The sequence below is a fragment of the Sphaerodactylus townsendi genome, linkage group LG10 (genome assembly GCF_021028975.2).
Source record: "Sphaerodactylus townsendi isolate TG3544 linkage group LG10, MPM_Stown_v2.3, whole genome shotgun sequence".
Lineage (NCBI taxonomy): Eukaryota > Metazoa > Chordata > Lepidosauria > Squamata > Sphaerodactylidae > Sphaerodactylus > Sphaerodactylus townsendi.
Genome location: NC_059434.1, coordinates 22,461,904 through 22,583,306, shown reverse-complemented (window position 1 = coordinate 22,583,306; position 121,403 = coordinate 22,461,904). Strand labels below are relative to the sequence as shown.

General features: G+C 42.0%; 1 protein-coding gene across 1 annotated transcript; it reads left to right on the top strand.

Moving 5' to 3' along the window:
• Nucleotides 1-11,459: 11,459 nt before the first annotated feature.
• Nucleotides 11,460-118,373, top strand: CORIN (corin, serine peptidase). The gene is given in 21 exon segments (XM_048509608.1): nt 11,460-11,772; nt 25,811-26,021; nt 43,434-43,612; nt 54,778-54,891; nt 59,289-59,396; nt 62,171-62,281; nt 63,993-64,109; nt 68,072-68,179; nt 70,198-70,446; nt 72,201-72,216; nt 74,734-74,846; nt 77,274-77,381; nt 83,415-83,528; nt 91,980-92,090; nt 94,775-94,904; nt 101,233-101,355; nt 103,093-103,142; nt 105,355-105,529; nt 109,775-110,046; nt 112,618-112,751; nt 116,843-118,373. Coding segments are annotated over 21 exon segments (3,039 nt in total). The 3' UTR covers nt 117,026-118,373.
• The last annotated feature ends 3,030 nt before the right edge of the window (nt 118,374-121,403 follow it).

Here is a 121,403-nt window from a genome sequence, read left to right as displayed (position 1 = left end):
TGTATTGAAACATTTAGAAAAATATGACCTGCAATTCAAGGAATCTAGACTCAGAAAAGAGCATTGTTAAAAGATGAAGGGCCCAGCCGATTATCTTTTATTTATTGTTTATCGTTTTTCCATAAACTTGTATGTAAACACTACAATGTAAAAGGAAGTGAATGGGATTAAATCCAGATAGTCTCACTATTTTTCTTTAGAACCCATTTCTTTCATAAACTTTATAATGGAAAAAAACTTGTATTAAGCAATTAAGCACAATGTTTTCTTGATCCATCATTTGATTTGAATCATAACACAGTGATGATGTTGAATAAAATTTTTCATCTGGAAATTATTGATTTGAGAATCATAACATATTCACATTAAACTTATCGATTTATCATTTGGCATTTTTAGAGTTTTTCCACACCATTTTTTATTTAGAAAATACCATTGAAGCCCCCCTATTTAGAACTATTTCCAGAAGTCCAGTTGTTAAAATATTTAGAACAAGTTCCAGATTTTCCATCTCTGCTTTTTTTAGCATACCCCAATAACTCTTTTGGTAATTCGATTTCAGTTAATTGAATTGAACATTTGTTTCCAAGAGATTTTATCTTCCTTGCAGGCCCACCTATAATGAAAAAAGTCAGCCCCTAGAGTCCAGGATTAAATACGATATATTATCAATTTTGTTTATTTTATAAGAGTTAAATGCCATCTTATATTAATTTCTCATATTAACAATTGTAAACTTTGGCTAAATGCCAAAGTAAGTATTACTAGTAGGAATAATTCAAACCTTGATGGAACTCTTTAGGGCTTTTTAAGTATATGTAGCTGTGAGCTTCTGAAGTTGTGCAAGTGACTTGAATGGAAAATGATTGTTAGATTACTTATATTAAGGTAAACGTACTTTTAACTATTTTACAAATACATTTTTCAGTTTAGGAATTTTGTACCTAATGGAAAACATTCTGTATTGAAATTTTAATTACTCATACACTTATACATTTTCATTGAGTAGAAATTGTATATTGTCTTTCCTGCATTTGACTTGGGGGCACTTAAATCCATACACTGTATGTGTGTGGTGCTGATGACTAAGATCAAGTTGATTCATGCCATAGTATCATCCATTACTATGTTTGGTTGGACAGTGAAGAAAGCTGAAAGAAAGAAAGTTGATACGTTTGAAATGTGATGCTGTTGGCAAGCTTTGTGGGTACCATGATGACTAATAAGACAAATAATTGGGTTCTAGATCAAATCAAGCCTGAACTGTCCCTAGAAACTAAACTGAGGCTATTGTACTTTTGTCACATGATGAGGAAACAAGACTCACTGGAAAAGACAATAAGGCTAGAAAAAGTTGAGTATAGCAGGAAGAGAAAGATCCAACGTGAGATAGGTTAACTCTATAAAGCACAGATGTCAAACTCGCAGTCCTCCAGATGTTATGGACTGTAGTCCATAACATCTGGAGGACTGCGAGTTTGACATCTATGCTATAAAGGAAACCATGATGAATCATCCTTCTGCCAGAGGCTAAATCTACCGGTACTGCGATGTGCTGCTCCCAGAAGTGGATTTGCCACCCCACCTCTCTTTGGATGGGGCTTGAAGGATGTTAACAATAAGATGTTTGGGAGGTAATTAATTCATAGGATCACCATAAGTTGACTGCACTTACCACACATACACATTTCCTGTATTCAAATCTCATAGCAAACAACAGTCATGAAACAAAAATGTCATTTAAGTAATTAAAACCCATGCAAATGATAACAGATTTTAAATTATCAAATTGCAAAGTCGCTGCTCGATTCACCTAATGGGTTTAGCCTTTGTAAAACTTCATGAGGCGTATGGCTTTCCAATTCCTTCCATACTCCCAAGAGAAGGTGCCTTCACCAAAAGAAGTTTTTGCTGTAAGCTGATGCTGTTCTTCATGAACACTGTTTTGAAGTATATAGTTAACTGAACTTCAACTGCAGCATAGTGCAATAATCAAAATGATCTCAATGCACATTACTTTTAACTGAAGTATTGCTGTGGTAAACCTTCAGTAGGAGTTCTCAGTGAAGGATGAAGCAATTCCTGAAAAGTGGTGTGCAGTTTACACAGTAAGCCTCTTTTTAGATACCGTACTTATTTTCCCATTGTATGATGACTCCTGTGATGGGATTTCCCTTCATATGTTTTGTTGGAATGGCACCAACAAGAGAAATGCACACCAAAGATAATTTCTGTTCCTGGAATCCTTGGTGTGCAGTTCCCTTCTTGGCACTATTCCAATAGCATACTTGCACAGGAATTTCATGCTGCTGGGAATGGGAAAACAACATATGTGAATTGGTACTAATTTAGGCAGCAACTGGGTTATTATATCCTCTGGAGAGGAGTAAGTGTAAGAGGGTTTTATTATGCTGTAGCAGATAAATTATTCCTGTAGTGGTCAAGGTTGGGTTTCAACTGAATGAGAATGTTTTCAAAGATTTGGGGTAAATTTATAGCCCACTAGTTTAAAACTACGTAATATTTAAAGTGCAGGATCTGATAGACACAGTTGGAATTTTTCTGGTTTGATCACATTTTCATCCCATTAAATAATAGCTGGAGAGAGAAAACAAGTAACAGAAGGAGAAGAAGCTATTAAGGCCATGATGGGAATCCCAACAATCAATGCTAATTTGCACTGTTTAGGTAATACTTACCAATCAGATAAATATACTGTCTTGATAAAGACTTTTTTTTTTGCAAACACAGCAGGAGTAAAAACAACACACACCTTGCAAAGAATTGAATACTTTAGTGCAGGGGTCCCCAAACTTTTTAAACAGGGGGCCAGCTCACTGTCCCTCAGACTGTTGGAGGGCCGGACTAAAAAAAACTATGTACAAATTCCTATGCACAAATGATTGTAAAATGTTTGATTTCACCTTTCAGCCTTTCTGTCATGGTCTATTTTTAGAACAGTGACCAAAGTATGTCAAGTACAGGGTGGGCTCCAAATATTGTTGGGGAGGCTATGGAATACCTTCCCCTGTAAAAAAAACCCCAGAACTTTCCCAATGAAGCATTCCATCTAACCCAGGATCAGGTATCTTCCTGGGTTCTTTCCTTCCTAGCAGCTTTCAGCGAGCGAGGGGATTTGCCAGCCTTTTGGCTGGATGCCATCATGGGAGTGGAGGCGAAACAGAAAGCCTGAGAGCAAACACATGCTGAGTAGCCGAGAGGGAAGGGGTGGAGCAGGTATGCTAAGCATGTGGGTTTCCAAACTCTGGGTCAGGGAAAATGCATGGAGATTTGGGGGTGCCATCATGTAACCGCAATCAACAGCCAAGCTGGGGCTGGTTCCTCCTCTCCTCCTCGAGCCCCCCACTGCACACATGAATGGAGCCATCATGCTGCCAAGGCCTTGGCGGGCCGGATAAGTCGCCTTCAGGGGGGGGCTACAAGCATTTGGCCCCTCCCCCCCGGCCAGTAGGTTTGTTGGGGACCCCTGCTTTAGTGGCTTCTATACATTTTTCTTCTTGGCCAAACCCAACACAACTGTTATTATATAGACCCTTTGAATGCTACACAGACCACATACTGGAATATTCCCCACTCTCGATTTTTATAAGGAGGTGGTTGTACGTTTTGGACCTCGCAGACACTGCTTGCGACTTAAAAAGATATAGGCTTAGAACACCCATATAACTCCTCTGTAGCAGCGATTTCTAGGGCAAGATCAGTAATGGTGGCAAACTCTTCGGCACCTTGAGACCAGATGATAAATTGGTATTTGGTGCTGCGGCTGCCAGTTGGTAATTCCTACTCTACATTTTAAAATTATATTAATCTCACCAGTTTAGAAAACGGTTTAAGCATCTGTGTATATTTTATACAATGAAAACATTTAAATGAAGGGAACTATTAACAACAGATGTAATGATAACAATAGCAGTGTGCAGGAGCCAGCTTGTCAAATACATGTCTGTCTGCTATTTTAGCTGTACAAAGAAATACTTCTTGTGTAGTGGTGTTTTAATTCAGCAATACGGTACTAATTACTTTCTAATAACCAACAGAAAAAGTGTTAATCATAAATTAGGACTGGCTTATTGGAATTATGATGTAGGGAACAGGAACATTATCTCAGTTTGAAACATATTTATCAACACAGGAAAACAGCTACTTGGAACCATTTGACATTAGTCAAATGGACAGCTATAGCAAATTTTTCATTTTAGTAACTTTCTGCTCAATTTATGCAGCGCTATTTGTTTTTCTGTGCAGTGTCATTTGTTTTTCTAAACTGTAAAAATGTCTTTTACGTTTACAAAGTAAGTTATATTTACTGTCCATGGAACAGAAACAAATATGGCATCAAAATAATCACCTAGTTTATAAATGTATTTTTATACCCAGGTATATCAACCAGGTTCCAGTTCAGAAATTTTGCAATAATACTTCAGCAGCTTAAAGCAGTAGTTGTGATACACAGATCCATCAATATTACAAAGCAGATGGAAAAATGTGTCCATGTTGTACAAGTGGGAATTGTTCTAAGTGCTTCAGATCAAGGTGCATATTGCAATGCATAAATTTGTTTCAATGGAAATTGGAACCAGCTTCCATGCACATACTGCTTTTGCTGGATTAGACTGTAGGTTCTGGATCCAGAATTTTGGAACTTATAGTTTCTGGTGCTGATTTGCCTTTAAATATTACTTTTGTTAGCTGCATTGTACAGGTTACATGTAAAACCTATGGTGTAAAAGTAATGAAGGTGGTCTAGGTCTGTGCTTTTAGCTTTGCATTATGGGTCAAACTGGATGTGTTGGTATCTTCATGTCATGCCACTGCCATTTTGAAGCAATCTTAAAATGCCTCAGAGGCCTTATACTGTCCTTGGTGCAATGCTCTTGTTTCTTCCATTCATTTTCAAATGCTGAAATAGCTCTCTCTCTCTCTCTCTCTCTCTCTCTCTCTCTCTGTGTGTGTGTGTGTGTGTGTGTGCATGTGAGGGAGGTTGTAACTGTTTCTTTACTAGATAAGGCTCAGGAGGAGAAAAAAGAGAGCCCCAACCTGCTAAACTGTGGGGATTGGATCCTTGTGTCATTCTAAAATAAATTGAAAACGGTGTAGTCGTCCTCATGGCAACTGCAGGCACATTGTCATATCCAGTCTGGTCATGTGCTTCATAATACAGAGACATTTTACTGTGCCAAATTAATTTTAAATATTTTGTTGAATGTCTTCTGTTTTTCAGTTTTAAAACTTATATTACATGCCATTGTCTATGATAAATGTATGCTCATCTCAGATATTTCCCTTTGTGAAAGATTTCCCAAGAGCAACAAATGTTTGGTGTTTGTTCAGCAGTGTTTAAATTTGCAAGAAATAGCAGCAGAGTTTGGGAGGCACTAGATATGTTAGAATTTTCAATAAAACTTCAGTGTTTGAGTTATCTCTTCCAATTTTTCAAGAAAGAATCTCATAAATTGCTCATTTATTGGTTCCAGTATGACAAGCAGACCAGAATAAACAATCACCAAAATTGCCCTTCATGTACTTCCTCTGGTTTAGAAATGATTCTGGCCAAATTAGTGTTCTCTGCTTTTTGTACTCCTGAGAATTAATTGTAAAGTGCATTTTTTGCTTAATATCTTTTCAGCCTCTTCTCATTTCAGACAATCAGCTTATCTTTAAATAGAATGTAATAAAAGGTATATTTTTACAAATTTCAAGTAGATTTTGACCACTTTTTAAATGATTAAAAAGATTTCTCTTTTCAGTAGCCTGGTGGTGGTTATGACCCACAACCTGGGCCTATAAAGCAAATTAATTTGGGTCTCTGTGATCTTGCCAAATTTAGATGTGTTTTTCAAATAGCCTTTGAATTTTTGCTTTCAGTTGTAGCTAAAGGAGGAGTAGGACAGCAATTAACTGTATTGGGGAAAATGGTAAGTCTCTATAGAAGGGCATAAGTTTGGGGTAAGGTTAGGATGGCGAAATCACTGATGCTCCTCTGTGGGGGTGGAGTGTTTGTATTGAGGCTATGGTTGTAGTAAAAGTGTATTATCCCTTTAGTAGAAGCTTAGTGGGATGACACTTACTGGGTAGTGTAGTTGACCTCCATGCCATGACAAGCTTCATCTGCCTGTTTCCCCACATCAAGCTTCTATCACAGGGTGAGGAATTTTTTCTCCACATTGTTGGCAATCCTAATTGTAGCCTGGCAGGTTGTGGAGTTGTTTTCAAGAGTGGGATGTAATATCTTATTTCCTTTTGACAGCCTCTGGGTGGAGTCTGACAAAGTTATATAAGTTAGGATGAAGTAAATGGCTTGACTTCTTGCTGCTGCATTTTGCAAGGCAGAGAAATAGCTAAATTTTATGCAATTCAGTGTACTCTTTCAAAAGAATAAGTCAGATCTGAGTAGGATTGAGTCCTATACCATGACAACAGGATGGTATAGTGCAGTGGTGGCGAACCTATGGCACGTGTGCCAGTGGTGGCACTCAGAGCCCTCTTTGTGGGCACGCGTGCTGTCACCCTTGTTTGGGCTCTCGACAGTGGCATAGTGCTAAGGATGCGCGGGGTGCGCGATGCACTGGACATGCGCCCCTGTGGGGGTGTGGCAAGGGCGTTCTGGGGGCATGGCAGTGGTGTTTGGGGGCATTCCGGGGGCATTCCAGGGCAGGGTGGGAGCAGACAGGGGCATGGCAGGGGCACGGGGCGCATGTGTACCCTGGGGGCAGTTTCCCCTTGCTCCACCCCTGGCACTCGGTCTCTAAAAGGTTTGCCATCACTGGATAGTGGTTACAGTGTTTGACTAGGATCTGGGAGATCACGTTCAGATCCCCAATCTGGCATGGAAGCTTGCTGGCAGACCTTGGCCAGTCACTGTCTCTTCGGCAAATCTACCTCATGATATGAGGATAAAATGTGAGCAACTCTGGGTTCCCACTGGGGAAAAAGGCAGCATATAATAAAGGAAGTAAATAAGTACATCTGCTAATGATAGCACCGTTACTTTGTCTGATTGGGATGGGGCACTGGTTGGACATATGTGTCCTGTCTTCATCCTATCACTGTCTGTTTGTGTTTACAAAATAAACTCTTTAAATTGTCTTGGCAAAGAATCCACAGGCTTTTACGCACTTGTGGTCTCCTTAGTTTTGAGTGAACATTTTCTTTGGGTTTGGTTCTTGGTTATGAGCATGTTTCCCCCCTCCTTGGCAGTCATCCTGCCCTCAGATCAGAGAATCCAGCAGTTTCCGAAAGGTCTTAACATGCGACGCTTTCTCTCCCTTTGTAGGGAAAGCAAAGGAGATCACCATGCCTTAAGAATTTCTTCAGGCTTTCTTGTTTCCGCCACCCACACCACAGTAGTTCCTCCTACTCTTCGAGCCGCTATTTCAGAATGATTAGAAGGGCTTATTTTTAAAATTTTTAATGCTGAATTTTAATTTTAATGTGAAATATACACGGTCTAGTGAAATAACGCTTGACCAAGATGGCAAAAAGAACAAAAGGCACTAGGCAACTTTCCAAATGGAGGTTACATGGAAACAACAAGGAAACAGCGGACAGGAAAAATGCTGGGTTAGGTCAACTAGGGACACTTTGCAGGAGGGCTATCTGGTTTAAACATGTGTAAAAACACATGTTAAACTGGTAAAAACATGTGAAAACCCCACTGCAAAGCAAAAAGCGGTGCGTAAGTAGCGCATATATAAATGGCCAGCAAATTGTTCAGACCACTTGTTTTTGTGAAAGAGACATTTGGAGAGCAGTGGTGCAGTGGTTAAGAGCAGGTGCATTCTAATCTGGAGGAACCGGGTTTGATTCCCTGCTCTGCTGCTTGGGGAATTCAGATTAGCCTGTGCACTCCCACACACGCCAGCTGGGTGACCTTGGGCTAGTCACAGTTCTTCCGAGCTCTCTCATCCCCACCTACCTCACAAGGTGTTTGTTGTGAGTGGGGAAGGGCAAGGAGATTGTAAGCCCCTTTGAGTCTCCTACAGGAGAGGAAGGGGGGATATAAATCCAAACTCCTCCTCCCATCATCATCATCATCATCATCATCATCATCATCATCATCATCATCATCATCATCATCATCATCATCATCATCATCTTCTTCTTCTTCTTCTTCTTCTTCTTCTTCTTCTTCTTCTTCTTCTTCTTCTTCTTCTTCTTCTTCTTCTTCTTCTTCACATGGGTCTAAAGAGAAACACAAACACTTATGTATCTGTGTCTCCAGGGTCAGTGAGTAAATGTTAAGCCTTCTATAACAGTAAGGTTATTTATATATGTATGTTTTTTTTAATTAAGCATGCTGTATATTAAACACATATAAAAATAAACATTTTAGCAGCATTTTTTCCAGTCTCTTAGATAAATTCAATCCATAGTTTCTGTTCCCAACCTGCAAGACAGCCTTCAACACATTTCAAATTACATGCATTTCCTCATAAGGGTACATATTTTAGTCCTGGCATATATATCCGTACATTTTTTTCATACAAATATTTTTGGAGTACATTTGCTATGACTGCTCTAAGGAGTGGCCATACAGCTTAAGTACACATAACATTTTCCCCATGTCATCTCCAGGTCTGTGAAATCAAATGTGTTTTGTGATTTTTGTGCTGTAATTTGTCCATAATATTAGTTGTTACCTCTATGTCAGAAATGTCAAAAACTGCTCCTCTGTGTTTCAGGCTCCTGCAACAGATGAAGATAATATGGAGGATGGCTGCTCCCAGAAGCTGGCTTCTGCCAAATATCTTCGCCTATTACTACTAATACTAATTCCCTGCATTTGTGCCCTTATACTTTTGTTGGTGATCCTCCTTACGTTCGTTGGTGAGTATCACAGAGGGTAAATGAGGGGAAACAAGAGACAATCACTGGACTTTACCAGTTAATTAAATTTGATAACATAATTTAAGTGCTGTTTTTATAGTCTGTAGGGAAAAAAACCTCTTCAGATATTCACCTGTATCTTGCTTGGCAGAGTAATGTGTTAAACATCATGAAGAGTTCTATGCGAAACTTTGGTCCCTTCCGCACACACAAAATAATGCGTTTTCAACCACTTTAACAACTGTTTGCAAGTGGATTTTGCTATTCCACACAGCTTCAAATAGCACTGAAAGCAGTTTGAAAGTGCATTATTCTGCATGTGCGGAATGAGCCTTTGTTCTGGACTACCTAGATCTCTCTTAATTATATATTATGTTTTCTCCCATGCCTTCTCCCAGCTTTCGTCTTTTTTCAGAAGAATCATGGGTTGCATGATTACTTGTTGGGAAGTTACTATTTTGGAGTTCACATTTCTGATCACATGTCAAAAAAGGACTTTTGGAGGATATTCAGCTTACTTTCCCCCACTAACTGCTCTTTGCATTCCCTGAAATCCCCCATGGCTTCTCTTTCCCCTCCCTGCTTCCTTCTTTTCTTCTCACCAACCAGCCAACATATGACGATCTGGGACCTTGCCTTCAACTTTGCCACCTTCTCTAATCCTGGCAGCCCCTTTCAAGGAAAACTGTGGCCAAGTTACACAGTGAAGATCCCACAAGAACTTGTGGGGATACCTCACTGTCCGCTCTACCCCCCTCCCCACATTACTTCCTCTTTCCCTGCTCTTGGCAACCCTCAAGTCCTCACCTTATTCTGCTTCCTTCTCTCTTTCTGTCCACCAACCAATCTACCTTTTATCTGCCCACCCCATCTTCAGTCATATTTATCTACTTCGATAGTTACCCACCTTTCTCAACAGTGGGGACAGGAAGGAGCTTAGGTCATTCTCCTCCACCATTTTATGCTCACAACTACCCTGTGAGGTATGTTAGGTTGAGTGGCCCAAGGGCTCCAAGTGAGCTTCCATGGCAGAGTGGTCATTCAGTCCTGGGTCTCCCAGATCCTAGTCTGAAACACTAACCATTACATCACACTACCTTTCTTGGACTGGCTGCTGTTGAAGTGGCTGGCCTGGGTGAATCATGCCACTTGCATGGTATCAAGTTGTCTGGTGGTTGTTTCAGTGGGAGGGTTGTCAGAACTGGGTTGGGAAATCCCTAGAGATCTTGGAGGGTGGACACGTTACTCAGGCACGCGTTACTCAGGAGTAAGCTCGGTACAGCAACTGTGACATACTTTGAATGGCTGCATCGCGCCCCTCAGAGGGTTTCCCCAGAAGCGACACCCATTGCCACCAACCAAACTTACCTCCAGGTAAAGGATCATGACCAGCCAGCCTAGATGTGTGGGAGGGATTCCTTTCCATTCCCTCCCCCCAAGGAATGCAGGCACACACATCAATGACATCGCACAGTATCAGGCTGCGTGTTTGCATGAGCACGTACTGCTGGCCTCTGCAATTGATTTGCTGCTACTGTTCCTTTCCCATTTCACCACAATAAGCCACAGCACTGCGTGGCCGAGCCTCGCTTGTATGTTAATATAGTGGGCAAGAGACTCAACAGCAGTTTAAACCTCACCTATGAATATGATTTTCACGCAGCAATGAGTATCCAGGCAGGCAATTACTCCTGCTTTTGGCAAACATAGCATTTGTGGGGTCTGAATTGCTAGGATGCCTAATGGGTAGAGCCGAGGGCCTTCAGTGGCCAGTCTTGTCAGATCTGGAACGGTAAGTAGGGATGGTGCTTCGAAGGGAGTCGACCAAGGAAGATTATGCAGTGGAAGACAATATCAAAACATTTCTGCTTCTCACTTGCCTTGACAACTCCTTGCTGTTGCCACCATAAATTGGTTGTGACTTGAAAGCACTTCACACACACACACACACACACACACACACATGCACGCACGCACGCACACACATGCACGCACACACACACACACTTATTCCTTTCAAGATGGCAGGATGGGAAGGGACAGTCATTAATATGTCTTGCTGATATACATTAAATAAATATTCAATGTAAATATACAGTTTTTATTAAATAATTAATATGTTGATTGATTCCTGATGCTGCATTAACTCAAATTCAAAATTAATTGAAGTTTTAGCAAGAAAAGATAATTAACCATATGATCAGTTAGTCTGTCATGTTGAAACTATAATAATACAAAATCTTAAAGAAATTCTACATTTCTCAACAAAACGTTTCTTCTACTAGCAGTTATGGAGAGTAAATTTTTTCGTAGAATGTTGAAAGTATTATTACTAGGATATTTTTCGGTGGATTAGTAGATTGCATTCTGATGCTTTCAGTTTTTCTGATTTTTGGAAACAAAGCAATTGTTGTAATTATCACTTTTGTCTCCGACAAATGTACCCCGAGAAATATTTGTTCATTTTAATGAGTTTTGGCATGTGGTCTGATTGTGTTTCACAATTTTCCTTTCATACAGGTGTGTTGGGGAAAAAATGCTTTTATTCAAATGAAAGTGATTTGTTTGGAACTGATGGTGACAATGAGATTCCTGGAATTCCTTTTCAAAACATGTCTCAAACTGGTTCAAATGTAATTTCTTCAACAGACAACAAAGTGCCGCCACCCTCTTGGACCACAAAACCATTTTTTCATGTTGATCAAAACTTTAGTGTTGTCTCTCACACTCCGACACTGCAAACTACTCCTACAAAGGAAACAGTTCTGACCAAAGCTCCTGGAGACAAAACGTCGTCATCATTCAGTACACAGGAAGAAGCTCCGTGGTCCACTGACCCACCCATTAAGGTCATAGACAAGATGCCTACTGTGCCTGCGTTGAAGCCCACAAGTCCCCCTGGGCAAGGAACGGATTTGAAAAAAAGTAAGTTTATGTTGACAGGAACCCTTAATTAATTGTGACACAAGAAATTAAAAAAAATATACAGTTGGTGTTATGCCTGGTATATTTCCCGAATACAGGGGTACCACATCACTTCAGGTAATTTTATCATACATGTCCTCATTTTGGATTATTCCAAGACAAGAGCCTCCTTTAGTGTTGAATTATTCTTAGTTAGATGACTGACCGGTTGATGTGAACATGATACGTGTTTATATAACTAAATTTGAGTTATTGCAGTTCCAAGCCAGCGGGGCACACTATACACTAGGTCTTCTTTATTTTAGGAAAAATGAAAGTAAATGTATGCCATTACTTCACAAGATATATAGAGCAAGACATGTTGAACCGATTGGCTTGTTCATTTAACAAAATTGCCCGTTGGTTCAAATGCCTTGTGTAATTGAGAGATTGTTGATCATACTGTAATAGCTCCAATACAAACAGTTAATCTAATTTAAATTCTTTTGAAGTCAATGGAATTAGTTATCTTACTAATCTACAATGCCATCCAGAAGAGATAAATTCTACAAAGCTCATTGATGCCAGTGGACTTACAAGGGTGTAACTCAGCTTACGATGGCACCATTCAGGGGTGCTCATGCCCTTGTTGTTTGACAACAGGCAGACAACAGTCTAACTATCAGTTCACTGTTTGTGAACAGCCTGAGCCTGATTATCAGGTTATTTTTCAAATGTTCAGACCTGACAGTGTGGTGCAATTGTTGCTGTTTCATCCCTGGACGTTCTCACAGCTCTGCTGTTTCCCTTCCTCTGAGACTAATTGTCTCTGCATGCTGCTTGCCAGTCAATGGTATAAATCAACAATAAGCAAATCAATCAGTCAGCAATTAAAAATAAATACCAATTAAAATGTTTTATTGTTTGGTGTGCATCGGTGTTATTTGCACACGTGCATTTTCACAGAGCCTTATGGGAGAGACAGTTCCTAACAGTCCTTAACCCTGGGTAGAATAAATGGAACCTACTCCTTAGATGCAAAAGCGCCTGCAAGGCAAAGAAATAAACTGCACCTCCGATGGAAACAAAATACCAACACAACTCATGCACAGCTGCACAGCTGCTTGACAGCTCTTTGAGGTGGTTGAGTCAGGCAAACAGATTAGATGTTCAGATCATGGAGTTTGCATGTGGGAGGAAGCTGGAAATTCTAATGAATGAGATGGCATATAGCTATCACTTTGTGTAACAAGTGTACTGATTTATGAGTTGTGTAAACCACAGGAGGAAATTGCCACTATAGACTGCATCAACGTGAACAAAGAACACGAATCTGCGCATTTGCTTATTTGTTGTCCAGTTTGCCATTTTTGTTTGTCTTAAGGAAGGAAAGACTGGAAGAAACCTTGTTTTTTTATACCATCCTGTAATTTGATTTGTTTCAGAGGCCCAAATCATTATCCTCTGAATTCCCAGCTTTATTTCTTGTTAGATGATACCATAAGTGTATCACAACAGAGGTACATAGAGGTTGTATGAATGTTGATCATATATAACAGCAAAGGTGGATGCATAAAAAGCAACATATTAATGGAGATATGCTAGACTGAGAGAGCCGTTTCGAGAAGCATAAGAAAAAACTAATCGCAGAGCGCTGTCCTCCTTGATTATAAGCACTACTGTACTTTTGAAAAACCTTGACCTGCCTTTAACAGCCTTGAAGTATTACGAGGCCAGTTACCTATCTAGAATCTGACTAGTTGTCATCTTTGTGTTAAGATTATACTGCTGTGCCGTTCTAAACTGTATACAAAAAGTTTTTTTCATTACTCCAGTGGGAGAGATGTAATAATTTTCCCCAAACCTCTTGTTATTGTGTTGTAAAATTATTTTGGTTGCTTATAAGTAAATTGCTACTCCAGTGGGAGACACAATTTTTGAAGTATTTATTGTAGCCTGGTTGGTACAAGTTTTCTTCTTCAGACTGAGAGAGCTAGCATAGTGCAGTGGTCAAGGGCAGTAGATTCTAATCTGGAGAGCCAGGTTTGATTCCCCACTCCTCCGCAAGAGTGGTGGACTTTTATTTGGTGAACTGGATTTGTTTTCTTGCTCAAACACATAAAGCCTGCTGGGTGACCTACTCATAGTTCTCTCAGATCTCTTTAACCCCACCTACCTCACAAGGTGTTTGTTGCAGGGAGAGGAGTTTGGAAGACGCTTTGAGACTCTTTACTGTTAAGAAAAGTGGGGTATAAATCCAAACTCCTCCTCCTTTCACTAATAATGGATTATGAATTGTGGTGGAAAGTGTTGCCCAGTACCACAGCTGATTTAGGGTGACTCTGTAGAGTTTTCAAAGCAAGGGAGGTGGTTTTGCCTTTGCCCGCCTCTGCATGGGGACTCTGAACTTTAATCCAAATACTAATGAGGCTCAACCCTTTTCAACTTCAAAAATCTGACAAGATTAGGAGTTTTTGGTCTTATGCATGGGTAAACATCCAGGCACCTGGGTGAGACCCTTTGACCACAGTCTGAGATCACTGAAAGGGGAAAAATATTTATTTACTAAAATACAATTTCTATTCACTAGCACAAAAGAGCATACCATTTCAAATACTGTCTCAAAACACCACAGTGTTACAGAACAGGGAAAAGAAATAAAAACATGAGACAAATAGTACAGCTACTGATGTTATCTTTGCATTCCTTTTCATGGAATGGACACAAACCCACTGTAACTTTGAAAATAGTGACTGGTCAAGACAGAGTTCACTCCATTTCTTTCTTGTTCCCCATTTCTTGGCTTTTGTGCCCCTCATTCTTTGTCCAGATCTTTGAACCCTTCCTGTCCCAGCTGGTTTGAGTCCCCACATATGCTGCCTTGAATATTTCATCCAATCAAGTCAAGGCTGGTATCACAAAACCTTTATGGCCTAACCAGAGTCCATAATATAGCCATCTATCAAACCATCAACAATCATCATATAGCCATCTATCATGCCTCTTTCTGGCAGGTGAGCAAATGGTCACCTCCAGCCTGCCTATTTATCTCCATAAAGGAAACTTATCCCACCTGAGGAGTTTGTTGCTTTGTTATCAGGAATGATTATGTTGGTTGAGATCAAGGCTTCTCTGAGTGTTCATCAAGGTATCCTGAATTCCCCTATCATCATGTATACATAGTCCCACTTGAGCATCATAGAGAAGTGTACTGAAAAGGTGCTTTCCTTTTTGCTGTTTATCTCCATTGTTTATTTCCATGTTACACACATATACTAAACAGTGGATAGCATAAGAACATAAGAACAAGCCAGCTGGATCAGACCAGAGTCCATCTAGTCCAGCTCTCTGCTACTCGCAGTGGCCCACCAGGTGCCTTTGGGAGCTCACAGGCAGGAGGTGAAAGCAATGGCCTTCTGCGGCTGTTGCTCCCGAGCACCTGGACTGTTAAGGCCTTTGCAATCTCAGATCAAAGAGGATCAAGATTGGTAGCCATAAATCGACTTCTCCTCCATAAATCTATCCAAGCCCCTTTTAAAGCTATCCAGGTTTTAAAACAAACCCCTTTTAAAACAAACCATTTCTTGAAATCAAGTGTCCTGTGGATTTCTCAAGCATACAGATTATTCATGGCCATAAAATTAAAGACTGTCAGAAAGAAAGTCAAATCTTTGACAGTCCATCTGGGCAATCAGGCAGACTCCAGCACACGTCAACACACAGTGAACTCAAACGTCTCAAAGCAAATTAGCTTTGGGCCCTTAACTTTGGGCCCAAATTAGCTTTGGGCCCTTAACTCAAAGCAATTAGCTTTGGGCCCTTAACTTCCATTCAGAACTGCAGAAATGAAATGTGGCTTCCATTGCTACGTTCAGAACCACACAGTTTTACCAGTTGCTGATTCCCAAACATACACACACAAAAAATCAAAATTGGCAACAGCAGAAAAATATTCCCTAAACTTGTTTCCTCTCCTCCCTCCCTCAGCCCTGTCTGGAGAATGAAAGAAATTAACTACTTCCTTTCATTCTTATATGGGATACTCTATAAAGCAAGATGCCGCGGGGAAAAAGAGGCATCAATAAAAATAGTAAGTAGGGTTCATCATCCTTTCCCAGGAAACCTTTCTGTATACATGAGATTGTTAAAAAGAAGCTTTGTAAATTTATATCCAGATGAGAGAAGGGCTGAAACAGCAGGTGGTAGTGGCAGAGGCTGGTGCGAGAACATTTGCCCCCCTGTGGGTGTAAAGGGCACCTGTGCTGTTGGGGGGAGCAAAAATACAAGTGTATGGGTGCTGCTCAGCTCCATGGTGGCCAAATCTGGAAGTGGGTGCCACCGGGGAGCTACACTAGCATCTGTGCAGTGAGGAGCAGGCTGGGTGTGTTCCCAGGGGTGGGGAGCTGATTTTAGTCAACTTCCACCTTGTTTTCAGCCCAGGAATGCTACCCTCCACAACCATAGTCTTACACCTCACAAAAGTATGGTAAAAGCCTGTTTCGGTTATAGGGTGATTCGGGTGTCAGGAAGGTTTTTAAATTTCCCTCCTTTCCATGCTCCGCAAAGTCCATTTGGAGGCGGCTGTCCCCAGCCACTGCGGTGCTCCCCCCCAATCTGAATTGAGCTGCCTGAAACACAAAAGCTTAAAACAAAAAATAATTACTTAGGCCCCTTCCGCACACGCAAAATAATGCGTTTTCAAACCACTTTCACAACTGTTTGCAAGTGGATTTTGCTATTCCGCACAGCTTCAAAGAGCACTGAAAGCCGTTTGAAAGTGCATTATTCTGCATGTGCGGAATGAGCCTTAGAGAACACTCAAAACTTACTATAATGCTCTAGTTCCTTCAGTAACTTGAGAGTCTAGAACGAAGGAAGGAATTGTCAACATTGGGAAGACCTGGAGTGATTTGTCCACCAAAAGCAACAAGATAGTGGCCTGGGACAGATTCTCCTGGACATATTGGAATATGCTATACAATTATCGGAGGAGACTAAAATGGTCTGGGATACAATGCAATAGTTTGCTGGCAGGTCAAAATTAACAGCTTCTCAAGCATCAGCAGGGGTAGGCTGCTGTAGATGTTCTGAATTAAAGGCATGTAAAAGTGTTCTGCAATACTGAAGTTGTGGCAATTAATCTCTGCTATAAATGCTGTAGCAACTTCGTTTTATAGGAATAATTGCAGTTATTTTGGCATACTAGTGAAGGAAAGAATAGAGTTCAAGACTCTGTAATTTTTTTAAGGGGGATACCATCAATTATTCTTTCTCTTAGCTTCAAATGGAATAAAAAAAATGTTAGTACCGTAGGGAAGAAAATTACCCAAAGTGTGCTTTTGAGTGTTCTAGTGAATAGGTTTTGATTTCTTTGACAAGCACATGCTGTGCGACTGTCAAATATTTCACTTCTTCTGGCTTTGCTTTTCACCTAAGGACATGTTTGCTGTGTCAGGCTCTGTGTTTCATCTGAAATGATGTGCTCTAGTAGTAATATACCGTATATACTCGTGTATAAGTCGACCCGCATATAAGTCGAGGCACCTAATGGGAAAACTTATTGACTCGCTTATAAGTCGAGGGTGGGAAATGCAGCAGCTACTGGTAAATTTATTTTATTATTACATTTTTATACCGCCCTCCCCCGGAGGGCTCAGGTATAAATTTCAAAAATAAAAATAGATACCAATAAAATTACATTAATTGAGGCATCAGTAGGTTAAATATTTTTGAATATTTATTTTAAAAAAACCCAGTACACTAGCTCTGTAAGCCCTGATTCTCCCTTTAAATCCACGCAGAAAGGGGGGGGGTGATTTTAAGGGAGAATCTGGGGAAAATTTAAGGGTGCCTGTCAGGGAAGGAATGTTTATGTGAGCAGTACCAAAATTTCAGAGTATCTTTAGGAGACCCTCCTGATGATACCACCCAGGTTTGGTGAAGTTTGGTTCAGGGGGTCCAAAGTTATGGACCCTCAAAAGGGTAGATCCATCTACTATTAGCTTCCATTGGAAACAATGGGAGATGGGAGCACTCACTTTGGGGATCCATAACTTTGGACTTCCTGAGCTAAACATCACCAAACCTGACTGGTGTCAGCAAGACATTATCCTGATGATACCACCCAGGTTTAGTGAAGTTTGGTTCAAGGGGTCCAAAGTTATGGACCCTCAAAATGTAGCCCCATCTACTATTAGCTCCCATTTGAAACAATGGGGAATGGGGGCACCCCCTTTGGGGGTCCATAACTTTGGACCCCCTGAACCAAACTACACCAAACCGGGCTGGTATCATCAGGAGTGTCACCTGATGATCGCCTGAAATTTTGGTGCTGCTAGCCTAAAAACTGCGCCCCCTGGTGGCCAACAAAGTAAAAACCCTAAAATATTTTTTAAAATGCACCTCACTCGTGTATAAGTCGGGGGGGGGGGGGTTTCAGCACAAAACATGTGCTGAAAAAGTCGACTTATATGCGAGTATATAAGGGATTCAATAGTCATTCAAATATGCATTTACACAAACTGAAAGAGGAAAATGTGCATGAATACTATTGTTTACCAGATTTGAAACTACTTAGGCAAATGAACACCATGAAAATTTACTACACAATATTGAATACCGGATACAGAAATAAAATAAGTTATTAAATAGGTACAAGTGGAACCCGTAAGAATTTGCAGAAGGCATCTCATATCCTCCTCCCTCATGATTTTTTTTTCTCTTTCCTGAAAGCCTCCATAGCCACGCTCCTTCTCCCGCTTCCTTCTCTTCTTCCCAACCAATGGTCAACCTATTCTATTTGTTCCTTTGTCTTCAGGTTTCCCTCTCTCCCCCTCCCCCCCCAGCCTCTTCCTAGGGAACTTATGGCACAGTAGTGTGGTGCTGGCCACTGGGCTAGCCCCACTTGTGTGATGTGGAACCCTCAACGATTTAGGAGCAGAACCTCATTTCCCGCTGTATTTCCTCTTTTCTCCCTCCTGGCGACCTCCATATCTTCTCCCCTTTCCCTGCCTCATTCACTCCATTCACCAACCTGTGTCCATTTTTATTTACTACATTTTTACCCTGCCTTTCTCCACATCAAGAATCAAAACAGCCTACATTATTCTCCTCTTCTCTTTTTTATCTGCAAAATAACCTGTGAGGTGGGTTAGGCTGAATGTGACTGGCCCCAAATCACCTCGTGAACTTCCAGAGGAAGATGGGGATTTGAACATGGGTCTTCTGGACCCTGCTCTGAAGCTCTAAAAACTATACCAGGCTGGCTTTCATAGGGTTGCTGCTGTTGAACAATAGCAAGCAGCCTTGCCTAGGTGAGTCATACACGTCAGGTGGTATCAAGTTACCCTGAGGTTGCTTCCAGGCCTAGGTTTGTCGGCCTCCAGGTGGAACCTGCAGATTGCCCAGAATTAACTCCAAATGATGAAGATCTGCGCTTAAACTCTTAGACAGATGCATTATTTTTCTGGAAGAAAGATCCTCTGAACTGTGTCATAATGTTGATTAGATTCTTTTCTATTTGGACATCAGCAAAGATGTGTAAAAAAAAGAGTGAGGAATGCATATAAATTGGGGCTGGTTAAATGATTACCACATTCCATTTCAATAATGCATTCTGGTGGAAATATTTGTTATGTCCTCCTGCTTCAGTCCCTTTTGAGCTCTCTTTCTGGCAAGAACTATAACCTTCTTCCACATTCTACGGCCAGTAGTGTTCTTTGATTTCTGTAGAGCCATTGCGTGAAGTGATGTTTTTGTTTCAATTTCAGTTTCTGTTTTAGTTCTGTCACTGTTTTAGACCTATTTCAACATGATTTCTGGCTCAGTTTCGAAAATGAAACTGCTTTGTTTGCCCTGAATCACAATCTTTATGGGGAAAACAACAGGGGGAATGTAACCCTGTTGGTTTTCCTATTCCTTTTGGTGGCTTCCTTCCAATGTTACCATCTTTGATTGTCTTCTGGACGGCACTGGCCAATACTGGCATCAGGTCACTGTGCTCCAGCATTTCTGTTCCTATCTGCCCAACAAGTTCCAGAAAGTGGTCTTAGCAGGTAGCTGCCTAACCCTTTGGCACCTATGCTGTGAGGTTCTGTTAGGTTCCATCTTGCCCACAGGCTATTTTCCATCTACATAAAACCAGTCCAAGAAGGCATTTGGACATTTGAAGTGAGGGATACCATGTGGTGATGACATGCAGCTATTTATCCGTTTCGGCTGGATCAAGTGAGATGGTAGATAGACATCCTGAGTGAGCGTCTGGAATTGTAATTGCCTGTGTGAAGAACAATAAAATGAAGCTGCATCTAGATGAACCTGGATTTGGAGTGAAGTGTCATCAGTAAGATTAAGGCATACAACTCTACTTCTCCTTTCTATTTGTTTTTAGAGAGACAGTAGAAACCCCATACATTTGGAAGTAGGAGCATGTTAGAGGTGGTCAAAGAAAATGAAATTTAATCCAGGAAAGACCGAAATGTTATTTGTTGGGAGGTAAACCAGTCCTCAATCAGGTCTTGTCAGTAGTCTAGTGAGACGCTGAAAATTCTGAACAAATTATTTTAGAAGAAGTACTCATGCTACCAATCAATTTCTGGGCACAATTCAAACTGCTGGTTCCTATATATGGTTTGCAGTGGCGTATCTGCCTAGGGACAAGGGGCACTCCTTGTCCCCGGGCTCCACTTTTCTGGTCACATGGGGGGGCGCAAAATCGGGGGCCCCACGTGACCAGGAAGTCCTGCTGTCTCATTGTTTTCGCGTGCCTCGACCCCATCCGACTCAAAAAATGATGAGCACCCTCAACCCCACCCTGGACTCCCCCCTCTCTTCAGAAGAGACTACCAGGCTGCCAGCTGGGAACCCAGCCAGCAGGGGGAGTCTAGGGGGGGGAGGTGGGCACCCTAGACCTTGCCCATGTCCATGGTGACATGGGCAGGGTTGAGGGCAGTGGGGGTGGAGCTAGGGTGGTGGTGGGCGGAGCCTGGGGGCGTCCTGGAGACAATTTGACTCCGGGCGCCATTTGCCCCTGGTACGCTTCTGATGGTTTGGGTCAAGAAAAGGCCTGCTGCTCTCCCCCTTATGAAAGTTCCTGTCAGGTCTTGCTCTGTGTACTTCTCTGTCAAAGGTAATATGGTAATTAGGCCTACTCAGCTGTGGCTCCTCAGCTTGGGAGTTTTGTCCCTGCAGCTTTTGCTTGGCCTGACTGTATTACACTTTGGACTTAAAGCAAAAACTGTATCATTTTCCCAGGCCCTGTTTTGCTTGCTGCAGTTTGAACTGGTTCATTTTTTATGATCGATGCTTTTAATTTCTTATTTTTAATATGTTGTTTGTGTTCTGAAGAAAGGCTGTTTGTTGCTTTATGTCTTACTGAGAACCAATATGGTGTAGTTGTTAAGGTGGCAGACACTAATCTGGAGAACCAGGTGATTCCCCACTCCTTCACATAAAGCCTGATGGGTAACCTTGGACTAGTCAAAGTTGTTTCAGAACTCTCACTACCTCACCTACCTCACAAAGTGTCTGTTGCAGGAAGGGGAACGGAAGGAGATTGGAAACAGGATGTTGGGTTAGATAATGTTAAGACTTATCCACCATGACTTTCCTTATGTTTTTGTGTATTTGGGGACATTTATAATGTAATATATAGGTATCCAATTTCTTGTTTATTTTATTTACTTCTTTTAAGTTTGTGTTCCTTTGAGGATAGGGCGGGATACAAATCCAACAAACAAACAACAAACAAACAAACAAACAGTTAATGTTAGGAATTCCTTTTAGGCTTAAAAATAAACTTCTATTCTTAGTGGCTGCAACTGTAAAACATTTATATGGAAGGAGATTCCATCAAAAAAGGGTGTCATTCCTTGTTGCCACAGCTTCTCCACCATTGTATCATCAGCCAGAGGTATGGTATTACCAGAAGGCCAGACTTTTGAGGTTTCCTCAACATATCCACCCAAAGTGTTTTCTATGCTTCTATATAAGATTATTAGTCTCCCTAAGGAACATCTGGATGTTCAGTATTCTGCTTCTTCCATGCATCAAAACAACTTACATGACAAGTGCATACTTCCAAACTGAAAGATAAAATTATCCTCAGTATGAAACAGGCAATTGGGCTGCCGCAAAATATATAAATGTCATAGAACCATAGAGTTGGAAGAGACCACAAGGGCCATCAAGTCCAATCCCCTACCATGCAGGAACAGACAATCAAAGTGCCCCTGACAGATGGCCATCCAGCCTCTGTTTAAAAATCTCCAAAGAAGGAGATTTCACTACACTCGGAGGAAGTGTATTCCACTGTTGAATAGCCCTAACTGCCAGGAAGTTCCTCCTAATGTTTAGATGGAGCAGCCGAAAACAAGCTTGCTCCCTCTTTAACATGACATCCCTTCAAACATTTAAACATGGCTATCATATCACCCATTAACCTTCTCTTTGCCAAACTAAACATACCCAGCTCCCTAAGTCTCCCACGATAGGGAATGAAATCCAGACCTTTAAACATTTTGGTCACCCTTCTCTGGACCCATTTCAGCTTGTCAATATCCTTCTTGAATTGTGGTGCCCAGAACTGAACACAGTATTCCAGGTGAGGTCTGACCAATGCAGAATAGAGAGGTACTATTATGTCCTTTGATCTAGACACTGCACTCCTATTGATGCATCCCAGAATTGCTTTGGCTTTCTTGGCTGCCGCATCACACTGCTGACTCATGTTCTGGATCATGAAATTATCTGTAAGGCAAGTGAGGAATTTTTTGGACCTGATAGTCTTGGCAGATTTTGATTCCCAACAACTATCAGGATAATTGAAATCTCCCATCACTACTACTTCTTTTCTTTCTAAAAGTTTGGTCATCTGTCCTAGGAAGGCTTCATCCAACTCTTCAGTCTGGCTTGGGGGTCTGTAATAGACCCTCACAATGAGATCACTGCTGTTTTTCTCTCCCTTAATTTTTACCCAGATGCTCTGAATGTGGCTTCCAGGATTTAAATCATGGGCTTGCTCACAACTATAATCATCTCTGATGTATAACACTACTCCTTCTCTTTTCCTGTTTGATCTATTTCTCTGAAATAGGTTAAACCCTTCAATTATTATATTCCAATCATGAGACTCACCCTACCAGGTTTCAATGATGCCTATTATATCGTGTTAGCCGTGTTAAGAGTTCAGGTTCATCCTGTTTATTTCCCATGCTCTGTGCATTAGTGTCGAGACGTTGAAGGCCATGATTCATGCCCTCTGGATGAAAGTTTTATCCCTCACACTGGTGGGATCATGAACTATTAATTCTCTTCATAACCTTTGGATTATCATCTCCACACTTGATGAACTCCTGCTCACTTGAATACTGCCTCCCACCCCCACATAACTCAGTTTAAAGCCCTTCTGATGAGGTTTGTGAGCCTCCTAGCAAAAATATTCCTACCTAAAGGTGTGAGGTGCAACTCATCACTTGCCAGTAGTCCCTCTTCATGAAACTGCAGACCATGATCCAAGAAACCAAATTGTTCCTGGCAGCACCACCTGCGAAGACAGTTGTTCACCTCAACTATTCTTCTTTCCCTCCATTGGCTATGTCCTTCAATGGGGAGTAAAGATGAAATGACCACCTGTGCATCCAGATCCTTCCACTTCCTTCCCGGAGCCTCAAAATCCCTTGTGATGTCCTGAAAGCTAAGTCTCACAGTGTCATTTGTTCCCATGTGGATCAGAAGTCGTTAAATACAATTTTGCCAATTATGGCTATTTCTAAATTTAGCTTAAAAAAAAACCAAACAAACCCTAAAGTTTAAAAATATAAAACTTAGTAAGTTGCTTCGATTTTCCATTCCCGTTATTTGGGCGGTGGTGTTTTGCTGTGTTCTTCAAAGAACTGTGCTTTCTTTTGTTATTATTTTCTTTTATTCATTTCTTTGGACCAGCTGTTTTGGGGTGTTTTGTATTGCCTCAAGATAGCTGCTTTGGCAGGCTCGAGCTTCTTCTTGCAAAGCTGTTTCCTTACTGTTTTTTTTCAACATCTACTTTGATAAAATGCCAAGTGTGCTTTAATTAGCGTTGTTTTTGAGGAGGGAACAGCTGGGGCACAGGTTGAGAGGGGGGTATTTGTATGTTCTTGGTAAAGAAAGGGGTTTTGTTTTGAATTGAGAATGAAACTCACTATTATGGGGAGCGGGGAAAACCACCCCTTAGAGGAATTTTCATTGCCCCAAAGAAAACAAAGTAGAAGGAATGCTTTCTTAGACATTTGCGCTATCGCTATCATTGTCTACCCTTGCTCCTCAACAATAAAGTTTCACTTTTAGCTAATCCAAGTATTATTAATGAAACTATTAATGAAACACCTAAGCTACCGGAAATAGATTTTTCCCAAAGAACAATATTGAAAGAAGTTGCTTCACAATTTAAAGAATAATTTTAAAACAAAAACAATAAGAGTAACATGCTGTTAAAATGACCACTGAAGTCAAGTTTCAACAACAATTCTTTTTTTTGTAAATTCTAAAAAAACCCAAACATTTGCTTCAGCTTTAACATAGATCCATGTTTATTCACAAGTCCAATGCTTGCAGGATAACCAGACGCTTATGCTACATTATTGATATTTGTATTGCATTATGTTTGTGGCAGTGAAGCCTCTGACATGTATTAATGAGTGAAATGACATCATGTGGGTATAATGGCACCTGCTGATGACATTCCTGGCATTCATCAAGTGTTTTAAGGAAGTGGGCAGGACCAGATGGGGCTTTTTCTCAGCAGAACTTCTGATGGACCACTGGAGACTTGATTGGCTAAGCAGATTGAAAGGCACCTTGTTAAAATTAGCTTCTGCCTGAAATGTTCAGAAGTTATTATTATGGTTATCCATAATCTCACTCACTGATATTTTGTGGCTGTTTCTGCCTCCGGTGGCAACCATTTTGTTGTTGTGCTTACCACCGTGTGCCATAATTTCAGGATTAAAAGGTTGGTAGAGGTGGACCCAGTCTTGGAATGTTCATGAACATTCCAAGTGGTTATGGGGCACAACTATCAGCATGTGAGAGGAAAAGGAAAGAGTCAGTCTGGCTTGGATCTGAATCTCCTACTGGCCTAGGAACTGAGGCCGTTTCCGCACGGGCGAAATATGACGTCGTGGAAACGGTAAAAGAACCGCCATAGCGAGAGCGTTCGCACGCGCAGCGGCGGAGGTGCGCATTCGCGCCGTCGCGGAAACGCTAAACCGGCGCGAAGACGCCATATTCAGAAAACGCTTTAAACCACTCTTTTTCCCCCTGTGACGCATCGACGCCGCACTCGTGCGAACAGCCGCAAGGGAGCCGTCTTCAAAATGGCGACTGCCAGACGGCCAAGCTGGGTCACCTTTTCCCCACACACACACACACGTTTGTCCCTGGTGCTTTCCCTGCATGGCCAAGCACCTTTCCCAGACCCATGCACTGGGACTGACAGTAGCTGGGAGGGGAGGCACTGACAGATGGGGGACGGGCAGGACATCAGGGCAGTCACGTTGTCCATCGCACTGCTGCGTGGGCATGACGTCGGGCCTGCACGGCTTCGCAAGTGCGCAGGCGCAACGTCGCGAGACGCCGCTTCCGCAGCGCTGCAGTGCGAACCGTCACATTTCTGCGGGGCTGCGGACGCCCGCAGCTCCGCCTGTCTGTGTGAACGCTTTTTTTCGTATGCGTCGCAATTTGCAACGTCATCGCGTCGCTGCTTTTGGCCGTGCGGAAACGGCCTGATACAACTTGTAGGATAAGATGGTGAACAGAAAAAAAAAATCCTCAGAGGTAAGGATGCAAAGAACAGGAAGCGCATAGGCAAAGTAACGGAAGAAATGGTACATTAGGCAGAAATCCAAGGAGGTATAAGTGAAAGCTTTGAGGTAAAGAACAGCAGCCATTGAGACAAGGCAAGAAGAAAAGAAGTAAAAACTGAATGTTGCATAGTGGTTTGAACTGTCAAGTTTATTCTTTGGCTATAGGCTTCTAGTATGATAGTATTGCTGATTCATGTTCTAAATGTGTTTTCATTTTACAGGTTCCTGCATAAATATCACCTACAACCAGTGCCAGATGCTGCCCTATAACCACACTACTTTAACTCCAGTCCTCTCTATTGTCAAAAGTATTGAAATGGAAAAATTTCTCAAGTTCTTCGGTTATCTCCACCGCCTCAGCTGCTACCAACACATCATGCTGTTCGGCTGCAGCCTTGCTCTTCCTGAGTGCATCAATGATGGTGATGACAGGTATTTGGGAACTGTAGCTCGCTGGTTCTCAGAACCAATTGCTGTAGAATATTGCATATCTAATCATGGCAACGCAGCTCTGGAGCTAAGTCTTGTGACCATTTCACTGAAAACCTTCTATTATCCAAAGCTATCTCAAAACAGATTTCTGCCAAGCTAAATCAGTTTCTAGGAGCAAGCTTAGGCTCATTCCGCACATGCAGAATAATGCACTTTCAAACTGCTTTCAATGCTCTTTGAAGCTGTGCGGAATGGCAAAATCCACTTGCAAACAGTTGTGAAAGTGGTTTGAAAACGCATTATTTTGCGCGTGTGGAAGGGGCCTTAGGAGCAACTATTTAATGTCATTGTTACTGCAGGAATAACTGGAATGGTGTCATGCCTGTGAGAGATTTTCTTATGAATTATAGACATGATCCAGCCACAGTTAATTGCTTCTAATCCACATTGGATTCAAAGGGGGAGTTAAATGTACATCTTTTAAAACTAAAGACCAACGAAACAATTTCTTTTCTTCCTCTGCTAATGCTATACGTCTTCAATGTAAATGAATTCTTAGCTATCTCAGGTGACCCCTGTATAACCTCATAGGTTGTTCTTGAACTTTTAATAGCTGTATGATGCTTTACATTTCAACAAGAGAAGGCAAATGACAGGAATCCCTTTGCATTTAATGCAGAATTATGTTGTAATCTGCTGTAGTGTGAAACATGTGATGTGAAACATGTTTCTTAGACTGGCTCACATGTATGTTTTTTTATTATTCTGCACTTGATTATACTCAATGAAGTGCATAAATAGTCACTGAAAAATGTTGTATTTTAGTTGACAGGGATGTGAACATTCTGTCTGGAATTATTAATCTATGATATATCATTCATTGCAAGTTGGCATGTTCTTCTTGAAAAAAAGGTGTTTTTGGAACTGAATACCAGGGAGCCAAAAATATTGTTTCAAATACCAGTTGTGTATTCAGATTCACCCCCCCGCCCCTCGTGCCCACAATCCCTATGGCAAGCCTAACAGAACAAATGTCAAATCAGAGAATTCAAGCCAATGTTGACCACACAATTCCCCAAGCCAAACCAATTCAGCAAGGAATGTAGTTTCAAGTCTAACAAATGTCCAGCCACAGAATCCAAACCACCATCACACTAGAGAATCAAATACAAACCACAAAACCAATGCAAACCACTGTGAACAAAGAACACAATGTTGGAAGTCCAACAAAAACAATTTTGAAGGACAGAATTCAAACCAAACCAACTAGACAGGCTAATATTAAGCCCTGGCAAGAAGACAGTCTCACAGTGGCCCATTATGCACGGAACGCTTACCTCGGGATGCTATTCTGTGCAGTGGGTTTGCAATAGGCTCTTCTTGTGTTTCTCTGTTTACACACAAGGAGGCACTCCCTACTGGGCGCCCAGTTTTTCTGCAAATAATTCTCCTGGCCTGGTTATCTTAACTCTGCCCCATCAACTTATTCTTAAAGGCACAGAGCTTAAAGGCACAGATCTCATTATTATTATTATTATTATTATTATTATTATTATTATTATTATTATTATTATTATTATTATTATTATTATTATTATTATTATTATTATTATTATTATTATTAATTCGATTTGATAAACCGCCCTTCCCCCAGAGGGCTCAGGGCGGTGTACAACAGCAAACAACAACACAATAAAACAAATCGAATAGCCCCAGTTAAAATAATACAAAACCTTAAAACTATAGCAGCAGTAATCGTCAGTAAGTGATTAATAATAAGAGATGTCTTGGTAATCAAGATTGCTGGCTTAGTTTTTAAACTGTACTTTTATCAATATTACTGTTCCCAAAAAACCTTCCCCCCAAAATGAAAGAGCAAATGAATTCCCTGGACCACACACTGCTAAAGAAGGGGACCATGCTTTAGAGCCAATATTCTCCACCACCCCCACACTCCTCACTGCTGTTGCAGGAGCACAGAGAGGCTTGTTCTATCCAAAGCACTCTCTGTTATTATTATATCGATATCTCAATATATCAATGCAATACAGAGGTCAGTGTGTTTTGACTAAGTCCATGTAAGTGAGCTTCTAATCTGTGCCTTGAAGCAGCTGGAAACATGGAAGGGGGGGGGGGTGAAGGGAAGGTGTGGATGGCAGTTGGAAGGCTGGCTGTGGGTGATAGGAAGATGTCTAGGGCAAAGCTGTGTTCACTGGCAAATCTGCCTGCTCTGGTGGCAAAACAAAATTAAAAGTCATGCTAGAAGTGGTCTCGCTTGCTGTGGAGAGAATGAAAAGTGAAAGCGGGCCTTGAAGAAAAAGGACCATACAAGAAACCTTGCTCCGATGGACATTTGCCCCAATTATGCAGCAAACATGTTGTGTCTAACCATCCAGTGAAATTAAAGAAAAACAAGCCTGGTAACCTTAAAATGATTTCCAGTTTCTACCTGAAACTTTCTGGGATTTTGGGGACTGATTGAGCTTTCTGTATCCTAAAATACAATATTTTGAATACCAATTGGATGCCCGAATCTAGCCATAAAATACAGGTAAGGTAATTTTCAGATATATATTTAGATCAAAAATATCCAAATGCCACATCCCTCGCTGTAATAGTTAACCTGGGCTGAGCATATTTTTTATTTATTTATTTATTTATTTATTTATTTATTTATTTATTTATTTATTTATTTATTTATTTATTTATTTATTTATTGTATTTGTATGCCGCCCTCCCCAAAGGCTCAGGGCGGTTTCCAACAAAATAAAAATTTAAAACATCATATATATAAGTTAATTAAAATACATAAAATACATAAAATATTAAACTAGAGATGGCTCCAGCTATTCTATTCCCCCTTTTATGAACCCACGGGAGGCCAGATGTTTGCTTTTTATCGCTGTTGATATCATCCCGGCTGGCCAAATGCCTGGCGGAACAGGTCCGTTTTACAGGCCCTGCGGAAACTTTGTAAATCCCGCAGGGCCCTGATCTCACCTGGAAGCCTGTTCCACCAGGTAGGGGCCAGAGCCGTAAAAGCCCTGGCCCTTGTAGAGCCAGCCGGATCGCCTTGGGGCCAGGGATTACCAGTAGGTCCGCCTCTGATGAACGGAGGGGCCTAGAAGGGCGATATAGGGAGAGACGGTCCCTTAGATATGCAGGGCCAAGGTCACAATGGCTTTAAAGGTCAAAACCAAAACTTTAAACATGACCCGGTACTCGATCGGCAGCCAGTGCAGTTGGTATAGGACCGGAGTAATCCGGTCCCTCGCTGTTACTCCGGAAAGGAGTCTGGCTGCCGCATTCTGTACGAGTTTCAGTTTCCGGATCATGGCCAAAGGTAAGCCCGCGTAGAGCGAGTTACAGTAGTCTAATCTAGAGGTGACCATGGCATGGATCACAGTGGCCAGATCAGAACGGGAGAGATACGTGCCTGCCGCAGATGGTAAAAAGCTGCCTGGGCTGTCTGGGTGACCTGGACCACCAATGATAGAGATGGATCCAGAGTCACCCCCAGGCTCTTGGCGGACGAAGTTAGTTTTAACGTCTCGCCAAGAAGGGTAGGCAGGCCAAAGGCCACCGGACACTCCCCCCGGCCCAGCCACAGGACCTCCGTCTTAGTGGGATTCAACTTCAGCTGACTTGCACTCAACCAACCAGCCACAGCATCAAGACAATGGTGGAGAGCATCAGGGGCCGAGGTCGGGCTGCCCTCCATTGTGAACAAGAGCTGGGTGTCATCAGCGTATTGGTGACACCGCAGCCCAAAACTCCGAACTAGACTCGCCAGGGGGTGCATGTAGATATTAAAAAGCATTGGGGAGAGTATCGCTCCTTGCGGCACCCCACACATAATGGGGCGACGCTTGGAGATCTCACCCCCCGATGCCACCTGCTGTCCCCGATCTCGGAGGAACGAGATCAGCCAATTTAAGGCTGAATCTCGGACCCTGATACCAGCGAGGCGGTGGACCAAAAGGTCGTGGTCTACCATATCGAACGCTGCGGTGAGATCTAACAACACCAACAGCGCCGAACCGCCTCTGTCCAAGTGTAGTCGGAGGTCGTCCACAACAGTGACCAGCACCGTCTCGGTCCTATGACCAGTGCGGAAGCCAGACTGGAAGGGATCCAGTACGTTTGTGTCATCCAGGAATCGCTGGAGCTGAGCCAGCCATCGCTTCAATTACCTTGCCCAAGAATGGTAAATTAGAAACTGGGCGGTAATTGGCTGGATCTCCAGGATCTAAGTGCTTGCGTCTTTTTTAGGAGCGGGCGGACCACTGCCTCTTTAAGCCGACCAGGGAAAACTCCTTGCTCAAGGGAGCAGTTGACTATATCCAACAGGTGGCTCCGAAGCTCCTCCCTGCCGGCTTTCAACCAGGAAGGGCACGGGTCAAAAGGACAAGTGGTAGATTGTACAGCATCCAGGATCCTGTCAACATTCGTTAGGTCAAGTAAGCTGAAGTGGTCCAAGAAAGGACCCAAAGACGGCCCAGGGGCCTCTAGTTCACATACCGTATCAATAGTGGCAGGGAGGGATTGGCAGAGGGTCAGGACTTTGTGTGTGAAGTAGTTCGCAAAAGCCTCACAGCCTAATGCCAAATCAGTCTCTTTTGGACCTATCGAAGAGGTCGTCAACGTCCGAATTACATGAAACAATTGTGCTGGGCGCGAACTAGCAGATTCAATAGCAGAAGCAAAATATGCCCGCTTCGTCTCCTTCACAGCAGTCTCATAGGACTTCATAAACGTTCGATATGAGTGTCTTGCCCCCTCGTCAAGTACCCGCCGCCCCCCTCGCTCAAGCCGTCTCAGTTCCCTTTTCATCTTCCTCAGCTCCTCGGTGTACCAAGGAGCCGGGTTGATGCGGGTACGGAGAGGACGCTTTGGAGCGATACCGTCGATGGCTTCAGAGAGCCTGGTGTCCCAGCTCTCTACCAGCTCATCTAGAGTAGCGCCAGTGGGTGGGAGTTCCCGTAGAGCATTTTGGAACCGTTCTGGTTCCATTAGTCTTCCGCAGCTGGTTAAAATATGCCCGTCACCTAGGACGGGCATAGGAGCATCAATCCGAGCCTTCAGGACATAGTGGTCAGACCACGGCACTCTTTCTACAGAGGATAAGACCACATGCACACCTGCCGCGAAGACTAGGTCCAGAGTGTGGCCTCCTTGATGAGTAGGGACACCAGTATTTATAAGAGAGAGGCCTAGCGTCGCCATGGATGACACTAGATCAGCGGCCACTGACGAGGAGGCCGAATCAACATGGACGTTAAAGTCACCCAGCACAATTAAGCGAGAGTGCTCCAGCGCCCACTCAGAGACGACCTCCAGAAGCCGTGACAGGCTATCCGCCGGTGCGCTAGGTGACCGGTACACTAGCAGGATAGCCAGCTTCTCTTGGTAGTCCCAATGAAGGCCTAGACACTCCATGCCATCAATCACCGGGACAGGGGACGTCCTGAAGGTGATAGTATCTTGGATGAGCATCGCCACGCCACCCCCCCGGCCCTGTGTCCGAGGCTGCTGGACTGCCACGGTACCCCTTGGAGTGAGATTGTTGAGGGCAACTGTTTCGCCCTCTCTCACCCAGGTCTCCGTGACACACACGAGGTCAGCAGCTTGATCTCCGAGATATTCTCGGAGAGTAGCATATTTGTTATTAATCGACCTCGCGTTAATCAACAGCAGCCTAGGAGCAGAGTAATTAATCCCTGTCCCACTACCTGCATTCTTTGGGATAGGCCATAGGTCAGACAGAGAGCGAGCTTCACCATATCTCACTCTGCGTCTAGTATTCGGCCTAGGCCTACCGTCATACCTCCCTCGCCCCAATATCACTGGAATCCCTGACCCATGTAGGGCCTCCTCGTGGGTATCTTCAAAGGGGGGCATTCTTACCTGGAATTAAACCACATATGCTAGTATGTTTACAACAATTTAAGCTTAGCTAATCAATTGTCAAGAGATCCTTGTTTTCAGCAGATTCATGAACTATACAAATTCTTAGAACATTGTTACAAAGGAAGATCTACAATATATACGCGGCTTCACACTGGCAAATCTAATTCTTTAGCATTTCACACAAACATATTTCCAGTGCTTATTATATGAGATTCCTTAAAAATAGGCCGTATTCACACAAACATATTTCCAGTGCTTATTATATGAGATTCTTTAAAAATAAAAAATGAAACTCTGAGTTCTGAACCTAAGCCAATGTTAAGAAGATTCTGTGCCACAAAGGGAGCAATCCTAAGCAGACTTACTGAGAAATAAGTCCCATTTTATTCAAAGAATATTTAAGATTGTTCTTAAATGATGGCAACTCATACACATCAGTAAACTTCAATAAATGCTCATGTTGCATGATATGTTCTTTGATGGGTTAGTCAATTAAGTTACATTGAATGAAGCTGACACAGATGTATTAATTCTGTTATGTAACCATGTTGGGAATTTTAGTTGCTTAATTACAGGAATATATTTCAGTAGAAGATGAAGAAAATCTGTTAATTTGCAGGATGATTCATTTTGATTCATGCGTAAAGTTTACATTTGATTAAATCACGATTACTTTATGCGAAGTTACATTGTGCAATCATAGTGATTGCATAGAGATGGCAATCACAGCTCCACAGAGTCTTCATATACAGCCTGCATACAGCAGGAGCAGCAGTTGCGTAGTGGTTAAGAGCAGGTGCATTCTAATCTGGAGGAACCGGGTTTGATTCCCTGCTCTGCTGCTTGAGCTGTGGAGGCTTATCTGGGGAATTCAGATTAGCTTGTGCACTCCCACACACTCCCACACACGCCGGCTAGTCACAGCTGTACAGAGCTGTCTCAGCACCACCTACCTCACAAGCTGTTTGTTGTGAGCGGGGAAGGGCAAGGAGATTGTAAGCCCCTTTGAGTCTCCTACAGGAGAGAAAGGGGGGATACAAATCCAAACTCTTCTTCTACTTCTTTACCAGTCTTACATGCCATTGTCTATCCGAAATGCTACCCAACTACAGAAAATCTGATTACACTGAATATCTGCCAGCAAAGATGTATGTATGTATGTATGTATGTATGTATGTATGTATGTATGTATGTATGTATGTATGTATGTATGTATGTATGTATGTATGTATGTATGTATGTATGTATGTATGTATGTATGTATGTATGTATGTATGTATGTATGTATGTATGTATTTTATTGGACTTTTTAACCCCCCTCCCCCTAGGGGCTCAGGGCGGTGAACAACAGTCTTAAAACAAACTTTAAAAACAGTAAAAATCAGTTCAATATAATCATATAGCTGCTGCAGAAAAAATAGTCTTGATTGTGTTTCATGGGCCTAATCCACATTTTATATTTTAATATGTTTGTTATGTGCAATCCAGATGTCTGCCTTTGAAACTTGGAGATACCTGTTTTCAATCACTAGTTGTGCAACCTGGGAAAATGAAACTCTTCTCCAGATAGGACAGCCATTGCTTTTGTAATTGCAATCTGAAATATAGTTGAATGAATATCACGGCTATTTTGTGGATTGTTGCTCTCTTTCTCCCTGTCCAAGCCTTTTTGAAATGTTTGAAAAGTGGTTATAATGCACTAGAAGCTGAACATTTTGCTGCTCTAAGAATCCAGTCTAGAGCACTCATCTAGACTAGAAAAAGCAACAGCTGGCCAAAGCAATGCCTCACCATTTATCAGCACTTTGTTTCAATTTCATTTCAGTTGTTTAAACACATTTGGATTATTCTGTCACTGATCATCTAGAAGTGTTCTTCCAGAAGTACACCTTATGTTATAATCAAATTAGATGATGAAACCTCTAGAGAATTTAAAACATTTGCTATTTTACATGCTTGCTAGTTCTTTACTTGGAAATGTGTAAACTCTATCTAGCAGGCAATGATTTTAACTTTCTTTGAATATAGAAAGTAACAACAATATGCAAAAATAATGTGTCTGCTATATTATTTATAGGAGGAATAGAGGCTAAGTTAGTAGTTCTAAATTCACAAGATGACTTTGCAAGAATCCTCCCTCTAATGCCACATAAACAAACCTCTATTAGATTTTTTTTTCAAAAATAGATCTGTGATTTGATATTGGAAATTCAGAGTCAAGGGTTTAAACATAATCTAAAAATATATTTTCTAGATTCTCAGGGTTTTAAATTTTTTTTTGCTGTGTTAACCTAACAGTCCAACAGTTTTTGCTGGGTTAGCCTAACAGCTTTAAAGCACACACTACAATTATTGCAAAAATAGAAACAATCAGGACTGCAAAACATCAGAGTGACAAATTAAAAGATAATCAAGAAAGTGGCTTGAAGTGGAAGGAGAAAACCAGATCGAGGATGAAGTTATTAAAAGCTCTTTGAGTGTGCTAGGAATAATCACATTTGCAAGGCAGATAAGAGAGGGAAGCAAACAGAAGACTGATGCTATGGTTGTTGATGGGTGAAAAAGAATGTTAGAAGTATGAGAGAGATTAACATGGGAGTCTGTGAAAGCAAATACATGGCTTATTCTAGTTATGTTTGTCAAAGATTAACATGTTTATTATAAGATTCAGATTACTTATAAAATCTAATTCAAAGATTCAGTCTCTTGTCATTTCTGTTACTTCCCAAATTATAAGCATCACACTCTTATTATTTATGACATCAGCTTCGTCTCTTGAGGGATTAAATTAAACTTCTGATATTCTGTTGCATGGTGCTCTTAGAAGTAATGTTATCGCAACCAGGAGTGGTTCAACATCAGTCACTAGTGGTACAATTGCCATCAGCAATAATATTTACTCAGCTTTGTTTCAGATTAGGAATTAAAGCGGGAGTTGAAAGCAGAGTGTAACGAGAACAGCCCTGGGCAAAGCTGCCAGCCCTGGGCAAGGCAAGGTTGGATGCCCCCCCCCATGAATGCTGACCACTCCACACCACAACCAAAATTTTTTTTTTGCACTAGGACATTGGGTGCCTACAGGGGGTGACGTTTTTAGACATATCAGCACCAAAATTTCAGCATGTCATCAGGATACTGTCCTTATGCTACTCCCCAACTTTGGTGAGGTTTGGTTCAGGGAGTCCAAAGTTATGGACTCCCCAAAGGGGTGCCCACATCCCTAATGGGAGATGGGGGCTACAGGTTTTGAGGGTCCACAACTTTGGCCCCCCCCTGAGACCAAACTACACCAAACCTGGGGGGCCTATCATCGGGCAGTCTCACAGATGAGACACCTCGGAAAGTTTTGAGACTTCGTGCCTTCAGAATGTCCCTCCCAGCCTGCAGCCCCCCATGGACAGCAATACAGAAAACTCAATGCAGAACAAAGATTCTTGGGCAAATTTCTGGGATGTTCCTGCAGGGGGGGCGCATTTTTTGAATCTTAATGGCACCAAAGGTGCAGAGGGTATCATCTGGAAACTGTCCTGATAGGACCCCCCCAAGTTCACGCATTACAGTTTAATTTAAGGAATCCCAAAGTTATATGGACCCTCAAAAAGGAAACCACCACATTTAGTTCTTTGCTAAGGAGATGGGGGGCTACCCTTTTGAGAGGTCCATAACTTTGGACCCTGAACTCACCGTAGCACTTAAACCCTTTGGCAGGTGCCATCATCATGATAGTCTCCAGATGATAATACCCTGAAATGTTGGTGCTGATAAGAATACCCTCCCTGCAATACCTCCTCCTGCAAAGAATATCCTCCCCTACAAGAACATCCCGAAATTTACTTAAGAATCTTTTGTTCTGCATTGGAGTTTTCTGCATTGCTGTGTCAATGGGGTTGACAGGCTACAGGGGCACATTTTTTACAGGCACAGTCGTTCAAAACTGTCAGGGATCTCATCAGGAGACTGCACCTAATGATTCCCCCCAAGTTTGGTGCAGTTTGGTTCCAGGGGCCAAAGGGTTATGGAGCCCTCAAAGAGCTAGCCAACCCCCCATCTCCTATTAGCTCCCATTGGAAACAATGGGGGGATAGAGACACCCTTTTGGGAGTCTGGCTTAACTTTGGAATCCCACAGACCAAACCTCACCTCAAACTTGAGGAGGCAGCATGGGACAGTCTCCTGATTGATACGCTGGGCCCCATTCTTGGTGCCGCTAGCCTAAAACTGCAGCCCCTGCAGGGCCAAAAAAACGGGAAAACCACTAAAAGAGTACCCAAAAGCAGTAACCCAGCATTTTGATGCCCCCACAAGGTGGTGCCTGGGCAAAGCTGCCCACCTTGCCCAATGGGCATTACGCCAGTGGATGGAAGTGATTTAGTGAAGATACAATGGTAGTGATACATAGGGAGGGAACATTCCAGAAATATGAAGGAGCGAGGAAAAATAAGTGGCTGTCATTTTGCAATTTTTTTAAATTTTACAAAGCATTTTTGAGGAAGTGGTCTTCAGGTCACTCAGGCTGGTAAAGATGGAAGAGTGAAAGTTAGTGCAGGATATATTAGAATACAAAGCAGAAGAATGAAGGGTGAGAAAGGCTTTAATCGCATCACCCCACATGTCCCAATACGGCCTCTTCGTTCAGCGCGAAATAAAATGATCACCGCACAAATTTACATGTCCCAATCCTGACGGCCTCTTAAGTTCACATACAGCGCAGCAGAGGCCAACTTTACTTCGGTGGTCCCTGGCCCTCGATGATGCCCGGCTGAGCCTCCACGGGCCAGGGGCAGCACAGCCCTGGCTCCCCAGCCTGAGATGGAACGACTCTACCACCAGCTGTCCCTAAGGCCCCTCTTGCAGGACCTGACAGAGTTCCACTTGGCAGGCCTGTAAAGCCCAGAGCTGTTCCACGGGCCTTTGGAGGTACCAGCCCGTTGATGAAGTGCCCCCCTTACCCTCCCAATGGCCATTACATCTCGCCCGCATCGTACTGTGCATCTTGGGATTTGCTGCTCTTCCCTCCAGGTGGAGGAGTTTGAAATTGGGATTAAGGATGCCATCTTATACATTAATTTTATCTATTATAGTCAGTTTCTATTTTACGCATTGCTTTCTTTTAAAAGTTTTAGTTGTTTCTTTTTAACTGTACCTGATGGGTCCATTTATATTTTATTTTACATGCCCAGAGCCCCTAGGGGATGGGGTGGTCTAGAAATCTGAAAATAAATAAATAAATAAATAAATAATCAACCTAACTAAAAAGATGTTAGATAGTATTTCTTAGATCATTTAATATTAAACAGCAAAAATATTTTTGTCGGTATTTCCTTCAGATAAAGCAGAAGAAATCTGCTGATTCTAGTTTACTTTATAGCAACCAAGTACTTTCTAGGACATTTAATGAAACTTTCAAATTGATAGTGCTATTTGCCAAGTTATATATGAATAGGTACTGTACGGATTTTCATGCTTCTTAGGTGTTTCATTTGTTGTAATATTGTTTCTTCAGAAAAAGCAGAAATTAATGAATTTCTCATCATCCTTATGATAAATCTCAAAGAGAGATCAACCTCAGGCCTACGCTGAAGGCATATAACATGGATTAGGTTTAATTAAAGCCAGGAATTGCCGAATTCCTCACATTGAATCATTGCTGTTATCTACCTAATACTTTGGTGAGGAAATCAAGGTCCTTCTTGCTTGGGTGACCTCACCCTAACTCTCACCTTTCAGCAATAATGCATACTTCTGTTAGTCATTACCTACATACTATGACACAGGAAAGCCTAGCAATGCCTTGTCTTTCAAAGCAACAACTAATGAGATAGTGAATATTGTGGGCCCTATAAAAATCTGACTCTCGTTCCTAAGGTGATAAAGCATAAGAAGCTGAGAGCTGGTTACAAGGTCCACATGGTGGACATGTGGCTATTATGAGGCCTTTTGATCAAACATTAATTTGAGTTCCATGCTGACATCTCATTTCCTAGGTGCACTGGGGACCAATTCAGATTGCAATGTTTCTGATGTACTGGATGAAACAAGTATAGGAAGGCATGTTTTTATTAGCTTTGTGAAGTTTTGGTAATTTGAAGATACTCTCCTTGTTCATTGAGAAAATCATCCTGAAGATCTGAAAGTTTAACCTTTTCTCCCATTTTGACATCCAACCACATAATGAGATGAAACTATACTTCAGATGCATCCGGTCAGTTTTGCAGAAACTTGTTGTGTATCGGCTGTGAACTATTTTTCAGTTTTGTGGAAGAGCCACTTCCATTGGAGCAATGTCCATTGGAGCAATGTTCGTTAGGCTAGAGGAAGGCCTCAAATATAAGATAAAAGTCAGCCTCGCTTGTCTTTCTACATCTGGCTTTTCTGCTAAGTTGATGCCTGATGAGTCTAATGCTGAACATTCAGTAAGCCTTCTTGAAGAAATTTTGCTGATAAGCAGACAGTGATTGCTGATGGCAATTTGTTAATTGGGCCTTCAACAATGTTCAATTAATATAATATTCAATAGGAATCAAAATCTGAATTTTAGAAATGTCATTAAATAAAGCATAACATTTCTTGTGCAGGTTTAAAACCAGATTGTATTTAGACTTCAACATATGAAACGTAAATGTTGCTATTGCCACATTTTTGGGCCCTTCACAGTGTAATCATAATCTATATATTTAATTCTCAGCATTAGACAAATCTGTGAATACTTAAATCTAGAGACTGGGGTCATGAATAGGCAAGACAAATCTTTTTATAAACCTTTAAAAAGTCCCAGCTTTTCAGAAAAGTTTGAACCACCTCAAATGATAGAAGCAGTGCCTGTACCTTTAAGACATGAATGCCTTCTGCAGTGGCCATTGTGGGGGTTTCCAAGCAACTGCAACTGTTGCTAGCTTGTAAGCCTTGGACTCTGGCAGTAAAAGGCAGGAACAGCTATGGTCAGTCTCATGCTGGAATGTGCCGTGTGTGTTGTATGCATAAATGGTGCATAATGGTAAACCAACAAGAAGTATGAGTCAGGGACACATGATGCCAGCCACATGATTGCCATAGGATAGGGAGAAGCAGCTGGACACCAGCTGCAAGTCCCCCATGGGAAATCAATTTGGGACCTCTACAGGGGTCTGATTCTGGTCAGGATCTTGGTGTGGGGGAGGGACTCCTGCTTTCCTCTTGTGTCATTTTCCCAACTTTAAATAGTTTTCCTGGTGGTGGTGGTGGGGGAACCCTGTCAATGTACTGCACAAGCAAGCATTCAGTGCATGTGTTCAGTGGTGGGATTCAGCCGGTTCTCACCAGTTCGGTAGAACTGGTACCTAATTTTTTTGTTGAGTTTGGAGAACCAGTTGTTAAAAGCAGCTTTCAGAGCCCTGGAGCCAGCGAGCTAGCCTGGCTGCTCTGGAGGTAGCTAAAAGCCCAAGAGCCACCCCTCCCAGAGGCGAGGGGCTTTCTGTAGAGCAACTAACAGTAAGGCCCAGTTCCCCCCTCCACCCCCACAAGAAGTTCCCCCACAGCAGGTAAGTGGGCAGTGAGGGGGGGTGGTGGGGGGAGGTGAATTAGTTGTTAAATTATTAAAATCCCACCACTGCATATGTTGTCTCTTCAAAAGAACAGACAATGCCCCCAACTTCTACTTTAGCTCAGGAAAAGGGTGCAAGGACGAGGCAAAAGCCCTGTTCCTCATATACTGGAATGCTAAAATCAGCTTCCTGTGTTGCTTCTAAGTTTACTTCCCGCGAGGAATTTGCTGTAGTCATATGGGACAATCATATAACAGTCATATTTTGTAGTTTGACCCTCAGTGATTTTTGAAAGGATCTTTTCTTCTGAAGCATTTGAGGTGATCTAGAGTTTGGGATGTTTCCGAAATTAGCCTAGCAACTTACTTGCTGTGACATTAAACAGTCTGATTTGTAAGAGATTGTTCTTGATCCCAGTTTGTTCTTGATCCTAGTTTATGGTTAATTTATTTTACTGAGAATACAATCCTAAACAGACTTATATCCTTCTAAACCCATTGAGGTCAATAAGCTTAGGAGGTTGTAATTGCTTAAGATAGTTAGGTTTGTTGCTGTGGTAAGTTTTACATAAATTTTTGACACATCTAACACTTCTTTGGCTGCCTCGAGTCCATAACTTGTGCCTTCCTATCACAGGATCAAGCAGTTCTTCTTAAGAAGCCTTGTTGTTTCTAAATGGTTATTAAGTTGTTTGTGTAAACATCACCAGCATACTGCATTCTGAGAGTTCCATTTATAATTGTTATGGTTGAACTAATTTATTGGCATTTCCCCCATATGCACAACATTTCATTTAGAAGATAAACTAAATTAATATGTAAATGCGAGTGTTGAAACATAAACTCAGTTAATAAAAACTGTGTGTGAGCGGGAGAAACAAAATTATACAAAACTACAAAAGGACTGCCCTCCCAGATTTCTTCTTCAAAGCCTGTAAAAAGATCAAATTAACAAATCTCAGTTGGGTAGTTTCCCAGCTGCAAGAATAAGTTTAAACCATAAAGAACACCCATAGATTGTTTATGCTTTTTAGCATTCACTACAGTTAATGGGTCTCCAACTGTGTGATTCCAAATGGAAGTACTCCAGTCTAGGCATATTGAGTTCAGTGGACTGAGTTTGGGGTAACTCACAATATGATTTCCAATAATTGTGTGCGTTGAAAGCCACAAGATAGGTGACACTTTCTATAACATTATAGAAGTTTTGTAAACAATCCTAAGCAAGCCTGTTCAAATGTAAATCCCATGGAGTTCTACAGGATTTACTTTTGAGTATGTGCACATAGGATTTGTAACTGAGCATGATCCATGGAGTTGAAAAGTAATCTCTGCCCTGCAAATGACTGAGTGAAGGTACAGTGTTTTGGAGCCTTTATTTTGCTACAGGGGACTGTTGTACTGGTATGGAAACAGCACTACTGCAACACCAAGTTAAAAAACACACAAAATATTGTGACATATCTTTGGAAAATCAAGTGCAATTTTTGTGGAAAAGATGTTTGCATTCCTGTACACATCATGACATGTTGCAATATCATTATCTTTAGAGAGATTTCTTGCAATTGATTGGATGACTTCTTCCACAGTGCTAAATGTCCTTTATACACAGCAGTGATGAAATCATCCCTTAATGGAGAGAGCAAGATTTTAACTGAACTTCTTCTACCATAACACCTTACCTATTCAGGAGACCAGGGTAGGATACCTGCGGCTATCAGATGTCTACCAGAACTTGGCCAATTGGCCACATCAGCCCCTACCAGCTGACAGTGGTGGCCGTACTGACAGGAAGCTATAAAGATGGGAATTGTAGTTCCTGAACATCTGGAGAGCCGCAGGTTCCCTACCCCTGCCTTAGACATTTATCTTCACAGCAACCATTTTTAAGTTAGAAATGTCTAAAGCAAAGTCTTTCATTACTGCTTCGTGATATGATAAGCAAAATGTTTCAGTGTCATGTTAAAAGACTGTGGTTGGGGACAGATGTGAACAAAACAAAGACTTGGAGTATCTCATATTGGTTAAGGACTGGTGTTAAATCTGTGTGCCAATGGAACAGCAGGTATATGGCAAAATGGAAGAAAATATAGTCGATTCCTCACTTGAAAAACAAAACTAGATATGAACCAGTTTGGATAGATTCGGGACCTTTTGAACACGGTTTCATGGTCCCCACCGCAGCCTGTGTCCCTTTCTCCCCAGAAACACAACAGGCATGCAGGAGTCCCCACTGACGGCGGACCAAATGTGCGATCCACTCAGGGGCTCTCCTGATTTGCTGCTGCGTTGTGCTGGGTTTGATTCCTCGCTCTGCCACTTGAGCTGTGGAAGCTTATCTGGTGAACTAGATTAGTTTGTGCACTCCAACACATGCCAGCTGGGTGAACTTGGGCTAGTCACAGTTCTTTAGAGCTCTCAGCCCCATCTACCTCACAGGGTGTTTGTCGTGAAGGGTGAAGGGAAAGGTGTTTGTAAGCCCCTTTGAGTCTCCTTGCTAAAGAGAAAGGGGGGATGTTCTTCTTCTTCTTCTTCTTCTTCTTCTTCTTCTTCTTCTTCTTCTTCTTCTTCTTCTTCTTCTTCTTCTTCTTCTTCTTCTTCTTCTTCTTCTTCTTCTTCGATCCTGATTGAGAAGCAAAAGGTAATATTATACTCCTGTGCAGATTGCCCCTTTAAAGCTGCTCCTCGTTTCCAGTATGGGGAAAAGGCAAGAAATTCTTCCCAAGTATATTCGGAAGTGTGTGGGGGATTCTACTTTTGAATAAAACCGGGATGCATGAATTCTGGAGACTAAAGCCTACTTCATCTAGCATCTTATTCTGATGCTTGAAACAACTTTTCTCTGATTAGACTTTGGTACAAAAAGTCAGCTGAGATGCAAGAAAAATGCTGAAAGAAATTGAGTGAAATAATGTATCGGATAGAGGAGGAGAGTAAGTCTCCTTGCCCATGTGCATTTGTAAAAACCAGACCCTCCCTCACTTCCAATTTGCAGCCTGAAGATCTGAAACAGCCGGTAAACGCTCACTTATGCTAATTCACTCCTGCCTTTTCCACCTTACAAAATGCTAATTGCCTCTACAACAAAGCTGCTTTCTATCTGCTTGAAATTTGGAACGGAAATTCCCTTTGGCTTTTAAACAACTTTAAAACTTTGACTCAAGTCCAAATCCGCTATCTTTCATCTACCCCTGTCAGTTAAAACCCTGTTATCTGAGCCAATAACACCTCTTTCGAACAAGTCACTCAAGAATCCTTTTCCTTTTTGCATTGGAAGTTTATTTTTGGAAAGTGAGAGAACTTGGAATATTTTTGTGCCTGATAATGTTTTACTGCTGGGCACAACTTGCTAGAAAGAGGAACTCAAGGGAACTGGGAAAGCCAAACAGGTGGCAATTTTCTTTCATGTGTTGTTGGAGGTTTTCATGGCCGGAATCACTGGGGTGTTGTATGGTTTCTGGGATCTATGTCTGTGTTCTAGTAGCATTTTCTCCTGACATTTCTCCTACATCTGTGACTGGCATCTTCAGAGGATCTGATGGTAGTAAAGCAAGTGGAATATATATATCTGTGGAATGTCCAGGGTGGGAGAAAGAACCATTTGCCTGTTAACAAGTGTAAAGGGTGCAATTAGCAAGCTTGATTTGCATGGGCTGGGTGGGATCCACCCATTTAGCATATGAGTAACCATGAAGATAGCATAATCAATTAGTGAGGCCAATTTGGAGCCAGGGAGAAGAAGCACTAAACAAGTTTCTGGACCATATTAACAATATCCACCCGAACATCCAATTTACTATGGAAAAAGAAAACGAGGGAAAACTGCCACTTCTAGATGTCTTAGTCATCCGCAAACTGAACCAACAGTTGGGCTACACAGTTAAAAAGAAATTCCCCTTCCCCTTTTATTGGAAAAACTTAAGAAATAGTTTTTCATGCTTGCCAGGACAGTAATCTTTGGGATTCCTTTTTCCTCTTTCCAGTTATGGAATCCTGCCTTGTCGATCATTTTGCGAGGCTGCGAAGAAAGGATGTGAACCAGTTCTTGGGATGGTGAACTCTTCGTGGCCGGAGTTCCTTGCATGTTCACAGTTCCAAAACAAGACAGCAAATGACAATAACACCAGGGTCTGTTTCTCTCCACAAGAGAGAGGAAAGCACTGTAAGTCCTTTACTAAAATTTTCTTAGCTGACGTTAAAATATGATATAGTCATTGCTTCATCTTCCTGGCCTCTTGTTATCAGATTGTAGTGGGCACAGGAAGTACAGTTGTCATGAGTCGACCCAATCTTTTATTGAAATTGCCCCTCAGTATCACCAGAGTATCGGGGAAATCCAGCGTAGAGGTCGACTATATAGTGTTTCAGGGCTGGTCAGGTGGCTTTAATGTCATCCTTTCTTTGATTTTTTTTGGAGGGGGAATATATGTTTATGACTAATAGTTTATCCATATCAAATTTCAAGAGGACAGCCGTCACCATTGTTTTAGTGGAAGTTCAGCTAGGCTCCTTGCCCCAAGAAAGGTAGAAACAAGAATAGCCAAGCCATTGTTCCTCCTTCCAGGCTCTTGCCCTGGGGTTGCCTCGACTTTATATGATTGATATCCATCAAGCGGAAGGTCCTCTGCTGTATCATAATAATGTCAACGTCAAGAAAGGAAATTTTTCCAGATTTCTGGACAAGTAACTAAACCAGCCCACAATATTCCAGGAGGCAGCTGTGGCTTAACTCTACTCTGTATGTGCTAATATAGTATGTATAGATCAAACAGCAGCTGTGGCCAGGAGCCTTTTGCTTGTTGTACCAGTTCTCCCTCTTCATGAATGATCATGGCCTCACCTCTGTAATCCATGCCTTGGTAACCTTTTGGACGGTCTTCCATAACAAACTGTGCCATAGAATATAGTTTTAAAAAGACAGTTGGTTTAATCCAAAAAGTCCGGATTTGTAACTGTACAGTCTTGAGCTGTCTGCATTGTTTGCATATTTGTTTCCAGTCATGGTTTTGGTTACCAGTCAAGCCCTACACAACTTTGGCCCTGGCTGCCTGAGCGAATATTTTCTTTTGCATGGGCCACACCATGCATGGAAGGCTTTAAAGGCATTTGTTCTACGTGTGCTTCCAAATGCTTGGTGCCCTTTTGGTGGGAAATCCATAGTTCTGAAACCCCTCCACAGGGCTGTTTGTCTGAGCTTGTCTTTGCTAGCATTTTAAAGGGAGGTGGAGAATTTTATTTCGCAGGGCTTTTTGCCTACATTTTAGTGTAGGGTTTTAATTAGAGAAATGTTAGTTTTAATTCGTGCTTGCTTGCTTTTAATTTTTCTAGTCTAAACATAATAAACGAAGCTTGTTTCAAAAAGTCTAAAAATGATGTCTGCTGCTATGAAAACAAAGTGTGGAGAAAGCTGCCATGGTCTGGAATAAATATTTCCACAGGTTTCTTAGATGAGTTGTGACCACGCAAGGGGAGTTTTATCACTTTTCCCTCCTGCTTAAGCCCTTTAACCTATTCTCTACCTTGTCCACACACTGTAAAAACAATATTTAAGTAGCATTCCTGTGGGTCAGAAATGAACCTCCCTAGCAAGGAGGAAAAATTTCAGCTATATTTTTCTTGTAGTCCTCCCTCCATCTTCCTTGTATTTTGTTTTATTTAGAGTAATCAAAGCTGGGAGCCGTGTTTAAAACTGCTGTAAAGAAAATAAAGATAATTAATGGGAAATGAGAACAAATGCCAAATGACTTAATTTCTGAAGATGCAAAGGCTTGCAGGGTATCTGCCCATCTACCTGATTGTTAAATAGTGTAGAAACTATCTTAGATCCTTCCCTTAACAGAGGCTCGTGTCCTGCTGCACGTTCCTCAAGCTTAAGGGTACCGTATATACTCGTGTATAAGTCGACCCCTCGTGTATAAGTCGACCCGCATATAAGTCGAGGCACCTAATTTTACCACAAAAAACTGGGAAAACTTATTGACTCGCGTATAAGTCGAGGGTGGGAAATGCAGCATCAACTGAGGCATCAGTAGGTTAAATGTTTTTGAATATTTATTTCAAAGAAAAACAGTAAACTGGTTCTGTAAGTGGAAAAGAGGGTCAACAAGAACAATATGGTATCAACAATAACTTTAAAAGTACAAAAGCCTTAGCTCAACCAGCAACCAAGCTAAAACACAAGAGTTAAAATCCTTCAAAACTGGATTCCTCGTCATCATCTGTATGTCCAAATGTAACCCAACTTAGATTTTAAGAGGGATATTATCAGAAATGGAAAATCTACTATTAGCTTCCATTGTAAACAATGGGGGATGGGGCATCCCCTTTGGGGGTCAATAACTTTGGCTCCCCTGTCCCAAACTTCACCAAACCTGGCTGGTATTATAAAGAGACTCTCCTGAGGAGACCAGCCAGGTTTGGTGAAGTTTGGTTCAGAAGGTCCAAAGTTATGGACCCTCAAAAGGGTAGCCCCATCTACTAATAGCTCCCATTGAAAACAATGGGGAATGGGGGCACCTCCTTTGGGGGTCCATAACTTTGAACCCCCTGAACCAAACTTTACCAAACTTGGCTGGTATCATCAGGAGTGTCTTCTGAGGGTACCCTGAAATTTTGGTGCCTCTAGCATAAAAACTGCGCCCTCTGCTGGCCAGCAAAGTAAAAACACACAAAAAATTTAATGACCCACATATAAGTCGAGGGGAGCTTTTTCAGCATTAAAAATGTGCTGAAAAATTCGACTTATACATGAGTATATACGGTACTGTCTTTTTTAGAAGAGCAGACTGTGATTTTTGATTCCCCCTTCTCACTGCAGCCTTCTAGTTTGCCCTCTGTAGGATTTAGTTACCCCATAAAAACATTTCAGCATGGGAGGGGTCCAGTGGGCTGCAGCAGGGGGAATCAGCAGAAATCCCCATACCATCTTCTCAAAAACATAAGACCCCTTTAGGCTACAGAACTTCATGGCTGGATACAAGTTGCTTTCATATGGGGTTCCACACCCATATATGTTGTAGTAAACTCTCACATTAATGAGGATTCAACTCAGTGTGATTATTTGCATGCATCGTGGGTTTCCTAGGCGTTCCCTTTTAAATCTGACTGAAAATAAACTTTGGGTACTTTGGTTTGGTTCAAAGGGCAATTTGCAGGTGCACTTTTGCAAGCCCAGCAGAACTAATGACAATAAGAATCAATACATAAATTCTCTGCTGTGCAAACTGAAGGTAGGGGACATTTTTGCAAGCCCAACAGAACAAATGGCACTGTACCCAATGCTCAGTGGAACCCAGTGCCACTCTAGCAGTGAAAGCAAAACAGGACTGATGTCAAACCACAGAATCTATGGAGTGGAAATGCAAGTTGGGGAGCACTTTTGCAAGTCCAGCAGAACCAGTGCCGTGGGGGGGGGGGGGATGGCGGCTGGGGCAAATGGTGTCCATCCCTGCCCCCCTCCTGGGGGAGGGGTGTGGGGTGATTTTATCGCCCCAACCCCATTGCAGCTCCGCCTATGAGCAAAGCCAATGGCAATGTACACAATGCTCAGCAGAACCCAGAACCAGTATGGCAATGCAAGATCAACAGAACTAATTTCAATCCACAGCAAAACAAATCCAGGCAATGAGCAGCGAGCAGCACTGTAAAAACTGCAACTCTGTCAACTTAAAAAAAACACACCTGACAAGGACACTTGAAATTGACAGAAGCAGCCTAGCAAACCCATATAACCTTCCTAAAAAGAAAGTGGGGCAAAAGGGGAAAAATGACAACAACCCCCCAACATTATCTGGCAGCCTGCAAATCCTGGCTCCCAATCTTCCCAGTAAATCTTGGGTATTTCTAGGAAGTTTGGGGACCATTACTCTAGTTTCCTGAAAAATTCCTGGATATGTTTGAGGTGATGAATAAACCTGAAGAATAACAATAAGGCATTTTAGGGGTATATTTTTGGCTTGGATGCATACCCCTAAATACAATGTTATTTGTTTCTTTGTTTATTGGATTTTATTCCACCCTCTCTTCAGAGAGTTCAGGAAAATAAGTTTCATGATCTGCTGGGATTTAAATTTGGGTCTCTTCAGTCCTAATCCAATTTACTACCCACCACATCACAGCATTGTATTTATCATGTATAGAACTAAAACAGCTGTCTTGCACTGACTTCTGAAGCCTGTGCATCAATCAAATGACCCAGACTTTTCCTTTTAAAAAAATATAAGAATGTTTAATAAAATGTTTAATATCATAGTGAATCTAGGAAGGACATTTAGCAAAAATGAAAAAAAAATATTTCCAGTGCTTTATTTTTTTCATGACTTTTGTCATGTTGGCAATTACATTCAATTTTTGGTTCCATATATTAATTGTTCCGTAAAATTAATAACAACTTGAGGCAATTGTCAACATGATACAGCAGATGCAACTTCAAATCAAGAGCAGGATAAAACAACAAATATATATAACAATCCAAATTTTAAAAAATTGAGTTATACATTCATCAGATGGCTGTTCAGGTCAAATCAAAATCAAGGCGAAACAATTTATTTTTATGCCTTCCTTGAAATGGTGGAAGGGATACTTTTATCACCAATGTGATATGGAACTAATGCAAGGGATGCTGGAAAGAGAGATAAAAATGGTGCCCCAGTGCCCTCTGTGTTGAACCAAATGGTGGACAGCAACATCCATGCCACGTCTTCCTGCATAGTTCTTTGCAGTGGTAGGATTCGAATAATTTAACAGCTGGTTCCGAAAGGACTCAGTGGTGGGATTACAACCATTGTCTGAACTAGACAAAAAATTAGCTACCGGTTCTACCAAATAGGTGCGAATAGGCTGAATCTCACCACTGGTTCTTTGGAATTACAAACTTAAGCAGTTACAGTCTTCTAAATCCACTGAATTCATATCGTATTGTCTATAAATTTTTACAAAAAATTAACAAGAGATACAGCTTGTCCTTGTTTTCACAGGAAAAAGAAACATTTACATTCTATATTTACATTATTAGTCTATGCTATTTAAAAAACACTGTACCACATGGAAAAGTGTGCACCCAGGCTATGGAACAGGTTCTGAGAGTTTGAAACAGGCTCTGAGAGTTATGAATTTTTTGCCATCAAAATTGGACTTTTTAAATGTACACAATATTTGGCTATCCTAAGGTTTTTGATCGTCTGACTTGGGGTAGTGAACACCCCTCAACCTTTATGGAATTTGTTTAATGGAACTTTCATACACTTTTAAAGAGATAGGATGAATGGTGGATTGTTAACACGTTGAGTTAGAACAAACAGGCACTGAACAACTTTTTCAAAAGAAATCTCTGTCTCGTTCCTCAAGTAAAAAAACCCCCTGTCTTCTTAAAACAAGAAAATCTTGTTTCCATGTGTCTTTATTTATAAACTGTGGGACAAGCTGAGGAATGTCAACTCAAAAAGAGGGCTACTTGGACCCTTTCTGCACTACATAAATGAAACATCCTGTGGCTGTTTTAAGAAGCATTTTGGGAAGGAAAAGGGGGAAAAATGACCAACCCCCCCCGCCCCCTACAACATTATCTGGGAGCCTGCAAACCCTGGTTCCCAATCTTCCCAGTAAATCCTGCTTCTAAGTAGTTTCCAATGGATGCGGTGAGTGCGCCCAAGGAAGCTATCTAAGTATGGACCGAAAAATCACATGACGCACAGCATCTCCCTCCGGAGTATCGTTAAGAGGCAATTAAAGGAGCCATACATTCACATCGGAATCAACATTGCAGAAGCTACACGCATTTGTTAGCTTTTCGACTGCCTTCATCAGTGCTCCATTCCTTAAAAATAGTAATGGCTAGAGATACTCCGGAGGGAGATGCTGTGATGGTAACATTGTTTCCATTCATGAAAGTGGTGATTATGCTTACACCTTGAGGAAAACAATTCATGAGCTTAAAGACAATTATTCAGTCACCGATTCGACATCCAATATATATGAAAAGAGACAACAGCTAAAGCAGTAGCCTTTATTGAGGTGAACTTGTTGACAGCGACGAAGGAGGATGCTGTCTGCATCAGTGTTTCTGAAGTTCTCCCATTGGAGATATTTGTAATGAAAAAGAATATTTATTATAGCAATTGCATTTTATGTATGTCTAGATATTGTAATTTATAAGTGTAATACACATAAGCCACTGCGCAGCACACGTGCATCTAGGTAGTTTCCCCAAAAATGTCTTCAAGACGTTCCATTTCCACTCAGGGCCCCATGAGTTGACCTGCAGACATCTCCTCCTTGGCTGGGTGTAATGCAGGTTAGGAGATATCTTGTGTTTCCCCTGCCCATGCTGTTCTCTGGTCAGTTTCACCCTCAGCTGGCACTCGACATTTTGTGCGCAGCTGAAGGGATTCTCCCTGCCACCATTTGCTGAAGGTTGCCCTTCAGGCCCCAATCCTGGGCACCTTTTCAACCCAAGAAGTACACAATTGTACTCAGCCCGTCCTGTTGATTCCAGCAATATATAGTTTTTCTACATTTTTTTTACTTTTTGAGGAGTTATCTCTGTAGCTACACAGACACAGATATGAGAATATTACTCATCTATCTCCCATCAGAATCATAGGTGTATTCCGCATGGCCCAAAAAACAGCAATGTGAAAATGGTGTAAATGCTTTTACACCATTTTAAATCCATTTACACCATTTACACCATTTTCACACCGTTTTCACACCGCTGTTTTTGGCCCATGCGGAATCTGCTATGGAATCATGGAAGAGACCCCAAGGGCCATCAAGTCTAATCCACTACAATGCAGGACCACATAATCAAAGCACTTCCTTTTGCCCAAGTTGATATTTAGAGGACAGGTCAACCCAGTGCTTCTCAATGGGAGGTAGATGGGTCTTCCGAGCTGCTAATATTCTCATATCTGTGTCTGCGTAGCTACGGAGCTAGCTCCTCAAATTTTTCTTTAATAGGAAAATTATATATTGTCAGAATCAGCAGAACCAGTTGAATGCAACTGTGCACTTTTGGGGCTAAAAAGGCACACAGGATCGGAGCCTGTAGGGAAAATATTGTGGGGCAAGTGGGGTGCTGTGTGGTTTCCAGGCTGTATGGCCATGTTCTAGCAGCATTCTCTCCTGACGTTTTGCCTGCATCTGTGGCTGGCATGTTCAAAGGATCTGAGGTGGATCCTCTGAAGATGCCAGCCACAGATGTAGGAGAAACGTCAGGAGAGAATGCTGCTACAACACGGCCATACAGCCCGGAAATCACACAGCACCCCAGTGATTCCAGCCGTGAAAGCCTTCGACAATACATTGTGGGGCAACCTTCAGTAAATGTCAGCAGGGAGAATTCCTTCAGCTGCACGCAAAATGTTGGGTGTCAGCTGAAGGTGAAACTGCCGAGGCAACAATACAGTCTGGTGGGGAATGTCCAAATTCTCCTCTGAGGCCTTTGCTGTCTGAGCGGCACATCAGCAGCCGCCTCTCTTTGGGATGTCCCCCAGACGTCTTCTTTTGGGTGTTTGGAGTGCAAAGATGCAGTCACCTCTTTTTCAGATTTCCTCCAGGTGTCTTTTTTGTGCTGTGTGGAATGGACCATGGCGAAAGAGGATTACTTTCTCTGAGAAGTGTTTGTTCCAAGAGACAACACCGGCTTCGGAGAGAGCTTTAATGCATGCAGAAAACTCATTCATTCTAAAATAAAATAAAGAAAAATTTAAAATAACACATTTAGCACAGAACTGAAGCTAGAGCATAATAACTGAGCCCACAAAAGGTGCTCTGACATAGTCTTATTGGACAATTTAAAATTTAGAAGGAGGCAGTGGATAGGATCAAAGAGAAATAGCTTGACTCTTTTGATTCCTTCACTTGAAAAGATTGCTAAAACTACTCTTTGGTTCAGATTCTGAGCCTGGCTGTTCTTGTATCTCAGCATTGCAATGATTCTCCCATAACTTAGGCCTGAAAAGGAGTGCTTGGCCTTTCAAGAAAATGTTGGTGACTGACAAAATATTGTTATTATCATTTATATTTTTAATTGTTTAAATGTTTTATCTTGTATTTTTGTATGCTGACTTTTTGTGCCTGTTGTACATAGCATTTGTAAAAGCAGAATATAAATAAGCTATCCTTCATTAATTTATGGGGTATTGTCCAAACCCCCCAAAATATAAAAATATTTTGAGTGGAGGACTCATGAAATGTCTGCTGGGTTTTTAAGAAGAATGTTGTTTTCATTAATGAGTAGTCAGACTTCATTTTTTTTTAAAAAAGCAAAGAAACGTCCATGTCTTCTGGGCATTACATTTTATTTCAGTAGTCTATGATACAGTGGCATATAGTTCTCATCTAAATCAAGTGAAGGGATTGTCCAAAGAGGAACAGTTATTTTGTGTAGTTCATTTGTGAAGTTGTCAAAGCAGAGTGGCTTCTCAGAGGTTCAGGCAAAAAACAACCAAAACAAAAACCAAAAAAAAAATCAAAGTAAAGTTCTTAACTTTGCCACTGGCAATAAACATGATATGAAAAAAGAGGGTTCCCATAATTCATCTTTTTGAACAGAACATACCAGTCACATCATGAAATAATATAATCAGTCTCTTCAGCCACTTTAAATCTGATAACATGAAAAGAAAAATAAAGACATGAGATGCCAGTCACCCCATTCCAGATGAAAAGATGTAGGAGCATATCTTGGTTATGCATATTCCAACTTAAACTGTTCACACAGAGATGGCAACATAATGTCTGTTCTTTCTCTGGCTCCAAAGGACAAACGAGAGCGTAGTCATGTTATATATTCATTTCATTAAAGCCCTTTTCGCTGAGACTTAAGGCAGATTATCAAATATATAAAACAATTCAACCAGACAGTATAGGACATTCAATAAACAATACAACTGTATCAAAATTACAGGAATTATTAGAAAACAATACAAACAAAAAACCGTCTGAGACTTAGCATACCATAATGCAGAATGTAGATTATAGAGATGGAAGATAAATTTAATAAAAGTAAGGTGGTATATTCAATAAACATTTCAATAGACTACAGTCCTATCATCGTCATCTTATATTGTAATAACTAAGGCCGTTTCCGCACGGCCCAAAAACGACGGCCTGGGGGCGGTAAAAACGCTGCCCCCAGGCCGCCGTTCGCACAGGCGGCAGCAGCGCCGACCTGACTGCGCTTCCTTTCCCCCAGGGCGGCGTCAGGCCGCCCTAAACAACAACCCTTTAAAGGGGTGTTGTTGGGGGGGAAGCGTCTTCCCGGTGGCGCGGTGCGAACCGCGCCGCCGGGAAGACGCTGTCTCCCTTCTCCGCCCCACTCACGATGTCTCCGTCGTCGCCTGCTGGCCGTGGAAGCCCCGCCCACACTGTCCTCTGACCTCCAGGGTCCGGAGGGGCGGCGTGGGCGAGGGCTCATAACCAACAGCAGGCGACGACGGCGACATCGTGGAGGGAAATTAAAGCGGAGGAAGAGGCGGCTCCGTGTGGAGCCGCCTCTCCTGCGGGGGCCTCTGCTTGGCCTGCTGGCACGCTTGCGTGCGAACAGGCTTGCGCCCCCACGCCGGCAGAACTCTTGGCGGCGTGGGGGCACATGGCGGCCGTGTGGAAACGGCCTAAGCTAGCTAAATCTGTTAACTAGAGCTGTGAAAGAGCAAGACAGAGCTTTCTACAAAACTGAATAATGCTCCAGATTTGCAAAACACCCCCACCCCCGAGAAATCTAAAAAAGTATACATTGGTGTTTTTTTTAAAAGTCAACATGATAAAGAGCTATAGTTTTTTTTTAAAAAAATGTAAATCCTCAGTGGCAGTTGCTAGGCAACCACAGGATTCTAGTCTCAGTTTTTGCAAGTACAAGGCGGGGGGGGGGGGGCAGGGCCTTTTCTAAGGCTTTCTGAGGCAGAAATTGGTGTTATCTTCTTATGAAAAAACATATGGTATGAATAATTGTGTCTTATCTGGTCTTTCATCCCATTCTCAACATGCCAACTTGTAAAAGCAACTGAAACTGAAGTTTTTCGTCAGGTGCCTTGTGATGTTATATCTTTAGGCTCCTATTGCAAAGAAGGTGTTAATTAAAGATTAAAGCAATAACCTTTCCAAATGAGTTTCCTTGCCATGAATGGAATAGGTGAAAACATTATGTTATTTAGATTGTTGTTATCCACCACTCAAGTAACATTTAAGGTAGCTTGGACAGTTCATGGAATTCTAAGATTATTGGAACGCACGGAGGCAAATAAATACATTGGAAGCATTGGAAGCAAAACTGTTTTTTACAAGGTTCTAATTAGGCAGAAATATTGTGCTGTCATTTATCAGTGGAATGAAATGTTTCAAAACCAATAGCTTAAACCTGTTTTGGGCCATACTCTCAAGTAAGTCTCAAGCTGGATGTCAAAACAGAGGCCTCTTCCCCACATGCAGAATAATGCACTTTCAATTACTGCACGGAATAGCAAAATCCACTTTCAAACAATTGTGAAAGTGAATTAAATGTGTATTATTCTGCATGTGTGGAAGGGGCCAGAGTGACAAACTTGTTAATGGGCTCCAGCTCAGTAACCTCATCTTCTGTCCTCCCCTTACACATCTTAAGCTTAAGTACAATATTTGTGAAGTCAGAATTAAATGTATACATTTCTCTCCCCTCCCTTGCTTGCCACCCCTCCCCTCCCCTCCCTACAGTAGGGTGGGTGGGTGGGCCAGGTCCAGATGCCACCCCCTTCCCCTCCCTTGCATGCCACCCCTCCCCCCTCCTCTCCCTCAGCTAGGGTGAGTGGGCCATGTCCAGATGCCAGGCCTCCTCCCCTCCCCTTCCTTACATGCCATCCCACCCCTCCCTCTCCTCCCTTGCATGCCACCCCTTACTCTCTCCCCTCTCTCACTCCTCTTCCCTTGCATGCCACCCCTTCCCTCCCTCCCTCCCTCCACTAAAAAAAATTCATAGTGCACTGAGGGACTTCTAGATGCATTTGCATTGTGGAACCCAGCCACAGCTTGCCATCCCATGCCAAAGGAGGCTAAAGGTGTTTGCTTACCAATTTCCTTGTGTTGCCATTTTAATGTACAACTTGTGTCTCTTTATGCTATTCGACTGATGCTAAGTAAACTGCAAACAGTCATTGCAGAGATATGATGGTAGCTTTTTCATACTGGCTTTGATTATTTTATTCTGTGCCTGTCATAATACCCGACCCTGAAATCTGTCGCTGCCAATCAATACCACTTAACAGCAACTTTAATAAATGTGAAGGGAAAAAAATTAAAAATAACCGAAAATGAGCAGAAGTACAGCCTTTTAAAAAGGAGTGTTTTGATTTTCAGTGCTTTGTGAAGGGGATGAAAGCTTCTTGTGCTCCAGTGGGATCTGCATCCCAGGGATACTTCAGTGCAACGGCTACAATGATTGCGATGACTGGAGCGACGAGACACACTGCAGTACGTCATTTAAACATGTCAAATAACATATGTCTGGGGCAGGGGTCTGCAACCTGCGGCTCTCCAGATGTTCATCCCATCAGGGGTAGGGGCTGATGGGAATTGTAGTCCATGAACATCTGGGTTGCAGGTTGCAGACCCTTGGTCTGGGGAAACACTACCAGTATTTAGATGGGCTAAGTAACAGCTCACCTATTGTACCAAGAAAACAGCTTTGCGTGGGATTTACGTATGTCTACTTCTGATGGCTCTTTCAGAAAAATCTACGAACCTGTTTATCTTTAACCAGCCTGACCATAAACTGTGCTTGCAGACCTTTTAAAATTTATGTTTTAAAAAGTACTTCTTCGTTGGTCATTCAACAGGCGATATATCTGGAAAGACACACAAGGATTCTTTAACTTTTTTTTGTGAAAAAAACTATCTGGGTAGTCTCCCCACAAAGGCTATCTTTGTAAAGAGGTCTTTACAAAGATCCATCTTTGTTTACATGCCTTTGATCAAGTTGCTGGCAGTGTTATACCACAGTGGTGGAATAGCCAGTTTTACAAAATTATTTCAGGTTACTGCCTAAACTTGGTTGCAAAAATATTGGTCCATAAAATAGGTGCTATTCTAAAGAACATGTGATCTCTCCAGTTCGTGGTGTATTCAACCACACCCCCTTTCTCTTTATAGACGAGGAAGAGCTGAAATCTGAATCACAGTCTGAATCACATACCTTAATGAATGCTGTCAAATGTTCTTATGCCAGTGCCTTCCCATAAGCTGTATTACAAGCATCAAAGATTTTATTTTGTCTGTCTGAGGAGGGCCACGTGTGTTGCATTTACTGTTGTCGCATATAGCGGCATAAACAGGTTGTTGCCAAACAGGGAAAGGGGTGCTGCCTGGCCTCTTTTGTTTCTCATTAGTTTCAGTGCAGTTCATATTCTATAACAGTGGTGGCAAACCTATGGCACTCCAGCTGTTCATGGACTGCAATTCCAATTGGCCATGCTGGCAGGGGCTGATGGGAATTGTAGTCCATGAACATCTGGAGTGCCATAGGTTCGCCATCACGGCTCTATAAGAATCGAGCTGGGTAGAAGGACCTTAAAAATTAACAGCATTTTATTTCAGCATAAGTCTTCATGGACTAGAACTGATTTCTATAGATTCAGCAAAGAAGAGGTCTAGTAAGGGGCTGCTCTTGCTAATTGTTACGATGTAGGCAAAAGTTACAGAGACAACAGGAGGAATAAAAACAAAAATGCATGTCATCCTTGAGGATTAGTGAAATTAAGCCAAGTAGTTGAAGCTACAATGGCTGTCAGGGGGTGGTTAGAGTTCTGGGCTTGGATATAGAACTGGGTTTGAAATCCTGTTCTGCTATCAGCAGAGCCTGTAGAAAATAATCTGCTATAAATACCTAATAGTATTGTCAGAGGCTTTCATGGCTGGATTCAACTGGTTGTGGTGGGTTTTCTGGACGGTGTGGCCGTGGTCTGGTAGATCTTGTTCCTAACGTTTCACCTGCATCTGTGGCTGGCATCTTCAGATGCACCTCTGAAGATGCCAGCCACAGATACAGGCGAAACGTTAGGAACAAGATCTACCGGACCAAGGCCACACAGCTCGGAAAACCCACCACAACCTAATAGTATTGTTTATTTGAATAAAAAATTCTACTGTTTAATAGATACCCCTCCCCATTAGTCTGCTGGCTGGTTGACTTCACAAGGGAGCAATCGCTGGTGACAAGGGTCGCTGGTTATCCCTGGGAAAGTTACGTACAGTTGTATGGAGGCTGCCTAAAATCTGTGTCTTGTGGTTCAGCTCCATGTTGCCTTCATAATATATAGAAACCAGATCTCATGGTTTTCCTAGAGTTACTTTCCATGCCAGTATATCTCCCCCTGGCTGCTGACCCTGGTGTAAGAAATGTTGATGCTGTTATAATGATCACTATGTGATCCATACATGCAAAATGTGCACTGGTGGTGGTAGGGCCCACCCTTTCAGCTCAGTCTACCTCACAAGGTTGTCACAAGGCTGAACTCAGAGCAGCATGGAAAACAAATGCAAGACATGTTCACATGAGCCAGTGTGGTGTAGTGGTTAAGAGCAGGTGCACTCTAATCTGGAGAACCGGGTTTGATTTCCTGCTCTGCTGCTTGAGCTGTGGAGGCTTATCTGGGGAACCAGATTAGCTTGTGCACTCCAACACATGCCAGCTGGGTGACCTTGAGCTAGTCACAGTTCTTCGGAGCTCTCTCAGCCCCACCTACCTCACAGGGTGTTCGTTTGGGGGGGGGGGAGAAGATTGTCAGCCCCTTTGAGTCTCTTTACAAGAGAGAAAGGGAGGATATAAATCTAAACTCTTCTTCTCAAGTGTGATAGGAAGCCAGATCAGACAGTACTACTATCTTTTATGATGATAAATGGGGCAAGGCAAAGAGTGTAGCTATTTTCCCTTTCAGCGTTTCTAGTGCCTTTGACCATTTACACATGGGTGTTCAAATAGAGCTCATGTTATGTAATATTGAATGCATGTGAGCTCAGATCATATGGTCAGTTTTTGAATTTAAATTTTACTAGGTGAAATGGGATGACCTATATTGAATAGTGTGCATATGGATCCCACTCAGACTTTGGTCTCTTGTGGTGGTGTTGGGCATGGACCAGGTTTGCAAGATGGTGAAGCAAAGTGCATTCTCACTGTCATCCCCGTTCTCCACCACTGGCAGATAAATAATTGGGGCCACGTTGTCTAGCCTTTGCCTGGTAAGAAGGGCTTTGTGAAAGAAAAATAGCAAATGGATGATAACTGCTGACATGAATGGCACCTGGCATTGATACACTGAGAGATTTTTAAATATTTATTCAGTGGCAGTAAGATGTTTTCTGAGAAAACAAGCTAATGGTTTCAAAAAATATAATGCCTGTTAGCCAAGACCATAGCAGTGACAACCTTGCTATGTATCTGATTCCCTTGATAAAATATATATGTGCAAATACGGATTCAAAGCATGGATGTAAAATGAAGTGTGATCTAAGCCAAGGAAGTTGTTCTGAGAAAAGGTCAGCCAAAAGAAAGAAAGAATGACCAGTATTAAGCATGAAGTAATCTTTGAGTTACAACATAGGGATGGGTAAACATAGAAAACTGCCAGGATAACTCATGCTGTTGCAGATTCCAGACAACTAGTGCACTGAATTTTAAACTCAGTTGGGTGCTACATTACTCAATATTAAAGCATCTACAGAGTACACATATTTTCATTTAGTCCTGAATATTTGGAATATCATGTGCTTGGTATTTACTATCTTTCATTCACTGTGTTCTTTCAGAACTAAATATAGATTAGTCTGGAAAATCTAGGACAAAGTGATCTATCACATGCTTTCTTCTTAAATGGCACTGATAGTTTGTACTAGCGTGGTGTACTGGACAGTGTACTAGGCTTGATTCACAATATGCACCCCACCCTCAGGCATGAAATACAGGGCCTAATTACAGTTGCTGGAGAAGTAGGGAATGATTTTGTTGATATGGCTGCAACTGTCCACCGCTGGGCTCAACTGCTCTAGCATCTTTATATATCCCCTGATCAGGGCCAACAGGCTGCCAGGATAGACGTGGCTCTCAAGCACTTGGCCTCCAGTTCCTTCAGACTCTTCTAGTCTCCCCTTCTGGATTGTGACATTGGGGTTCCTTAACGTGCTAAGATGCCATAGGGTCAATCTAAATGCCATATCTCAGTGAGATAGATTGGGGCTAGATAGAACAGGGGTCTACAACCTGTGATTCTCCAGATGTTCATGGACTACAATTCCCATCAGCCCCTGCCAGCATGGCCAATTGGCCATGAACATCTGGAGAATCACAGGTTGCAGACCCCTGGGCTAGAATGTTGAGGAAGGTCAAGGTTTAATTCTTTTCCCTTTGGCCATTTCCTTAATCAAACTCCTCAGTTGCTTTAAGCCTGGGGGAAAAATAAATACCCTCCCCTTTCCTACCCCATGGCAGTTAAAAGCAACCTGAATGTGATGATTTCAATAAGGGAAAAAGATAAATCCACAGTCACCAGTGTCTCATCCAATATTTATTCCCTCTGTCCCTCTCTTGTGGTTGCTCCTTAAGGATAAACTAAATCTCAGGAATCCAACTGTTGATTCCTGCCTGGTATGCAGCTCTTGAAGGCACAGAGTTGATATGTTTATAAACCGAGACATTGTTCTTCTTTAGTTTGAAATATGGCTGCAATTGTATTAATATTTTGTTTTACACCATTCAGTCCTGTCCTAGCACTGAAATATGTTCTGGGACTGAAACCTAGTTCAAATTAAGTTCAGGTAGATAGCATTGCTGAGTAATTAATGAAAAATAACTTTTCTAATATATTGTTTTTCAGATTGCAGTGAAGAATTATTCCGCTGCAACACAGGAAAATGTCTCAATTATACATTTGTTTGTGATGGGTATGATGACTGTGGAGACCTAAGTGATGAGCAGAATTGTGGTAAATGAAAATATTCTTCTTTAATAGTAGTTAATAGAGTGAATGGAAGTTAATAGAATAGTAGTTAATAGCAGTTAATAGAGTAGATTCATTTCTTCCCAAATTAGTGAGGAACAAGTCAGGGCCCCACCAGCAGTAGAAAGTGGAAGAAAAGAATCAAGGTGTTGAATTAATCCTTTATTGCTATTTCTTGATCCTAACATGTCTTGCCAGTGCAATTCATTTACAACATTTCATAGTTAAAAATCTTAGAAACCTAATGTGAAAAAGTCTTTTAGAAAATTAAGACATTATGTTAGAAAATTCTTTAGCAGCAAAATTAATTGATTATTAAACAAAGTAATGTGTAACTGAACAATTATTCTACTTGCCCATCACAGCATACGTATCCAGTCCCACCTTGAGTAATAATGATCGAGTCAGGCTCAAGGGGTCATAGAGTCTAATGCAGTACCTTTTCATTTAACCCTCTAAAGGACTATAGTTCAAAACATTCTTAGGCTCATTGTATATATAATATACTTATCCAATTTTTACATATCAGAGTGTAACACACCTTAGAACTGAACAGGTTCTATTTATACCAGAATTAGCCTTTATCACTCAATTACAAGATGTGATAACTTTGACTTTAAACATCTTAAATAAGGTGCTTGAGTTCCAAATTTTCATTTAGCCCAGATGGCACCAAAGATTTTAGCCTTAAAATCTGTTCTGCCTCTTTCTTCATAAGCTTCTTGTCATTATCTGATACTTGTTATATTGTCCAAGAAACAATATCCACTGGGGTACATTTCCTCCCCCCCTCCCACAGGAAATGTGTAACTAGAGGGGTTCTTATTTTTCTGAGCAAGATGTTGCTTCTGTGTACAGTAATGCATGTTTTAAGGCATGTTCACAGTAATGCATGTTTTTAGGCATGCTCGTGCTTGGTCTGTTGCTGATGGTAACTCCTAGCTGGTCTGGCTGGAGGAGGCTAAAGGAGTATCTCCATTGTCACTGCTTACCGTTCGATCTTGAGTAGGCCAAACAAACATGTAGCTAGGTTCTGATATTATGATGGTACATTCGTGGCTAGGCATGACAGCAGCGGTGACAGTGAATGTGCAGAGCGAGCTAGCAGGGTCCATTTTTTTTGCAGCTATCTCTGCTGCAGGGCCACTGCTCAACACCACTGTGGGATATGAACAGTGTTGCTGGGCAAGCCAGAGGAATAGAAGTCCAAGGGATTTTGGCTGGACTATGACCACTACTGAATAAACATGTGTGCATAACTTGCACTTGCAGGCTGATGGTACACAGAGTTATGCACACATGTGTTTTCACCACTTCTGCCCAGTATAAATCCACACACAATGTATGCTTATGTAAAACAAAAAAGGGGAAAAATCAATTAATGGAGACGGGAAACAGACTTTCCTTTGTCAGCTCCAGCATACAGTGAGCCAGAATGACAAACACTGTTTCTTTGTACTGTCAAAGGCTTTCAACTGGTTGTGGTGGGTTTTCTGGGCTGTGTGGCTGTGGTCTGGTAGATCTTGTCCCTAATGTTTCGCCTGCATCTGTGGCTGCCATCTTCAGAAGTGTGTCACAGAGAGAAGTCTGTTACATGGTGTAGAGGGAGTGCATACGGAGAAGCTCTCTCTCTCTCTCTCTCTCTCTCTCTCTCTCTCTCTCTCTCTCTCTCTCTCTCTCTCATAATACTAGGATGCAGAGAGCATCTGCTGAAGCTGAAGGGTGAGAAATTCAGGACAGTCAAAATAAGTATTTCTTCACACAATACATAGTTAAGTTGTGGATGTGGTGATAGCCACCAACATGGAAGGCTTTCAGAGGGGAGTGGACGTGTTCATAGAGTACAGGGCCATCCATCCATTCCTAGTCAAAATGAATACTAGTCATAATTCATTCCTCCAGCATTCTCTCCAGTATCAGAGGAGCTTGTCTGTTATATGAAGTGCTGTGGAACACAGGTAGAACAATGCTGCTTCAGTAATCTTGTTTCTGGGCTACCTGGAGGCACCTGGTTAACCACTGTGCAAACAGACTGTTGACTTGATAAGCCTTTGTCTGATCCAGCTTGGATTATCTTATGTTCTCCTAGGAGGAAGAGTGGGATGAAAATGTGACAGATGGATAGATGCCAACTGTAGTTCCTGTCCAAGAAATTTGATATTTTCCTTGTTTGCTCTTGACTATCAGAATCAAGTATTATGTATTATACAGGCACTATGCAGTGTACACCTTTCTAGGTCCACTGAAGTCTACTTAATAGCCTTAGAAAAGGCCCTGCTTAGCATGGCACTGATTTGGCCATGATTCGAAGAACTGTGGGCTACTTTTGCCTTCCAAGCACTTCTTTGTATTTGTGTTTCTCACACAGCTGACTTCCTGGCAGCATAACAAACTTCGCTGAAACTAAGGGGTGTTTCAAAATCTTGCTTTTGTAACATCAGAGAGTTTCAAAAGTAGGTTTGTTTGGCACTGAGGAAATAGCACTTTGATATTTTATGGGATCTGTGTTCAAAGACTAACGTGAATGAAAAAACAACAACAACTCTTCCTTACTGGGCAAACCTAAAGTAGTTCTTTGAATCCTGGCCACAGTTGCTACAGCTGGACATTAACATCTCAAAATATTGAATAGTGGTCTCTCGCCCTGGCATCAATAACAGAACAGCAACTTCCGCTTGGGCAGACATTTTGGCAATCTAATGGTATATTGCAAAGTTGTATTGATTCCTTTCCTTTTGTCAATTGTATTCTGAAAAAAGACTGCAATCCAGTGATACAACACCAGTGTGGAAATGGGAGATGCATAACAATGGACTGGGTGTGTGACGGTGACCATGACTGCCCTGACAAATCAGATGAGGTCAACTGTTGTAAGTGACCAGAGTGTGTGAGTTTTGATATCATTACTGTTAAACCCAATGAAAAATGTATTGCTGGAAACAAACAGAATGAGTAAGGATTTTTGGGTTGATTTCTGGCAGATTCACTGACTAGGTATTTAGTACCCAGTCAGGTCTAGTGTTTACAGGTGGGGGTCCTGCAAGGAATAGCAGAAGTGGCAGGAATAATTTGGAAATGCTATCTTTTCCCTCAGAGTGTTCCTCTGCAGCATTTCCTAAGGACCACACTTTAAGTTTTATACAGTTTGCCACAAAGATTTTCAGCCATACTACAAGAAGAAGAAGAAGAAGAAGAAGAGTTTGGATTTATATCCCCCCTTTCTCTCCTGCAGGAGACTCAAAGGGGCTTACAATCTCCTTTCCCTTCCCCCCTCACAACAAACACCCTGTGAGGTAGGTGGGGCTGAGAGAACTCCGAGAAGCTGTGATTAGCCCAAGGTCACCCAGCTGGCGTGTGTGGGAGTGTACAGGCTAATCTGAATTCCCCAGATAAGCCTCCACAGCTCAGGTGGCAGAGCTGGGAATCAAACCTGGTTCCTCCAGATTAGATACACGAGCTCTTAACCTCCTACGCCACTACAGCATGAGTTCCTGGTGGCAAGTCCGTGTAAAAATGCCTCAATGGCCCAATTCAGATTGGGACCACAGTGCAGGCAGAAGAGAGGCTCCCTCCTTTCCCTCTATGCCCTCTCCCAACACTGAGAAGGCCAGGGGAAGTGTTGTTTACCTCACTGGGAATGTTTGCATATGTAGCTCTCTGATGCAGCAAGTCCTTGGACTACTTCAGTTCAGGAGAAATGGCATGGGGGAGCAGCAGTGGCGCAGTGGTTAAGAGCAGGTGCACTCTAATCTGGAGAACCGAGTATGAATCCCCACTCCTCCACCTGAGTGGCAGAGACTTATCTGGTGAAACAGATGTGTTTCCGCACTCCTGCTGAGTGACCTTGGGCTAGTCGCAGCTCTTCGGAGCTCTCTCATCCACACTCACCTCACAGGGTGTTTGTTGTGAGGGGGGAAAGGGAAAGGAGATTGTAAGCCCCTTTGAGTCTCCTTACAGGAGAGAAAGAGAGGGTATAAATCCAAACTCTTCTTCTTCTTCTTTTCCCATGCCTTAGTCCCAGATCAAATTTGTCTCCTGCGGCACCTTTATGTGAAACTGTCACAAGACATTGGAAACTGCAATGCGTCTACCAGTCACCATTGGGAACTCGTGTAAAACATGATGTTTAGTTTGACCCTAAGCTTCCAAGACCTTGAGTGGAATAATTTCCCCTCCCCTCTTTTATCTCTGCTCTTGGCATTCCAGGACTGCTTTATTCTCATTATGGTGTTCTTAGAAGATTTTCCCCTGTATTTCTTTGCATACCTAGGAAGTTCCCAAAAATGAAGACTGTTCTCTCCTCTCCTCTCAGAGTCTGTGCTGTAAAATTTTAGCCGGTTACACTACAGCAGCCAATTGTAATATTAGATACATGATCTCTCCTAGTCTTTTTAGCAGTAACGTGTTTATTCCACTGTGTTTCCCACATTTTCATTATCATTTGAACAAATTATACAAGCTTGAAATTCACATGACACTAGTGATCGTGTCATTTCCATTATATTTTTATCCAGATTAAATAACTGTTTAGGAAATGGATATCCTTACAACCTTATCAGAATATCTTCCTGTTTTCCCCAGCATGTCATAGTCAGGGACTTGCAGAATGTAAAAATGGACAGTGTGTTCCCAGTGCATTCCGGTGTGATGGAGATCATGACTGCAAAGATGGAAGTGATGAAGAAAACTGCAGTGAAAGTAAGTATATTTAACAACTCATAGAGGAAAAGATCTAGAATCTTAAACCATTGCAAATGCATGTTTTGGGGAGGAGTACAGATTTGCTGTTGTTATTAGTCCATCTTTCTCACTGAAACTCAAGGTGTAAATTACACGGTGTAAATTAATGCATTAAACAGGATGATAATCTAGGGTTCATTCCGCACATGCACTTTCAAACGGCTTTCAGTGCTCTTTGAAGCTGTGCGGAATAGCAAAATCCACTTGCAAACAGTCGTGAAAGTGGTTTGAAAACGCATTATTTTGCGTGTGCGGAAGGGGCCTAGTAAACAATGTCACAGGATGAGGCACTGCAGGAATCTGAGGCAGAACTGTCATGTGCCAGCACAAGTTCATCATTGTGTCTTCTGTGCATTCTCACATGGTACTGCACAGGTGCAGGCCGGCCACAGAAAACTGCTTTCCAGAAGCTTCAGAGCACTTGGAGCACTCTCCCTCCCCTCTATCTTGAGTCAAGAGTGCTGCCGTTTCCCTCCCAAACAGTGACGTACTGGGGGTGAAGAGACCACTCCTCCCTCAGTTCTCTCTTTGCTGCAGTGGAGAGAGGACTTGCTTCATCAGAGATCTTATATTCTCCTCAGAGGCACTTAATTTTCTTCATCAACATACTGTTGTCTTGAAGTGCACAAAGTGTGAAACTAAGATGGCACAATATGATGAACACAAGCAGAGGCGTAAGGGGGGAAATTGTGCCTGGGGTAAAACCTGGTCCAGGCAGCCCCCCAATTCCCCTGCACCCCACTTACCTGGCTCCACCAGCCGAAGGAACAGCCTAGCGGGGCGGGGCCAAGGTGAAGGTGTGGGGGGTGATTCTCCACCCTCACATTACCAGCTGGCGTGCGCCCTGGGACATATGACCCCCACAGGTCCTTGTGAGCCTCTGAACACAAGGAATGTTTATTCTGTTTAGGTGAAACTCATGTTTCATTATTGTTTCTGCATAGTCCTACGGGGACTGCGCAGGCGAGTCACAGGAATGTTTTTTTTCCAAGTTTCTAGAAGTTTGCTGATGAGTGCTCCTCTTCCCCTCTGTCATGCATTGAGCCATTGGCTCTTCCTGCCCAGTTGGACAAATGATGGAGGATCAGGGAGCACTCTTCCCTCAGTTCTTCCTTCACTGCTGTAAGGATAGGACTTGTTCTAAGAGCTTCACAAGAGATTTATAAATAAGATAGTTAATGTGGTGATTAAAAAATCCTCTTTAAAAATGCAAGTCTTGTGGAATGAAGATGGCTCAAAATGACAATCATGCAGTGGCGTAATGCCAAGGGGGCGGTGTGTGTGTGCGTGTGCATGACGCACTGGGTGTGTGCCCCTGCGGGAGCGTGGTGTGTCGGGATGGGACGGGGAGGTCAGGGGCATGGAGCGCACACGGGGAGCATGCAATTCACCCTCGCTCCGCCCCTGCAAGCATGCCGATTGTTTGATATTTTTGACAAGGGCCATATTGTTTCTGCATGTTGGGCCTGCTTATTATTTACACCTAAGACCTATCAAGAAAGGCTAGCATGCCTCAAAGCTGCCCTGTATGAAAAATCACTGGGTGTTTTGGATCAAGGTTCACGAGTTTACCAAAAAACCCCTCTCCCCTTCAGTGTCCTCTGAGGTACAATATCTTCTTTGGGTGTGGAATCAGTTCTGAAAACACAATGTAAGAATTGACAAGGTCTGATATTGATTCCTATGTTTCTTATAAGATGGCTCTCTTTGCCCTGGCGGCTAGGAAACTACGAGCAAAGTATTTAAAGCGCTGTTTGAGCGCTTTAAATACTGAGCCCTCCGGGGATAGGGTGGTATAGCAAGTTTAATAAATAATAATAATAATAATAATAATAATTTGAACTGATTTTCTAAAGTACTGGAGATTAACTTAGACGAGCTGAAGAAGCTGCAAAAACATCTGACGTATTTGATGGGGCATTTTAATTTAGAGATTGCGAACACTAATAATTAATATTTTAATGTAAAACTAAATTATTGTTTTAATTTAAATTATTGTTTTCACTAAGTTACTGTTTTAACTGCATGTATCTCTGTATTGTTATAGCCAATGGCTCAAACAATAAATACTTGACTATGACTATGACTATTGACAAGGTAATGGAATGCTGAGAGGTGTCTTAATAGAATCACTGGCTAAACCAGTCTCTTTTGACAATAATAAATAATGAAACATGTCATGTAAGGGGCAATTGCTAGAATGTAGGACTTTAGACTTTGCCCATTGGACAAAATGTGCTAATTCCTGTTTCCAGTATACTGTCCTATTGTTTGGTTTGGCCACTGCCCCTTATATATTCACAAAATGTAAGGGCATAGTAGTAGTCCTTTTATGATCCAAAGATTATACCATCTATTTGTGATTGGTTGCTTGTTGGTCCTTCAAACATGGAGCAACAGTGTCACATTCAACTGGCCCTTGATATTGTGTCTAGGCTAGATTTGGCAGTCAGCTGGGACAAGGCTAAACTGTGCAACTTGCAGTGCATTCGATTTATTGGGGCAGTTCTCAATTTTATGGTGTCAGGGGCTTCCTCCCTATCTGGTCATTTAAGGGCACTCCAAATTCTGGCCTCCCAAATTTTGGTCAACCCACACCCAACACATTGTTTATTATACCACAGGAGCCCTCAAAGCCCTACCAACAAGTGGCATGGGGCAACTTACAACCAATGGGCCTGGAATCCAGCAGGTGACCAGAAAGGAGGGGGAACATGGGATCTGCTGTTGTCAATGACGTGATATCATATCTCTATAGGAATTGCTGAAAAAAATTATGGTAAAAGCAGAGTTTCAGGAGATTCCTAAAGATAACTGAGAGCACTTCCTAGTTTTCCCCAGAAGTGATGTCATGCTGTCAGTTTGACAGCCAGTTTTTTTAATTTAAAAAAATTGTTTTGCTACTGCTCTGAATGGCAGTGGAAAATGGGAACTGAAGGTGGGTGATATGAACCAAGATGCAGAAGCGTAAACCCTGACTCAAATCATTGCAGCTAAGCTAGAGTAGGAATGTGGAATGGTCTGGTATAGCCAGAGGTGGGATCCAACCAGTTCTCACCACTTCTCTAGAAGTGGTTACTAATTTTTTCTGAGTGCCGAGAAGGGGTTACTAAAGCAACCTCCCTGCCCAATAGGGACTGGAGGTGCGTGTGTGCGGCGGCGCCACTGTTTAAATCCCACCTGTTATTAAAATTTTTGGATCCCACCACTGGGTATAGCCCAATCATGCCCATTCTCAGAAGCTAGGCAGGGATGGTGCTTGGATGGGGGACCACCAAGGAAGCCTCCACAGAAAAAAGGCAATAGCAAACCACCTCTGCTTCTCAACTGCCTGTGAACATCCTGGGGTTGCCATAAGTCAATAGCAACTAGATGGAACATACATACATAAGCTAGAGCAGAGGTCTGCAACCTGTGGCTCTCCAGATGCCTGCAACCTGCAACCTGTGGCTCTCCAGATGCCTGCAACCTGCAACCTGTGGCTCTCCAGATGTTCATGGACTACAATTCCCATCAGCCTATCGGCTGATGGGATTTGTAGTCCATGAACATCTGGAGAGCCACAGGTTGCAGACCCCTGAGCTAGAGTAACAGCAGTTTTTTTTAAAAAAAAAGTTAATTGTGTGTCTGTTAAATTCTTGCTGTAAAAATCTGTTCCTGAGGTCTGAACAAGCAAGGCAGAATATTTTTGTGACCACTTGATGTTTCCATGAACAGAATGCCTTTTGACCGCTCAGTACTCTCTAATTTAATTACTGTTATGGTTATTATAGTGACTTCAAATAGTGATCCAGACACATTATTTTGGGATGCTAGGCAGAACTTTTGGTAACTCTTGCCTCTTTAATACTGACTATTTGATTGGTCAAAATCGTTCCACCAAACAGCAATTATTGTAAAATCTTGTTTTGTCCTTCCAGGTCAGATACTGTGTCACCAAGGAGATCAGAAATGTACTTCTAGATCCTGTCCTGATTCCTGTAGCAACTCTTCTCTCTGTAATGTGAATAACAGCAGTGTAGATTGTAGTGAGTAACGTTTATTCTTTTTATCAGTTCTCTCTCACATGCCTGCTTCCAGCAGCTTCTATATTGGTAGCATTAATGATTGTGTGTTTCAGGACACTGGAGAAAATAATCTTTCTGTTTTAGTTACTTCTGATGAATAATGGTCACATGTCTCAGTACTTGAAATGTTTTTGATTAGGAGAAAACAAAGCAAAGGTGTTTGGTCACTTGATATTATCCTGACTAAAGATATAACAAATTTGTTGTGACAACTGATTCCAGTTCTCCGTTCACAGGCTTTCTAGCTTTTATTCTGTTTGTTAGGCATTTGCTATCATGACAGATTTTCAAAATGCACAGTAAAAGCATAAACAATCTGGCATGAAAGAAATATGGTGACTCACAAATCTATCCTCTTTTCAATTCCAAAATAGTAAAGTGAAACAAATATATAAAGGGAATAGATTGCATGTACATACCCTTTATTTTTCCATTGCCTTATAGTAGATTTCCATTCAATAGGCGCAGCAGTGGGATAGTGGTTAAAAGCAGGTGCATTCTAATCTGGAGGAACCAGGTTTGATTCCCCACTCTGCCGCTTGAGCTGTGGAGGCTTATCTGGGGAATTCAGATTAGCCTGTGCACTCCCACACATGCCAGCTGGATGACCTTGGGCTAGTCACAGCTTTTCGGAGCTCTCTCAGCCCCACCCACCTCACAGGGTGTTTGTTGTGAGGGGGAAGGCCAAGGATATTGTAAGCCCCTTTGAGTCTCCTACAGGAAAGAAAGGGGGGATATAAATCCAAACTCTTCTTCTTCTAATACTGAATTATAGAATAGATCCAAAAACCATGGGAATCATGGACTAACATCAACTGTTCACTCATGATCACTCAAAATCTGGCCCTGGGCTGCGATTAAGAGTTTGCTCCCTCACCAAAATGAGATGACAGCTGAGTATACCATGTTTGTAAAAGGGAAAGAGAATACTATATACCAAAAGTATTTGCTACATGAAACTCATGAGAAAGAAGAACAGTTTGTATTTATACCCCCACCTTTCTCTCCTGTTAGGAGTCTCAAAGTGGCTTACAAACGCTTTCCCTTTCTCTCTCCACAACAGACACCTTGTGAGGTAGGTGCAGACACCTTGTGACTAGCCCAAAGTTCATGGGTAGGAGCATGGAAACAAATCAGTTCACCAGATTAGAGTCTGTCACTCATATGGAAGAGTTGTCCAGATTGGACTCCATTGCTCTTGAGCACTACACCATGCTGGCGCCACCATATCAGGGTATATAGTCAATACATAAATTCCCCCGAGCACCATTTTTTTGTTTTGCTTTTCCTTCCTTTTTAGAGCGTGACAGATTTCTTTAGCCAAAGTTCAATGAACCAAGAGGAAAGGCAAGACAGAATTTTGAAAAGAATGAATAAATAAATATTGTGTAATGGTTACTCCTGTGATACATGCGATACACTGGACATTTTACCAGAAAGTTCTCTCTCTCTCTCTCTCTCTCTCTCTCTCTCTCTCTCTCTCACACACACACACACACACTCTCTCTCTCTCTCTCTCTCTCTCTCTCTCTCTCTCTCTCTCTCTCTCTCTCTCTCTCTGGTTTTGCAAACTTAGAATGTCAGTAACAATGAAAACTTTTTAGTGTCTATGGTCGTGGTGGTGAACCTTTGGCACTCCAGATGTTATGGACTACAGTTCCCATCAGCCCCAATTGGCCATGCTGGAAGGGGCTGATGGGAATTGTAGTCCATAACATCTGGAGTGCCAAAGGTTCGCCACCACTGGTCTATGGTGATAGAACTATATGGGTGTTGCTTCTGGTGAGATTTTTCTTGCTTTGATTTGAATTTAATAGTAAGATAAAATTTCAGTTAAAATAGAAATATATATTTTCCTTCGGGAATTGGGGGTGGTGATGGTATAATATGATCCACTTCACGAATACTGCATCCTTGAGTTACTGGACAGTAACTATAGACTTCCAAAATTATTACTTTATGTATTTTTTCCCTGCCAGGTCAGTGTGAACTAATTACATTGGAACTGTGTATGAACCTGCCTTACAATTATACTAATTTCCCCAATTACTTGGGCCATCGAACACAGAAAGAAGCGTCCATCAGTTGGGAGTCCTCTCTCTTCCCAGCTTTGGTTCAGACTAATTGTTACAAATACCTGATGTTTTTTGCTTGTACAATCTTGGTGCCAAAATGCAATCCTCAAACCAACCAGCGAATCCCGCCATGCAGGTAATGTTTTATAGCTAGCTGCAGTTTAATCCTCCCTCCCCCCTTTCAGTGGAACTTTAATTTTGATTGCTGTGCATAGAAAGACTATGAGTGGTGAGACTATGGGTTCCTATTGCTTCTCAGCTTAGTTTTCAGAAGCTGCAATGGAGGCACAGCAAGTAGTCTGCGCAATAAGTCGGTGTTAAATCAGCAAATCCAGTGTTAACTTTGTGATCCAGTCAAAGCTTGTAGTGTAAACAACCTCTTCCTCATCTGAGCCATTATGTACAATGCAAGTGAATTTGTCAGATCTCAGTAGCTACTGGGTTGCCATAAGTAGGATGCAACTTGACAGCATTTAACACATACTTCAAGAAAAACAAATCATAGCAAAACAGTAACCAGCACATTTACATGTCCATACTATAAAGTTCCATGATGCTATATAAATAATTACATACCATCATGAAGTTAAAACCATGACATATTGTTTTGGTATGGTTCCTCAGGGCCTGTAAGATTGAGCTATTTTGCCAGGCCTATGGTTGAGGGCACTAACGGTAACAGTGCTGGCTTCCCCTGTTTTGGGTTTTAAAAATCCAGAAATTTTCATAAAGCTGAATAAAGTCAATACCCATCAGCTGTATTTTACTGATTTTTAAAAAACTCAAACCTGAAATTTACCAATTCTCCCAGCCATAGCTTCTCACGTCCACATGAACTTGAGTGGCTGAGCTCAGCATTCAGTTCTTTTTCTTCCCAGCTGCTTCCCAAGTCCTCAAGGGCTTGAAAAGCAGTGGTGGGGAGAACTGAATGCTCACCTCAGCCACTCTGAGCTGAGCATTCAATTCTCCTCTCACCAGCATTTCTGAAGTCCATGTGGGCTTGAGAAATGCTGGTTTGGGGGAGTCCAGCATTCAGTTCAGCTGCTCCTCTCCCTGGCTGGCTCTGCCAAATAAGCTTGGTTTTTTCAATAAAGAGGACCCCCCCCCCCCCAGCTCATACGGCTTTTTGAGGGTCTTGGGAAACCATGGGGAGGGAGGTGGCTGCTCCAAGAATTGAAAAAGCCAAATTATATTCAGCTTTTTTGGCACCAGACTTATTTGGCTCTGTGGAATAAGCATTTTTTTTTGTAAAGAGAAAATTGAAAAAAAGCTGATATAGCTTTCTCAGGTTTTTTTGTTTTGTTTATTTGGCTTCACTGAATCACCACCACAATGTCTACCTCACATATTTACAGGAATTTGACATCTTGAAGGGATACGGAGACTTGGGGGGTGGGTGCAAGGTGCTAGATTGCATTTTCCTAGAGATTTCAGAAAGGATTGTTGACACACGAAGTGGGGAGCACAGAACAGAGAAATTGCCTCAGCGCAGAGGGATGGGGTCCATTTTATCTCATTCTACCGGGAAGAAGGAGCTCTCACACCTTTGCTCCATCTTGATGGCCAGCATAGCCACATGCAGCAGACACCGGGCTGCCTGCCTGGCAAAACTCCTAGTTTCTGGAACACTGTGACATCCTTAGAATAAGAACAGCTAGTGCATGCATGAGATTGTCTTTCTTCTTCAATCCACTGCTGGGCAAAGTATTTTCATTGCCCTTTTCCTTTTAACAAATTATTTACTATTTTAAACATTGGTAGTTATTCTCTATTTCAGATAGACTTCCACTGTCTGAACCCAGTATTCAAAACAGGTGCTAAGGATAGGGATGGTGCTGGTTGCTAGATTGCTAATTCCCAACAGTTCACATGTGTGGTAAGCTTTCCCCGTATTAATCAGTCACCAGGTAAAAGGAGATGCAGGTACTAGGAGATGCTTTAATTAGCAATAAAAAGGGAAACTGGAAGTTCAGTCTTTCAACTCCCTCCCAACATTTCCATTTGTTTTAAAAAATGACATTAATTTTTTCAGGAAATATTGCCACTCTAGATGCAAGTGAAGAACTTATATCTAGAATCTGCCAACAGAAGGGGCATAGATTTTCCCTGCACTCATCTCCCTCTCCTACCGTCCCTTTAGAACCCCAGAGATATTATTCCTGGGGTCACATGGCTGCAATAAAAAAGTGAAAGGGGTGAAACCACCCATTCTTCATTCTGTTTTCAGATGAACTATGCTTTCATAGCGGAGGGTGATGTCTGTGTAAGTTCTGCAGCTGCAGGAATAATTTTTCTGGTGTTCAAAAGGGTGGTGGTGGTGGTGGTGGTGGTGGGGTTGAACTTGTGTTTGCAAGGCTGGCCATTTGGTTGGATGCATATTAAGATTTCCTATGACATATTTTAAGAGAAAAGCAGTTCTGTGGTTGCAGGACATTCCTCCAATGCTTCAATTATGCAAGCCAAATATTTTTGAATATAGTTTTCCCCATGAATAATTACACATTCGTTGCCTATTAAAATTAAAGAAAGCGTAGAATACAGGATATTTCAGACTGTATGCTGAACACTGTAAGCAAATAAATATTTCTTCTATGATTAGATAGTAGAGGGACTTTCTTAGCCCATTTCCTTTTTTCTTACCTTATTCTTAGACAACATTGGAGGTGTCAACACAAGACCATTGTATAAGATACCTGCCAATCTTTTGTTAAGTTGCAATGTCTACACAAAGTCCTACCATTTTCTTATTATCTATTCAATTTATATCCCATCCTTTCCCCAAAGACCTTTAGGCAAAATACATGGGTTATTCCATTTTACCTTTACAACAACCCTGTCAGCCAAGTTAGATAGGAAGACAACAATTGTTCAAAGACACCCCATGTTCAAGGACTCCCCGTGTCCTCAGCTTCATAACTGACCAGGGACTTGCATCCAGATCTCCAAATCTCCAAGACCCATTTTCATGGTCGGTGTTTTTTTTTAACTGGTCACATTTCTACTGGTTGCAGGTTGTGAAATGAAACAGATTCACAACATCCATATTAAGCCACAGGCATAATCCAAAGAATTATATTCATTTATTTGATGTTAGCACTTACCGGTAGTTCCAGAAGAATCTGCAAGATGCTATGGAACCTTATCAAATGCAACTGTGTATTTTGTCTCGTTCTTAATACTTGGCCACATGACAGATTTGCTCTTCAATTTTGGGGGAAATAATGGTTGAAGTGAACCATTATAGAAAATGATGGGATATTGTTCCATATAATAAATAGTGTGTTATGTTTCTGGTTATTCCGTCTTAAATGGCTATAACAAAGAATAGACCTAGTAAAGAACAAACAAAATAATTATTACTATTGGAAGGCTTTCATATGAGGACAGATTTTTTTTTTAAAGGGCTGTTTTTGCACAGAACAAGTGACACTTTTTAATATAAAGAAATAATACAAGTTATAGAAAAAGAAACACTGGATAAGCCTCCTTTTCTTTCTAAATTATATAACTATATTTTCAGGTTTTTATAAAAATGGTATCTTGGCTCAAGCTGACCCATGCTTTCTCCTGATGCTATGGGTACTGGTGGGACTGTTTCCATGTCACTTTGCAGATGTATTGTTATATTATTCTGTTCCAGTTTTGGAAAATGTGAGATGTTTCCTGACCAGACTGAAAGCAATGGCCTTGAAACAGTAGGGAGTCTTTGTTCAACTTGGAAATAATCTGTTGGTGTTTTGTAGAGAATATTTAAGAGCTGTGTAAAATAAGTACTGTGTAAACAACCTCCAAACATATGTAGCCTTACAAATCTATTGAGACGTCCCATCCTATGCACTCATAGGTTTCAGTTCATAGGTTTTTAAACTAAGCAGAGTTACATATCAGCAAAAACTTATTTGGCTTGTACCCGGCAGGTTTTGGCCACAGAGTGGACCTTATGGAGTGGAATGTTCACTCTTCCGCCTCCCTTTGCAGCCTATGAATCTCATGACATTTTGTTCCTAAGGGTGAGCAGATCCTTAGGAACATGGTAGTAGCAAACTAAGCATCTACTTACTGTGTGTGTGATAATGGTAGGAATAATCAACCACTTTTTCCAAAGATAGAAATGCTTTTAAGTCTTCAGAACAGCATGGCTGGATCAAGAATAATGTTTTCTGCTGTTATTGGGAATATCGCAAATTTTATTTACCCGCATGGTGCGAAACAGCAGTGTGAAAACGGTGTAAGAGGGTTTAAAACGGTGTAAAAGGGGTTATACTGTTTTCACACAGTTTTCACAACGCTGTTTTTGGCCCATTCGGAATCAGCCTTAGATTAGTGACATTTGCCAATGATTATTTTTGGAAGGGGAATATGATTTCTATCAACCTTTATGAACATTCAAATTGATGCCAGAGCGCTTTTGGGAATGATCCAAGGAAGCTGATGTGAGAGTGCAGTCCTTGGGATCGTGGGCTTACAATGGCCTGAAGATACTGATTGTACACAGTTCCCAGAAGAAAATTCGGGAAACCAAACCTGTCTAACCCCTGATGAGGATGTAGAAGGTGACTTGTTTTTCAGTACCTTAAACTGATATTTAACACTTGAGGTTTTTTAGATGGGTACTTCATTTTTATAATATTTGATTAACGTTCAGTCAAATTATAAGTTAATTCTAAGTATATGAACTGAATACCTGCCCGTTTGTGAAAGGTGTAATAGAAAGTTGGAAGACAGCAGTAATGGGAGTACAAATGGCAGCAAAATGTTAAAATATGACCCATGACAGCTTCTGCTGGAATAAATGTTGTTATTTAATGTGCCACTGAACTGGTATTATATTACCCTATGATATGATTTTCCAGGATATTAAGTAGCTTTGCACATAGAATAAATTTGCTAAAATAAATCACAGTCTCAGGACTTTCTTAATGTGGAACAATGATGGGATATTTGTAAATATAATTTGGCAATGTCACAGCAAAGTAAATAACTTCCTAATTCCACTGTAGAACGGGTCCCCCTCTGTACATTTTAACCTGCACTGATATGAGCAGGAGCAGCAGCAGAAGTGTCCCCTTTCATTTGTTTAAATAGGATTTCAGCACAAGAACTTCCTGATGCTTCTTGCAGAGCTGTTGGTTTCCTACTTTGCACAGGCAAGTATTACTTGGGCAGAACAGTGAGACACCCAGCAGGGTCGGGAATTTCTCACATGAAGAAGTCATAATCCTGGAGTAGTTCCCTCTGTTGGCATATCTTTCTGGCAAGAAATACATTTTCATTTCCACAGAGTGCACAGAACCAAAACGCAGTAGCACTTACCCCAGGCACACAACAGAAACTTGGGGCCAGTTTGTAGTTTCAAACTAATATAAGGAGTCTTTATTACAGAACTCCATTCTAGATAGGAAAGTGAAAAGATAGGGTTTTCTATTCTAATCTAACTAGCTGAATGGAGAGATTCAGTGTCCCCCTCTCTCTCCATGGTGCAAGATGGAGAAGTGTGTGGGCAAGAATGGTGATGTGTAGAGAAGAAACAGGAAGGAAGGTGTAAAGAGGAGATTTAGAAGTTTCCTCATAGAAGTTTCCTCATAGAAGCAATCTACACATCAAAGGGATGGTGTCAGAGCAGTAGAGAAAGGAGGCCTAGTGTTTTGACCCCTCTGTCTCTCTGGCCCCTTCTGCACACGCAAAATAATGCGTTTTCAAACCACTTTCACAACTGTTTGCAAGTGAATTTTGCCATTCCGTACAGTTTCAAAGAGCACTGAAAGCAGTTTGAAAGTGCATTATTCTGCATGTGCGGAATGAGCCTTAGACTCACCAGTCAAGTCCCCCTACAACTGAGGAAGGAGACCACATTATGTCCTTCATTTTCAGCACACTCCTTGTAAAAAAAAACACTTAAAACTTTTTACTGTGGCAGGTATTGGGGAAGGAAATGAATGACCAGTTGTTGCTGTTTTTAGCCGTATTGTGTGCCTGTGTGCTTTATATATTATTGTTAGCTGACTTTAAGGCCATCCAATTTTTGATAAATCCAAATATACCCATTCCTCTTTAAAAATGAACTCCAGAGAACAGTATTGTTTCTGCAAATGTACAGTGTGTGCCAACTGTTCATGTAACCTCAGCTTGTGGGTTCTGTGGGGCAGAACTTGGAAGGAGTTTGCAACAACTAAATTTTAAACAAAATGGTTTACTTTCTTTAATATATGACACTTATGTAACATTAACATTTAACTTAACACTCCAAGGTCCTGTTCAAGTTTCATTCCAAGACCTTCCAATTACAGTCTGACAATGCGCGGGTCCGTTCGCTTTTACTGCTGAATTTGGTTGGCTCATGGGGCCTCCGGGAGCTTGATGAACTGGATTCAAGATTGGTGAAGGTTTTAAAGGAACTATCACCGTTACGCTACACAAAAGGCCTGAAACAATAGGTGCCAACATTTTACAATGGCAAAAATAAGCAACTCCCCTTCCACTAGTTCCACACGGCAACGTTTGCGATTGCAACCAGGCAAACAAGGTGTTAAGGGCTTATAAAAGTCGGTCGAGATTCAAGCCTTTGGCACCTTCAAACTCGCGAGTTCTGCAGCCTTCTGCTTCTTTTCAGACTCCATCCCTTTCTGGGTCATCCCACTCTTAACATAAGGGTTACACTCACAGTGACAAATGGGTGGTCCCCTGTGAGGAACCTTCATCTTGCCACAAAGGAACCTTCATCTTGCCATTGCCTTCAGCAGTTTTGCCTTTTGGAAAAATTCCCCTTTCAGTTAATATGCACAAATTCTGCCCCTTATAAGAGAAAGTAGAGAGCAAGTAGCTCTTGGAGTGCATGCCCATCATTTTAGTTGTGTGGCTAGGAAGATACTGGGCTAACCTCATGACTGTAGGACAACTTTCACACTCTCTTTTTTTCTTTTACCTCTCTTTATTTTATAACTTTTGCAAATCTCATGGGACTTTTGTACATTTCCCGACAGAGTGCTCACCCAGTCACTTCAAGTGTCGTTCAGGGAGGTGTGTCTTATCCTCCCGAAGATGTGACGGGCAAGCAGATTGTGAAGATGACAGTGATGAAGAGAACTGTGGTAAATGAATGAAACGAAACAACGTATTAACTGCAAAGTACATTGGATGTCAAGGGCAGTAATTGATTATTAATGCTTACAGTGGCATATTTGCTTCCTGGGATCTTGGAATTATTTGTCAGGGGGGAGTGATAAATTACGCAGAAAGAATAATAGCAAAGAGTGAAGTAAAAAAACAGGTTTTCCTGGACTATGCAACTTAAAAAGCATTTTTTTAAAAAAAATATTCCATTGTCCTTCCATAGTGCATAGGTGGCATATAAGGGTTTTTGTCCCCTGTTATAGCCTAACAACTGTTCCTTAATACAGATTGGGTTGTGGGGAGGAGGGTTTTTTTTGGCTTGCTCAAGGTCAAAAGGGAAGATGTGATTAAAGTCACAGACCTCTGTCAGTCTCTATAAAGTACAATTCACATGCATACATGCGCACACTGATAAGTCAAAATGTGCCATACAAGAAGATAACAGGAAAACAATCCCTTCAGCCCTGTTCGGTTTTATTAATCAAAACTAGTTTTCCTATGCTTTTCTTACTATTTTAAAGTTCTTAAAACAAGTTTTTAAATGACACATCTTTTCCTTTAAAATCAGTAATAGCAAGAGAACTTGGGTTCAGTTAGCAAAACTGATAGGAGTGAACATTAATTAATTAATTAATTAATTAATTAATTAATTAATTAATTAATTAATTAATTAATTAATTAATTAATTAATTAATTAATTAATTATATTTATATACCGCCCTCCCCGAAGGCTCAGGGCGGTGTCCATCAACACTAAAACAATTTAAAACATCAAACACATAATTTACAATAAGGTGTATAGGCTACTGGAAACTACAGATGGCTTCAGCCCCTCGGCTTCCTACCACTGTAATGGCCTTACGGGAGGCCAGATGTTCTTATGGCGGGGTTGACGTCATCCCATTTTGCTGGCCAAAGCGCCTAGCGGAACAGGTCCGTTTTGCAGGCCCTCTAGAGCATTGTAAGTCCGGAATTCTGATCCACTGGCGTAATGGCAATTGGCCAGTTTACAGCGGAGTGGGCACCAGGGATAAGAATGGAGGCCTGGGAGCATGGGAGAGAGGCAGGGTGTCAGGGGCAACCTTGGATGCTTGCCCACAGGAGAACCAGCATGAACCAGCCACCAGGGCTAGCCACAAGAATGGCTCATCTAACCAAATGGCTGTTACTGTAACTATGCAGGCCACAACGTCCCATCTCCTGAAAGTGGGTCCTCCAAGCTCGGATCACTCCGAGTCCCAGTATAAAATTGGATGTTCCAACTTTAAAAAAAAACCACAAATCATCAAGAACAAATTTACTTTCCACTATTTTGGCATCACAAAAAAAATTAGGCTGTTCTGCTCTCTCATCAAAATTCTTTTTTGCTACTTTTACTAGTACACGAACAGTACTTGCAGCTTTTTGACTTTAAAGTATGAAATACAGTTTGGTTATACAAAGTGAATTCCTTGAACGGAAAATTGCCACTTCTCTCTCTGTGTCTCCTAGACAAAATGTCTTTAGGGGTCAAGAGAATTCTTATTACCTTCTATAAATATGGGAGAAGTCAGACTGACATTTCTCTGATCATGGCTAATGTTGTTACTGACAACAGCCAATGCTTTTAGAACTCTCGAAAGCTGCCCTCTCCTTGTTCGTATTCTTTTTTGTGGTAAACACAAATTAGGCTTTGAACATTATTTGTGTGGATGGTACACACTGAACATAATTTGGAGAAAAATTCAGTGCACTAAAATTGCCTTGCAATTAAAGTGAAGACCTCGTTGTGCTCTGTTAACTACCCTATGTTCTCTCATATTGAATTGCTGAATTCTACTTTATTATATTAGACTATTAGGTTGTCTAGCAGTGTACTGTGAATGATGTCCTTTTCAAGGTCCAGCACTGAACGTTAATTAATCTCACTGATTTCCTTTAGTAAATTCAATTTGATTATGAAGTGACAAGAAAGCCCCTACTCAAGCAGCAAATTTGGGCAGTAGATTTTGGGCACACAGAACCCTCTAGGCAGGCTTAGTTTAATCTGGCATGTTGGATGTCTTGTTGGACTCAGCAGTGCATTTGATTTTGATTGGATCTATCATAGTCTGGAATAGCCATGGAATTGCCAGTTCCAAAACCGCAATGAGAAGGATTATTCCGCTGTGGTTCTCTGACCTCCTCATCTAAACTTCTGCTTCCACATGTAGATTTTTATCTGACCCCCCTGCCCAATGTAGCAGAAGAGGACTGAACCATCACACAGTATGGTCATGCAGGTGTTTACCTTCTGGGTTTTTTGTTATAGGACGCTTTGGAAGATCTTTACAGAAAGTTTTTACTGAAAGTGGGTTTGGGAGCCATGTGAACAGGAGGTGGGGATTTCTCCTCTCTGCCCATATTGGATATCACATCCAGTGCCATTTTCCCTCACATTCACAATTCCCCCTGGCAGCTGTAGTGATCCTTTTGATAGTAGTGAGCGTATTATGATAGCATCATTATAGTATAGCAACATACCTTCAACTGACCAAAAAGAAAGTTAGTGAAAAACACTACTCCATTAGTTGTGGTAGGAGGAGGCATGAGAGGATAGTATGCACAGGTGTCAAACTCACGGCCCTCCAGATGTTATGGACTGCAGTTCCCCTCATCCCCTGCCAGCATGATCCCCTGCCAGTTTGACACAATGAGTACACAATGGGGAATCGTCCCTGGGTTTAGGAACACTGTGAGATGCAGCATTGACATTTGCAGTCGAAAAGAGAAATTGGCAGATATTGGTTTCGTTTCTTTTATGAGCAGATATAGGCCCTTTATGCCCTCACCGTCTGCCACGCAGCTCTCTACTTCACAGCAGGGTCTCCTCACACCTCCTCACTTACACTTGAGGAGGTGCCCTGTTTCTTCTCCTGAGCTGAGTTGCCATTTTCCCTGGCTCCTTGTTTCCAGGTTGGGAAGTTGTTTGCCGCCTATTTTCTTTATATATTAAAAATTGTTTCAATGATCTGTCGTGGGACAACAGATCAAAAGTCTTAAACAATTTTTAAGAGGAGATCTCACCAATCCCTGGGAAACTGCCCCTGAGTGGGCAGAGGGAGTCGTGTCAGAGTGGAAAAGCTGAGCAGAGTAAAATGCACACTGGCTTGCTTTGTTTTCCATACGCAGGCAGGGGAAAAAATGGTACTTTCCTCACTCCTGGAAACTGAGGAGCTTTTCTGATCTGCAGCACAGTGAGATCTGAAGGATGTGTGTGTGCAAAATATACACAATTGGGAATCTCACCCGAAGGTAATGTCCACTTGACCCAAAGAGAACAGACATGCACAAATGCCCATAATCTTCTGGTCATCCAATGCCATTTCCCCCCAATTATCACTGAATTATACCTTACTGTAAGTCTTTAGAAACTTCCATACTGCATGATACCACCACCCCCTTCATATCAAAGCTGCAAAATAAATTTCAAAAAGTTAAAAACACACACACTAGTAACAGCTGTTTAGGTGCTGGTTCTAAAGATAAAATAAAGCTTTCACTCAGAGGCCGTTTCCGCAACCCGGAGCGAGATTAATAATAAGCGCCTGGAGATGGTAAAACACCGGAAGTCTCCAGGCTGCCATTCGCTAATAGGCAAGGCATAGCTGCATCGCCTCAAATCCGTCGCGAGGGGCCGTAGTTTCGAGAGAGTTTGGAAGCGGCTCTTTTTGGGGAACGCTGCCTTCGAAAGCCGCTGCCCGGAAGCGAACGGCAGCGTTTCGCTGACTCGCCCTCCCCGCATTTATCTTTAATCCTGGGCCTCGCACGTACGCCGAAACCTCCTGTTTCGACACGCCTCTCGCCCTGCGCCGCTGGAGCAGGCGCACAGGGCCAGGGGGGCGTGTCCCCAGGCCTCGGCGATGCGCCGGAGGCCCAGGGACATGCTGGGTTGGCCGGGCGCCGGCGCTCTGCGGCGCCTGCTGCCCGGCTGTTTCCAGGACCGTCCGTGTGGACAGTCCCAGCATCGTTGGGTCGGCGTCATAAACACCGACCGGGCCGCTTCCGCCTTTGTGCGGAAACGGCCAGAGATGCAAGCATCACATACGTGGGAGAGCAAGGATCTTTCTCACCTCCAATTGAATCTACCTTGTTAGCTATTAAACAAAGCTCAAGGGTTCTTATAATTAATATTTTAGTGATTTTTTTTTCAGATGTAGGGAATGGCCAGGGAACAGGCATTCATAGGGAATTGCCCCCTCTACTGATCTCTGGATTGGTGTCTAGATCTGATAAATAGGGTTGTAATATCCATACTCAGGCCCTTCTGCACATGCAGAATAATTCACTTTCAATCCACTTTCAATGCACTTTGAAGCTGGATTTTACTGTGCGGAATAGCAAAATCCACTGGCAGACAGTTGTGAAAGTGGATTGAAAGTGCATTATTCTGCATGTGCGGAAGGACCCTCACAGAGAAGTCAAGCTGTCCTTCATCCTACTTTATTATACACGCAGTCAAAAAGCATATAAAAACCAGCTGTCCAGACCCCCGTGTATGTATGTGCGTGCACAGATTCATACATCCTAATATTACACCCATATGTAAATTTTTTGGCTGCCATTAAAATATGAGAATTGTTGAATTATGTAAAGGTGGAATGTATAAGCCATTCTATTCTTCCTGATTTTTAAACCAGGGTCTTTATCGGACTTTTCTAGTAATATTGCACTTTTAATTTCCCACCTGCTGTAGAAATACCTTGCATTTTTAAGGCCCCAGAAGTGAATGGGGCAATTGTCTGTGGTTTCTTATCAGCCCTTTCCTGAATATTGATGATGGAATGAGCTGCTGGATATTAATGCTTTGAGAAAACAATCTGTAGAAAATCTGTAGAAATGTAAATATTTTATAGATGTATGCTGCATCTTAATTTCCTCCATATAGCAAACCATGATTTTAATATCAAAGGGCTGATACAGTTACACTTCATCTTTAATTTATTTAAAAAAAACAGTCCAGTTGATTAAAGACATTTTGAGGAGACAGTGGCTGTGTTCAGTGAATAAAAATGAGCTTTTGGAGAGGTGCATATCACTGACAGAACGATAACATTGCTCGGCACCTTGACCATCCTTATTCTGTTTTCAGCTTCCTAACCTCATGTTCTCTCCATCTCCTTTTTAAAACAATTCCCATTCAAATTATTTTAGGATACTTCATTCCAAATATGACAAAGCAAGTGTGTGTTTAATCAAAATCAAAGTGCTATTCATTCCAATAGGAAACTTAAGCATATGCATAACCTATCAACAGACATCAATGGTAATTGCTGGGCAGTGCAGTTCTGAAAAGGGTGGGTAGGTGTGCTGTGGCCATCCACAGCACAGCTGTGGTACAGCTGCCTCCAAAGCTGTAGGGCGGACAGCGAGCTGAAAGCAATACTCAGTTTAGGACTGAGAATGCACTGTTAATCTTTGAAAACCTAATACCATTGTTTGGTAAGTTTGCTCAGAGTTTTGGTGTGAAAACTCTAGGCATTTTCTAACCAACTTACAATGCAATCTTGGGGATGGGGTGTGCAACCACTCAGTTCCCTGGGAAAATGGCCTATGCAGCAAAATGGGCTGTACCACTGATTTTGCTGGTGTAAGTCTGGGCTGCCAAATGGGGAGATTCCTGGGCTGAAAGGGCTGAGGGAGGTGACTGGAGCTGACCGCGCCCCCAGGAACATCCTCTTTGGTGCCACCTGAGCTCCTGCTCTGGAGGAGTGTTGGCACTGTGGTTGTGCTGATGCTTGATTTAGGTGAACATATTTCAGGTCACCATGTATGTATGTATGTATGTATGTATGTATGTATGTATGTATGTATGTATGTATGTATGTATGTATGTATGTATGTATGTATGTATGTATGTATGTATGTATGTACGTATGTATGTATGTATGTATGTATGTATGTATGTATTTCATTTCTGCTTTTGATAATAGGACAGACTGTATCTGATTGATTCTGAAGTGAATTCCCCCCCCCCCCCCAAATACCTTCAGGTTGCAAAGAACGAGGCCTTTGGGAATGTCCTGCGAGCAAACTGTGTATCAAACATGCAATGATATGCGATGGCTTTCCAGACTGTCCTGATAAGGTGGATGAAAAAAATTGTTGTAAGTTTTTAATATCATGTTGTCTATATATTCTATTTTATATTACTCATCATACCTGTGACACAGTTAACATTGCTTTGTATCCTGCAGAAAATCTCAGTTGACTGTAGGGCTTTCCATCAGTGATGCAGGACTTCTTTGCCCCTTCCCTGCCACTGCAGCTCCAAATGCTCCCCCAATTGCTGGCCCTGGGGGAATGGGGTCCTCTAGGAACAGTGTGGCAAGGGGGTGGGCAAAAATGCCCCCATCCATCAGCATAAATTTCTGTTGGATCCAACCCATAGTGAGGAGCAAAGTCACATTACAGATGACATTCCTTCTTGGTAAATTGTTCCTTTTCACTCTTTTGTCCCTTTCCTTTTTACTCTTATATCAGGTTTTCCCTTTTGGGTCCCTTGGTATCTACTATATTATTTAATTCCCACTCTCCATTGTTCAATCACACATAAAACACTTCTTGTCTGAAAGTCTCCATTCCCTTCTTTGGTTTTTTCCCCTTTCTCTGTCATCTACTTGCTTATAAACTCTCCCCTTGGCCTGATATTCCCTTTCATATTATACTTTTGCTAGAATACCAATAACTTCTGATAGCCCTTCTACACCTTTTGTCTTTCTGTGTTTATTCCTTCCCGTGATTTAATTTGTTGCTGTTTGCTTTTGCCGCATTCAAGTATGTTGCTATAAATATCCAGAATGTACGCCGCTCCCCAAGGTGGGAGAGCCAAAATGGAGGCTGACTGAAAATATGTGGGCAGCCCATCCACAGCCATCAGTGGAGGGATGTGGCACCATTGTAGTGCCACTCTCCTGCCTTCAAGAGGGCTTTCAATGGTGCGGAGAGCAAATTTTTTTTTAAAAAAACCTCCATCCCTGGAAAGCCCTCCATGGGACTGAGAAAATTGAGAAAGATGGCATCAGGAACCAGAGGGGCAAAAACAACAACAAAGTACAGCTCAAAAGATGATAGAGATATAATAACTGAGAAGGTGATGCCATCTGTCTTGTTGCAAATTAAAGCCATTTCAACAGAATTAAAACAAGGAAACAAAAACCTCCTAACTACAGCAAACATACAAAAGAACCCAAGAGAATATTGTCAAAGTTAATAAGCCAAAGAAATTCAAGGAAATCAGTTGGTTTGTCAATACATCAGAGCCAAACACAAAGAAATAAAAGATAAAAAGAAGTTGACTTAGTACGAGATTTACAAGCAAGATATTCAGCAGAAGCAAATCAAAGGACTGAAGTTCTGGAACCGAAACTCAGAAGCCACAATTTATGTTTTTGCAGAATCCCAGAAGAATTTGGAAATTTGGACTTAGAGAAAGGATTTTGAAAATTAATACAAGATTTTTTGACGGTGCAGGGCAGCTTCCCAGGAATTGACATTTTAGAATCAGTTTAAAATATGCAACCCGGAATAAGCTACCATGTGATGTCAGCTTTACTCATATAAAATTAAAAGATACAGTCTTAATACAACACTAAAAAACTGCAGGGATGGCAGAGGGGGGATGGCGGCTGCTCTGGAGAGACATGCCCACGCTACCCTCCAACCTCCAGCCCTCCAGAGCAGCGCTGGAAGGAGAGTTGAGTGGAGGGGACACAAAAAGCGGTGCCCTCACGCACAGAGCTACCTCCAGTTTGGCCCCTCCTCTCACCTTTCCTTCCAATGCTGCTCTGGAGGGCTGGAGGGACACACCCATGCTACCCTCCGACTTCCAGGCCACACGGAGCCGCAGTATAAGGCTGAAAGAGCCGCATGTGGCTCCAGAGCTGCGGGTTGCAGACCCCTGTTCTAGCATAATGAAAAAGAAACTAATTTAGAAACCTGAAGCAAGTGCTGAAAGGGAAGCAAATATTTTGTCAAAGGTTTTCACAGCCAGAATCAACAGGCTGTTGTGGGTTTTCCAGGGCTACATGATTCTGGTCCAGTAGTTTTTGCTCCTAATGTTTCACCTGCAGTTAGAGCTGGCGTCTTCAGAGGTATGTCATGGTAACTTAGTGTCACTTTGTCACTGTGTCAGTTTGGATGGTTTTCATAGTGAACATGTCTAGTTCAGTTTTTCGTATTTCAAGCAGTATTCTGTAACCATGAGGGTTAGAATATTGACCTTGTTTTGAAGGGATAAAACTAGAGTTCTTCTTTTGAATTTCACACCAGATTCTTGCTTCCCTTATCCTGTGTTGTCTGGCAAGGTAAGGTGTGGAATGTATCAGCTATGAAACCAGGACCCGACTAAAGGTTGCATCCAGCATTTCCACATATTCAGTCACCTACATTCCATTTTGGCTGTTTATATATTAAGATACTTTTACTCCACTTTGCTTCCCAATAGGGACCCAAGCAACTTCTGAAATGGCTAGCTTACTAGGAAGAGAATATTCCCTAGTTTCCCCTAAATGAAAGTTGTACCAGAGAGAGCAAAATGATTTGTATTTGTTGGAAGGAATGAAAAAGGCTCTGGTTAAGTGGAATAAATTAAAGCTGTCCTGATTTGCAAGAATATTGTAATCTAAATGCCAGTTCTTCAGTTTCTATTTTTGTTTACTCCTTTTTCATTGTCATTTGTCATGATGATGGTGATGATAATTATTATTTATAAAGCACTTCAAAAGCAGGCACTGCAGAATGATTAGATTAAGAAAGATTACCCCTGATCACATATCAACAGTATTTTAAAACAAAAGACCTTGAGGAAAGGGGAATGAGTGCAAGTGGAAGAGGGAAGGAAAAGTTAGAAGAGATTAGAGGTCAAAGATTTTGGATGAAAGGTTCATTGTCAATGCTATATATACAGTTGCAAGTAGGGTTGTCAATTCTGACTTGTCAAATCTGACTCCAGATTTCTGGAGTTATGGAGGTGATGTGTAGGGAGGGAGGAATTTGGGAAAGTAAGGGTGCTCAACAGGAAAGTGATGTCATGAAGTCTACCCTCTGAAGTTGCCAGGGTATTAATCTCTATAGTCTGGATATAATTTTTAATTCCAGGAGAACTCCAGGCTACATCTGGGGGTTCGCCACTCTGGCTGAAAGGAGGATGCCAGTGTTTGAAGGCTATGCAGATTACACAATATTCTTTGGGACACTATCATCTATATATATAAAAAGCGAACTGTCCATTTTGTGAGTCGTGCTCTAACTCCAAAACCACTGGACAGATTTCTTTCAAATTTTCACTCAATGTGCCTTTCCAATGCGGGCAGGTTTTCGGATATTCACATTGCTGAAATTCAATACCTGAGCCAGGTAAAACGTCTTTTTCCTGGTGCACCAGGCCATGAAGCTGGTTGTGTCACCCTTAGAATGTTCTTGCAGCATGTCTGTGGCCTGAGGGGTTGGTATGCCCTTAAACTGTTCATGCAGATGGCCAGAGATGAGCATTGAAAACAGTAACTAGGTAATACTGTTAGGTAATATGAGTGGAAGTGAAACACATACACACTTTGCCGTGTGAGACGTCAGGTGGGGTCGCAGGTAACTTTCACTCTCTGTGCCTCACCCACTACTACCACACAACACACATACTCTCATACACATCCAGCTCATCCTCACACACCTCACTCTGCCCTCCCTCACATCCAACCACCACTTACCCACTTCCTCACCCATATTTTACTAAAAGTGACCTGGAGTTTGCCTTTTTCTTCTAAGACAATCTGCGGGGTGGGGGCGAACCAACACTACTGGCTCCGCTTCTTTTGCATGTGGCCCTTTAAGAACCCAGGGAGCTGGCCTCGATCTGAGCGCCTCACCACCCTGCCTCTGCTGCCTGACTGGGATAGGCTGCTTGCCACAGTTCTGCCTTACCCAAGCCAGGACTGTGCTTGTCAACCAGCCTCATGGACAGCGGGATTCACACTCTGGACAGTTCCGTTGTGGAATGGAAAGGGTTACCTTATACTAAAAAAAAAGACACCACCATATAACAATGTGAACTGAAAAGGGAAAGAGGTATTCCATTTGACCACCCCAAAAGGCTATGCTGGGGATCATTGGACCTGCATGGACATCTGTGTGGGTTGCGGACTGTGTTGAGAAGGACAATTGCCACAGCAATGTGTGGCTGGGCCCCGCTAGTCTATATATATAAAAAGCTAACCGTGTATGTGTTGATGACAGGGTACCTCAGTAACTGCTGGGCCAATTCCTCTGAAAATTCCCAGCCACTATAGTCAGTCAGGCGAGAGTGTTTTCAGATGTTCACATACCTGAAATTTCATACAGCCCAGGCCAAGCGCCTTTTTCCTGGCGCTCCCTGAGTGAGAAGGACAGGGAGGGGCCTGTGTGTAACTGTCACCCTTAGAATGTTCGTGCCCTTAGAATGTTCACTCAGATGGCCAAAGATGAGCAGTGGAAACAGCACATAGGCAGTAACTCGAGTGGAAGTGAAACACATACACACACATACACACGAGGGAGAGGGGAGGAGGAGGAGGAGAAGAAGAGGAAGAGGAGGAGGAGGAGTTTGGATTTATATCCCCCCTTTCTCTCCTGTAGGAGACTCAAAGAGGCTGATAATCTCCTTGCCCTTCCCCCCTCACAACAAACACCCGGTGAGGTAGGTGGGACTGAGAGCTCCGAGAAGCTGTGACTAGCCCAAGGTCACCCAGCTGGCGTGTGTGGGAGTGTACAGGCTACTCTGACTTCCCCAGATAAGCCTCCACAGCTCAGGCGGCAGAACGGAGAATCAAACCCGGTTCCTTCAGATTAGATACACGAGCTCTTAACCTCCACTGCCACTGAGAGGGAGGGGTGGCATCAGAGATAGGATCCAGCAGTTTCTCACAGGTTCCCGAGAGTAGGTTACTAATTATTTGTGTGTGCCGAGAGGGGGTTACTAATTGGTGATTTTGTCACGTGATTTTTGCCTTAGTTACGCCCCTTCTCTCAGAAGTAGCGTGCAGAACTTGAAGCAGTCTAGCAGGAGGTGCACCAGCGTGCATGGCAGCCTGCGCCTGCGTGCATTTGCTTCCCACCCAAGGACCGGCACAGCGGCTGCGTCCTTGCCACAGCCCCGCCCAGTAATGCCCCGCCCCTGGAATGGCCGGCCATGCCCCGTCGTGCCCCGCCCAGCCCCATTGGCGCTATGCCACCATGGGAACCTGTTACTAAAATTTTTGGATCCCACCGCTGGGTGGCATGCAAGGGAAGAGAGGGAGGGAGAGGAAAGGGACGGTGGGGGAGGCATGCAAGGGAAGAGAAGTGAGAGAGGGGAGACAGTGAGCTGTGGCATGCAAGGGAGGGGAGGCAGGGGGGCCCTACATCTTGATATGACCCACCCACCCTAGCGGAGGGAAAGGGAAGGGAGGGAGGGGGGGGGGGGGCATGCAAGGGAAGAGAAGTGAGGGAGGGAAGAGAGTGAGGGGTGGCATGCAAGGGAGGGGAGGCAGGGGCCCAGCATCTTGATATGACCCACCCACCCTAGGGAGGGAGGGAAGGGGGGGGGGGGGGGGCAGGAAGGGGAAGAGAAGGGAGGGAGGGGAGACAGTGAGGGGTTGCATGCAAGGGAGGGGAGGCAGGGGGCCCAGCATCTTGATATGACCCACCCACCCTAAGCCGGAGAGGAAAGGAGGAAGGGAGGGAGGGGGAGGGGTGACATGCAAAAGGAAAGAGAAGGGAGGGAGAGGAGGAAAGAGTGAGAGGCGACTTACAAGGGGCCAGGGAGGGAGGGGCCAGGCACCCTAGATTCCCTAAGATACTGCAGTTACAGTTAAGAAAACCAGGCACGCATTACTCAGGAGTAAGCTCAGTACAGCAACCATGACATACTTTGAATGGCTGCGTCGCACCCGTCAGAGGGTTTCCTCAGAAGCGACACCCATTGCCACCAACCAAACTTACTCCCAGGTAAAGGATCATGACCAGCCAGCCTAGATGTGTGGGAGGGGTGCCTTTCCATTCCCCCCCCCCCCCCAAGGAATGCGGGCACACACATCACTGACATCGCACAGTATCAGGCTGCGTGTTTGCATGAGCATGTACTGCTGGCCTCTGCAATTGATTTGCTGCTACTGTTCCTTTCCCATTTCACCACAATAAGCCACAGCAACGCGTGGCCGGGCCACGCTAGTTATACATAATTGTCTAAAGAATAGAATGTCCAACGAACCCCTAGCCAGGGGCGTATCTGCCAGATACGGGGCGCACACCAACTAATCATGTGCGGGGGGGGGGGGGGCCCCAGGCCTGGGCTGCACTCACCAGCCCCAGGTGGTAGACTTGGGCGCCGGCTCTGGGCAGTACACATGGACGCCGGCTCTGGCTCCAGGCAGTAGACCTGGATGCTGGTGGCAGCTATGGGTGGTAGACCTGGACGCCTTGCTGGCTCCAGGTGGTAGACTTGGGTGCCATGCCAGCTCTAGCCAGTAGTCCTGGGTGCCCAGGGTGTGTGTGTGGAAAATTTAAATTTTGCCCCGGCTCCATTTCCCTAGATATGCCTCTGCCCCTAGCCAGTGGGTATGCAGGAGTCATGACATTCCATCCCATTCCTCACTCACCTTCCCCAAACCCTGGAGCCTCCCCCACCCCAAACAATATGGACTGTTCTCTTGGAGGGGAGGAGGTTCCCTCCCTCCCTGAGCCTATTTAATTTGAATTTAAAATGGGCTTTAGTGCTAGTGCAAAATAATTTACATCGTCTGCTGACCAGACAATAAACATACCATTTTTGAGAACATAAATATGGTGGTATGTGCCTGGATGTTGAGTACCACAGAAACCAGAGTCAAAACGCCAAACGTCACAGGTTACATGACATCAATAACATTATTTAGTTAGATGAATATATTCAATAGTGTTGAATGATGTATTTGCCATTTTCTACTAAGCAAACAAACAAAACACCAAACCAAACTTCATCAGTGTGTAAAACTATTGGAAGAGCAATTTAACTAAATTCAAACTTCTATAAAACTTTTCCTATTCTTCTCAGGATGCTGGGAGGTTATTTAAAAGCATGATAACAGAACCTCAGCATGCATATTACAGATTAGAAAAATACAAACTAATCCAAGAGGATATCTGTGTAGAATGACCAGAGCCAAGGAAGACCTAAAAAGCAAGAAACCTTCATTGAAAAGAGGAACTTTGCCCAATTAAGGAAACCAGAAAGGAGCATAAATTTTGGGAAACAAATAAAGTTGACAACAACGCAAGTGAAAAAAAGATGACAAGGAGCAGATTGATAAAATATTAAGGAAAAAACATTTTTCTTTCAAACGTTGATTTTCCCATGCTTCTGATGCAGCTGGTATTGTTCACTGGGGTCCTAGAACTGGGATTTGTAGCAAATAAAATGCAAATGATATATTGGCTAGAATTTGAGTTCAGTCGTTTAATGTCATTCTTTTGCCTTCACTTTATGTTATTGCTGGAGGATCCTGAAATTCCAGAGCTCATTTATGTATCCAAGAATATTTTAACATTTCACATGTATGATTTTGAATGTTGTTTGTACAGTTATCATGTCAGAAAGGATTTTTATGTATAGCCTTTTTGTTGTTTTTTTGGATCACTGCCAAATCACATCGCATTGCTGATTTCACTTGTCCCCGAAAACTTGAGAGGCTAGGATATGCTATTGAATGTATCTCATCTCCACAATTTGTAATCCACTTTTTTCAGTGTAAAACACCAACCATAGATGATCAACAGTATTTCAATTATTCTCACTTTTCCCTCCTTCCTTGGAACTGTAAAATCAAGGGGGGGGGAACGGTCCATGCCATTAGAGGTCGATTCCCCACTTCAAAAATGAAAGTAAAGGCAAACCGGTTTCATAAGAATTGGGTGCTTTTGAGCATGGATTCATGCTCCCCACTGCAGCTTGTCCATTGGGTTTCAAAAAGGTGTACCTCCAACGAGGTTCCGAAATACGGCGTGCTGAGGGGTGGGAGGAGCGGCAGAATCAGAGTGACTGCGGTGTCGCTGCTGGTGTAACGGGGAGTGCTGCAGGACCCCGGGATATTTGCCGTGAGGAGCATGCATCTAATGGCGAGTGGGGAATCGACCATAGGCAGCTGGGGGACTGCATTATTTAAGCCGATGGATCATAATCTGAAGAGACTCAGTGTATTCAATGGTTGCAAGTTAATGCAGATAGTCTCACTATGTCCTAAATATCCAGAAGCATTTTCCTCTGGCTGTTTGTTCAGTGTTTCTCATGTGAACCATGCCTTGATCATGGAAACAAAACAGGCCTTGCAACAATTCTTAGTTCTGTTAAATAAGATTTAATTATATGAACAGACTCAAATTTGACCCTCTGTCTGAAGAAACTCAACAGTCGTGACTAGTTTCCAATTGAACAAGTGCTATGGTACTGAGGTCTGTACAACTGAGCACTCCCTTTAGGAAGATCTCTTGAGGACTTAACTGTGCATCTTTGTCAGAACTCTCCCCCTACCCCTTGAATCTTGTTTTCTCCCACTTTGCATTTTTCATTACAGCATTTTGTAAAAAGGATGAGCTTGCCTGTGCTAACCATGACTGTGTGCCCCATAAAGGGTGGTGTGATGGGCAGATAGACTGTGCAGACAAGTCAGACGAATGGAACTGTGGTAAGTTTTAGCAGCAGAAGAATTTTCTAGAATTTATTGTGTGACGTTTCTGAACCAAAAAAGCGATAATTGTTGGAGACATTTTTGCTGCGCTTAAAGTGACTGGCTGGTTCTGGAAATTCACTTGAGAGAGATGGGAAAGCTCTGTAAGGTAGATCTATCTCCCCCTCCTTAAAGATGGCAATTTGAATGTGAAAGCCCAAAGAGATACTTTTCAGTATGGTCTGTTGAAGCAGACTTCAAATAGAAAGCTCTTAGAGGAGGATGGGCAGCCCAAAGCCCACATAAAAGTTTCACACATGCCATAGTGTGAACCATGCCTTGATCATGGAAACAAAGCAGGCCTTGCAACAATTCTTAGTTCTGTTAAATAAGATGTAATTATATGAACAGACTCAAGTTCTGTAAAGTCAAGGGGTGGACGTCAAGGCCATTAGAGATCGATTCCCCACTTCAAAAGTGAAAGTAGAGGCAAACCAGTTTAGTAAGAATTGGGTGCTTTTGAGCATGGATTCATGCTCCCCACTGCAGCTTGTCCATTGGGTTTCAAAAAGTGTACCTCCAACGAGGTTCCGAAATACCGCGCGCTGAGGGGTGGGAGGAGCGGCAGAATCGGGGCGTCTGTGTTGTCGCTGCTGGTATAGTGGGGAGTGCTGCAGGACCCCGGGATATTTGCCATGAGGAGCGCGCATCTAATGGTGAGTGGGGAATCGACCATAGGCAGCTGGGGGACTGCATTATTTCAGCTGATGGATCATAAGCTGAAAAGACTCAATTAATTCAATGGTTGCAAGTTGATGCAGATAGTCTCACTATGTCCTAAATATCCAGAAGCATTTTCCTCTGGCTGCTTGTTCAGTGTTTCTCATGTGAGCCATGCCTGAACACAGTGTTGGAGAAAAACGAGAAGATTGTCATGGTTCATATGTCATTTCTCCAGCAAAAAATACAGGAGACTGAAGCCAGCATGATTTTTTTTCCTTTGCATAAGGCCTCTGCTATATTATCAAGTAGTCAGATGCTGAGTGCATTATTTTTATATATAAGATATATCTCTGTCCATCTGCAGTTTATAGAAAACAAACAGTCTTTATATATAAGGCTGGTAAACTAACTATGAATAAAAAAACTAATCAATTGAACTAAGTAAGGGATGGTGAAAGATTTTGAAAGATAGAAGATAAAAGCAAGCTATTCTTATACTGTGTTGGGAGTGATATACACCTCATTTTAAGAGTAAAAATTGGAAGAATTATTTTCTAATATATGCTGCCTAACAATTTTGACTGAAAGAAGATAAAGAGGTAGTTTGATACAGTGGTTTTAGGGAAGAAAATAAATTGTTCTTCACGCTTGGCTCATGGGCCTTGTAGACCATGAAGATATAGTTTTCTGTGGAGCACTTGATCTTGCCATTTTCTTTCAGTCATTAGATGTATTATTGATTGTTCAGCAGCAAATGTGATAACTGCACACAACAGCCTGTTTCTAGATTACTTATGAATAATAAATATACATTTAGCATTTTGTTAAGCTGGGATGCTGTAGTAAGTAGCAGAGATACTCTTAGAGATGTCCTAGATACACCTAGATGCACCTTACCCATTAATAGTTTCACTGATTTCAATGAATCATTTAGGAATTGAGATGGTAGTCAACATGGAGGCAAATTGGGTCGTCCTCTGGGAGCTATTCTTTCATTTAAGCCAAACACTTCCTGTGTTCGGGGGCAAAATAAGATAGTTCTTCGTGCCCTGTGAAAAGCTTATAAAGTAAGAATCTTCTTTACCTTTTCTGGTCGACCGTTCCATATGGGAAAGGAGCCACAACTGAGAAGGACGCTGTTGTCACTCTGACTAGCCAAATAAAGGGCACTTCCAGCAGGGACTGCTGACCAAACCAAAGCTGACACTCGAACTCATATGACGAGATCTTGTGTGCAGAAGGTTTTCTACCTGCAGAATGCAACTTTCTTGCCTCCTTCCTCATGCTGCAGTGAAAATGCTTCTCAGAATGCCCTCAATCTGAATGCTCTCCAGCTTTCAGGATCACTACTTTGGGGGAGCATTTTGGGCTGTAGCAAGAAGGAAGAGGTGAGAAATTTGGACACCACAGGCAGAAATCATTCCGCCCCTGGAAAAGCTGTGGTGAATCCAAGGCCCATATGTTCAGACATATTGGTGTTTTGTTTTCATGGGGATACCTAAAGAGACACAAAATGTCTTTGACCAGATTGTAGGGCATACAACATATTCCATATATGCCCAGAAATAAGGGACTTGACTGGAGCTCTGTCTTGTGAAACTTTTTGGGGATAGTCTCAAACAGCCCAGGTATTTGGGGGCAAGCAAACTTGGTTTTACCTTCTTATGTGCTACAGGCTGTGAGCCAAGCTACAGTCTGAAGGCTAGAGTAAAAGTATTCCTGCTGGGACAATTTAGTTATCTAAATGGAGTCACTGCATCACCCTGCTGAGTGAAAAGGATTTATCATATGTCACATTTAGACTGTGGTAGTGATCATTATTCTCTATCTACAATGCTGTACAAAGAAGGTAGCTCACACATCATGAGCTGCATTTTTCAAGTGTTGAGAAATCAAGTAATGGGAAAAATAATATAAACTTGAGTGCAAGTTAACCCCATTGGCTTATTGGAGTTATATTTCCCTTTTTTCCTTCACAGTGACTGTGTCTAAAAACATGAGCTCCTTGATGTTTCTGACTGTCCACAGATCAGCAACCAATTACCATGTATGTGCAGATGAATGGGAAGAAAATTTAAGCCAAATGGCATGCAGACAAATGGGTTTAGGGTAAGGTCAGTAGTTTGTAGCACTGCTAACTTTTCTGAGTGACAATAATTGTTGATAGAGTTGATTAAATCTGTGAAGTTTTTATAATGTTTGCTTCCTCTGTTTCTTAGCTCAGTACAACTGGATTTTATGTGAGCTCTCTGATGTTCAAAACTATGTGCAGATTTTCTGTTCAGCACTTTAAAAGATGCACTTACTGTTGATATGATAATTCAGCAAAGAAACTTTTCTTTACCAAATATCAAGCCAACAGAAGAGAGTTTTAAGTAGCTTTATTTGCAAAGAAAGGGGAGACTCCACCGAAACAGTATATCCACAGCATGTTGATTCCCTTCTCCTGAATTCGCCAGACACTCTCTGTTCCCCTATTGGCTGAGGGTATTTAGTCACAACTTTTCGGTACGCCTATTCACATGTTGCTCCTTGATATGTGCCCCCTCCCAATTTCCACATACATGTACATTAAAATGAGGTTTGTCATCAGAGTGAGAGAAGAAGTTAATATGCATTAGCTCATTAAGCATGTTCAATGCATACGATCTGATGCAAGTCTTGCCCTTTAACCTAGTTACTCAGTTCAATTGGTCTTAGCCGGTCTTATCTTGTCCAGCCACAAACATCCTCCCTTATGACTTGTTTCCTCATTCCTAGTAGAAAACACATTTTTCATTTATCACACTGAGAAATAGATAGCTGCACTTTTCTTTCTTATACTTCAAAAGGATTGATTCGTTAACCTACCTGATATGGTTTCATTTGCTGTCTTTTATGAGCCAGGTCCCTTTGACTTGGTTTGGCTTGCTGTCCTGTCACATTTACTTCAGAGAAAGCCACTCTGAGTGGAGATGGACATATGGCCAAACTAGGCCTGACAGTGTCCTCATGTCTGACACAGGCATACTGTTGCCATTTTAAAGCCTAGAATGGGCGATTTCAAGAATTTTGAGAATTTGTTACGAAGTACAGTCCCATTACGCTTCTTAGGTTGCCTAAGTGCCCTCATTGTATGTTTTGTTATTACCTTTATATCCAGTTGAATATTACTTATAATATAATCACAATATATCTCTATGAATAATCTTTATGAACGGTGTATGAATTATCTATTGACTTTATACTCAAACTAATTGCATATACCAATTAGTTCATTGCCTTGTGTCACTATATATACAGTCCATGTTTCTTAGGCTTGGCTGGCCTCAGATTTTTTAGCATTGGTTTGACTGTATATATTTGCTGATCTGTTTAATATGGCCACCTTAAATCCTTATCCAGATTTTCTGCCCTGGCACCTTATCTAAACTTGTAGGAAAACTTTGAAACCCCTCCCCCCCCATTTAATTGGGTTCAAAAAGATCCTCCCAGGCTGCTACAGAGTTGATAAAACTGTCAACTTGAAATTGGAAAGTGTGTAATAGACTAACAGTGCATATAAAGAACACTTTCATGGGAGTTAGACTTATTCAGTAGACTTGAATAGGATTCAAAGTAGACTTATATGAATTGCTCTCTAAGGTATCATCTTTGGCCAGACTTGGTGGTGGTGGGGAGGCTATATGATCAGGCAGCTATTCCACCACTTAGAGTAGCCCATCTAATATCCACCAGAGCTTTCCCATCATGACTCTGTAGAATGGGCTCAATGAAGAGCTGAGGGGGCCTCCTCCTTGGAGATTTTCAGGAGGCGCTGCAAGGCCTGCCTGTTTATTGGAACATTAGAGGAGCCTTGAACAGCAGGCATCTTTTAAGGTGGGGGGGGTTTGGACCTTGTTTTACCTTTGGTTTTAGCTGGGGATGTTTTCATTATTATTGTAACTGCCTGAACCAAGAGGAAAGGCAGGACATAAATATTTCAACAAACAAACAAAAACTGTTTCCTGGCTTTGAGTTGGAAGCACATCCTGTGCCCAAATTCTCTCTTGCACCTATTCTGGGAACAGTAACGTAGAGATTTTCCATTTATAAGTATGAAATTAGCTGGCACTACATCTTTCAATTCTTTCACCTAGTGTACAGCCTCTAGTGAGCAGAAGGACACCTGTTCCTTTCCAACTCAAAATTGCCCTCCCCAAATTGCTTTTTCAGCCATGGAGTGAAAAATATGAGATCCCATTATCTTTCCTTTCTGTTTTCTCCTGCAAATGAAAATGCAGCTTGAAGAGTGAAATTTTGAAAAGAAAAAACCTGAGGACCAGTAAGTGTTGTGAAACCTCATCACCCCAGCCTCCATCATTCCCTTGCTTAATCATACATATACACACAAGGAAAAATAATGGAATTTTCCATAATTTGTAATTTGACCCTGAGCCCCAAAGGAAGTATTTTATGGTGTTCACAAGGGACTGTAACCTGCCTATCTTGCTAGGTCTGGTTGCCCTGTTTTCAGATGGGGATTCAGAGAAATAAATGAAGGTAATAAAGATAGAAATTTGTAAAAACCCTTTCACTAAGCCCACATGTTCACAAACTGTTGGTGAAAGAAATGTATAAACTAGCAGTAAGAATAGTTACTTTTGCAAGTTTTTAATACATGAATAATGGACATATTTGTTGTGTGAAAAATAAAATCCTTAAATTATTTCCTTCCCCCTTGAAGCATCCTGCCATACTCACTAGCCAAAGTAGCCAAAAGGAGGTTTTCAAGGACACACAAAGGTGCCAGTCATCTTGAAAATTCCACCAATAGAAATCTTGGGTGGGCAAAGCTTGGAGCACTGCCATTTTTTGCAGGAAGAAGTCTTGGAAGAGTTTACAGTTAATTTAGCATAAATAATGAAAGGCCAAAAAAAATCTCATGTATGAAGAGCTGGAAGTAATCTAGATCACCTCCAAAACTGGAACGTGCCATATTATCCAAATTACAATGCAATACAAGCAAAGGTAAGCAATAAACAAGCAGTACTGGGCCCATACTGCCATGTACACACTGAATACGCTGGATGACTTATGCAAAAGTAATCATTTAATGTGTGAGAGAAATGTATGAAAAATAAGGCACAAAGTCAACAGTATCCAAAAAGATGCTTTACCAGCTCTGCTGAGATCATTTCCATCTGCCTGCTTTGTCAGGGAGCCGTTCCAAAATACCGCTTTTGTCTATTCATTTGCAATTTGTACAGTCAAAAGCTATTCCCTGTTTTAAATCATTCTGAAAAAGGATATGGTCAAAACGAAGAAAACTTTGAAGAGGGGAGAGCATCGTGTTGCCTCTTGTGAATCTTGGGAGTCTTTTTTAGAGAGTTTATCCAAGATTCTCTGGTTTCTTTCCCAAAGACTATTCTCCAGAAATATGTTTATTGCAGGAGCTGAGGAGAAACAGTGTGTTGGGTTCCACCAGCTTTTCTGCTGCTGATAAAGAGAGGAAGAGATCCTCTTTTGATCACAGCCAAAGGTTCTGCTGGTGACTACAGAATCTGCATGGGCAAAAGCCGTGTGACTTGGGAGCTATATAAATTGGGCAGATATGTTAGAAATGTTAGAATAGATGTGTTAAAAGATATGTTAGATGTTTGTTTGTAATTCAAGGGGAATAATCTATAGCTAAAAACTCTTTAGAATGTATAATCAGTGACAATCATACCTCTAATAAAATGATAGCTCAGCTTTACTCACTATTATTAGATTTATATACTACATAAAATATGGGAGAAAGATGTATTAACTTGTTTATGCTACAGGAATAGAAATGGATTTAGGGAAATGTCACTTCTAAAATAATCTTGCTGAGTTTGAAATAAATTTTTTGTATAATATTTTTGGCAGTGTATCTTCTTATACCTAATAAATTAGTGAGTATGTACAGAAATTTATGCGATGTCTGTTGGAGATGTGGTTGGGGACCTATAGATTTTATACATGTGTCTTGGACATGTCCAAAACATAATCTATTTTGGCAAAGTGCAATCCAGATTATAAATGATCTGTTATACAGTCATATACAGTCATATCCTTAGATATCTTAGATATCTAAGATATCCTTAGATATCTTAGGATATTTTAAAGGATTGGTAGCTTCTTTAAATATCAAGTAACAGGGCAATCCTGAGGGGGGGGGGGAGAAGCACTCAAGAGGCGGTGCGATCCCAGCACTGGTGTAAATGCCCCTTGTGCTGGCAAAACAGGCATTGATACCAGCACACAGGCACTTATCCTGGCACTGGGGAGCTGCATGGCAGCATGATGCTTGGGCACCAGCATGGCCGTGGCACCAGCACTCCCCCAGCAAAGGAGCCCATGCCAGCACTGAAGGGGGTGTTACTGGGGTGGAAACAGATTTAGTCAGCTTCCTGAGCTCTTTTGGCCCAGGAATGTCTCCCATTTAACAGCACAGACTTACGCTCAAAAAAGGTAGGCTCAGCCAGTGGTGGGATCCAAAAATTTTAGTAACAGGTTCCCATGGTGGTGGGATTCAAACTGTGGTGTAGCACCAATGGGGCTGGGCCGGGCATTCCGGGGACAGGGCATTTCTGGGTGGGGCTGTGGCAAGGATGCAACCGCTGCGCCTGTCCTTAGGCGGGAAATGAATGCACGCAGGCGCAGGCTGCCATGCATGCCAGTGCACCTCCTGCTAGACTGCTTCAAGTTCTGCGCACTACTGCTGAGAGGAGGGGCGCAACTAAGGCAAAAATCACGTGGCAAAATCACCAATTAGTAACCCCCTCTCAGCACACACAAATAATTAGTAACCTACTCTCGGGAACCTGTGAGAACTTGCTGGATCCCACCTCTGGGCTCAGCCCATGGTGCTGCATATTCAGCTCCATGGGGTTAGGGGAGCATCCCTGTTGACTTGCTGGCAGTGGCGCAGCAAACCTCTTTTAAGGTGGCGTGGCTGCATCATGGCTGTGCCATTCCCCAGCATCAGTGCAGCTACCCCCTCCCACTGGATTGCACTGCCTGTCTGCACAGTGTTGCTAAGATGGTTATTGCAGCATATTGGGGGGGGGGAGGGGAGAAAAAAAAGGAACCCCCTTCTATAAAAACTCCCTTCTATAAACCCCCTTCTATAAATTATTCCCTTTAATTGTATTTAGAGTACAGTCTTATTAATTAAATTAGCATATTGCTAAAGGATGCAAAGAAATACTTTTCTGTGTACAGATTAAGGTTTGTGAATGTTGGGAATTTTTTTTATTATAATGCCTCCAAAAGAAGGAATATAAAACCGACTCAACAAAGGTTGAGTTGGAACAATGTTAAAGTACAAATTAAAAGCATCAGGCTTGAATTTGGCCTCCAGATTGAAACCACTGGACTAAGCAGTCCTCAATGTTCATTAAATAATACAAATAAAAACCCACAAAGTAATGACATACAAATAAGACCACAATCACAGTAAACAGGACCAAATGTGTTTTGGTTGTAATGGGCCTTTTGCAGTAGTCATCAATACATAAACTCACATATATATGAAGGACAACTGCTGGTATAATAAATCTAAAAAAGTGTTGTTTAGTTCACATTTTATATTGTGTAGCGCCAAATGATGATATTATTGGGATTATGAATCTTGTTCCATGATTTTCATGCTCACACATAAAAATGTATGGTTGTAAATTAAATGTAATTTTGGCAGTTCCTTCCATTGTGATGTGTATGTTGTATATATCAACCAGCAATCTGACAGACTGATTCTGACATGATCATAATAATTGTGTTGGCTTGTTATACCAACAATTATTTTTGGGGTGTGTGTGTGTGTATCTGTGCTTTAGTGACCAAGACCTATTGGGCTGAAATGCATTTGGTCCTGTTCACTGCGATCGTAGTCTTATTTGTTTATGGTCTGCTTGTGAATCTTTATTTGTATTTATTTGTAACATGAGGTACACTTCGGGCAACTAGACAAAAAGTGTGCAATTTTCCATTTTCCATTCTCCTTCTTTCAGAACTCAGACACTTTTCTTTCTCACCAGTAACGCAATAAAAATCTACTTGGTTCAACCTTGGCAAAATCTTTCCCTAAATATCAGTACAGCTAGGATATAAAGAGCAGATTTATATGGTGTTTACCCTTACCCTTACCATTACATGAATGTCTGAGAAAGATCTTCCACATGGGAAGATCAAAGTTGAAAAACACCCTACAGATAGAACCTGTAGCAGATAGCAGATCAAGTGTTCAAACACTAGATGTTTGAACACCTTTACTGATGGTAAAGAGTTTTTAGGAAGATGCTTCTGCTGTGCAGTTTCAGAAAAACCATGGCCTGCAAGTGAAGCAGTTTTCCATGCAATCCGAAAAACTTCGAAACTTCACATTTCCACGATTTTCAGGTTTTAATAATAGCAAATGTACTGAGTTACCTTGGATTTGTGTTTATTTCAGTGGGCCACCTGTGACAGAACTTGTACCAGAATATGAACAGCTGCAGCATGAGAAGTGGCTGAACCTACAGTCTGAATGGGAAAGCAAAAATGCATCGACAATCCAGTCTCTTTTAGTGACAGGGTAAGAGGCTGATAGCTTTTGACTGCTGCCCTCGGTGTGGTTATTAACTTACAGTCCAACAACCCTGATCTGGCATGGCAGATCCCTGTGGGAGAGCAACCCTCACATGCCAGATTCCAGTGCTAGAGAGAGATGTGGGTTTGGTCTGAATACAGATAAACAACCATTTTGCTCAGTGGATTCAGACAGGAGGCATCCAGTATGACCTGCATTTATACTTCAAGATATGGGTGGAGGTACACATTTCCATTCTCATTGTGGTGTGGACAGGAATGTACTTTTCTAACCATTGTCTTCAGCTGAGTTGCACTGTTGCATATATTTTTACCTTGGATTGCAAAATAAGTGTAAAATGCAATCAGTACACAACACTAATGCTGGGTATGTATTAATGCTTGGTATATAATTTTAATTACAAGTTGTCTGTATATTGTTTTATGATTTTACTCTGATCTTGCATTTTCACTAGTATATTCCATGTTTTTGCTTGGCTTTGAGCTTAGGGCAATTGCACATGACTCGCTAGAAACCAGTGCGCTTTTTCAGCCTATTTGGTCTCTGTTGACTGCAAATGCCCTAATTTTAGGTTCTATTTCACCTTGAAAGGGAGCACAGTGAAGACCCAAGATGTGATATCAAGGGATTATATGCATTGGTAAAGGAAACAATAGACATCTTTGAAGTAGAAGGAAGTGCCAGCTACCTTGATGGAAACAGTTCTGAAAAAGGCATCCTTGGGTTTAAAATAATTTGACCACTATTGTCAGGTGGCAGATATTCCCTTTTTGGTATCACTAGGAGCCTTAAAACGCTGGCTCCCAATATTTCTGGTTATTCCCAAATATTTCCAGGATTTTTTGGGACCCATTTCCTAGTGTCCTAAAAAATCCTGGATAACAGCTGGAATCCTGAATATATCCAGAAAGTACCAGATATGTATTCTGACCAAATATATCCAAATGCACATCCCTAAGGCCTTTTAACCACTGAATTAGCTCACCAGCTGTAACCCTTCTTGAAAGGTAGGGTTTGACCACATTTAATTGTGCCTTGATTACTTTCATGTCAGATTATTGTAACACACTCTGCTTGGGCTGCCTTTGAAGATGGCCGAAAGCTTCACCTAATGTGGAATGCTATTGCAACACTGCTAACTGGTTCTAGTTAGGATTAGGGTTATTGGTATTAAAATTCATTAGTTTCCTGTTTGTTTCTAGGTCCAATCTAAAGTGCAGCTTATTGCCTAAATGGTTTGGGACCAGGATATGTAAAGGAATGTCTGCTTCCCCATGTTCCTATCCATTCTTAAGATTGTCAATGTGGGAAAGGAGCATGGCCTTTTCAGTTGTGGCTCTGCTGCTTAGGAATGACTTAAATGGGTGTTTGCCTGGTAATGTATTTGTTGTCTTCTTGGGACTTTGGGGTGAAGACTTTTAAATACTCTGAGGCCATTAGGTGTAATGGTTTGATTTGATTCTCTAGTAGTCATTAAATTTTAACTCTGTTATCTGTATAATCACTGCTTTGAACTAAGAGATAGGTGTGATGTTCCCAACTTGTTATGTTAGGAAATGTAAATGAAACATAAAACTCTTTTCTTAAACCTATGGGCATTATTTAATGAGAGCAGTAGACAACTAGTACCTTATTTGAGATATTTAGCAGATATATGATGCAGCAGTGCATATATTAAGCAGGAATGATCTCTCATAAAAGCTGGGTTTTTTTCAAATCTAGGTTGCCCTGCAGAAGCAACAGCGTGATTTCCCTTCTGTGCACCAAAGAAGGTAAGACACACCATTCATCAAACGACAAAATAAGAGATTAGGCAGATATTTTCATCAACAAATTCTATACATTCAACTGCTTGGTACAGTATTGAAGTGAGATGGGTGCTGTGTGGTTTCCGGGCTGTATGGCCGTGTTCTAGCAGCATTCTCAGCCCGGAAACCACACAGCACCCAAGTGATTCCGGCCGTGAAAGCCTTCGACAATACATTGAAGTGAGAGTTATCAAAACTGGCAATAAAAGAAGATGTGCTTGTTAATAGGAGTATTTGTAGGTCCCCCCCTACTTTCTGCTCATCTAAAGTCATTTGTATAACTTATGCATCAGATTTCTATCTTCCGCACCTCTCTCTCCATGCTCAAGGCAGTGGGCCTGCTTTGCTTTAGGCAACTTCACCCAGAGCCCCAGCTAGGGGGACGCGGTACTGCTATTGCACCACCCCACTGCCTCCAGAGGGCCTTTGACCAGCACAGGGAGCAGGGAAAAGCTCCCCGATCAGCAAAAAACCCTCCAGTCTCAGTGCCTGCAACCTGCACACCTAGGTGGGATCTGACTATTGTCAGCTCCTCCCCCAGGAACATCCTGGACCCCCCCCCCCCGTGCTGGCATCTAATTTGGATGCCAATGCTGGGCAGGATGCCAGCTGCCTGCCTCCCAGGTTGCCCACCCTATTGGCACATTTGCCAAATGCACTGGTGGGGCAGGCAAACACACTGGCTAGAGCTCACAACTCCAAAGAGCCATTTACACCCTCCCCCTGGATGGGGCTGTAGGTCTGCTCTTTCCTTCAGATGTCTGGCATATATTTCTGATGATACATTTGTTTGTCAATTTTTTTTAAAAAATGCACTTTTCAAAATACCTACAGATCTGTTCAGGGAATGGAGGATTGGAAGTTGAACATAAAGTGCAGTTATAGTGCTGTACACATTCCTACTCGGACAAGGGGTCAGAGCTTGAAAAAATCATTAACACAAACCAGTCTGTACAACTCTAGATTCTATCCCAAACCAAAAGAACAGGATCTCTCTCTCCCGAATAGGATAGAAAAACTGTCTGTAAACTTAACAGCACAATCCAGAGCTAAGGTGGACTGGGACGGCATCACTTGAGCACCGCTCCACAGAAAAGAAAACCTCCAACTCCTCCATATGGGAGAATAGAGATACACTGTGAAAACTGAAGGATATCTCTGCTGGTATACAGGGACTGAGAGGGGTCTGGAGGCTGACTAAGGTTGGCCCCACCCCCCAGAATGCCCCCAGAACACTGGCATGGCTGCGGTTGGAAATTGAGTGCTGGAGGAAGGCCAGGCACCTCAGCTGGGTATTGCGGAGTGCCACAGTGGCTGGGCATCGGTGGATTTTCCCCTCCACTAGCATAAGTGCCCCAGAGAGGGCATTTACAATGGCAGAAGCCCATGCCACATCCAAGGGGGGTTCGTTCCCCCTGAAATGTGCTGCCCAAGTGGGAAGTGGAGGAATATGGTTCATGGTTGAGGTGTGGGGGACAATGCCTTTGAAGATGCCTCTCCCACTTACCTGATCAGAAATTACACCCATTGTAATTGTTTGTCTTTTTTCTCTATCAGGGTTTAAAGAAACAGGACAGGCAGATATAAGCCCTCTCTTCTCCAATGATACAACCTTGATCCATATTAGGGTCTTCTATTGTTGCTTTTTTCAGCCCACTACAGTCAGAAAACACATTATCATGTGAACTTTGGTCCGAAGTGAGTGATAACCAGTCTGTACTCTAGAGACAGAGCCACACATAAATGTATGGGTTAGATGCAACCAGCTTTAATGGATTGGATGAGGGTGCCCTTTGACTACCAAAAATGGCACTTGGGGATCATGGGTCCTACTTTGACTAAAGTTGTGGATGACAGGGGATGTAGTAAAGAGGAGGGTCCAACCCTATATATCTTTACTGATTTAGCAAAGAGAGCGTATTCTCTGGTGTATTCCTTCTAGATCCTACTCTTGCAAAGCACATTGTTCAGTAAATCCAGGAAAAAAAGAAAGCTAAATATAGGTGTTGAGAGTTCCATAATTTTAGCTTGTATCAAGTTTTTGGTACCTTCCTCATTCTCAAAGGTATTCGTGTAAGAAACTTTGGAGCTGGTACCTGACTTTCAGAAACAGCAACAGGGAACACCGAATGTGCTGTATTTATATTAGCAGGATGTTTTATATGTTTCTTAATAGACTGTGGGCGTCGCCCGGCAGCACGTATGAGTAAGAGGATCCTTGGGGGCAGGACCAGTCGCCCAGGACGATGGCCGTGGCAGTGTTCCTTGCAAAGCGAGCCAAGTGGGCACATTTGTGGCTGTGTTCTCATTGCAAAAAAATGGGTATTGACAGTAGCACATTGCTTTGAGGGGTGAGTAGGGCTGCGAACACTTTACGACTTGCATAAGAATTGCAGTTGGAGAAATAGTTGGCTGGGTGAATGCTGTTAAGTGGACAGACAGGGAATTGCATGTAAACATTTGTTCCTTTTGCCTAGGGCAGTGGTGGCAAACCTTTGGCACTCCAGATGTTATGGACTACAATTGGCATGGCCAATTGGCAGGGGCTGATGGGAATTGTAGTCCATGACATCTGGAGTGCCAAAGGTTCGCCACCAAGGGCCTAAGGCAATACAAAAAGAATACTTTCAACCCTTTACCACTAGAAACTCTGTGAGAGGTACGGTATATGTTATGAGAGAAATCAACAAAAAAAGGATGTATTCTAAAAGCTGTAAGGAATGCCTTCAAACATGTCCACAGTACCATATTTTAAATATGCTACTCAGCAGGTTTTCAGAGGGAAGGCAGCACATTTTGAGAGGGAAGGCAGCCCAATCTCAGAAGCTAAGCGGGAGAGTGCATGCATCGGAGACCACCAAGAAAGACCCTGTAGAGAAAATTAATGTCAAACCACTTCTGTTTCTCATTTGCCTTGAAAAGTTCCTTGCTGGAGGTCTCCATAAATTCGTTGTGACTTGACAATATTTCTATACTGAAGCATGTTTTGTGCTAAGTTCCTTGCCAAAAGAATAGACTTCCATAACAAAAGCCCCGTGAGATGCCTCCTCAACAATGTTTAGCTCCCACGAATATGGAAATATAAACGTCTTCTGAATGCATATTTTGAATGTAGTCAATTCCCACCTCCAATAATATCATCTACTATGTAGTCTGTAAATCTACTATGTAGATTGTAGAAAATGTGTTACATTCCGTGTTGCTCATCTTTTCCTTGGATTTAGAGCTGTGTACAAGAGTTGGCTGCATACGGCCTCTTAAAGCTTCTCAAGGTGGAACAAGATATTATGATTCTATGATTCTTTTAAAGAACTTTTAAAAAGTGTTTTGTATAAGATGCAGTTGTGGGGGCTGGGTTTTGAAGGGAGAAATTTACACAGCAGGACAGTAGCTTCAAAGCCCTTTTTACATTGCTGTTTTCCTGCTAAAAATCTCTCCCACCAGGCTGTTTTTATCCCTTCTGGGGAATCAAAAAAGTTACCCCCAAAGCCAGTCTTTCCCTTTCAGAGATCTGGAAGTTACCATCATAGAAGAATATCCCATAATTACACATAACACATAGTTCCCTTCATTAAGAGTGTATTTGCTAGGAGAATGAAAGTAGTTCAGTTTTGTCAGCAGGAGTAGAAATTACAAGGTGGACTACAGATGGTGATACAGAGAGAATTCAGATGTCATATGGAGAACTAAGTAACACTGGATGCAAAGAGATAGATGATATACTTTGAGCTAGACAAGACCCTATGATCAGATTTCTTGGCATTTTTTTCTAATAGGAATAGCTGCTGTGCAGGGTTCCCTGTCTGGATTGATAACTGTATTGGGTGGGCAAAGGGGGTTTCATTCTTCCAATTTTGCACAGTTGAAACTGACACACACATCTTTCACAGCAAACTCTTATTGGCCTTCTTCCCTGGTTGTGTGTGTTTGTTTGTATGTATATTTTTATTGTATCATCAAATGTTTGTACATACTTTAAAAACATTTGTTTAAAAGTTTTACAACTGGGGTCCCCAACCTTCTGACACACGGTGGCTGCATGAGAATTCCTAGTGCCTTAGGGCCATATCTTAAATTAAAATGTAACAAAAATATTAACCTACTTATTAGACTAAAAGTAAACAATCACAGGTCAAGAAAGAGATGTTAACTTGAATGTATTGAAACAATACTTTACCGTGGAATCCTTTTAATTACACATGCTTACCTAGTCAATGTGATTTTGTGACTGTTTACTATTAGCTAAGGCATTAATGTCCAAGTCAAGGTTTATAATAGATACCCTTAAAATGTCATGTTAATATTCATCTGGATTTCACAATTTTCATCTTGGAAGAGTTCTGTTCACAGATGTATGTGGTGCCAAAGTCTGTGAACATGCCCATGCCTGCAGCAAATTTCTTTAGGTCAATAGATATATCTGCTAGACCAGAACAGAAATCTACAGACTATTTTCTTTGCAAATGTCTCTGAGATCATCACTGGCTTGCAAACCAATTAGTTCCATATGGAAAAAGTTACTTTGGTGCTACTTCAGATGGATTCTGAAACATTCTTATTCAGGATCAGAAAACACTTCTTGACCTTTTCCTTTCTCCTTGAGAAAGATATCGACTTTATGAGGAAGACTGAAAAAGCATTTGCGGACTTTGCCTCTGCTAAACCACCTGACTTTTGCATGGTACAATACATATTCTGCATCTTCCTCTGAGAGAAAATGTTAACATTGATGATGACTAAGGCCGTGATTCTTGATGTAATTAATGTTGGATACAACAACACACACCACACTTTCCCACTGAAGAATCTTACTACCCGAGGCTTGCTGATGGATGATGCAGTGCAATTGCATGAGAAGTATACCATTTAATTTCAATATCTCTTCATTGATTCTGGCAGCTACACCCTACTTCCCACCATAGTGGGAATCCAAAGTTATGGATTCCCAAAGGTAATGCCCCATTGTTTCCAATGGGAGCTAATAGGAGATGGTGCTATACCTTTGAGGGTCCATAACTTTGGATCCCCTGAACCAAACTTTACCAAACCTGGCTGGTATCATCAGGATAGTCTCCTAAAGATACCCTGAAATTTTGGTGCTGCTACCCTTAAAAATCTGCAGGCCAAAAAATGAAAAAACACTAAAAATACAAAAAACACAAACGAACTCCCACCCCCCCGCAAAACTCAGATTTTGCACCAGGCTCCATTTTACCTGGCTACGCCTCTGAAAGGAGTATAAGAATAGTGATTTAGATGAACCCTCCCTAAAACATATCTGTTCTGAACCAATAACTGATATATATTTAATTTTTTAAAAAGTTGTTGTTTGTTTTATTCTCATAAGAAATGAAAATATAACAGGAGACAAATGAGGCTACTCAGCAAAATAATGGCCTGGAAGTGTGATCCTAAGCAGAGTTACACTTTCCTTAGTTCATTGAAGTTAATGGACTTAGAAAAGTGTAATTGCTTAGGCTTGCACTGTACATCATGGTCTGTTAATGGGAATAAAAATATCTTTATCCTTGAAATACCAGCCTTTGCACATCGTATTATTACAGTCAACAGTAAATGGGCTTTATTATGCAATGAAACACTTTGAAGATGTTATGAATACAGTGCTACTTATTGACAAATGATTTATTTATGCTTTTATCTCACCATCTCCTGTATCACAAGTTTTACAAAAACTAATTGAGATGCCACTATTCCTCTGGAATTTCCTGTCATCCTCCAGTGAAAAATATTTACAAGTTACAGAACCAGTGATAAACAATTCACCTGACTCGTCATGAATGTATCAACTCAATTCCAATCTGGTCATTCACTGAAATCTCACACAAAGTGTGAAATGTCACTTACCTTACTGTATTCACAAGACTATGTAGCTCTTCCATAATTGCTTAGAGCATCCATGATGAAATGTAACAAGTGGTGTTCAATTTGCAGAAAAATGATAGCTAGACAGTTACTGACTAAACAGTGTAGACCCTTTTATTATTATTATTATCTATTAGATTTTTATACCGCCCTATCCCCGAGGGGCTCCGGGCGGTGTACAACAATAAACATAATATAACATAAAATGGCTAAATCTTTAAAAACAGCGATAAAACAGTAAAAGCTAGATCTCATAAATACAATATAAAAATACTAGCATAAAAATAAAGGGCGTCCAGCAGCTCCAAATTCAAAATCCTCTTCCCAAGAGGGAGGAATGGCAGGTCCCATTGAATGACAAACGGCCCAGATGTAGAGGGCCATGAAAGGCGGGGGGATGGGCATGAAAAGGGTTATCTCATAAGGGTTTCTTATGGGCATGAAAAGGGTTATCTCATTTCTCACATGTTTTGCAATGTTTAATTCTTTTTTTATTTAAAAGGTCAGTAAAATCATCTGGCAGATTTTTTAAAAACAGAAAGTGTGTGTGTGTGGGGGTCACAACTTACTACTATTTTAATTTGGCAGCAAACATCCTTAAACTCAGCTTCTTTTGAAATATTTGGATGCCTGTGAGTTTACAACAGAAATGCCCATGTTGCTTCTGATGCTGAACTGAGAATTCACTACATATTGTATTACTTTTTCATAAGGAGAGAAAGCCCTGCGGTATGGGAAGTGGTTTTTGGCATCAACAACTTGGATCATCCTTCAGTCTTCATGCAGACCCGCAAGGTGAAGACAATTATCCTGCACCCCCGGTATAACCGAGCTGTGGTGGACTATGATATCAGCATTGTGGAACTCAATGAAGACATCAACGAGACAAGCTATGTCAGGCCAGTCTGCCTGCCCAGCAGGGAGCAGTTAGTTGAGCCAGATACCTATTGCTATATCACTGGCTGGGGACACATGGGCAACAAAAGTAAGATGAATGCTTTCCAGATTCTTTCTCCAATCTGTTTACCATCCATTGGCCTCTGTCAGTTATCTAGCTCTAGTGGAAATCCTCTGTCTCAGGCATTAGCAACATACCTTTGGTGTACGTTATTGAAAATTTGAACATATGAAATCTTCCCCAGCCAATGTTCTCAGCTTGTTTATACCTTATACTTCATTCCATTCATAGATGTGTCATAGGAACCAAGATCCAAGAAGGAACATGTGCTTGGGAGACATTATTGAAAGCTGAATCTATTCTATTTTATAAACAGGACAGTGTTTTGGCAATCTTAGAAACAGGAATTGATACTGCCAGAACGAATTGGTATCTCTTCTGCACAATACATCCCCTTTCTTTTGATTCTGATCATTCCGAATAATTAGTTCTCTCTTACAAAAGTCCATGACTTGGCACATTTGTAGTCATGTGTAACCACATGGAGCAGCAAGTAATTTAAAGCAAGTCTTTTATTGAGCATTATTGCAAAGGAACGCAATGTTTTTCTGGTGATTATCTTGACTACAAATGAATGTGCTTTTGAACCAAAGATAGTAAGTCAAATTATGACTGTCCCACTTGGCATTTTTTTAAAAGCCACTTCGTAACTGTCTTCAGCATTTTGGCTGAAATCTACCTCTATACAACTGATGTCTATAAATGGCGAATCATATGGGCCCCTTACGCACATGCAGAATAATGCACTTTCAATCCACTTTCACAACTGTTTGCAAGTGGATCTTTCTATTCTGCACAGTAAAATCCAGCTGCAAAGTGCATTGAAAGTGGATTGAAAGTACATTATTCTGCATGTGCGAAAGAGGCCATGGATTAGCACTGCCTCTCTAAATATAATAGTAATCATCTACACTGTTCTGAATCTAGTCAGGGCCCATAGTCAATAATGAGTTCAAGGAATCTGCATGCAGTCTGAGAAGCCAAGTGTAATGTGCAATCTGAAAGGTGCTCCTCCACAAGATACTAAGACCCGGCTCCCGTATTGTAAGTAAACTGAAAATTTGCCCCCAGAATCCCAGGTATCTTCTGGGATTCAAGGGAATCAAGAAGAAATCTTTCCGATTCTTGTGTGCGCTGCAAGTTGCATCCTAATATCAAAGGAATCCGTGGGTTCACTTATTGGATTGTGGGGTACTGATGCATTCATGGCAAAGTGTCTTGAGCCTTGAGAAATAAGCCTTGAGGAACTGATTTGGTGGCAGCCTTTCCTACCACTGTTTCATACAAAGGGCCTTGGTCAGATGCCATGATGCAAAGTAACAATTGATTTAAGTGCAGAGAGGAAGGTATAGTGCAAATATTTAAGTTATATTCTAGAATATCATTATGTGAAAGTCAATATTGTTCTGGAATCATACTTATAGACAGACAACAGAGACTACAGAATGAATTAGCTCCCATGTATTCTAAAATTCACTTGAAGACTAGTTTTTTACAGGAAGCCTTTTGGGTTTTATTAGAAGTTATTGTCAAATGAATACATGTTTTATGCTCTCTGCCCTCCAAGCAGTAAAAAATTCCAGGGAGATTTGGTAGGAGAAACTACTGGATATTTATAGTATGTCAGCAATATTTGTGTTCTTAATACAGGTATATAGACAGAGCAGGTAGTAAGCAAGCATAAACAGTATTGATATTGAAACAAGGTAATTGTTCTGAAAGCAACAGCAATTCAAGGACGCTGTTCTGTACCTGAAGCATTTTCTCCCTCCCTGGCCATATGCAAAACAACCTCTTTCCCCCTCTTTGGCATGAAATTATTGGACTTAAACTGGAGTAACTCTCCTTAGGATTGCACTGATAGTCTCAGGCAGGACTCAGGTTACCCTCTTCACCTTATTGGGAAAGTCTGAAAGTGTGATGTAGTGGTTAAGTTCAGCAGACTCTAATCTGGAGAACCAGGTTTGATTCCCCATTCCTCCATATGAGCAGTGAACTCTAATCTAATGAACTGGGGTTTCCTGCTCCTGCCCAAGCTCCTGAGCTTGGGCTAATCACAGTTCTCTCCAAATTCTCTCAGCCTCACCTACCTCGTTGTGGGGAGGGGAAGGGAAGGCAAGTGTAAGTTGCTTTGAGACTTTGAGAGAGGTTGAGAAAAATGGGGTATAAAAACCAGCTCTTCTTCACTCTTCATCCTTGTTGGCACCATCCTCAAAGAGGAGGGCCCAGGACTGGGCAAGGCTTTATCAAGGCTCCTGGCCTGCCCCAACTGATGACATCATCATGCCATGCAGGTGTCACAACATCGTTGCCCATAATGGGCATGGCCGCCACCTGCCTTCCACCGTTCTAAGGGCATGTGCGGCGGGGCCTCCTTTCCGTGCCCTTTTCCAGGCAGCTATGATGGGCTGCGGCAACTCATGGCCGCTCTTTCTAGGAACATCTGCTGGGTCTCAGTGCTGATCAGTGAGCATCTTCAAGCTACATTAAAGTCTAGAGAAATGGACAGCACTTTGCACAAGAGAACATGGTTATTATGATAGTATTTATGCACAGCATACATTGTTTGACTGAGATCACATCTTTTCCTCTCTTTAGTGCCTTTCAAGCTTCAAGAAGGAGAAGTTCGTATTATTTCCTTAGAACAGTGTCAATCATACTTTGATATGAAGACCATCACCGCTAGGATGTTATGTGCAGGTTTTGAATCTGGCACTGTGGACTCCTGCATGGTAAGCAAGTTTTAGAGAACACATTTTATTATTTTGACAGCCCCTGCCCTTCAATTTATAAACATTTGTAGCCATACAGTGCAATTCTATGCGGAGGTACTGTAGTCTAAGCTGGTCCATTTTAATGGGTTTAGACTAGAGTAACAGGACACAGGATGATGCTGTTAGTGTATCACTGAACTACCTAAATTTGCTCAGTGGGCAGTCCTGTTTACATCCAAACTGGAGCAGGATTTGGGGGGCGGGCGTGGAGGGGGGGAAGCATCCTCATGGCATGGTCCCTGAATTGTTCACTTTACAAGTTTTCCCTTCCTTTGATATTTTCTCTCACACCTGGTTTGATACAATTTTTGGGAAAGCTCAGCCCAAGGACCTTTACCTGTTGGTGGACAGGAAAGTGCACAATTGTGCACATTCGCATCATTTTCCTTGCTACGCCCCCTGCCAGCTGCTGCTCCATTCTCTCCAGACAGCTTTTTATTGGCAAGTCCTACAGCACAATATAGTGCCACAGTCTATAGCACAATATAGTGCTACATTCTACAGCACAATATAGTGCTACATTCTACTGTCTTTAATATGTGTGTCCCTTATATCTCCACAATGAAAACAGCTAGAGACTGGCTTTTTATTTTAAAAAAATTAAAGTGTGAGTTTAGAGGAGTTAGTTGTGGCAGTAGATCGTTATAACATTATTGCACGGTAGTGATCCAGCAATTGCCAGAAGAAAAAACAAAACAAACAAACAAAAAGGATCTCCAGTGGCTGGGTGGGGGCAGCCACAAGACCTGAGGCAAAACCTTTGGGAAACACTGCCATGTGAATTCTCTGTTGACACTGTGCTTTTGCATTGACATTAATAACTATACAGAGAATCATCCTCAGGCACAAGCGGCCTTGGCCTTGACTAATAAAAAAGCAGCAAGATTAGATCATAAATCTGGCTAGATAACTGTCTAGGGGTGTTCAAATTTTTTTTGAGGAAAATTCAGATTCAGTTATATTGGGTCCCCAACTTTTTCCCCTGAATATTTGTACTGATATGGGTTTTCCCCTAGGAATCTGAAAAAAAAATCAGCTCCATTGTAGCCTATGAGGAATCTTTCTGGGACCCTGGGGAGCCTGTGTTTTTAAGGTAGAGGCCCCAAATTTGCAGCATAGTTGCTGGTGACTCACTTTATAAGAACCTCCAAATTTGGTGAAGATTGGCTCCCAGGTTAAGAACAAAGAGAGTTGGCCCATTAAGGAGATAATGCTTATACACACTTAGAGCAATGCAGTGCCCCTTATTCCAACCCTTATTCCAAATATGCAACTTATCCCTGAAATCAGCCTCCATCCCTGAAGACTGGAAGATGGCCAATGTCACACCAATCTCTAAGAAAGGATCTAGGGGGGACCCGGGAAATTACAGGCCAGTCAGTTTGACATCTGTTCCTGGCAAATTAGTAGAATCTATCATTAAAGATAAAATTATAAAACATGTAGAAAAGCAAGACCTGCTGAGGAAGAGTCAGCATGGCTTTTGCAGAGGCAAGTCCTGTCTTACAAACTTACTGTGAGACTGCAGTCCCAAGACTTTATTGAGAACTGAAGCATGCGAGGGATAGACGAATTCTGAGGAATATAGAAAGAACAAAATCTTAAATTCCTGCTGCCCTTGGCCCGCCCCCTAGCTGGGCCCAAGAGCTGCAGTTACAGTAAAATAACAAAGGAAAGAATACCAACATTCAGATACGAAGTTAACATTACAAAAGGCAGGGCTTGGCCACACCTTGAAGAGCTGTGGCTGCATGTTAGCTTTTGTTTCCTGGAAGGCTAGAAGGGGGAGGGGGGGATGAGCCAAGAGGCCCATCCTGACACTTAATAGAGTTCTTTGAGGGTGTAAACAGGCATGTGGATAAGGGGGAACCAGTGGATATTGTATACTTGGATTTCCAAAAGGCTTTTGACAAAGTATTGTCGAAGGCTTTCACGGCCGGAATCACTGGGGTGCTGTGTGGTTTCTGGGCTGTATGGCCGTGTCCTAGCAGCATTCTCTCCTGACATTTCGCCTGCATCTGTGGCTGGCATCTTCAGCCACAGATGCAGGCGAAATGTCAGGAGAGAATGCTGCTAGAACACGGCCATACAGCCCGGAAACCACACAGCACCCCAGCTTTTGACAAAGTTCCCCACCAAAGACTATTGAGAAAACTGAGCAATGAAGAAATAAGAGGGGAAGTCCTTCTATGGATTCAAAACTGGTTGAGGAACAAGGAGCAAAGGGTGGGTGTAAATGGGAAGTTCTCGCAATGGAGAGATGTAGGGAGTGGTGTTCTCCAAGGATCTGTTTTGGGACCAGTGCTCTTTAACCTATTCATAAATGACCTGGAAGTAGGGGTGGGTAGCGTGGTGGCTTAAGTTTGCCGATGATAGCAAATTATATAGTGTGGTGAGAACCGCAAAGGATTGCGAAGAGCTCCAAGCAGACTTTTATAAATTAGTTGATTGGGCTAAGAAATGGCAAATGCAGTTCAATGTAGCAAAATATAAAGTGATGCACATAGGGGCAAAAAATCCAAACTTCACATACACGCTACAGGGGTCAGTGCTATCAGTCACAGACCAGGAAAGGGATTTGGGTGTCTTAGTTGATAGTTCCATGGGAATGTCAACTCATCGCATCGCAGCTGTGAAAAAGGCAAACTCTATAATTAGGAAAGGAATTGAGAATAAAGGATAATTAGGAAAGGAATTGAGAATAAAACTGCAAAGATTGTCATGCCCTTATATAAAGCAGTGGTGCGACTGCACTTGGAGGACTGTGTTCAGTTCTGGTCGCCACATCGGAAAAAGGATATTGAAGAGATAGAAAAAGTGCAGAGAAGGGCAACGAGGATGATTGAGGGATTGGAGCACCTTCCTTATGAGGAGAGGCTGCAGCGTTTGGGACTCTTTAGTTTGGAGAGGAGACGTCTGAGGGGGGATATGATTGAAGTCTATAAAATTATGCATGGGGTAGAAAATGTTGACAGAGAGAAATTTTTCTCTCTTTCTCACAATACTAAAACCAGGGGGCATTCATTGAAAATGCTGGGGGGAAGAATTAGGACTAATAAAAGGAAACACTTCTTTACACAACGTGTGATTGGTGTTTGGAATATGCTGCCACAGGAGGTGGTGATGGCCACTAACCTGGATAGCTTTAAAAAGGGCTTGGACAGATTTATGGAGGAGAAGTCGATCTATGGCTACCAATCTTGATCCTCTGTGATCTGAGATTGCAAATGCCTTAACAGACCAGGTGCTCAGGAGCAACAGCCGCAGATGGCCATTGCTTTCACATCCTGCATGTGAGCTCCCAAAAGCACCTGGTGGGCCACTGTGAGTAGCAGAGAGCTGGACTAGATGGACTCTGCTCTGATCCAACAGGCTAGTTCTTATGTTCTTATGTTCTTAACCCCCCTATTAAAATTCCTGCTTAACTATGACTCTCAATGGGTGATCTTAAGAGAGTCACTTTATCTCAACCAATCTTACCTCACAGGAAAAATTTTCGGCTGAAGTTCTGCACTGAGTTCTCTGGAAGACAGGCAGGATACAAATGTATTGTTCAGTTGCTAGAGTACCAAAGTGAAATGTATTTATCAGGTACATTTTCATCCCATTTGCCCTCCAAGAAGCTAGGGTAACTCTGGGCTTAGACAGAGTGATTGGTCCAAAATCACCCAGGGAGTTTTATGACTAGGGGTTCTCAGACACCCACCAGTTTGGTTCACATCTTTTCTGGTCACAAACAGCAAGCTCACTTTTCAGTTATTTGTACCAGATGGTGTTAGGAATATATTTGGTTCTACATTGGGGAGAGAGGAGTTTCATTATTGCATCACATGGAGTTGGTGACATGTTCATTGCCACACTGCTGCTAAATGAAAATCCATGATGTACCATAAGATGGCTTGCTTAAGTGATTAGTGACACCCCTTTGATGGCAGGAATCCCCCTTTCTCACATCAGTCCTTGTTATTTGGTCACTTCCTGAGATAAGCTTCATCTGACTGAGTTGCCTTCTTAGCAACAGTAATAAACTAATCTGCATATTATTGTAGGGTGACAGCGGAGGACCCTTGGTGTGTGAACAGCCTCCTGGACGCTGGACATTGTTTGGCTTAACTTCTTGGGGCTCTGTCTGCTTTTCCAAAGTTTTGGGACCTGGAGTTTATAGCAATGTGTCTCATTTTACTGAATGGATTGAAAGGCAAATCTACATCCACACATTTCTGCTCCGCTGACTCGTACAGACAGAAATACAGTGCAGAGTGGAAGGGGAAAAGAAAAAGCAAAGCCCAGGAGCACAGAAGAAATGAAGATGTCAAGCTGAAGAACTCTGGTAAATTATAAATTCTAAGCATTACAAGTGTCTGGCAGTGGAACAGAATCAAATAATTTGTAAGTCTTCAGGTGGCAAAAGTACTTCTAGGTAGAAATCATTTTTTAAAAATCCCTTCTGGCATTTTCTTTAGCAGAGTTGTATTATATTTCTCTCACACTCATTCCCTGACACACAGAGAAGAAGAATCAACCAGTTTATCATGTAATACTATGCCTTTCAGACACTTTTGCAAACTTATTAGCTTTCTATGATGTCAAGAGAGAAAAACCATATAGTGCTGAAGAGATTGACTTCCTACTTGGACCCTGATCAAGTTCCTAAGGGTCCATTGAGCTATGGGGGAAATATTTAGGAGGGGGATAGATGATTGCAGCAGTGGAATGCAGTTCCATTTGTGCATAACAGCATCCAAGTCAAAGTTTTTAGTCTTGAGCACTTGCAGCAAAGCCATCTGTGCATTTACAAACGTGATGGGCATATCTGAAGAAGAGTAACTCTTTTTCTGACTCCAGCCCCCACCCACCCCTGTACTCGCTTGCTAAGAGATAATTATTTGGGTGTGTCAGATGTGATTAAACTATGAGTATATTCAGTCCTGATATTTATTATTTAAGTCAATCATAAAAATAATTTCAAGGAAAAAACAAAATACAGAAAAGGCCAATCTGATTAGTATGGTGAAAGACTTGCCCACTTTAAAGGAAGGGTTATCAGAAAGTTGTATAAAGAATTTCAAATTAAGAATCATCAATATAATCCACAGTATGGGGAAAATATATTATATGAGATATCAACAGAAATAATGTTGTTCAACCGGCCTCTCCTTCTGTACTTCGCTTAACACCACCAATCAACAGCCTTAAAGGCACAGATCTTGGTGACATTCTTTTCCCCTTCCTTTGCCCCCCCCCCCACCAATCAACAGCCTTAAAGGCACAGATCTTGGTGACATTCTTTTCCCCTTCCTTTGCCCACATACACACACTCACACACACTCACTTTCTCTCGCTGTTGCTGCAAGGGAGGGGCTTGTTTTTAAAATAGAAGTTTGTCTAAAAGAAAGTTTTAAGAATGCCCTCCTGATCATTGGGGAGGGCAGAAGCAGAGTGGAGAGGTGGGGTGGAGCCACTTGTGCAGTTCCTTTGCAAAAGCCTACTCTGTTATAACTATAACAATGTGCTGATATAAGCATTTAGACAAGCAGGGAAGAGTCAGCAGCAGGGAAGAGGGCAAGGGGGAAGCATGCAAAACACACTATGGGGGGTGATACTAGGTGGGGTGCTGTGGGCAGAGGGGAGAGGTCTGGGGCAAAACTGCTCATTAGCAATTCTTGCTCTGGCTGCAAAGCAAAAATTAAATTTGTGCTAGAAGTGGGCTTGCTTGCCACGGGGAGAATAAAAAGTCAAAGTGGGATTTGAGGAAATACATCTGTACAAGAAATCTTGCGGCGATGCACATTTTCCCCCCCATTGTGCAGCAGGTGCCTTGTTGTGTAATGAGTAATTAAATCTTGTGCTTCATATACAAAAAGGTAGACTAAGTTGTATGTTAAGAAATTAACATATTCTCTGTACACTACGTTTTCTGTGCACTGCATAAATCTCATGTGTGCTGAAATGCAGCTTTACAGATTCTCAGGTACTACTCCACAAAACACTTTTGCTAGCTTCTAAAGTCAACAGAAGGTATACTGTAACAGAAACGGAATAGAGGTTGCCTCTGGGAGCAACAGAAGAATTCCGATTGTTGCTTCCCTCAGCAGGCTTCAAAGTCACGCAACACACTTGAAGCTAGAGATCAATAGAGAAGATTCAGGAATTCTGCAGGAGGGCAGACTTTCACTTCTCAAGCCAATCTCACCTTATCTTGAAATGGAACAGAGCTGTGTGGCACAGCTCCTCCTTTATACTTCACATGTGGCATACTGTCCACTGTTCCTGCTATTGCACCTGGGCACTGATCCCAGAGAACACACTGAGGCCTCAGGAAGCCCATTTCCACCCCACAGTTCCTTCATTCTAGTATCTTTATGAAGAGTTTGAAGCCACACAGTCTTATAAGAATGGGCAGCAAGGATACCCATTCTGGATAAAATGGCCAGTGGGAGAAGTGGAAAAAGGTCACATATACAAATAACTGGTATACTTTTATTTGTCTAATACTTTAATCAGATTAATACCTTTAATCACATCACCTTCCACAACTGATTTGTAGCTAATCAGGCCACAACACTCTCCCTTCGGATCATCTGCAGGGTTCCACAGAAGAAGAGTTGGATTTATATTCCACTTTTCTCAACCATAAGGAATCTCAAAGCAGCTTAGAAACTCTTTCCCTTACTCTTCCCATAGCAGACACCTTGTGAGGCAGGTGGGGCTGAGAGAATTCTGAAAGAACTGTGAATAGCCCAAGGTCACTCAGTAGGTTTCATGTGTAGAAGTGGGGGAACAAACCTGGTTAACCAGATTAGAATCCACTTCCTGTTTAACACTACGCCATGCTGGCTTATCACAGGGGAAAAGACATTCTGTATCAGAAGTTGTAGGATGCAGAAATTAGGTCTTGCAGGCCCGATATCGTTCTGTGATGGGGACTTTGATGATGAGTAGAGAACATCCAGTTTGGAATACAAGATGTAGGAAAGAAATGGAGCAGGCTGCTCATCTGAAGTCTCACTCATCCTCCCAGACTTCTGTCTCCTCTTCCCAACCAAGACATAGTCCTTGCTGTGGCCCTGTTGCTTCAGATTGTGAAGGATTACATTTGCTGCCTATTTTAGAAAGGGGCATCTAAACAAAGGGTACTTCAGACTTGAGAGCATCATTAAAAGAAACTGTGAGAATCCAAGTATAAATTTCATTCCCGCCATAGAATGCAATACAATACAACAACCTTTATTAGGCATATTAAAATAGGCTCCAGAGCGTTACAGACATTTCTGAAGTACAAATCAAAATTACATTCAAAACACAGACAGATAAACTGTATCTAGCATTGGACATTACTTAGAAAGTTCTGTCACTTGTAAGAGAAATTTTGCTACTTTTTCCAAGAGCACGGCCTCTGTATTATTTTACAAAAGCTCCACAACAGTTGTCAGAGTCTCCTTCAGGTTTGTCTAAGACCAGCCCAGGAGAGAAATTCCTAATACCCACATATCTCGGACAGTCAAGTATAATGTGAGCAAGAGTCTCCACTTGGTTTTTACAGTGTGGACAGACCCGATCCTGGAGAGGGATAGATAGGTAGCGACCCTGGCAGGGGAGACACCATGATCCTACCATAGAACATTTGAAAACTCTCTGGCGGCATGGGAAGCCTCCCCTCCCTAAACAAAATCTCTGAGAATCCCTCATTGGGGATAATGGTGATATGCTAAAAGAACATGACATATCTCCAATGCTGGCACTGCTGGTACACAGGGCTGGGCAGGCAGTGGAAACTGATTAAGGTTGACTCCACTCCTTGACCTGCCCCCGGCACAGCCCTAGCCATGCTGGCATAGCTTTTTGTGTGGGCCTGGATTGAGTGTTGGCTTCTGGGTTGGGCACTGTGGAACTGCAGGGTGCCTGGCCACCCAGGTAAGTTGTCATTCTACCAGAGCATTTGCCCCTTGCGTCAGGAGAGTGGGCACCCATGCTGACGCGGGGCTGCACTGGCTCCAGAGAGGGGTCTGCCCCCCTCTGGAATGGGCAGTTAATCTTTATTCCTTACCAAAGAGAAGCAGAATATCCTCTACAACAATCTAATTTACAGGTGGAGGTGATCCTATACTCAGTGGTAGATAGAAAGTTTTTTCAAGCTAAATGTTCAAACAAAGTACTTGCTACTTTGGAATTACCCATCTTGGAGGCAACATAGAAGGGGAATCATATTCCAATAAATGATAGTTATACAGTTTTTGCGTGACAGCTGACAAGAGTTCAACCCATTTTATGGAGTAGCACCTGACAGTCTCCTAGAATAAATCCAGGGTGAATACCAACTTGGTCATTTTGTAATCCAAGAACCATGGAAAGCATAGATTGGATACACTGCACACTGAATGGCATTTCAAGATTACTACTACTACACACTCACTCAGAACTTTTTAGTAGCTCAGTCATACCTTGGGTGGTAATAAAGTCCAGACTACTGCTAGAATAAAACTTTTAATTTCTCTTCTCTTCTTATGCACCTTAAATAACATGTAAAAAATAATTGTCTGGTGTCTTTCTACTAATTACTATTTATATGCACTCAAAAACTATATTTAAGTCATGACTACATTTCATTTT